Source organism: Manis javanica, chromosome 8, assembly GCF_040802235.1.
Source record: "Manis javanica isolate MJ-LG chromosome 8, MJ_LKY, whole genome shotgun sequence".
NCBI lineage: Eukaryota > Metazoa > Chordata > Mammalia > Pholidota > Manidae > Manis > Manis javanica.
In genome coordinates, this window is record NC_133163.1 from 500506 (window position 1) to 643523 (window position 143018).

Below are 143018 nucleotides of genomic sequence, written 5' to 3' on the forward strand. Positions count from 1 at the left end.
AAGTAACAAGCGGCAGCCAGAACTTCTGCAAACTCCACACTCCAGGACCCTCCAAACTCTGTGGAAGCTGCCCACGGAATCCTGCTGGGCGCCCTGCCCACCCTGCAGCCAGACCACCCTGCTTATAGAAATATCCTAAAGAACACTGGCATTTTAACTGGGAAACCCGCCTTTCCAGCAATTTCATTATTTTTTAAAGTTTGTGTTTCTCAGTTTGAAGGGCAGTTCATGTCACCATTTCCTGACAGGCTGGCCACCCATGGGCTCTGTGCACCGGAAGTAGAAAGGGAGGCCCAGTGCCAGCATGCAGATGCCCGATAGGCCTCCCTTGCTGGGAATGCCCCCTGTCCGCCTCCAGCAAGGCTTCTGGGCCCTGAGCCAAGAGCACGGTCATTCAGCCCTCTGCCTGGCTCTCTGCAGTGCCGCTGCCCTGCGCCTGGACACAGCTTTCTCCGGTTATGATCATGGCATGCCAGGATCCCACTAGCAGGCTGACTGACATGGAGGAGGTAACTTTCCAATATAAATGCTAGACCAGGGCTCCTGGCACCCACTTTTGTACGTGGAGACCGAGGTCACAATAATTATAACCATTTCCAGGAGCCCACATCTAATTAGAGGGGTAGCAGGACCCGAATCAGGCAGGCGGTTGAGGCTCTGGACTCTGGACCATCACCATGGCCCCAGCATCTGTGAAAGGTCCTCCTGGAGAATAAAACTACAGCCCGCAATTGCACAGCCTGAAAATGGAGTGTAGGAGACACTTCATAAAACCTCCAAAAGCACACCAACAGCGGCACCAACCCTCAGACACAGACAAGAACAGACACCGTGTCAGCCAGGCGTGGAGCCCAGGTCACGAGGACCAGGCTCAGCAGGTCTGCACACTGCCCAGCATGGGGACACGAGGACCTGCGGGCCCCTAGGCCCAGCCTTTTGTAACCACTCTTGGGGCCCCCCATGCAAATCACCCTACAGTGCTCCTAGGAGAAAACAGCATCGCCCGCAGAGGCCAGTGCGTAGGTCTCCATCCTGCAGACGGCCATGCAGGTGCTGCACTTCCTCCTCTGCCTGCTGGCAGCTCCTCTAGGTGAGGGTCTGGGGCCTCCAGGGTTGGCAGGGCCTTCTTTGTGGGATGGGACAGACTCACCATGCCTCTCCTTGTCTCCAGGTGTCCTGTCCGATGTGACCCTGAAGGAGTCGGGCCCAGGACTGGTGGCACCCTCGCAGACCCTCTCCCTCACCTGCACAGTCGCTGAGAGCCCTGTCACCAGCAGTAACTACTGGAATTGGATCCACCAGCGCCCTGGGAAAGGGTTGGAGTGGATGGGGTACTAGACAGGGAGCACAGGCTACAACCCAGCTTTCCAGGGCCGCCTCTCCATCACTGCTGACACATCCAAGAACCAGTTCTTCCTGCAGCTGACATCTGTGACCTCTGAGGATACAGCCATGTATTACTGTGCAAGACACAGTGAGGGGAAGTCGGTGTGAACCCAGACACGAACCTCCATGCAGGAGGCAGGAGGGGCTGGGCTGCGGGGGCTCAGGACACCAGGGGGTGCCTGCAACTCACCAGGGGCCTCGGCAGATCCCAGGACATGGAAACCGGCCCAGAAGCAGGCACAGAGCAGAGGCTACGGGCAAGGGCCTTCCTGCCAGGGCCTTTCTCCTGGGGACCCCCGTACTTCCCTGCCTGGTTGCCCTTCATTTCAGTCTCAGTGTGATGCCAGGACCAGATGCTGCCACTGTTCATGACAACGGGAGGCGAGGTCACTCGCCGAGGCTCCCCCTCTCCTGCTTTTCCCCATCCGACCTCCTCTAGGTGGCTGGAACCCCAAGCTCAGACAGAACCTGAATGCCACAGGCATAATGCACTTTAAAATGCTAGAAAATTGGTGTTGGAATCTGTCTGCTTCTCTAGAGCCACCTCCCCCTTATGGGTCCTCAGACTGCCCACAGCACCCTCTTTCTTGCTGTGCTGAGGGGCTCCAAAGCACAGGACTTCAGCACGAGAGCTGCCCGGACACACTGTGTGGAGGCGTCGGCTCCTTCCCAGGACCCACCTGCCTCTCGTGCCTTCCACGAGGGCCATTCCAGCTCGGTGCTGCTGTTCCGTGTGGCGACTCAACACTTGGACCACCTCGTGAACAGCAGGGCCCAGCGTCTGGCTTTCTGCGGAGTCCAGGGCTGCTCTTTGCAGTGAGCATCCCCCGGCTTCATGGCCACAGTGGATCAGAACCACCCAGCTGTGACAGGTCTTCAATTCTGTCCCCGCAAGCTGCGTGGCTGTTCTCATCCTGTGTGTGTCAGAGCCACGCCAGACTCACCAAATTCCAGTCTGTTTCTGGCCCCTGGCAAAAGCCGTCTCATCCTTCCTCACTTATCGTTTCAAAATTAGATGACTGTCTGCCAGCCAGCGCCGTCCGTGTGGTCCAGGAGGGACAGTCCTCTCTCAGCTCAGCTCAGCTCCCTGGGAAAGAGCCGAGGACTAAAAGCAAAGGTGGGACAGCAATGAGGACCATGCCACCTGCAGGAGATGCTCAGGGACAGAGCCAGGCTGCCTGCACTGCTGTAACCCGGATGTCAGCCTAAACGGCCAGGGAAGCAGACCTCTGCCGACTCCACAAGGCACTGCAGGCAGACCTCCTCTGACACGTCGCTTCCTCTCTGCGACATTTACAGTGACTCTGAGGAAATTTAACTCGAAGTGACTATGCGTTTCTCACCTTAGAATTCAGAGCGTCAGGGAGCAGATGGCGTGAAGTGTCATCACACCTGCAGGAAGAGGCCGGGTTCAGGTGGGCAACTGCAAGCCTAGCGACACTCCCGCTCAGGACAGCAGAGGCAGGCCCATGGATTCCCGCTCCCGTCACACAGTAATTCAGGACACCAAGGCCACCGAACCGCCCAGGAAACATTGTTATTGTGGGAAAGACCATTGGCAACAGTCTCACATTCTAAGGCAGCTGACCTGTACTGACCAGCGCTGCACCCACACATCAGCTCATGTTGTAATAAGGTGACAACCGCGTCCTAAAACAGATTGGTGAGCGGGTGGCGAGGAAGTTTCGGCGCAGCTGATGGAGCCTGAGAACATGCCTTAAAATGGAGAACTGATGATGAGAAATGCAGAGAAGGGGGAGGTGACAGAGACCGAGACAGGGAGAGGCAGATGGACAGACAGAGGGCTGAGACTGGGAGAGGAAACGCGTCAGAGGTCTGCCTGCAGCGCCGTGTGGGGTCAGCAGCGGTTTGCTTCCCTGGCAGTTTAGGCTGACATCGGGGCTACAGCAGTGCTGTTGGTGCGCTGAGAGCTGCCCCATCCACGTGGACCTGTTTTACACATGGGAACATGAGAAGTGCAGGCAGGAGGCTCGTGCCGCCTTGAGTCGTCTCACTTCAGGGAACAGAAGAGCTTTCCTCACCCAAAGGATCTCCTGCCAGTGACACACAGGGTGCATCTCCCTGACAGTCCTGTCTGCCACTGGCTCCTTGCTTCTCCTCCTGCAGGTCTCAGCTCATCCGAGGGGCCTGCACGCCCACCTGACACACAGAAGCTGCCTGGCTGTCCAGCACGACACCCTGTTTTCTCGTGTAGGAAATGTGACAACCATGTGCCTTGACCACCTGCCTTCTCCCCTCCTCTGTTAAAGTTGTGAGAAAAGAAGCCTGTTCATCTGTGACCTCTCTTCTGATCTCAACACAGACTTCACATGGCCACATGGTATGGATTCTTGAATGTTTACAATGCATGTGGGTGGATGAATCCATGGGTCAAAGGATAGATGGAAGAGTTGGTGGGAGGGTAGGTGGCTAGATAGATGGAGAATGGATGGGTGGATGGATAGACGAATGGACAGATGATGGTTAGATGGATAGACTGATGGATGGACAGATGTATGATGTATGGATGGTTGGATGGGTGATGGATGGATGGATAGACATGTATGATGTATGTATGTATGGATGGATGGGTGATGGATGGATGGATGGACAGATGTATGATGTATGAATGGATGGATGGATGGATTGATGGATGGATGGATGACGGATGGAGGGGAATCCCTTCGATTGACATCAGGGCTCAGGCATTTACATTCACATCTTGTGGTGTCATCACTGATGACCCCGAGTGGAGGGCCTGCCGTGGGAGCAGCAGCGATCCCTCATGGAATCTGTGTCCACCCCTCTGTAGTCTGTGGCTGGGCACCCTGGCTGGGGAAGGCTGTCCCACCACTCCCCTGAGTCACCTTAGCCAATGAGTACATTTGTGCTCATGTATCCCTTGCCTCTTGTGCCGGTGCTGAAGCTCCCCTCTGTTCCTGCTGGTGTGGAAGCCCACACACCCCTCTCAAGGAGGCAGGTGAGGCAGCGGCAGAGAGGAAATGCCACTGCGGGCTGTGCCCAGGGCCTCTGTGTGAGATGGCCCCTGGCTGCTGTGGAAAGCCCGGCCGTGGGCAGGCAGTGATGGCCCCAGCAGGAGCACGAGTCTGCTCAATGACATCAGGTCAAAGGGTAGCTTTTCATGAGACCCATTTTTAATAACATCATTAATTCTTTGAGGATTCTTTTCTTTAAAACTGTACAACTTGACTGTGGGTACCATTTTTTATGTTTCCAATTTACTTATAATTAAGCATGATTTCCATTTAAGAAATTGCTTAATGGACTTTTTTGAAGGTGAAATGTAGTCAGACAGTGTGTTTACCATAAGGTAACTATCTCTGTCTTGTCACAAAAACATATCTTGGCCTTTCTATCGCCAAGTCAGGATGTGCACTGAGAGGGCCTCCCTTTACTTCACGTGTTCAGGAAGCACGAGGAAGATGCTCCCCAGAGACCCTGGGGAGGACCCCTGCCACAGCTTCAGGCCTGTCCTGGGTAGGGCCTGGCCAGACAACGCCACCTCCTGGGCTAGTGAGATTATTTCTCTGTGTGTTGAATCAGGGTTGGGGTGTCTGTGGCTTTAAACTCCTTGCAAAGTGGAGAAAACAATTTCAGTGTTTCCTGAAGGCATCTCCTCCACTGGAGAACGCTGACTGTCCAGCGGGATCTGCTTCTCCGCCTTCAATAACCATCCTCACTTGCTCCCCCAAATGGTGCCCAGTTGGTTTTCATGGTGGCCAGGATGTGAGGGCAGGAAGATTGCATGCAAGCCACAGTATGGCTGCCCAGCAGACTCGTGGAGCCACAAGCATGGACCAAATGCATTTTCCCTCCAGTGACAGAGAGAAATGCAATGCCAGGCTGGAGAGAGTGCTTCATTCCCTCACTTTGGCCAGGGCAGGCCTCTGGTAAGGTCATGCCCATCACTGAGAAAACTGTGAGCTTGCTGGGTTTAGTCCTCATTGTGAGGCTTGCAAAGATTTCAGAAATAGGGAAATGGGTTCTAGCGCCTGGTTGCAACTCAGTTTGCCTCTGTGTTCCAGGTGTGCTGTCCCAGGTACAGCTGGAGGAGTCTGGCCAAGACAGGTGACCCTCACTCTCACCTGCAGTGTCTCCGATTACAATAACTGAAATGGAATGATATGCAATAAGGTGAACACTGCATTTAAAACAGGAGTAAACTTGAGGGAAAGTAACAGAAACTATTCAAATGGAGCACAAAAAAAAATTTTCCAACTAGAGGCAAATGACAGTAATGTAAGATTCAGTAAAAGCAGCCTAATAGATGTAGAGAACTGAGCTCCCAGAAAGAGCAGGGACAGACAACCAATAAATGTGTGAAGAAATCACAGGCAAATATATTCAGGATTTGGTGCAAGCTACCAGCACACCTGAGAGGACCAATGTGCCCCACGCTGAATAAAAATAAAGAACATTTGATCAAGACACATCAAAATCAAATTCCTGAAAACCATGAAAGTGAGAAAAATCCCAAGAGCATCAAGGGAAACAAAACACATTATGAAGAGAGGATCAAGGCTACTTACAGGATCAAAACATCACATGGAAAACCACCACAGCCTGAAGACAGCAGGCGACTTCAAAGTTCAGAAGGAAAACAGAAAAGCCATCCACTTAGAATTCTAAACTAAATGAAAACATATCTCAAAATTTAAGGAGAGGGGGGCGGAGCCAGGATGGCGGCGTGAGTAGAGCAGTGGAAATCTCCTCCCAAAAATACATAGAGCTATGAAAATATAACAAAGAAAACTCTTCCTAAAATAGAGACCAGAGGACACAGGACAACATCCAGACCACATCCACACCTGCAAGAACCCAGCTCCTTGCGAAAGGGGTAAGATACAAGCCCCGGCTGGGCAGGACCCGAGCGCCCTTTCCCCTGGCTCCCGGCGGGTGGAAAGAAACCGGAGCAGTTTTTTTTTTTGGCGAGTGCTTTTTGGAAGCCTTAAAGGGACAGGGACCCCGGTGCTAGGGAGGCAGGGCAGCAGGACCAGCGAGCGGGTGCCTGGGACTAGCGCCTGAGGAAAAAAAAAAAATCGCATGTTTTTTCCTTTTTTTTTTTTTTTTTTCTGTTCCCTCTCTCATTGTTGCTGTTGTTGTTTTGGTTTGGAGAGTGCTTTTTGGAAGTCTTAAAGGCGCAGGACAGGACACTTAGACCAGAGGCAGGGAATTTGGGGATCTCTGGGCACTCTAACCCCCTGGGCAACAGGGAGCACAGAGGCCCCTTACTGAGATAAAAAGCCTCCCAGCCACTCCCCCTCCAACAGGGCTCTACCACTTTAGAGGAGCAGCCCCAGCCAGGCCACGCCCATGACAACAGCAGAGATAAACTCCATAGCAACTGGGCAGGAAGCAGAAGCCCTGTCTGCGCACAGCTGCCCAGCACAAGCCACTAGAGGTCGCTATTCTCCCAGGAGAGGAAGGCCACAAACCAACAAGCAGGGAAGCGCTTCCAGCCATCACTCGTACCAGCTCTGCACACTATCTCTATCACCATGAAAAGGCAAAACTACAGGCAGACAAAGATCACAGAGACAACACCTGAGAAGGAGACAGACCTAACCAGTCCTCCTGAAAAAGAATTCAAAATAAAAATCATGAACATGCTGACAGAGATGCAGAGAAAAATGCAAGAGCAATGGGATGAGATGCAGAGAAAAATGCAAGAGCAACGGGATGAAGTCCGGAGGGAGATCACAGATGTCAGGAAGGAGATCACAGAAGTGAAACAATTCCTGGAAGGATTTATAAGCAGAATGGATAAGATGCAAGAGGCCATTGAAGGAATAGAAGCCAGAGAACAGGAACGTATAGAAGTTGACATAGAGAGAGATAAAAGGATCTCCAGGAATGAAACAACACTAAGAGAACTATGTGACCAAGCCAAAAGGAATAATATTCGTATTATAGTGGTACCAGAAGAAGAAGAAAGAGGAAAAGGGATAGAAAGTCTCTTTGAAGAAATAATTGCTGAAAACTTCCCCAAACTGGGGGAGGAAATAATCGAACATACCATGGAATTACACAGAACCCCCAACAGAAAGGATCCAAGGAGGACAACACCAAGACACATAGTAATTAAAATGGCAAGGAAATTAATTAAAAAGGACAAGGAAAGAGTTCTAAAGGCAGCTAGATAGAAAAAGGTCACCTATAAAGGAAAACCCATCAGGCTAACATCAGACTTCTCGACAGAAACCCTACAGGCCAGAAGAGAATGGCATGATATATTTAATGCAATGAAACAGAAGGGCCTTGAACCAAGGACACTGTATCCAGCACGACTATCATTTAAATATGATGGCGGGATTAAACAATTCCCAGACAAGCAGAAGCTGAGGGAATTTGCTTCCCACAAACCACCTCTACAGGGCATCCTACAGGGACTGCTCTAGATGGGAGCACCCCTAAAAAGAGCACAGAACAAAACACATAACATATGAAGAATGGAGGAGGAGGAATAAGAAGGGAGAGAAGAAAAGAATCTCCAGACAGTGTATAGAACAGCTCAATAAGTGAGCTAAGTTAGGCAGTAAGATACTAAAGAAGCTAACCTTGAACCTTTGGTAACCATGAATCTAAAGCCTGCAATGGCAATAAGTACATATCTCTCAATAGTCACCCTAAATGTAAATGTACTTAATGCACCAATCAAAAGACACAGAGTAATAGAATGGATAAAAAAGCAAGACCCATCTATATGCTGCTTACAAGAAACTCACCTTAAACCCAAAGACAAGCATAGACTAAAAATCAAGGGATGGAAAAACATTTCAGGCAAACAATAGTGAGAAGAAAGCAGGGGTTGCAGTACTAATATCAGACAAAATAGACTTCAAAACAAAGAAAGTAACAAGAGATAAAGAAGGACACTACATAATGATAAAGGACTCAGTCCAACAAGAGGATATAACCATTCTAAATATATATGCACCCAATACAGGAGCACCAGCATATGTGAATCAAATACTAACAGAACTAAAGAGGGAAATAGACTGCAATGCATTCATTGTAGGAGACTTCAACACACCACTCACCCCAAAGGATAGATCCACCAGGCAGAAAATAAGTATGGACACACAGGCACTGAACAACACACTAGAACAGATGGACCTAACAGACATCTATAGAACTCTACATCCAAAAGTAACAGGATACACATTCTTCTCAAGTGCACATGGAACATTCTCCAGAATAGACCACATACTAGCTCACAAAAAGAGCCTCAGTAACTTCCAAAATATTGAAATTCTACCAACCAATTTTTCAGACCACAAAGGTATAAAAGTAGAAATAAATTCTACAAAGAAAACAAAAAGGCTCACAAACACATGGAGGCTTAACAACATGCTACTAAATAATCAATGGATCAATGAACAAATCAAAATAGAGATCAAGGAATATATAGAAACAAATGACAACAACAACACTAAGCCCCAACTTTTGTGGGATGCAGTGAAAGCAGTCTTAAGAGGAAAGTATATAGCAATCCAGGCACACTTGAAGAAGGAAGAACAATCCCAAATGAATAGTCTAACATCACAATTATCGAAACTGGAAAAAGAAGAACAAATGAGGCCTAAAGTCAGCAGAAGGAGGGACATAATAAAGATCAGAGAAGAAATAAACAAAATTGAGAAGAATAAAACAATAGCAAAAATCAACGAAACCAAGAGCTGGTTCTTTGAGAAAATAAACAAAATAGATAAGCCTCTAGCCAAACTTATTAAGAGAAAAAGAGAATCAACACAAATCAACATAATCAGAAATGAGAATGGAAAAATCACGACAGACTCCACAGAAATACAAAGAATTATTAAAGACTACTATGAAAACCTGTATGTCAACAAGCTGGAAAACCTAGAAGAAATGGACAACTTCCTAGAAAAACACAACCTCCCAAGACTGACCAAGGAAGAAACACAAAAGTGAAACAAACCAACTACGAGCAAAGAAATTGAAACGGTAATCAAAAAACTACCCAAGAACAAAACCCCAGGGCCGGACGGATTTACCTCGGAATTTTATCAGACACACAGAGAAGACATAATACCCATTCTCCTTAAAGTGTTCCAAAAAATAGAAGAAGAGGGAATACTCCCAAACTCATTCTATGAAGCCAACATCACCCTAATACCAAAACCAGGCAAAGACCCCACCAAAAAAGAAAATTACAGACCAATATCCCTGATGAATGTAGATGCAAAAATACTCAATAAAATATTAGCAAACAGAATTCAACAGTATCTCAAAAGGATCATACACCATGACCAAGTGGGGTTCATCCCAGGGATGCAAGGATGGTACAACATTCGAAAATCCATCAACATCATCCACCACATCAACAAAAAGAAAGACAAAAACGACATGATCATCTCCATAGATGCAGAAAAAGCATTTGACAAAATTCAACATCCATTCATGATAAAAACTCTCAGCAAAATGGGTATAGAGGGCAAGTACCTCAACATAATAAAGGCCATATATGATGAACCCACAGCCAGCATTATACTGAACAGCGAGAAGCTGAAAGCATTTCCTCTGAGATCGGGAACAAGACAGGGATGCCCACTCTCCCCACTGTTATTTAACATAGTACTGGAGGTCCTAGCCATGGCAATCAGACAAAACAAAGAAATACAAGGAATCCAGATTGGTAAAGAAGAAGTTAAACTGTCACTATTTGCAGATGACATGATATTGTACATAAAAAACCCTAAAGACTCCACTCCAAAACTACTAGAACTGATATCAGAATATAGCAAAGTTGCAGGATACAAAATTAACACACAGAAATCTGTGGCTTTCCTATACACTAACAATGAACCAATAGAAAGAGAAATCAGGAAAACAATTCCATTCACCATTGCATCAAAAAGAATAAAATACCTAGGAATAAACCTAACCAAAGAAGTGAAAGACTTATACTCTGAAAACTACAGGTCACTCTTAAGAGAAATTAAAGGGGACACTAATAAATGGAAACTCATCCCATGCTCATGGCTAGGAAGAATTAATATCGTCAAAATGGCCATCCTGCCCAAAGCAATATACAGATTTGATGCAATCCCTATCAAATTACCAGCAACATTCTTCAATGAATTGGAACAAATAATTCAAAAATTCATATGGAAACACCAAAGACCCCGAATAGCCAAAGCAATCCTGAAGAAGAAGAATAAAGTAGGGGGATCTCACTCCCCAACTTCAAGCTCTACTACAAAACCATAGTAATCAAGACAATTTGGTACTGGCACAAGAACAGAGCCACAGACCAGTGGAACAGATTAGAATTAACCCAAACAAATATTGTCAATTAATATTTGATAAAGGAGCCATGGACATACAATGGGGAAATGACAGTCTCTTCAACAGATGGTGTTGGCAAAACTGGACAGCTACGTGTAGGAGAATGAAACTGGACCATTGTCTAACCCCATATACAAAGGTAAACTCAAAATGGATCAAAGACCTGAATGTAAGTCATGAAACCATTAAACTCTTGGAAAAAAACATAGGCAAAAACCTCTTAGACATAAACATGAGTGACCTCTTCTTGAACATATCTCCCTGGGCAAGGAAAACAACAGCAAAAATGAGCAAGTGGGACTACATTAAGCTGAAAAGCTTCTGTACAGCGAAAGACACCATCAATAGAACAAAAAGGAACCCTACAGTATGGGAGAATATATTTGAAAATGACAGATCCAATAAAGGCTTGACATCCAGAATATGTAAAGGGCTCACACGCCTCAACAAACAAAAAACAAATAACCCAATTAAAAAATGGGCAGAGGAACTGAACAGACAGTTCTCTAAAAAAGAAATACAGATGGCCAACAGACACATGAAAAGATGCTCCACATCGCTAATTATCAGAGAAATGCAAATTAAAACTACAATGTGGTATCACCTCACACCAGTAAGGATGGCTGCCATCCAAAAGACAAACAACAACAAATGTTGGCGAGGCTGTGGAGAAAGGGGAACCCTCCTACACTGCTGGTGGGAATGTAAATTAGTTCAAACATTGTGGAAAGCAGTTTGGAGGTTCATCAAAATGCTCAAAACAGACCTACCATTTGACCCAGGAATTCCACTCCTAGGAATTTACCCTAAGAACGCAGCAATCAAGTTTGAGAAAGACAGATGCACCCCTATGTTTATCGCAGCACTATTTACAATAGCCAAGAATTGGAAGCAGCCTAAATGTCCATCGGTAGATGAATGGATAAAGAAGATGTGGTACATATACACAATGGAATACTACTCAGCCATAAGAAGTGGAAAAATCCAACCATTTGCAGCAACATGGATGGAGCTGGAGAGTATTATGCTCAGTGAAATAAGCCAAGCGGAGAAAGAGAAATACCAAATGGTTTCACTCATCTGAGGAGTATAAGAACAAAGGAAAAACTGAAGGAACAAAACAGCAGCGGAATTACAGAACCCAAAAATGGACTAACAGGTACCAAAAGGAAAGGAACTGGGGAGGATGGGTGGGCAGGGAGGGATAAGGGGGGGAAGAAGAAGGGGGGTATTAAGATTAGCATGCATGGGGGGGAGGGAAAAAGGGGAGGGTGGGCTGCACAACACAGAGAGGACAAGTAGAGATTCTACAACGTTTTGCTAAGCTGATGGACAGTAACTGTAATGTGGTTGTTAGGGGGGACCTGATATAGGGGAGGGCATAGTAAACATAGTACTCTTCATGTAAGTGTAGATTAAAGATTAAAAAAAAGAAAGAAAGAAAGAAGAAAAAAAAGGGGAATTACTCCTTGATAGGATAAAACTATTGGTAAATCAAGGATCAACGCATGCTTTAAATATCCTTAATGCTGATCACTTAAAGGGTGTCAGATGATCGGCTATGGAGGTACTCTTTTCTGATAATATTCCTTTCTCTTAATAAAAAAAAAAAGGCAGTCCCTGCGTGCTGACCTCCAATGAGTTCTGCACACTGGTATAGAGGGCATGTCAAAGTGTGGGCAAAGGGTCTGTTTGTTTCTATGCAGAAGATCAAGGCCTAGCTTGGCTACCCAGAAAGTGAACTAAGATATGATATGAGGAGGAGCTTCCGGCATCAGCACTGTCTGGAGGACTCGTGCCAGGGGATGATCATCAAAAAGCCTCCACAGGGATCCGGGCGATGCTGCAGTTGTGGCTGCGTCCACCCCACCGTTTCCTGGACTTGCCATTGGAATGAGGAGGGAGATGTCTAGGCTGGCATGTGCATACAGTGAGACAACAAATTTGACCAGCTCTGTACTGTTGGAACTCAACCAGGAGTTGGGAGGGGTGCAAGTTGTAGCACTCCAAAATCTTATGACTATAGACTATCTACGGTTAAAAGAATATATGGGATGTGAACAGATCCCAGAAATGGGCTGCTTTAATTTGTCTGATTTCTCTCAGACTGTTCAAGTACAGTTGGACAATATCCATCATATCATAGACAAATTCTCACAAATGCCTAGGGTGCCTAAATGGTTTTCTTGGCTTCACTGGAGATGGATGGTAATTATAGATTTGCTTTGTTTATGTCACCGTATTCCTATTATGTTAATATGTGTGTGCAAATTAGTTAGTAGTTTAAAACCTATACATACTTAAGGTACTCTACGAGAAGATATGTCAAAGAAATAATCAATCCTCCCATGTTTTCTTCCATATGCTACCTCTATAGCTTTTCTTCTTCCTTCCTAATTACAACCCTTAAATAGAATTCGTGCCTCATATCGAATTTACCGAGTATCATAATTCCTCCAGGTGGTAAAGATACCTCGAGACAAGTGCTGGGCATAGAAGCCACAGGGCATAAATCTGCAAAGAAGTAAAAAACTAACCTTTTCAAACAATATGGCTTCTCTCTCACTTACCAACTTTTCATTTCCCTGTATGGCCCCAGAGATGACTGGTTAGCCAGAGACGGGTAAGATTCCTCAAGGGAGGAACAACCTAAGACAGGCACAGTCGCAGAGGGGCCATCAGGTGAGAAATTGGAGATCAACAGAGGTGAGACTCAGAACCTCATCCCCCCTGCTTTGAGAGAAATCTGCATCCGTGGATGTTTTGCTGCCCTTGTCTTGCTTGGATTAATACTTAGTCCGTAGGCACACACCTGATCATCTACATTTGCCCTCTTACAGCACTAAACTATATTTTCTACCTTTATCTTGCATCTACCTACCACTTCAGCATTTTATTAAAAATAAAAATAATAATAATAATAAAGGGAGAAATGTGGGATCCACATATAAATCAAGTATAAAAATCAAACGAATATTCATATTTGACCTGATTGTTTATAGTTCATAATGCGTGATCAAAACCGAAAGTTTCTGTGTTGACTGCCCTTGTACTGTTCACCATGTAAGAATTTATTCACTATGTAAGAATTCATTCACCATGTAAGAACTTGTTCGTTATGCTTCAGAAGATTGGAGACTGATGAGAATTAGGCTTGAGATGGATTAATGATTGTACATTGAGCATTGACCCCCCTATACTGAATTTTATTGTTGTTAACAACCATTTGATCAATACATATGAGAGATGCCCTCTCAAAAAAAAAAAAATTTAAGGAGAAATAGAGAGAAAATGAAACCAGAAAATCTCAAGCTATGTGGGATGCAGACAAAGCATTGCTCACAGGGAAATGCATAGTACTAAATGCTCATATTTAAAAAGGAAGATCATCTTAAAATCAATATCTGGCTTCCAATGTGAGAAGTTAGGAAGGAAGTGTAAGTAAACTGAAATTAAGCAGAAGAAAGGATAAATAAGGACATGCAGAGATCAGTGAAAGTGAAAACCTTAAAGTTTACAGAAAATGCATGATGCAAAAGCTAATTCTTTGCAAAGCTCAATACAGCTAACCAATACTAGCAAGACATAGAAAGAAAGAGACAGATTACCAATATTAACAATTATTGAAGAGACAAAAAGCCTCTCTCCAATTAATTTTGTGAGACCAGAACTTTTTGTGGAGTCAACAGAGAACTGTGCACCAATATCCTTTATAACACAGACACTGAAATCCTTAAAAATATTAGCAAACCCCATCAGAAATATATAAAAACTATAATACCACACCATGAAAAAGCTGGAATCATGTCAACAGTTCAAGGCTGGTTCAATATATTAAGATCAACTGATTCATCCCAACATACCAACTGTGTAAAGACAGCTCACATGATCATGTCCATTGATACAGGAAGGTATGTGAAAAAGTACTGCATCTACTCATTATAAAAATGGGCAATGAACTTGGGATAAAAGGGTACTCCCTACATTTTTCTGATAATATTCCTTTCTCTTATAAAAAAAAAAGCAGTTCCTGTGTGGTGATCTCCAATAAGTTCTTCACAACGGTGTAAAGGGCATATCAAAGTGTGGGCAAAGGGTTTGTTTGTGTTTATACAGAGGATCAAAGCCTAATTTGGCTACCCAGAAAACAAATTAAGATACAATATGAAGAAGAACTTCCAACATCAACATCCTCTGGAAGAGTCATTCCAGAAGATGATCATCAAAAAACCTCAACAAAGATCCAGGCGATGCTGCAGTAGTAGCTGCATCCATCCCACCGGTTCCTGGACTTGCCATTGGAATGAAGAAGGAGATATCTAAGCTGGCCTGTGCATACAGTAAAACAACAAATTTGACTGGATCTATACTGTCAGAACTCAACCAAGAATTAGGAGAAGTGCAAGTTGCAGCGCTCCAAAAGTTTGTGACTATAGACTATCTACTGTTAAAAGGACATATGGGATGTGAACAGTTCCCAGGAATGTGCTGTTTTAATTTGTCTGATTTTTCTCAAAATATTCAAATTCAGTTAGACAATATCCATCATATTATTGATAAGTTTTCACAAATACCTAGGGTGCCTAACTGGTTTTCTTGGTTTCACTGGATATGGCTGGTAATTGTAGGTCTGCTTTGGTTATGTAGCTGTATTCCTATTATGTTAATGTGTGCGCACTATTTAATTAGTAATTTAAAACCTATACATGCTTATGTTACTCTACAAGAAGATATGTCAAAGAAATAATCAATCTTCCCATGTTTTCTTCCGTCTGCTACTTCTATAGCTTCTCTTCTTCCTTTATAATTACAACCCCTAAGTAGAATTCGTGCCTCATATCGAAATTACCAAGTATCATAATTCTTCCAAGTGGTAAAGATACCTCAAGACAAATGCTGGGCATAGAAGCCACAGGGCATAAATCTGCAAAGAAGTAAAAAGCTAATCTTTTCAAACAATATGGCTTCTCTCTCACTTACCAACTTTACATCTCCCTGTATGGCCCCGGAAGATGACTGGTTAGCCAGAGACGGGTAAGATTCCTCAAGGGAGGAACAACCTAAGACAGGCACAGTCGCAGGGGGGCCATCAGGTGAGGCTCAGAACCTCACCCCCTCTGTTTTGAGAGAAATCTTCTGCATCTGTGGATGTTTTGCTGCCCTTGTCTAGCCTGGATTAATACTTAGTCTATAGGCACACACTTGATCATCTACATTTGCCCTCTTACAGCACTAAACTATGTTTCCTACCTTTATCTTGCATCTACCTACCACTTCACCATTTTATTTAAAATAATAATAATAATAATAATAATAAGGGAGAAATGTGGGATTCACATATAAATCAAGTATAAAAATCAAATGAATAATCATAATTGACCTGATTATTTATAGTTCATGATGCGTGATCAAAACCGAAAGTTTCTGTGATGACTGCCCTTGCACTGTTCATGTAAGAACTTACTCACTATGTAAGAAATTGTTCACCGTGTAAAAAAAAGGGTGCTCCCTCAGTCTGATAAAGGGAGACCTACAGCTGAACTATATGTGAGGGTGAAAAGTGAATTATTCCCTCTGAGATCTGGAGAGTGTCAAGGATGTAAACTCTCACCACTTGTATTCAACATTGTACCTGAAGTTTAAAGACAGCAAGAAGGGAAGAGAAATGCATCGACAAATACAAATGTGAAAGGAAGACGCAGGTGTCTCTATCTGCAGATGACGTATTCATCTGTAAACAAATACCAAGGGCTATAGCTCCAAATCTCCTACAATTAAAAATTACTTCAGAAGACCAAAAGTCAACACAGAAATGGATCTATTCCTATACACTAGCGACGTATGAGTGGAACCTGAAATTAAAGTGAAAACAAAAGGTTTCCAATAGCCTCCCAGAAAGATTAGATATATAGGTATAGATCTAACGAAGCCGGTGATGGACCTGTGTGCGATGAAATCTACAAAATGCTGACAACACAAACCAAAAAAGAGCAAAATCAATGGAAACATAGGCAGGAAGATACACAGCGGGATAAGTTGCCGTTCACAAGCCCATGTGCAGATTTAACAAATTGTGATCACAATGTTCACATGAGTTCCTGTAGCTATAGAAAAACTGACTTTAAAATGCATGTGGACAAAGGAACAGAAATATCCAAAACAATGTCAAAAAGGATAAAAAGTTGCAGGGGTTAGCTACCCAATTCCAGGACTCTGTTACAGTAACAGAGACAACAGTAGATAATGGAGCGGATTTGGGTCATGTGCAGAAAAGCATCAGAGAGGCCCACACAAATATGACCAAAGGGTTTTGGACGGGGCTGCACCGGGCCTCAAGTAAGAACGTGACAGCAGCCCTGGGCACCAGAATCCGTGCTGAATCCGCCTGGTAACTGCGGTGGCCGTCTGTGTTTGCTCACTGCCTTTAACCAAAGGAAAATTAAATTCCGCACATCTACGAGAGGAAGCAGATTCCCGCCCTGGAGCCAGGAGCCCTCTGGAGTCAGGCTCCGCCCGCCCACAGAAGCTGGAGTTGGGGCCCTGCCTTCCTGGAGGGTCCCATGTCGGGAAGGGCTCCCCAGGCCTTGAAACGTTCCTGGGCCATGACGCTGGCCAGGGGCTTGCTTCCCTTTCTGTCTTACATACATTTCAAAGAAATAAAGGAAGAACTTCCCATCCCACATTTCCTAGAGGAAACGCTCTAGGGAAGGGAAGGAGGGAGTCTTGTTCTCTCTCGCGCACTAGGGACATGGATTCTGCTTTCAGGTCTGGACTGGGATCTACACTCACTCCTCTCTGCTCCTGGCAGCCGGCTTCAGGGGGCTCGGCCCCAGCAAGGCAGAGGTCTGAGTGAGCCAGCCCCTCCCGCCTCTCCACTGAGTCCCTGCAGGTGGGTTCAAGTCCCTGCTCCCACGCACTCCAGCATGCACCCTTCCTCACCCGTGGGAGGTCGGTCTCCGGGGACCATCGGTTCACCTTCAAGACCCCAAATGCCCACGTGGTCTGGCTAGGACCTCCAAGCGAGGTTTAACAGTGATGCCACGAGGGAAATGGCTTGTCCCGTCATCAGACAAGCGGAGCTCTGTTCCTACCGCCTGGAGAATGACTTTGCTGTGCGGAAAACATGTCTTGGTTTAAAGACAAAGTCAGTCACTTCTCTGCACACATCCTTTCTCGCAGTAAAGGAAGCTAGCTTCTAGTCAGATTTCTGTGGATTTTAATCCTAAATGCATCTAGAATTTTATCACATAATTCTCCTGCACCCACTGAGACATTTTCTTCCTTATATGGGAATGTGGTGAATGACATTGATTTTTTTAAATTTTTTATTAAGGTATGATCGATATACACTCTTATGAAGGTTTCACAGGATAAAACAATGTGGTTACTACATTCACCCACATCATCAAGTCCCCACCCACACCCCAATGCTGTCACTGTCCATCAGTGTAGCAACTTGCCAGAGATCCACTATGTCCCCTCTCTGTGATGCACTGTTCTCCCCGTGACCCCCCACACCATGTGCACTATACAAAATAGCCCTCAATCCCCTTCTCCCTCCCCACCCACCCGCCCTCCCACACTGCTCCCCTTTGGTAACCACTAGTTCATTCTTGGAGTCTCTGGGTCGGCTGCCATTTTGTTCCTTCAGTTTTGCTCCATTGTTATACTCCACAAATGAGGGAAATCATTTGGCATTTGTCTTCCTCCACCTGGCTTATTTCACTGAGCATAATGTCCTCCAGCTCCATCCATGTTGTTGCAAATGGTAGGATTTGTTTCTTTCTTATGGCTGAATAATATCCCATTGTGTATATGTACCACATCTTCTTTATCCATTCATCTACAGATGGACACTTAGGTTGCTTCCATTTCTTGGTTATTGTAAAAAGAGATGCAATAAACATAGGGGTGCATATGTCTTTTTGAATCTGAGAAGTTGTATTCTTTGGGTATATTCCAAGGAGTGGGACTCCGGGGTCAAAGGGTATTTCTATTTTTAGTTTTTTGAGGAACCTGCATACTGCTTTACACAATGGTTGAACTAGCTTACATTCCCACCAGCAGTGTAGGAGGGTTCCCCTTTCTCTGCATCCTTGCCAACATTTGTTGTTCTTAGTCTTTTTTATTCTGGCCATCCTTACTGGTGTGAGGTGATATCTTATTGTGGTTTTAATTTGCATTTCCCTGATGATTAGTGATGTGGAGCATCTTTTCATGTGCCTGTTGGCCATCTGAATTTCTTCTTTGGAGAACTGTCTCTTCATATCCTCCGCCCATTTGTTAATTGGATTATTTGCTTTTTGGGTGTTGAGGCATGTGAGTTCTTTATGTATTTTGGATGTTAACCTCTTGTTGGTATGTCATTTACAAATATATTCTCCCATACTGTAGGATGCCTTTTTGTTCTGTTGATGGTGTCCTTTGCCGTACAAAAACTTTTTAGTTTGATATTGTCCCATGAGTTCATTTTTGCTTTTGTTTCCCTTTCTCGAGGAGATGGATTCAGGAGGAAGTTGCTCATGTTTATATTCAGGAGATGTTTGCCTATGTTGTCTTCTAAGAGTTTTATGGTTTCATGACTTACATTCAAGTCTTTAATCCATTTGGAGTTTACTTTTGTGTATGGGGTTAAACAATAATCCAGTTTCATTCTCTTGCATGTAGCTGTCCAGTTTTGCCAACACCAGCTTTTGAAGAGGCTGTCATTTCCCCATTGTATGTCCATGGCTCCTTTATCATATATTAATTGACCATATATGGTTGGGTTTATATCTGGGCTCTCTAGTCTGTTCCTTTGGTCTATGGCTCTGTTCTTGTGCCAGTACCAAATTGTCTTGATTACTGTGGCTTTGTAGTAGAGCTTGAAGTTGGAGAGTGTAATTCCCCCCTGCTTTATTCTTCCTTCTCATGATTTCTTTGGCTATTTGAGATCTTTTGTGGTTCCATATGAATTTTAGGATGATTTTTCTCTAGTTAGTTGGAGAATGCTGTTGGTATTTTGATAGGAATTGTTTTGAATCTACAGATTGCTTTAGGCAGGATGGCCATTTTGACAATATTAATTCTTCCTATCCATGAGCATGGGATGTGTTTCCATTTATTGGTATCTTCTTTAATTTCTCTCATGAGTGTCTTGTAGTTTTCAGAGTATAGGTCTTTCACTTTCTTGGTTAGGTTTATTCCTAGGTATTTTATTCTTTTTGATGCAATTGTGAATGGAATTGTTTTTCTGATTTCTCTCTCTGCTAGTTCATTGTTAGTGTATAGGAATGCGACAGATTTATGTGTATTAATTTTGTATCCTGCAACTTTGCTGAATTCAGATATTAGTTCTAGTAGTTTTGAAGTGGAGTCTTTAGGGTTTTTTATGTACAATATCATGTCATCGGGACATGTTTGAGTTCTTCCTTACCCATCTGGATGCCTTTTATTTCTTTGTGTTGCCTGATTGCCGTGGCTGGGACCTCCAGTACTATGTTGAATAACAGTGGGGAGAGTGGGCATCCTTGTCTTGTTCCTGATGTTACAGGAGAAGCTTCCATCCTTTCACCATTGAGTATGATGTTACCTGTGGGCTTGTCATATATGGCCTTTATTATGTTGGATATGTTCCCTCTATACCCACTTTGTTGAGAGTTTCTGCCATGAATGGATATTGCATTTTGTCAAATGCTTTTTCAGCATCTATTGAGATGATAATGCAGTTTTTATCCTTTTTTTTGTTAATGTGGTGTATCACATTGATTGATTTATGAGTATCGTACCATCCTTATATCCCTGAAATAAATTCCACTTGGTCACGATGCTGGATCTGAATTCAGTTTGCTAATATTTTGTTGAGTATTTCTGCATCTATGTTAATTAGGGATATTGGTCTGTAATTTTATTTTATTTTATTTTTGTAATGTCTCTGCTTTTGGTATTAGAGTGATGCTGGCCTTGAAGAATGGGTTTGGAAATATTCCCTCCTCTTCTATTTTTTTTTAATACTTTAAGAATGATGGGTATTAGCTGTTCTTTAAATGTTCAGTGGAACTCAGCTGTAAAGCCATCTGACCCTGGACTCTTGTTTGTTGGGAGTTTTTTTATTACTAATCCAATTTCATTGCTGGTAATTGGTCCGTTCATATTTTCTGTCTCTTCCTGGGTCAGTCTTGGAAGTTTGTATTTTTCTAAAAATTTGTCCATTTCTTCTAGGTTGTCAAATTTAGTGGCATATAATTTTTCATAGAATTCTCTAATAATTTTTTTGTATTTCTGTGGTATTTGTTGTGACTTTTCCTTATTTGTGTCTGATTTTATTCATGTCCTCTTTCTTTTTTCCTTGGTAAGTCTGGCTAGAAGTTTGTCTATTTCATTTATCTTCTCAAAGAACCCAGCTCTTGGTTTCACTGATTTTTCATATTGTTTTATTCTTCTCTATTTTATGTATTTATTTGGGCTGCTTATTCATTCCTGAGGTCGGGCTGTATGGCTATGTACTTTCCTGTTAGAATCATTTTTGTAGCATCCCACATATTTTGAAATGTTGCATTTTTGTTTTCATTTTTCCCCATGTATTGTTTGATTTCCTCCTTTATTTGCTCATTGATCCATTAATTATTAAGAAACATGGTGTTTAGCCTCCCTGTGTTTGTGGGGTTTTTTGTTTTCTTCATGTAATTGATCTTTAGTTTCATACCACTGTGATCTGAAAATATGCTTGCTAAAATTTCAATCTTTTTGAATTGATTGAATCTCCTTTGTGTCCTAATATTTGATCTATTCTGGAAAATGTTCCATGTGCACTTGAGAAAAATGTGTATGCTGCTGTTCTTGGGTGGAACATCTGTATGTATCTGTGAAGAACGTCTGGTCCAATGAGTTGTTCAGTACCTCTTGTTTCCTTATTTATTTTCTGTCCTCACAATCTGCCCATTGATGTAAGTGGGGTGTAAAAGTGCCCTAATATGATTGTGCTGTTATTTCCCCCTTCAGGTCTGTTAGTATTTGCTTTACATATTTGGGTGCCCCTGTGTTGGCTGCATAGGTATTTATAATGGCTGTGTCCTCATTTTGGACTGATCACTTTATCATTATGTAATGTCCTCCTTTCCTCTTGTTGCTTTCATCTTGAAGTCCATTCTGTCTACATACTGCATCTCCTGCTTTTTTCTCCCTATTATTTGCATGAAATATCTTTTTCCATCCCTTCACTTTAGTCTATGTATGTCTTTGGTCTGGAATGAGTCTCTCGTAGGCAGCATATAAATGGGTCTCGTTTCTTTATCCATTCTGCCACCCTACATCTTTTGATTGGTGCATTCAGTCCGTTAACATTTAAGGTGATTATTGATAGGTATGTACTTACTGCCATTTTATTAATTGTTTTCTGGTTGTTTTTGTAGTTCCTCCCTATTCCCTTATTCCTCTCTCCTGCTCCCCTCATGTTCTTTGATGCTTTTCCTTGGTGTTATGAGAGGGAGACCTGATTTGTAGAACTAAAGCACCTGCTATATGGTGGAGGACTGGATGGAGCCCTCTCTGGATGAGAGGTCTGATGGGTGCCGTTGTTCACGCTCCTTCCCCACACTGAGAGTGACATCTGGAGCAGGGTTGGGGACCTGCCAACTTCAGGTTTGGTCTAGGCGACTTCCCAGGCACTGCCCACACCCAGATGCATCCGCAGGAGAGACCATTTAGGCTGCAGCAGCCTTGAGGGCACAGAACCAGGTGCCGCTGTGCTCTGGAGAGTGGGCCTTGGCCACCACTGCACCCGCGGCACCCACCCAGTAGCAGCTGAGATAGGCTTCCCTGGAGCTGGTCATCACTGTAGGCCTGAGCCACTCCTGCACCAGGGACTCAGACTTGGACCTAGGGGCCAAGGGGGCAGGGCATTCCCCAGGACTGCACTTCAGGTGTGGAGCCAGCTACTCCCCAACCCTGGAGAATGTGCCTGGGCTTGCTCCCTCCATGCTAGTGTGGACCCCATCAGTATCCACTCAGGAACTCCTCCCATTAGGCCCCTCTAACTGCAACCCCCCCCCTCCAGCCACATCCTGAGAGCCCAGACAACAGGACACCCAGCTCACACTCACTAGGCCTCCAGACAGCTGGCCAACACCACCAGGCACCCACATTCTATGCAGGGCACCAGTAATTCTACTTCTAGGAATTTATCAGAAGAAAGTAAAATCTCTGATTTGAAAAGACATCTGCACCCCATGTTTATCGCAGCACTATTTACAACAGCCAAGATAGGGAAGCAGCCTAAGTGTCCATCGGTAGATGAACGGATAAAGAGGTGATACACAGACACAATGGAATATTACTCAGCTATAGAAAAGAAAAAACGCTTCCATTTGTGACAACATGGATGGACCTAGAGGGTATTATGTTCAGTGAAATAAGCCAGGAAGAGAAGGACAAATACCATATAATTTCACTTATTTGTGGAGTATAAAAAGAAAGCAAAACAAAATGAACAAAACAGCAGCAGACCCACAGACACTGAGGCGGGTCTGGTGGTTACGATGGGGGAGGGGTTGAGGTGGGTGGGTGTGGAGAGTGAGGGGGATAGAGAGGCACAAAAACCTCAATTATAGTATAAATTAGTTGCAGGGGTGAAAGTACAACATAGGGAATATAGTCAAATAATTCTGTAACATCTTTCTATGTTAACAGAGAATAATTACACTATCTAATAATGTAGATAACTGTCGAATCACTATGGTGTATACTTACAACCAATATAATGTTGTATATCAAGTATAGTTCAGTATAAATAAATAAAATCACACACACAAAAAGAGAAAAAAGTCACTAAGAGAAAAGAGAATACTATGGTTTCACATATATGGAATCTGAAAAACAAAACAAACAAAACAGAAATAGACTCAAACACAGAGAACAGACTGTCAGTCACCGCGGGAGCAGGCGGAGTGGGACAGGAGGTGCAGGGGGAAAGTACGGGCTTCGAATTATAAAATGACTTAGTCACAGGGATGGAAGAGCGACACGGAGAATGTAGCTCATAATATTGTGAGATCTTTGTGAGGAGACAGATGATAACTGCACTTATGGTGAGCATTTAATAATGTGTATAACTGATGAATCACTGAATTTTTCATCTGAGACCAATATGCCGATAAAAAAAATGATAAAAAGGGCTTCTGCTTGTCATGCAGTGTGGCAGCTCTGTTATTTTATTGTAATGAACTATTTCTTAATAAATTTGTAAAAAAGAGAAATCGAAAAATGTATATACGATGATATATAAAGTGACAATGAATATATGAAGTGGTATCTTAATCTAATAGGAAAAACAAAGTGCACATTTAAATGCACCTCTCGGAAAAGAAGGAATTTGCGTCTGGAGCCCCTTATCAGCGAGTGGAAATCAGGGGGCCTCGCTGTGTCAGTACGGCTCCAGTCCTCTAGCAAGGGGGTGATGTGTCGTTCCTACAGGTATAATCCATGCAGTGATGTTTCTGACTGCCAGGGCCACAGCAGAGGGTCATGGGACAGACAGGGTAGGTACTGGAGCCCCAGGAGAGCCGCTGTGCCCCATGAACATGACAGCTGCTTTCTCTGTGTCTGTTAACCCAGCCTGACCGAAGGCAGGTGGCCCTACTTTCTCCATCCCCGCTGATTTCTGCTTTCTCTGTGTACACACTGACTCCGAACACCCCGTTCCTGGGCATGGGTGTGCACCAAAGGCCATGTGCAGGAACATTCTTAGAAATATCATTCAGTGTCACCAAAAACTGCAAAACATCTACATGCCCCTCAACACTACAATGGATGCATCAGAAAACAGAATACAATACAAAAGTGCAAAAGTATCAAGCTACAGACGCGGATAATAACTTGGATTGATCTTCAAAACACAAAGTTAAACGAGGAAACCAGACTCAGTAGAATATGTATGGTATTATCCTATTTCTATTAAGTTCAAAACCAGCCAACATTGATATAAGAAGCTAGAAATAAGGAGAGCGGGTTCTTAGGGAAATGAGAAGCAGGTCAGGACTGGTGGACATGGAGGGCAGTCCAGGAGCACTGGGAAACAATGCTTCCCTGTCCTCATGTGGTGACACTGGGATGTCATTAGCACGTGTCACCAAGGTGTGCACATGGGGACATCTCATTGAAAGGCATGCTTGAGACTGTGTCTTTTTTCTGTACATAAAAAGTGTATTAAAACAAAAGACAGTTCATAGGCACTTCGAAGGTGCTGATTAGAGGATTACAGCATGAATGTCAGAATGAGATGACAGCTCTGCAGGCTGCCCATCCCTTGGGAGAGTGCCGACCACTGATGCAGCTCATTTAACCTGTGTGTGACATGGATGTGATGTGCATGTCATAGACATCTTGCATTCATACCTTTTCCCTCGGGAGCCGCCACTCATCACTGGGCTTGGATGGGCGGCTCACACGGACCAGGGCAGGCCAGCTGTGCGCTCTGGGCTGACTGAGCAGTAGAAGGGGAGGCTTTGTTAGTAAGTAAATCCAACTGGACAGGGGAGTCCTTTGTGCATTAAGTAGAAGGCAGAGTGACCGGGTGACCAGCAGAAGCATCCTGCTGGTGTAGGTGGCCCCTCAGCGGCCCCCTCAGGGAGGTGCCTGCCTGAGAGCAGGCCGACTCAGAGGAAGACATGGCACCAACATGGCAGAGGGTCCCAGTGGGCTGCACCTATCACAGCCTCAAATATGCGCCCTGGGATTTTGCTTTCAAAAGCCAGCACATGCCCTTTTTAAAACATGATGGAAATTCTCACAATTTGGTGGATTTAGGGAACAGAATGTTTGCACACTAACAATGGCAAAGCTACGTGAAATTTGTAGCTTTAGGAAGGTAGTGTGCGTGCTCGCAAGATGCTGCTCTAAGACAGGCTGCCACCCCATCTCCAGCCAAGATCATTCCTATACCACTGGGTGTTGTGTAATATCTGACTGGGAAAAATACCATTTGCATGCAGTTCTGACTCCCAAGCCCCAAAAAATCAATATGTCCCACCGAGGATGAAGGAAAGCCTGAGAAGTGGGCCCCAGAACAGCCCCATGGGTCCTCATCCCCCTTGTCAGGGCCCGTGGGTGGAGGCCCTGCCCTTCCTGAAGGCCACGTCAAAAAGGGTGGGGCCAGATTCTCTGGGTCTCAGGAAGGGAGAGGGGGAGGGGGTCAGGACCGGGCCCAGCTTACTGCCAGCTTTCTCAGGTCCTGTCCTCATCTGGGGTCATGTACAGGATGACAAGGTCATCCCTGCAGCCCAGGTGGCACCTGCAGCCCTGTATCCAGAGGACGTGCAGTCAAACTTCCTTTCTGCTCATGAAAAGAGGAGATTTGTCTGGCATGTTTAAGGAGAAGCCCAAACCCCACATGTCTGGGACACAAACCCAGCAGCTCCCCATGAATTCTGTGCCAAGTGGGGTCAGGAGTGGGGAACCCTGAGACATCTACACGCCCTTCGGTATGATACTTAGCAGACGTCGTGCCTCGGTTTGCAGATATGGCATGCAGTTCTGCTCAGCACTGGCGGAAGTTGCCAAACAAATTGTCCCAATGTTCACATCAGATTTACTCTCACATCAAAAGTATATGAGAGACGTAACGGTGCCGTGGGCTCCCCAGCCCCGGCTGTCGGTCTTTCCCTCTAGTCTGCGTCTCCATGGATCTGGCAGGTGTGCGGGTGTCATGTGACTGGCAAATACAGTGAGGTGCTTCTGCTGTCTCTCTGATTTCTTTCTCACAATGCTCTCATCTATGAATAGAAGTTTTTAGTTTTAAAATTCAATATTTGCAATGTGTTCTTTATTTTTACTGTGTTTTAGATCCTGTTTTTAAAAATCTTTACCTATTGCATGGAAATCAAATCTTTTTGGTAAAGCTCTAATTTTTCAGTGTTCACATATATATCTACAAACCACCTATAATTGAGTTTTTCTGTTTGTTTGTTTGTTTGTTTGTTTTTGCCTATGATCAGTAGGAAAGATCAGCTAATTTTTTCCCCACTCAGACATCCAACCGACCCAGAACTGGCCCCTGGAAAGGCCGGCTTTCCCGGCACAGCACCGGCCCGTCATCATGCTCCAGCCACCATGTCAGCCCCAGCCCGTCCCGGGCCTGTCCCCAGCCCGTCTGTCCTGGGCCTGTCCCCAGCCAGTCTGTCCTGGGCCACGGGCTCGCTCGACTGCCTGGATACCAGTTCCAAACTGCCGTAACTACTGCGAGTCCATACTATCTCCAGATAGTAAATAATCCAAGTCCTACAAATGTGTTTAACTTCTGCAGATTGCCTTGGCTATTTTTTGGCTGTTTTTACTTCACAAGCATCTGGTATCTGGTTATGGACATCAACAAGATCTCTGAAGCTTCGATGCGAATGCCCCGCAAGAAGAGGTTGATCTGTGGGAATCAATCTCCTCGCAACATTTAGTCTCAAAATCTATAAAGATTTCAGGAGAAAATACCACAGAATCTTTCAGAGAATAGAGAAATCAGAGATGCTTCCTAACTACTCATAGAGAGACCAGTATCACCCTAAAACAAAGACCACTAGTGATATTACAGGAAGTGAAATCACGGGCCAGCGTCTCTCATGAACCTGGCGTCGACTGAATGGCAGCTCAGCGATCTGATAGAGGACCGACCTCTGCTGGGGGGAAAGGAAGTGGTGAGTTCCTGCCCTCTGGCGCATATGCCACGAACGAAAGAGGGGGAGTTCGCACACTGAATGCACTAAATACTGCTGAATGCTTTGCTTTAAAAAGTCTAATTCGGTCATACCAGCAACATGGCAATGTAAAATGCTGCTCTTTCAATACCCCTTTTTAAGCAATATCTTAGACATGCATGTGTGAAGAAAGCACCTTTGTGGATATTTGGGGACCTAGCCCTTGACTCCGAGGGACCTGGCAGGAGACTCACCCACCAGCACAGCCAGTTGGGCAGACAGACAGCCTCTGTATGGGCTGTGGGACCGGCGGGGAGCCCACAACACCACCTGGACCTCCCTGGCCACTCCTGGGCAAAAATCAGGGCAGACTCATGCAGGTCTGAGAATGTGCAGAAGGTCCGCCTGCCCGCACAGTGGCTCCGGCCACCAGTGGGGACTCGAAGTCAAGACAAGTACAAGTTTGGTGGCAGCAGAGGCGGCATGAAATCTCCTCAGCACCACCTGTCCCAAGAACACACAGAACGGGGTGATTGACACTCAGGAGGCAACCTCTGCTGGGGGGAAAGGAAGTGGTGAGTTCCTGCCCCTGCCTCCTCGCCGGGCAGGATGCAGTTGCCGTCTCTTTGCAGCATCCTCATTGCCCCAGTGCCTGAGCTCAGCCCCTGAGCTCTGTACCCCTGAGTTCTGATGGGCCGGGCCCAGGGGCTGCCCTCCGGGTACTGCTCAGCAGGGGACTGAGTTCCAGGAACTGAGCTCCAGAGGCTGAGGTCCCAAGACTGACCTCTGGGGGCCTGAGTTCCAGGGGGATGAACTCCAGGGGCTGACCTCTAGGGGACTGAGCTCCAGGGGTCAGAGCTCCAGGGGCCAAGCTCAGAGCACTTCTCTCATGTGGCTCAGGAGAGACCCAGTCAGTACACCCAGGGCAAGCCACCTTCTGAGAAACAAAAGACGTTTCCAATGAGCAGCCTGCTGAAACGTAAGGACCATTGAAATGCAGATAGCTTGACCATCACCCAAGGAGGGACAGAGATGCTGAAGATGTCCACTCTACTGGGGTGGCAACCTGCTGAATGCTGGAGCCCCCAGCAAGGGTACCTCCAGCACAGGGGGTGGGCAGAAGCGGACCACAAAGCTGGCAGCATCCGGGCCAGTGGGGACCATGCCCCTGGCCAGTGAGATCTGACACCCATGCTAGCGCACACCCGGGCACCCTCTTCCACACTGGTGTGCACACACAAACACCATCGCTCACACTCACACCGCACACACGTGCACACGCAGGGTGTCATGGGCTCTGAGGAGGCAGCGGGGGCCTTTTCTGGAGGGAGGAGAGAGCTGACATCACTGACGCTCCACGTACCCCACCGCAGAGGCCTCAGGAAGACCCAGGCGGATGCACAGGCACAGGCTGCGGGGTCTCTGGTAGAAGAATCCGACTCTGAGCCAAGTGCCTGGCCAGCCTCACCAGAGGAAGGGGCTCACGAATCACAGGACAGAGGCCTCAGGGGTCCCAGGCAGCCCTGGCCCTGCAGGGGTGGGGAGAGAGCCGGTCTTGCTGGGGAAGTGAGGAGGCCTGGGTCTGGCCAGCAGGCTGGAACTCACTGGGTCGGATCTCCCTGAAAAAAGCACCTTCCCAATACCTGGGACACTCGGCCCCAGGCAGAGCCACCCCAGACCATGCAGGAGGCCCGCCTTAGGCCCAGTACCTCAAGGTCTTGTCCATCCCCCTAAAAAGCCCCTGGGGCCTCCCCCAACACCCTCTGAGACAGACCTGGAGAAGGGCCTCCTGCAGGCCCCAGAGGAGGACTTGGGGCTGCCTGGTCAGTGAACTCCCAGCCCTGGGTTCCCGGGGGCTGCATGGGCCTGGCCCCCCTTCCCCTCCCACCACCTGGAGTTTCGGGAGGGAGTGCAGGTGCACAGCAGCAGACCCACGGAGCACCTGCTCCCGGGCCTCCCGCCTGCCCCTCAGCCCTGCCTGTGCCTCATGGGTCCCCGGGCCCCGAACAGGGTGGTTTTCCAAGCAGGCCTGGGCACGGGGGCTTTGCACCACTGCCTGGGGAGGATGTGTGTCTGACTCAAGGGGACCGGGTGAAGACACCTGCGTCCCAGGTGCGTGGCAGCTGGTGGCCTATGTGCTGTGGGCCCATGTCCCCCCCAGGTGTGACACGCAGGACGCAGGCCTGCACAAAGCCCGAGGACATCCTGTGCACCCAGGTGACCGGCTGGGTTGGGACCAGGATGAGGGTCTGGAAGAGGCAGTCAGCTGGCAGGGCCCTGAGATGGAGGGACCCGGGACAAGTTGTCTGCTGAGTGGAGGGCGGAGAGGCCCTCAGACCCACCAGGGCACAGATGCTGGGTGCGGGGGCGATGTCGGCCTGCTTCTGCCAGCTGGCCATTCAAAGCAGGGTGCCCTGGGCCCTGATGCCCCAGCCAAGGAAACCCGAGCAGGACAGAGGCCCCCATCTCCCTGTCCCCCACCGAGGCACACCAGGTGGCCCCTGGGGTTGGACACCCCCTCTCAGGGTCACAAGTGCCCATCAGGGCTGGGCACCTCCTCTAGTGCTCAGAGAGCCCCTCTTGGGGCCGGACACTCCCTTTCAATGTCAGGATGCTCTGATCAGGGCCAGACACCCTGTCTTGGTGTCAGAACTGTCCTCTCAAGGTCAGAAGCCCACTGGGGCGGGACACCCCCTCCTGGGGCCCGATAGCCCCCCTTGGGTTCTGACGTCTGTCCACAGTTCCCTTGGGGCTGGAGAGCCCTCAGAAGCTGAGTCAGGGTCTTTGATGTCACTGGGCAGTAACCAAGCCCCTGAGAAATCTCTGAGTCCGGCCCACCCACGGTACCACCAGAGTCCCCTGCAGGGCTGGGCCACTTGTCCTGCCGCAGCTGCTGTAGGGGGCCGGGGTCAGAGCTGGGCTCCAGGAGGCAGCACATCCCAGGGCTGACGGGCACTCGGTCCTCAGACTGTGGGGTCAGGAGCCAGCTGCAGGGGAGTGAGAGGAAGCCGCCCCACCTGCAGCTCTGGAGGAGGCTGGATTGTCAGGCGTGTGGCTGTGGGGAGCGGCACCCATGCTGAACACCTCCTGGGACACGGGCCTGTGCCTAGGCAGGGAGGGTCAAGAGCTCTGGGCCTGAGCTGCTGGCACACGCGAGGCTGGTGCAGAGGGGCATACAGGGACCCGCAGGCCTCAAGGGTTTAGAGAGAAGTGTTCCATCCGCCCTGGTGGAGACACAGCATGAACAGTCACAGACCAGGGCCGCGGGACCCTCATACTGCCCTTGGGCCGTGCTCACAGCAGCTATGATGCCGGCTTGACTGGAGCTAGGGGGCCCCCTGCCACAGACAAAGGGCTCCCAGTGAGGTCTGAGTGGTCCTCGGGTGGCTGGGGTTGGGAAAAGGCAGCTCAGTGTGGGCACAGGAGTCCTTTAGGAAATGACTGAAGACAGGTGGGCAGCAAGGATGCCAGGCCAAATTGCCCAGAACCCCAACAGAAACCCAAGAGGCCAGGACAGAGGACTGAACACCAGGGACCTGGACCTCTCACCCCAGGGGACCCCAAAGGAGCAGGGTAGGACCTCTGAGAATGGGCTGGAGCCGCAGACCCCACTCAGGACAGGCTGACTCTCTTGATGTTGAGGCCCAGGGCCCAGGGCAGGTGGCGCCACTGGTAAAGAATCAGACTTGCTATGGTGTCTGCCAAGGGGCCCCTATGGGCAGAGGTGACAGCAGGCCTCACCTTTGCCCCTTGTCAGTCCAGGTCAGCCCCTGGCCTCCGCTGGCTGTGTGGGAGAGCCCACTACAGAAGGCCATTGGAGCCTCAGCCCCAGCTCCTGGATGCAGCGGGAGACCCACTGGGGGGCACAGCGGGGGTGCCCTGGACCCCCCAGTGCTCAGGTGCAGGGGTTCAGCCTGAAGCCCGACATCACACACCCTCACGGAGAGGTGCCCTGGGTATCACCCTGGGAGCCCAGGGCTGCAGAGGGATGGCCGGCCGACAGCCACAGCCACGCCATCCACACGGCCGGAGCAGGTGGTTCCTCCTAGGCCCAGGGTAGGTGGGCTTCCCGTGAGTGAGCCATGGAGCAGGCCTGTCCTCATTCTCGGTGGCCTCTGGGGTTGGGTGAGGTGAGCACCATGCCCACAGGTCCGGTCTGTGCACTGGGTGTCTAAGACACCCCCAGAAAAGGCCCTGGCTGTTCTTGTTTTCTGAGCCCCTTGCCGACAGGAAAGGCCCGCCCATGCCTGCACACAGCACAGGCCCCCCCACACGCCCTCTCCAGCTCCCTCCTCAGTCTGCACGATTCCTGGAGGTCAGAGCCCCTAAAACCACAAAGGGCTTATAAAGCTCAGAGATGGGATGTTCTAGACACACCCGACTCCACCTTGGCTCCAGAAGGTGAGGACCCGAGGGCCAGTGAGAGCGGCTGGGGAGGTGGACCTTGGTCCCAGGCCCGGGTCCCCATGTGCGTGCGGAGGAGGGAGATTCCAGGGGGCTCCCTGACTCGGTCCTCCTGTCATGCCTGAAAAACCCTCCTCAGAATGGTGGGGGGGATGCTGCAAGCCAGGCCATGGCCTCAGCACCTCTGGGGCTCGGCTGCCCTTCGCCATCTTGGATGCCAGCCCCGTCACCACCATGGGGCCACACTGTCTGGGCCCAGCTCTGTGGTTGCAGGCTGGGGGCTGCCAGGGCCTTTGGAGAGGCGTGCACAGCCCCAGAAGGAAAGCCCACCCTACACTGGGCAGTGGGAAGTGTTGTGGGTGCTGCCAGAATGGCTGGGGCCCTCTCCCACAAGGCGGGGTGTGGGCCAGTGGTCCTCAGTCAGGTGCTGTGGGTCCAGGCTTCAGAGGGAGAGATGAAGGACATCAGCAATCAGAGGGGTCTCAGGGGTCCCAGCAGGGAGCCTGATGGGCAGCTGGCCACCAGCCCCAGGCCAGGAGGGCGGGACATAGGTCCTGTCTCCATGGTCACATGGCTGGTCACAGACCTCAGGACGTCAGGTACCCTCTCTCCTGCCCAGACCCAGGACTCATGGGCCGGGCAGACCCGAAGCTCCACATCCACACTGAGCCCAAACACACAGTGTATTCCATGAGCCTCTGCACACTGCACCATGCATGGTCGGCCAGACAGGCCTGCTCCACCACAGCCCGGAGGCCGACATGCCTTCCCTCCCAGAACCAGCTCTCACCACCCATGCACCTTGTCCTCTGTGCTGTCTACCTTCTTCCTGGAGACCTGGCCCTGCCACCAGCTGGCAGGGGACCTTGCACAGCTTTCCTCGCTGCCATGCCTCAGCCCCCCCCCACCTGCACACTGGACTGATTGGCTACCCACGCCCCATGGACAAGTGGTGAGGGCAGAGGAGATGACCCACATCAGGGTGTGGTGTCCTGCCACATGGAGTGCCCAGTCTGAGCAAGCTGTTCTTGTTAAGTGATCGCCACCGCCTAACGGCCTTCACCTGCTGTACCTGAAGGACTGGCCCTGCCACGGCTCCAGAAGCTGTGCACCCCAGAAAGGTGCCGTGCCTTGTGGGGCCAAAGCCCAGCCAGGAATCCACACCAGCACACGGCCCATTGTCAGACTGGGGCAGCACATTCGGGCAAAGGCTCCACGCGGCCCGCTGCCCACCGCCCACATGCCCGTGGTGACCTGGCCTTCCGGCAGCAGCTCTTCGTCCCTGCCAACACTGAACCCTGGGGAGAGCTGAGCAGGTACCAGCTGCAGCTGTTAGCACAGAGGAGTGACTACATCGATGACAGCAGTGGGGGTTTCCCTTTTCTGGCAATAAAACTACCAAACCTGCCCAAGAAGTAGAAATTGTTGTGGGCATAATCATCTGTGTACGCAGAGGCCCCTATGGTGAGCTCTGACTTTCACAAAGCTGGTCATGGCCTCAGCAGCTGCTCCAGGGCTCAGAGGAATGTGGAAAAGCTCAATAAATGAGTGGTGCCCCAAAGCCCCCCAAAAGAGAAATGTGGCTAATGTACACATCAATCAATAGCCAGAAGTCGTAAATGCATCCCCAGGGAGTCGTTCTTCCAGCTCGTTGAACAAAGACTTAAACCAGGAATCGGGAACGATTCATCAGAGCACAGGTGAACCTGACTTCGCTGGAGGGGGATCTCCATCTGCAGAGCCCCAGCCAGACGGAGCCTCTGATCTGCCAGACGCCCTGGGTGTCACAGCCTCTTCTCTCCACACTTGAGTACCTGCAGTGCAGACAGCCTGTCTGAAGCCCCCGGTGCGAGGTGGAAAGGCTGGGACAGAGCTCCAGATGGGCCACCTGCTGTGGACACTGCCTGCTCCGCCAGAGCTCCGGACACCACCCTAGACGGAGACAGGCACAGCATGACCCCAGGGTCACAATATCACCTCCATGCCCCAGAAGAATGCTGACAAATTGAACCCAGAGGGAGGTCGCTTCAGAAGGACGAGCCTGCTGGCCAGACTACTGGTCAGTTCTCTGTCCCACAGCCCCCAAGATGCAGGAGATCTCACTCACCTTCCTGGCAGCCGACCCAGTAGCCACATGCATGCAGGTGGACAGAGAGGGGGCTGGCTTCCCAGCCTGGGGTGTGAGGACTCTGCTCCCAGGCCTTGTCCAGCACCTTGAACACACACATGGCTCCACACTCCGGCTTTAACACTGGTGAGGAGACCCGTAGCTCGTGGTCTGGAGGGCCACACAGGTGGGGTGCTGCAGGGGCGACCTCGAGAACAGCCCGGAGAAAGCCATGCAAACCAGACTCTGTAGAAGCCATGCAGACACCAGGCCCCTGCTCCCAGAAGCCAAACCCCCTCCCACACTGAGGCTGTGGCCCTGGCACAGCCCTCCCTGGTGAAGGCAGGAGGCACAGAGCAGAACCATATCTGGCCCAGGAGGTTTGGGTGAGGGTGCCCCCACCTCAGCCTGAGTCTCAGGGCCCAGACCCACCGGACACGCAGGGTCTCTGCCAAAGTGCCAGCCCTGGGCCAGCCAGGGTGGGCGGCACCCCTCCAGGGTTGGGAGGATTTTGTGGGGGGGGTGTCACCATGACATACTGCAGTGGTGGTTACTGTTACAGCACAGTGATACAGTCCCTGTCCAAAAGCCCACCTGACACAAGCTCATGGCACCCACGTGGAGCCGGTGTGGGGCCACAGCACCTGGGAAGTGGGTCCTGGTGACGTGTTGCGGCCGACTGCTGACCACGTGGTCAGAGGGCCATTCTTGGCCACAACAGGAAAGGGGACCTCCACTGACTCCATCACCCAGAGGGCAGGAGGGCGGGATTGGCCAAGCACCTGGCTGCCAATGCCAGCTCTCCCCAGAGGTTCTGAGGCAGGAGCGTGCCACTGAGCAGCTGCAGCATTTAGGCCTGAGGAATGATCAGCCTCCCACTATCACCACCGCATCCAGCCCAGAGGTCCCTGGGTCCTACAGGTCAGACACAGCCCCACTCGGACGCCTGGACTCCATTAGATAGGAAGCCAGCCCAAACCTCAGCCAGGCCTTTCTGAGAACCCACGTCTACGCAAGACCAGCACAGAGGCGGGGCCGGCCTGGTGAGCGAGCCCTGCCCCACCCTGCAGCCACAGGGCTAGCTGACTATGGCAGTATGTACCCACAGCAGCCCAGAGCCCACCCCACCCCACCCCAATCCCGTTCCCCACACGCAGCCCCACATGTGTACCAGGGGGTGGGTGCTCTCCCCTTCAGGGGCAGCTGACTGAATCTGCTTTTGAAAGACTTCTTCCCTGCAACGGTCTATCTGGACCACCCACCCCAGGGCCCCACAGTCCTCGCAGGCTGGTCTCCACATGGTGGGGGCCCGGCCTACGGCCGAGGCTGAGCCCCACTCTAGCTGGACAATGCCCTAAAGATGGCGCCTGCTTCCTGGACACCACCCTTCCTGGCCCTACAGCTCAGCGCATAAGGAAGTCTCCATGACTGGCTTGTCCCCATTTCCGTGCTCGTGCTCATAGCATGCTTTTCACATGCTTCCAATAAGACTGAACCTGGCGCGTGACCAGTCAGCTGATTGGCTGGGATATGCTATATAAGCTGCTGCCCTGGAGGAAGTGGTTGTTGCTGTTTTTTGCTTTTTCCTTTCGCTAGATGGATGCTCGGACGCCCATAATAAAGATTCCTAACGAACCAGGCCTTCGGTGATTGTTCTCCTGCCGTCGCCCTAGGTGGCAGGACGGGATACACATGACCTCATAGGAGGCCCACCCAAGACCCTCACTGCACATGGCAACACAGGGTTGCCTTCCAGAAGTGGACCCCCCAGTCCAGTCCTCCACAAACCTGGCATGTACCCCAAGTCTGTAAGACTACCCACAGGGACCAGGGTCGGTGCCTGGGCACCCCCACAGTCCAGCCCCATGCATACCCCTTAAAGGGCTCGGGTAGCCCCATGCTGGGTGCCCCATCACACAGTCCCTCCTTGGGAGACGGGTGGGGGAGCAGCCAAAATCCCACCTGCCCACCATGGCAGCTGTGCCCTGGACACCTGTGGACACCGGGGCTGGGGTCTCATGCAGGGAGGGACCTCCACCATACACAGGGGCTTTTTGCAAAGGAACCAGCCACCGTGTTAACAGCTACTACCACAGAGACAAGTGCAGCCCCAAAAACCCAGCCAGAACCCAAGGGCCTCCAGGCCAGGAGGGGCCGTTCCTGCAGGTGAAGCCTGGACCCCGGCCTCTGGGGCACTTTAGCCAGCTCAGCCCGTGGGCTGGTGCCCAAGGCCAGGTCATCCCAGAGCCAGGGCCTTCTGAGGGCTCTGAGGGCACCGCCCTGACCCCACAGTCACTTACCCAGAGCCTGGCCAGATGACAGACAGGACCCTGGCTCTCAGCACCACCCACCAGAGGAGTCAGAAAGGACCGAGCTGCACCAGGCAGACCCCAGGCCCTTAGGGGCGCTGACAGGAGCAGACACCGGGGCTGGGCCTGGCCCGGCTGCAGAGGAGCTCGCCGATGAGCCGGGCTCACGCGGTGGGAGCAGGTCTGCCTGCTGCCCCCCAGGGGCGTCCCTCCCGGAGCAGAGCGTGCAGGCTCCAGGCACCATGTGCCACTTAGGTCTCTGCCATGGGGCACATGCCTGCCCAGGGTGAGCGGCCTCCAGAAAGCCCCTGGGAGGGGGAGCCCACCAACTTCCTCACCCCAGTGGCCCGGGCATGTCCATACAGTCCAGGCCCTGTCAGCATGCCTGGAGCTGAGCCGACCTCCATACCTGCCAGGCTCCTGGAGGAGGACGCTGCCCAGGCTTCCACCCTGCTCTCAGCCACACAGCCTGGCTGCTCTGCTGCACAGCTGGGGTCCCCTGCCCACATCCAGGCTGCCATCCTCTGGGGCCGTGTTTCCAGCTTGGGGCTTTGGGTGGGTCCTGCTGGGCAGACCTTCCGGAGAAGCAGCTGCTGGACAGCAAGGACTTGGGCTGGGGGCGCGTCACCATATCCACCTCACGACTTACAGACATGGCGGCAAAACCCCAGCGCTGGCCATCCGGAAGGGCAGCCTGGGTCAGGCTACAGCACTGGCACTGGAAGGCCCAGCGGGCTGCCCTCAGGTGTTAGCTGCACAGGGCAATGTGCTGGGAACTGACCCTCCATCGCCCACAGCACAGCCCCAAGGCCTCCATTAGCCCAGGCTGGGTCACCTCCTGCCAGACCTCCTGCCCACCCCACTCCTCTGATCCGCTGCCCAGCATAGCATCATTCTCCAGGTATCCTGATCCCAGCAGGCATGTCCCACACAAGCAGCTGAGGGCAGCCCAGCCCCAGTGAAGCAGGCAGAGGGTCCTTCACAGGCGGCCCACCCCATGCACGCCCCTCAGACACGAGCCATGAGGCCCAGCCAGCCTGCCCCCTGGCTCTCATGGGCAGATGGTTCCCAGCAGCCAGCCAGGGTCCCCGACCACTGTCCCTGCTCTGGGGCAGGGGCCTGAGCTCTACGAGAGCAGCAGATGGCACACCTCTATGTCCACCTCCCCAGCCCCTCCCAGCATCCTCGGGAGAGGAGTGCACAGACTTGGTGCCCACCTTGCGCCCACACGCCCAGCCCACCCACCCACCTGAGCCACAGGGCAAGCATCGGAGTCCCAGGGCAGCTCCCAGCCTGTTCTGCGGCCCTGAGGGCTCAGGCCCTCCCTGCCCCCAGGAGGCCCCTCCCACTGGCCCCACCTCCTGGCGCCAGGCCTGGTTATTGTCACGGGGTGTCAGACGGTGTGTAGATGACTACAGTGACTATGACCACAGTGAGACCGCCCATAGCAGTAACAGGGCCAACTCCGCAGAGCTCTTGCACTACCTGCATGCCCGGGGCCCGCCTCTGAACCCAGGGTTGCACCCACCCCTGGAGTCTGTAGCCAGTGAAGCTGGACGCAGCCCCCCAAGCTGAAGGTCTCCTGGACGGGGACCCAGAGCTGACTCATTCCAAAGTACAAGGCTGACATCACAGGCTGCTGGGGACTGGCCATGTCCAGTGTGGCCAGGGAGGAATGTAGGAACGGGAGTGGTGCAGAGGGGCAGTGGTGGGGGGAGCGCAGGGGGGCAGTGGGAGGCAGTGGTGGGAGTCATTGCTGGAGTCAGTGCAGGGGTCAGTGTCGGGGAACAGTGCACCAAGGGAGTAGTGCTGGTGGGTTGGTGGAGGAACCACAGGCCCAAAGCCAGAGAGCCAGGATTCGGTGTCCAGGGACCACGCTCAGGGTGTGGCTCAGCCCCGACAGGCCATGGTGCTGCACCATGTCCCCAGAGACTGTGAGGACAGAAGACCTCGTCTGGGCTCCGCAGGCCTCAGGAAAGTGAAGCCCTCAGCCTTCTGTCAGTTCCCCACCCAGGGACTCTGTCAGCACCCCCTCCACTGAGAAGAAATGGATGCACGGAGCAGGCCCACCCAGCCAGGCAGAGAGGGGGCTGGGCACCCAGTTGGCAGCCCCGAGCCCTGCGTTTCCCAGGGAAGCATCTGTCTCAGCCTCTCCTTCCAAGGCCCCAACTGGGACAGGGTGCCAGCTGTGGGGCGTGTCCTCACTCTTGGGGACAGGCCATATTGTCCAGGCCTCTGTCACTGTGGGTACGGGTACAGCTGGACCACAGTGACACTGCTAATGCTCAAAACCAGCCGCCCACCAGGGCTGGGCCCGTCCCCACACACCACCCTCCCAGACATCCCGGGGACCTCAGGGTGTCTCTGCCCAGAGAGCCAGGCCGGGCCCCTGCAGGCTGAGAGCTCCCCCTACCAGGGCCCCCATGCTCTCCCGGGACCCTGAGACAAGCCAGAGCCCCTCGGGTGGGGAGGGCAGGAGGCTCCATCACAGGGAACCTGCTGCAGCGTTTCCGGTGGCGACCGCACAGGAGGCTGGCAGCTCCCCACAGATCAGGGCCTCGGCCGCCCGCCCGGCCCACCCTCCCCCGGGCCCCGAGGTGTGTCCCATCTCCCAGCTCCACAGGGTGTGTGTGTCCATGGGGTCCTAGGGTGTGCCCCATACCCACCCCTCCCCTCGGAGAGGACATTCTGCACAGGAGCCCCTCACAGCAGAACAACCCACACGGTGGCTCAGAAGGACCCCAAAGCCCCTCTGTGAACCCTCTTCCCCTGCCCTGGGGGATCCCCTCCTGCGGCCTCTGTAGCAGCCCCTGCAGACAGGAATGGACCCAACACATCACGGACACTGGCCAGGCTGGGCAGCAGGGAGCAGGCTGCATCTCAGATCCAGGACAGCCATGTTCTGCACCTGGGAGGAGGGACCCGCTCTGCCCACAGGGAGAGCTGGGGGCAGCTGGCCTCTGCCTCAGAGCGCACCCACCAGGGGGCCCATCCAGACACCAGTCCAGCTCCCAGCACCCTCAGAACCCACAGGCACTGGGTGCTCAGGAGAGGCGACCAGTACAGGGGACCCCCACCCTTCAATTGGACAGGGGTGCTGAGCCCTCAGCAGGCCAGGAGGTTTCTGGTCCTGCCTGAACCACGGTGGCATATGGTAGCTGGTCCCATGAAGACACTCTTCAGGCGAGAAAGACCCACCCCCAAGTGGGCCCCCTAGAGGGGACCCTAGACCTGAGTCACCACGCAACCTGCCCAACCAGCACACACCCCCATGCCCCCACCTGCATCCTCGGGGCGACAGTGATGCCTGACGAGGGGCTCTGAGCCAGGAGATGGCCTTCCGGAAACACAGCCAGGCAGGATGTAAAGCAGCCTCCCTGCCCGGGGACCTTGACGGAATTCGTATCAGCCTGAGGCACCGTGGGTATAACTACTGGGATCACAGTGACTCAGGCTCGGTGTAAAACCTGCCCAGGGCCATCCAGGCGCAGGCAGGCTGAGACACAGAAGCCCACAGCTTCTGGTCCAGCCCCACCCAGCAGGACCCTGGCCCGGAAGCCCACCCCCGGAGGCCTCCAGGTCACGGATGCAGCTGGTGGATGCTGAGCCAGCCTGCGTCACTGTGGGTGTGCTGGGAGCTACCACAGCAGGAAAGGTTGTGGCTAAAACCATCCCTGCGGGCTCTGGGGGCCCAGCCCCAGCCCGAGGTCAGAGAGGGGAGCCCAGCTCCCAGCCAGGCACTGTTCACTGACTCCCCGGGGACGCCAGCAGCCCAGCTGCTTCCCAGAGCCCATTCAGTGATGAGGACAGATGGCTGGGCTGTCAGTGGTCCAGGCCCTGACCTCGCCCTCCTGCTCAGCTCCAGGGTCCTTGGCTAGAGCTGACCTGGAGGCCAGGGCCCCTCAGGGAGACAGGAGCACCCCATGCCCGCCACTCCTGCACTGGGGCCAGGGCCGCAAGCATGACCTCCGTACCTGATCCAGAGCCAATGCCAGGGGCACAGACACCCGCCCCATGGCCCCGGGCCCAGAGGCTGGCACCCAAAGGCCCCCGAGCACTGCTGGCCCCGCACGTCCACCAGGACCACAGGCCCCCTGTCCTCTGCCCCTAGCCCAGGGCCAGCCGGGGTGCGAGCTCGCAGGGGGCAGGCTTGGAGAGCACCACATGGGCCAGAGCTCAGCCAGGCCTCAGGCCCCTTTCAGAAAGCCTGGGTGGGCAGCCAGCACACAAGGGGTCAGGCAGGGACGGGCCACCCGGGGCAGAGCCCTGGCTGTGAGCGAGTGGTGCCCCTGCCCTCACCTGCAGCTGCACCCACTGCCCGCCCCGTAGACATAGCCACCCAAGCAGCCTCCTCCCTGGAGCCCCCATCACACATCCCTTCCCAGGCCCCCAAGGCCCCCTGTCCCAGCACTGGGGGTTCGGCCACACCAGGCAGCCCAGCCCACCAGGGAGCTTTACACGATGAGCACCTGCCAACCGGCACCCACCCACCCATCAGCCCAGGCTTGTCTCCAGAGGGCCTGGTGCTCCACATGGAGGGAGGGCTCAAGGTGGCACTCATGGAGCTCCTCTCCTGGGCAGAGGTGTCGCCAGCCTGGGTCCCAGAGGGCCAGTGCTGGTAACAGGGGGAGCAGTGGGCCTGAAGGACAGCCGAAACCACCGTGCACCCTCCTCTCCCGTGGTGTGCTTGGCGCTGTGTGGAGACTCCCCCACACCACTGCCCACACGCAGGAAGCAGAGAAGCTCCGGGCCAGTTCAGGGTCTCTGAGCCCCTCCTGCCTCCCCTCCTGCACGGCCCCACCCCTCTGGTCCAGCACCAGGCTTAACACACGTGACTCAGAACAACACTGCAGACATTTCCCAACGTTCCGAGGCAGTAGAACGCCCAGGAGCAGTCAGGCCCTTATGGTCGAGTTACTGGACCGCAGAACACTGGGTGACTGAGGAGAGCAGGTCATTTACAAGAGGGGGACCATCTGCCCAGACTTCTCAAAAAAAACTTATCAATGCCAATAAAACACACTGGAGAGAAAATACGATCCAAAAATTTTATGCTCACTAAATATATCTTCCACATGCGTGACCTTGGGGGACGGCCCCTTGAGTCCATCCTCATTGAGGAAACGTATACAGAGAGGAAACATACCAGTGTTTAGCTGTCGGAAAATATACTTTCATTTTCAATATTCTATATTACACACATTAAATGTATGTAGATATGAATGTGTACATATATACACACATTTGTCCAATACATATAATACAGACTATTGACGATACAACTATTTGTCTGAATGAGGATGAACTTTATACAACCAACGTAAAATTGGAAAAATGCATAACCATTTAAAGTAAGCCTCAGAGCCTGCACCGTGGGGCGCATGTGGCGTGTGGACCAGCACGGGTTCCCTGGTGCGCACGAGGCGCATGCCCTCACCCGTGTGGGCTGCCCTGGGGTGAGGAGGCATCTCGTAGTGTCCAGAGCAAACATGGGCAGCAGTGTGAGCGCAGCAGAGCTGCAATGCCAAAGAGGAGCAAGGGCGACACACCAGAAAAGTGTTCATTAACCCCAAAGCTGCAGGAAAAGATGTGCATGTGAATGAATGTTGGGCAGGAATATGGACAGTGGAACACACAGAGAGCTCTGGGGACCCGCAAAGGCTGCTGCTGTCCCCAGGGCCATTCCATCTGAGCCCATCTGGGCTGCGTTCCTTGGAAACCAAGAGGAAGACTTGTGGCGGAGGTTCAGGGCCCCGGACTCTCAGCAGTAGCAGCTGCCAGGGCGTGGGGGCTGGCCACACCGGGGTGCTCACCCTTGCAGACCCTGGATGCAAAGCACCCCAGTGATGAGCAGCTGCACAGGCCACCCCAGGGTGCAGAGCAGGGCCCAGGAAGGAGAGAGCACCGGCGGGGTCCCGGGGACAGTGGGTTGCAGTGCACACGTCCAGCTCCTGCCCGCATCTCAGGCTCTGCCTTCCAGACACACCTCCACACAGCACTGCCCTTACCTTCCAGGATCTGTGCAAAATCAAAACAGAATTTTTTTGTGACTTGGGTCTTCCTCTTTCAGCAAGCCCAGGGAAACTGGTATCACCCACAGAATCCAGTATATACATAAAGGACGACCTGACATCTGGCAGACACCACCCGGGAGGAAGTACAGCCACAGTGACAGAAGGACTTTTTATTAAAACCTTCACAAAGACAAATTGAAAGACCCCACAGACAACAGATGGGGACATGGGGACAGAGTCAGATGAATGTGGAGCAGAGTAAAACTGTACGGAGTTAAGGAGCAGAGATAGACAAAGGAGACAGGCAAAGGAGAGGGAACACACAGCCGTGGCATCCGTGGAAGAGGGGGGAGTCCGGCCCGCTTACGGCACGTGTCCAGGAGTCCCCACAGCAGGTGGACTTTCTCAGGCTCGCAGTGTCCCTATCACGGTGTGTCTAGCATATCTTATTTCAGGATGCAGTGTTTTGATTCCACTTCAAAATATTTTTGCTATGCTCTTACTTCTGGTAGACCCTTCTGGAAAGAATTGATTTGAGCAGCATTCAAAATGCCAAGTCATGGATAAGGGGGACAACAGGTGGTCTTAGATCTCTAACCGGCCACATTCAGCACCAGTGGATAAGGGACAGCACCTCGACTCAGGCTGGGAGCAGATGGGGGCACCTGGCAGTCTTTTCCCCACCAGCCTGTCCTTCACTAAAAGCTGCTGAAACCTGGAGGCAGCCGTGTGCCGTCTCGCATAAATAAAGAACTAGGGTGGGTGTGAGAGAGAGAGAGTGTGTGTGTGTGTGTGTGTGTGCAGTGGGATAGATTGGCCATGAGGGACAAGGGCTTAGTGCCATTGGAGAGAATGCAGATGAACGTAGAGGGCGTGAGGCTAAGCAAGACAAGTTAGAGAAGACAAACCCCATACGGCCTCCCTTATGTGAGGGATCTGCAGAAGCCAAACTTGTTAAAAATAGAATGCTCATTTCCAGGTAGAATTAGGGAGATGTCCTTTTAAGGTATAACCTTGAACCAGTGGGTAATATACACCCGGGAGGTGTACCCGCCTGAGGAGCAATCAGCGAGCAGCGCTGGTTCATGAACTTCCGACGAGCTGACACCAGATCTTAACTATTCCCAGAACAAAAAAGAAAAAGTGACTGTGAGACAGGATAGAGGTGCCAGCAAATGCTGTGACGGCAATCTTATCATAACAGATAGATGCAGCACACCCATGACCCTACACCTTAAACGTACACTGTTACATGCCAATTATATCTCAATTTCAAATAGAGTGTTTTGTTTTTAAAATAAGTACATAAATGACGGTGACTGGAGAACACTTTGAACAGTCAAGAACCCAAGAACAGGTTTCCATGACCCCCACATGGTGAAAAGATGTCAGCCACCAAATGACACCACAGAAGCGGGCACCCAAGGACAGGGGCACACATCCCACGTAATTCCCTGCATGGCTGGGGCCAGACCACCATGGAGACGGAGCAGAGGGAGTGGGCGTCTGCCCTGACTCACCCTCAGGCCCTGGCAGGGCCCGGAGAAGCCGGGAGGCTGCCGCACTCCTGACCGCTGGCATCAGTGGCCAAGCCCAGCAACAGAGGCCCAAGCAGAGCAGACGGCTCGGGCGGCAGTGCAGGATGGGAGGCCTGGGTGGAAGCGGAGGCAGGGAGACCGCGAGCTTCCCATGCACACACACGGCGAGAACGGACGTAGTTGTGAGGAACACAGTTAGCCCAACACCCACAAAACAGCCAAGAGAGGCGACCTGTGGAAAGCTTCCTTCAGACGCCCTTACACGAGACGGTGAGACAGGACTGAGACCAAGCGTGTCTGTCCTCAAAGTACTGCGTGGGCTTAGCGTGCCCGTTAGAGGGACAGACTTCCCACGCAGACCCCAGAACGATGCCCGCTGTGCAGCACAGGAGCTTCACGGTAAAATGCGGGAAGTTGGACAGCTTGAGCAAATCCATTACTCCGGGATGAAATGCCAGCTCTGTGTCACCAGGAGATGGCTCTGCCTGGGTCCTTCTCCCCGGGGTCTGTCACCTTGGGAGGGAGTGGGGCAGATGGCAGCAGCTGCCAGCATTTGCTGAGTGCCTTCTGCACCACGCTCTTCACCTCACTCTCTCTTTTATTCAGCGAGACTCGAGAAAGCAAGGTGCCACTATCCCTATTACTACAGAGGAGGGTTCTGAGGCTCAGAGCAATCAAGTGGCACGGCCAAGCCAGACCCGTGCGGTGGCCCCTGCTCCTCCCTGCTGCAGGGGCTGCGAGGGCAGGGGCCACGGGGAGTAGCATGGCTCGAAGCCCATGCAGCACCACCGGTGGGAGAGCCCTCACCATGCATTGGCAAGCGGAGGCAGGCACCTCACATCTGCAGGGCCAATTTCCTCCCGTCTAGATGCAGAGAGAGTCACGTTCCCACAGTTTTGTGCATCCTGGGACTACATCGAAGGGACACCCACTTTCTATCGCACAGCTTGGGCGCCCAGCCCTGACCGTGGTCACATCCACTGCCAGCAATCGTAAAGCAATCACAAAACTCAGCCTGTGCCCCTGCACGTTCCCCCTGGCCGGTGGGCTATTGTCCCTGGGCTGGGAAACAGAAGAAGGTTCAGGAGACATCAGGGCACAGCTCCCTGGCCAGCCTGGCCCAGCGTGGCCCCTGAGGAGGCCCAAGAGGTGCCCACCATGGGTGTGCGTCAGGAGAGCAGGTGGCAGAGTCTTGGTGGAGCTCCCTTAGGACCATTACTGCAGAGGTCACGGGAAGCACTGTCACCGTCCGCAGAGTGAGCGCTGCCCCTTCCACTGGGAGTGGATTCAGGGGGCTGTGGAGACAACACGCCCCACAGTGAGCTGGAGGGGGAGTCCAGGCCAGCGAGTTCTGAGACCCATTCAGAAAACAGTGTGGCCCTTGGAGAAATTTAACCTGAGATTAGAATCCAAAGGCATGAGAGCCACAGAAAAATCTTGAAGAAGAAAACATGACGACCTTCCCTGATTGGAAGAGCAGGGGGACAATCCGAGGAGCAGATTATGCCATAAGCCCCCGAGTGACACATGCCTGATGACGGTGCTGTGACTATGTCATGTGACCAGTCTCCCATGTCCCCCCTGGAGGCCCTGTCAGTGAACAGGCTCAGCCTCTGCCAGTGTCTGTGCCCTCACTCCCTCAGCCAGTCACCGATGCTGTCCCTCCTTCAGGGACTCCTGGACCCGCTGGGGCTGGACTCCCGCACCCCCACCACCAGTGAGGACAACGGCCACCCCAGCACTGACCCCGACTAGTGATTGGGCATCGAGCTTGGCCCATTTCCTCTGACCCTGGGGAGACCTGAGCAGGAAGGCCGCAGTCGCCCCTCACCTCTGCTTCCTCCTGGATCCCCCGCTTGGGATTCCCTTTCACAGTACCGCCCTTTCACTTTCCAGACAGCTTGTCAGCATAAAGGGGTGATGGGGCAGCATGTCCTCTGAGACTCGGCTGAGTGTCCGTGTCCCTGCAGTGAGTACACAGATGGCCTGCCCTTGTGAGGACACTGCCCTCAGGGTGCAAACCCAGGAGACCCTGCTTCCATCACTGAGTCCCCCCTCCCGCTGGTGGTACCAGGAGCAGCCAGTCTGTGCCAGGCAGAGAGGACAGGTTCCAAGCAAAAGGAGGTGCCCCGGGTCCCGGGGGAGGCCTTGCTCTGGATACGGAGATGTGCAGGAGGGTGCAGTCCCCGCTGCCCTTCCTTCCTGCTTCAGCCTTTGGTGCGCAGACCATGGCAGCCACGGCCCCGTCACGGAGGAACGGCGGAGATGCGCACGGGGTCGGCAGCACAGCACCTCATGCTCCGCGGCTGAGCAGGCTCCCTTCCAGGCTCCGGGTTCCGGGAGAAGGCAGACATCAGCCCGGCTGCCCGCTGTTGGCAGGCCTCTGTGGCCTGGGTGACTGTCCTCATAGTCAATCCCTTCCCTCGGGAACGTGGGGGACTCAGGGGGTTTCTCAGGATGTGGTTGCCTCCCCAACCTCTTCCTGCCACGGGGAGTGGGGCAGACATGGCAGGAGGCACTGGAGCCCCGCGTTTTCTTTGACCATCATGCCCCCACCCACCACCCATGATTCTCTTCTCTGCCTCACCTTTTTCTCTGGTGTTTCCTCAGTTTGCGTGTGTCCCCAGATGCTAGCAGAGGGAAGTCCTGTTTCTGTCCATGGCCTCTCTGTCTCCTCGGGTGACGGCTCATGACGGCAGCCACATTTGCTCTCGTGTTGCTTGTGGCCTATGAAATAAAACCACAAGACTTTCCCCTGGTTTTCGTGCCCGTAAGGACCTTCCTTCTGGAGTGAAGCAGCCAGGAGCCTGGTCCCCGATGGAAGAGGCCAGCAGGAGTGCAAAGACACTCCCCCCAGAACGTGAGGAATACACTGAGTACCTGCTAAGGACACTGTTCTGCACCAAGGTGCCAGGTCCTAGGGAAGCAGCCCAGGTGGGATCAGCTCACTGGGGCCGGAGCACCAGGGCCTGGAGGCCGTGGAGACCACTGAGCCCTCCAGCAGCCCCCTGCACCCCAGCAAGTCCTGCCCATCACTGAGTCAGCCACCCAAGCAGAGGTCAGGCGTCATCTCTGAATTCTCCAGTGGCTCAGTGAGCAGACCACATGTCATTCCCTCCTACCTTCCATCATTGCTGACCCAATGGCCTTTCCCTTTGGACATCAGTGCCCCTGTGCCAGCTAGAGAGCCACGTCTAGCTCACAGGCTATTTTCAGAAGTAACCAACCACAACTGTGCCCTCATTAACAAAGGACCAGGGAACTCTCTCCACCTGCCTTCAGTGGTTCAGCCCTCCGCTCAACTCCAAGTGCTGCTCAGGGCAGCCAGGCCAGGAGAAGCCTTCCCAGGTGCCTGTCCTGGAGTGGGTGGGGCCCGACCACAAGACTGCGGCTGTGGGCTAAACACGGCCAGCAGGCTCAGCTCTGGCCAGCCCATCTCACCAATCCAGATGCCATGCCTGGCGCTTGCCGGGACTCATTCCTGGGATGCCCCAATCTTTACCCAGCAGTGGCAGGAGCTGTCTGCCTTGGGGCACCTCGGGGGGGACACCACATTGACCCCACCACCGAGGCAAGCCTCTCCCAAATGGCACATCCCTGACCCTGCCCTTATTTGTAAAAGGAGAAGGAAACCACAAGGGCACCCTTAAAACAGAAGACCTGGCAACACAAACTTGGCCCAGACCCAGAAATGGCTACAGGACGGGGTCTCCTGGGCTCCGTGGCAGCCCCGCTACCTGCCGGCCTCAGGGTTTTGGCTGAGCCGGGAACCACAGTGCTACCTGGGAGCACAGTGATTGACAGCTGTACAAAAACCCCGCAGCACTCCATGGGCAGCTGGGCTCCTGCCCCACTCCCCATGCAGACCAGGGGAAGGGGTGATGCTGGAAGGGGGGCGTCCAGGCGCACCGAGGAGGGGCAGCACACAGTCGGAGGCCCATCGCAGAGGCCCTGGGCTGGGGTGGTGTGCACAGGCCCCTGGGGTGCTGGGGGCAGCCTGTTGGGGGGCGGGGAGTGATGCTGAGCCATGGAGTAGCTAGGTATCAGAAGGTGACCTTGTGGTTCCCAGACCCAGAGCTGACAGCAAGAGGGAGCAGACAGCTGACTTTCTGGCCTCGGGGCTCCCTGGGGGCCCTGGCTGCGGGGTTTCTGTGGCTGCAGCAGGTGGCAGCTCAGCATGCCCATGCTTTCTTCAAGCACTAGGGCCAGGGCACCCTGGTTGCTGTCTCCTCAGAAGCCTGTGGCCCCGCCTGTCCTCAGTACACAGGGGTCTGTGTGGCCATGGGCAGGGTCCCCAGCTGTATCTGCTGCACCCTGTGGGATCAGGGGGCAGCTGTATCTGCTGCACACTGTGGTGTGGGGAGCCCGGCTGTGTCTGCTGCACGCTTGGGCACTGAGTATTTGCATGGTGGGGAGAACAGACTGTGTCCCTGTGCGATGCTGTTTATTTCTGGGGACAGGGAATCCGGGTCCCCAGAGAAAGCCAAGGTAAGAGGCTTTCTCTCTGCCCCTCTGTCCCAGGGCTGGGAAGCAAATGCCCAGAGGTTGCTGGGTCTGTATGGGGTGGGGCTCCTGCTGAGGCCGTTCGGCCTGCGTTCTGCTGATGGCCTTTCTGGGGAGAGGGCTCGTGCCTGTGGATAGCAGGCTGGGCAGAGCGGGTTCTGAGTCGGGGGCACGGGGGCCTGAGTGTTCGGGTCTGTGTGCCATGCCGGGCGGATTTCTGGGTTTTTGTACACACCCTAAGTGAGCCCGTGGCAATGTGATTGCTTTGATATCTGGGGCCGGGGAACTGAGGTCATCGTCTCCTCAGGGGAGTCCTCCCAGCCCTCCTCTCCGCTCTCTCCCTGAGGCTTTTTGGTGCATTTTAGTGAAAAGCAGGGTGTCTAGGTCTCAGGTGTGGAAGGACCGGGGACAGCCTGAGGGGCCCAGAAAGGGGCCTAGAGAGGACCATGGCTCACACAGATGAGAAATGGAGGTCTCAGACTCCTGGGCTGGGCACCCAGGGGGCCCTCTGTGGCCTCAGCCTCCCTGGGGCCTCCGGGGACCCTCAACCCCCACCAGGCACCACTTCTTGCCAATAGCCCTGGCACATTTCTCAACGATGGGCTCCATATTTGGGGCCAGGGAGTCCAGGTCACCATCACCTCAAGTGGGTGCTAGCCTCCCGGACACCCCAGCTGCACTAGGGGAGGTCTGGAGTGACAGGGCCTCCCTGTCAAGTCACTATGGCATTTTGAAGGTTGGGAATCTGAGCCACAGAGATAGTCCCCATGAATGTGGCTGAGAAGGACATGCCCCGTCCCAGGGGCGGCTGCAGGGTGGGGACCAGGCGGCCCCTTTGGCAGCTGGCCGTCCCCTCCAGCCTCGTCAGGACCTCCCCTGGCTGCTGCTCTGTGGGCTTCGCCGCCTCTGAATCTCTGGGGCAGTGGTCGTCAGGGCAGATGGGACTTCTGAGTCCCAGTTAGGGGCGGTCAGTTTGCTGCCTGGTTTCTGAGGGCGGCTCCATGGGGCTCCTGGGGACAGTGTGGGTCCCCGTGGCCTCAGCGCAGTGCCGGGCTAGGCCCCTGGTTTTGGAGGGATGAGGAAGGAGATTGTGCCACTGTGATTACGATGCTATGGACGTGTGGGGACGTGGTACGCGGGTCAGCATCACCTCAGGTAAGAACAGCCCTTCCAGGGCTTGTATCTTCTCTCCTGTCCATAGTACTTTCTCAGCTGGTCCTGGGGACGTGTCCCTCAGGGTCCTGCACAGGCTGGTCAGGAGGGGATGCGAATGGGTGCTTAGGGACTCCAGGGCCTCTTAACTTTATGGCGCTTTTTGACAATTGGAACAATGCCAGCAGGCCGCACAGAGTCACCCATCCCCTGAAAGGACAGGAGGCAGGAAGGGCCGTGGGGGGACGAGGGGCCACAGCACGTTAGGGCTATGGGGAGACACTTGATGTCAGAGTCACAGCGCTGGCCTGTGGGGTGTGCTGGGTGGCTGTCCCACCCAGGAGCTCAGAGAGAAGGGTTTTCTTCAGGGTTTTGAGTCATGTTCTGTCAGGTTGTATTTAAAATTCCTTACTGGCCAGGAAGATAACTGTCTGGGGACAGAGGGACAAGCAGTTCTCCCCCAGGCCTGGTGAGAGTGGGGTGCTCCGGCCCCGGGGAGGGCGCACCCGGGCAGTCTGTGGGAGCTCGGCTTCCCGGGACAGGGTGGCCCCCCGAGAGGATGACTCGCTCCTCCTGAGAGACATGCTCCCTGAGCGTTAAAAGACAGGATCCCTTTGGAGCGGCTCCTGAGGAAAATGGTCAAGAAAACTGTAACTTCAAAGGTTATGTATTTCAGTATATTTTCAAGTGTATCATATATTTTAATCATATCATTCAATGAACAACCACGAATCCTGCCTTCCTGGAGTTGGTATTGCACCATTTCAGCCAGGAAACGGTGCCATGGTGCCGCCGTCCCCCTCTCAGGGCTCAGGTGTGACAAGGGTGAATCAGGCTTGTTTTCTGATGCGCTGAGATGTTCCGTGGATGCTGTGAGCAAGGCAAGGTGGTGGAGGGCAGGGCAGACACCTGCAGCGGGTGGCAGGCGCAGGCCACCGCGAGCGACTATTTTAGGGAGCAGGAAACGCGACTGACAAACATAGCTTATGGTTATGAAGAGGGGTTTTCAGGCGGTTTTGCCCAGGGACATGTCTGAAAGCTTCCACTGAGCAAAACAACACCTGGGTAATTTGCATTTCTAAAGAAGCCCAAAGTGCTGCCTGAAACGGAAAGCTTCCTTTTTTAAACACTGGAATTTAATTTTTTCAGTGTTAGCTTATCAACTTCCCCTTTATATTCATTTTCAATATAAGATGTTTAAGAAATTAAAGTTTATTGATGTCTTCACATAACTTTTGTTAATTAGTTATTCCTTCAAATGGTAATTAATCTCAAATCATTTTCCCTGGCCCTGAAGCCTTGTTTTTATAGTGACCTTGTTCCCAATTTTTAAACTAGCCGATCTTCCCTTCGCTACTAAGAAACATGTTGATATTGTAATAAAGGACCTCCGTTTCAGCATTTTTTGAGACCGCTTTTCAAGTATTCATCTCAGGACAATTTTTAGGTGAAATGTGTGTGATTTTCCTGAATTACTTCAGTTAAACACATTAGTTGGTGGATTGAGGGGAAACCCAGTCAGAAGTCAAATCAGAGAGGGACTCGGAGCACCTGGGAGGGTGGTTTCTGCTGCGAACCATGAATCTGGCTTCTTCAGAGGAGGGCCTGGGAGCCGGTCCCACCAGGCCCGCCGTGCCCGGGGGCCTCCTGGTCCTCCCTCCAGCTGGGCATGTGTAGCCGTGGCCTCTGCCACCAGGCCAGCCAGCTGTGCTTCAATCTGCCATTTTTCATGGATTTGGAGGAATTCTTCCACGCCAAAACCCCACGGGACTTTCCAGTGACCGGGCACCCCAAATGGTAAGAGAGAAACGGCCGAATTCGCTGCTCTGGAAAGGTCGATGGGATGCTTTGTTTCTGCTTGAAGGGGAGTCGGTCTCTGAGGCCCGCTCAGTGGAGGCTGGGACTCACTTGTGCGAAGCCCTTGAGCAGCTTTGGTCTGGGTCCCTCGCGTGTGACTTCCCCTGAAGGTCATTCCAAGGAAGGTGGCGGTGCTGCTCTCTGGTTCTTTAGCTAGTGGTTGCTCCTGACGCTTTAGAGCAAAGCGCCCTTGTCTTCACGTGGGCGCTAAACACAGCTTCCGATCTTAGATAATTGTTGCTCACCTCCAAGTAGGCTCCCCTTGCAAAGAGATTTGCGACACCAGGACTGCATGGCAAATTCAGATGAAACCCATTTCCTGGTCATTTTAATGATGACTTTTATCTAGAGGGAATTCGGTTAAAGTCAGGGGCTTACGTTGGGCTCAGAAGGGACAGTTGTGGCTGAGGGTATATGCCAGGAAAGTGAGGGCTCTGTGGAGAGAGCTGCCAGTTGTAAAGCAGAGACAGGCTTTTTGCTCTGATGGTAGCAAACCCCCACACAGTCCTTGCAGATGTCTTAAGGAATTTAAGTTGCCAGGAAGTATTTTACCAAGAAGCTGAAGGATGTCTGTGATCGATACTTCCTGGGAGCCAGAGGCCAGTGGGACTGGTCAGGGACTGGGGATCCGAGCTTCCACTGGAGAAAGTCCAAGGGGCGCAGGAGGGTGAAGACGGCAGGGATCCCCCAGCCTGAGCCCAGCCCTGCTTTAAGGATCCCTGGGTGAGAGGACTAATGAGGCAGGTGGGTCTGGTGCTCTGGCACCTTTCTGGCCAGTACCACTGGGCCTTCAGGATAGTACAGAGCTGCACTGCGCTGGACTAAATCACATGAGACTGAGTTTTCTGAGCTGAGCCAGGCTGAGCCGGGCCTGGCAGAACTGAGCTGAGCTACACTGGGCTGCTCTGGGTTGCGCTGAGCTGGCCAGTGCTGGGCTGAGCTGCGCTGAGCTGGGCAGAGCAGGGCTGGGCTGGGCTGGGCTGAGACGGGCTGGGTGAGATGGGCTGAATTGAACTGGACAGAGCTGGGCTCTGCTGGGCTGAGTTGAGCTGGGCATGGTGAGCCATGCTGAGCAGGGCTAAGCTGATCTGGGCTGAGCTGGGCTGATCTGAGCTGGGCAGAACTGGGCTGAGTTGGGCTGAGCTAACCTGGGCTGAGCTGGGCTTGAACTTGCCTAGGCTGAGCTGAGAATGGCAGAGCTTAGCTGGGCTGCACTGGGCTGAGCTGGGCAGACCTGGATGAACTGGGTTGGGTGAGCTGGTCTAAGCTGAGCCAGGCTGAGGAGGCTGAATTGGGCTAAGGTGAGCTGGACTGAGCTGAGCTGCGCTGGGCTGGGCTTCGCTGAGCTAGGCTGGGTGAGCTGAGCTGGGCTGGGCTGGGCAGACCTGGATGAACTGGGTTGGGTGAGCTGAGCAGGGCTTAGCCAGGCAGAGCTGGGTGGGATGAGCAGGGCTGGGCTGGGTGAGCTGGGCTGGAAGAGCTGGGCTAAACTGGGCTGACCAAGGCTGAGCTGAGCTCGGTGAGCTTGCGTACAGTGGGCTGACCTGCCCTGACCCAGGCAGAGCAAGGCTGAGCTACTGAAATGGGCTGGACTGGGTGGGCTAAGTAGGCCTAACCTGGGTGGGCTCGGGACAGGCCAAGCCGAGTGTGCACCGGCTCACTTATCACATATACACCCTCCCCAGACCCCAGACATGCAGGCTGAGCGCCAGTGTGGCCAGCTGGCAGGGCTCCCTGCATGGCCACCTGCCTCTCAAGGGGCTCGCTGTGCTCGGGGCTGCGTGTCAGGGTGACTCCAGGGCGTCCGCGGGAAGGCAGAGCGGGCCTGGGCTGGGCCGTCCTGAACGGCCTCTGTGCGCAGGGACAGTGCCAGGGTGAGAGGCCAGCTCTACCCTCCTAACAAGAAGCAAAAACCCCTTGTCTTCCCATGCAGCAGAGCTGGGCCCCCACATACCCCCAGCACCCCTGTACCAGGACCCCGGGCCTCACTGCACCACCCTCCGTGCTGTCAGTCACGTCCAGGCAGCCGGTGGTGGGCTCAGCCCCAAGGGGCAGCCACAGAGCACCAGGGGCAGATAGTGGGGACTGTCCCCAGCTGGGGCGCTCCTCCTCACCACCCCCCGTTCTGTCTGTCCCCTCTTGTGTCCTCAGAGAGCTCGTCCCCTCCAAATCTCTACCCCCTGGTGTCCTGTGAGAGCCCCCTGTCCGATGAGAGCCTGGTGGCCATGGGCTGCCTGGCCCAGGACTTCCTGCCCGGCTCCATCACCTTCTCCTGGAACTACAAGAACAGCAGTGACGTGAGCACCAGGGACATCAAGACCTTCCCCTCGGTCCTGTGGGGGGGCAAGTACGTGGCCACCTCCCAGGTGCTCCTGGCCTCCGTGGACGTGCTCCAGGGCTCCGATGACTTCCTCACGTGCCGAGTCCAGCACGCCAACGGCAACAAGGTCGTGAAAGTGCCCCTGTCAGGTGAGCGCTGCCCCACTGTGGGCTGGGTAAGGGTGGGCTGGGCCCGGCTGACCCCCTGTGCCCTCGCTGCAGCGCCCGCAGAGCTGCCCCCCAGTGTGGACGTCTTCATCCCGCCCCGGGACGCCTTCTCCAGCAACAGCCAGCGCACGTCCAGGCTCATCTGCCAGGCCACAGGCTTCAGCCCCAGGCACATCTCCGTGTCCTGGCTGCAAGACGGGAAGCGGCTGGAGTCTGGGGCCACCACGGACAACGTGGAAGCCGAGACTAAGGGGTCGGGGCCCGTGACCTTCAAGGTCACCAGCACGCTGACCATCACCGAGACTGCCTGGCTCAGTCAGAGCACATTCACCTGCCGCGTGGAGCACAGTGGGCTCACTTTCCAGAAGAACGTGTCCTCCTTGTGCGGCAGCGGTGAGTGGCCCCTGGTATGGCCCCACACGCAGGGCGCCTCACACACCTGGGGTCCACTCGGGTTTGCGGGCACTGCCCAGACATGGCCCGCTGTGCCCCATTCTTGCCTTTGCACAGCGGGAAAGGGCGGGACAGGGCAGCTTGGGGCCACCTGTCAGCTGAGGAGCCAGCATCCCCCCCGGGGGGACCGTGGGGCAGGGATGGCTCAGCGAAGGGGGGCCTCCCTGTCTGGGGAAACCCCCACCTTCGCCTCATTTCCCAACCAGCCCTCAAACCTGCTCTGCCCCGACTCCAGGTCCAAACACTGGCATCCAGGTCTTCGCCATTCCCCCTTCCTTCGCCAGCATCTTCCTCACCAAGTCTGCCAAGCTGTCCTGCCTGGTCACAAACCTGGCCACCTATGACAGTCTGGCCATCTCCTGGACCGGCCAGGACGGCAAGCCCCTGAAAACCCACACCAACATTTCCGAGAGCCACCCCAACACCACCTTCAGCGCCACGGGCGAGGCCACCATCTGCGTGGAGGATTGGGAGTCGGGCGACGAATTCACGTGCACAGTGACGCACACGGACCTGCCCTCGCCGCGGAAGCAGACCGTCTCCAGGCCCAAGGGTAGGCCCTGCCTGCCCCTTCCCTCTGCCCCAGACTCCCCCGCGGCCTCCGGGCTCCTGGCCGCGGGCCAGGGGGCAGCCTGAGCTCACGGCCCTCTGTGCCCCGCAGAGGTCGCCAAGCACACGCCCTCGGTCTACGTGCTCCCGCCCACCCAGGAGCAGCTGAAACTGCGGGAGTCAGCCTCCGTCACCTGCCTGGTGACGGGCTTCTCCCCACCGGACGTGTTTGTGCAGTGGCTGCAGAAAGGGCAGCCCGTCCCCTCCCACAAGTATGTGACCAGCGCCCCGACCCCCGAGCCCCAGGCCCCGGGCCTCTACTTCGCGCACAGCATCCTGACAGTGAGTGAGGAGGACTGGAGCGCCGGGGAGACCTACACCTGCGTCGTGGGCCACGAGGCGCTGCCCCACACGGTGACCGAGAGGACCGTGGACAAGACCACCGGTAAACCCACCCTGTACAACGTCTCCCTGGTCCTGTCTGACACGGCCAGCACATGCTACTGACCCCTGGGCTGCCCCGACGGGCTGGCACTGGGGCCTGTGGGTGACCCGGCGCTGCGTGCGTGCCTGTGTGCGAACTGAGCATGTCATAGGGTGTCACGCTGCATGCTCTCAAAACAGAAATAAAAAGATGCATTCACAGACGCTGGTCCTGAGTGAGCGATGCTCTCGCCCACCGGGGCAGTGGCCGTGCTGCCCCCACACCACCCTGCACCCCCTGCCGCCCACCCCCACCTCCGCACACCCGGTGCCCCTACCTGATGCTCACAGCACACCCAGCTCCAGCTCACTGCTCCCCCAGATGCCCCCATGGCCAAATAGGTGTGTGACACATGCACACACACACATGCACACACACCACATGCACAGGCATCTGCCCATGGAGATGCGGACATGTGTGCACACACACAGATGTGGGCACAGAGATCCACATACACACAGATACACACATGGGCACACACAGACACACATGCACACAGACAGGCACACAGACGTACACATGCATGTGCACAGGTCCACGTGAACACAAATGCTCATGCACACAAACATATACGCACAGGCACACGTGGATATACACATGATGCACGTGGTCACAGACACATGCAATGGGCATGGGTAGAGACATACATGCACACGTGTGCAAAGGCATGGATACATATGTTTACATGGACACATACACGCACACACTCATACTCATGCACACACATGGACAAGACACTGACCCGTGAATATACAGGCACATGTGTAGATGGGCACATGCACACGTGGATGCCAGCCCTGGGCACCCAAAGCCATGCAGTGCCCCGAGGTTGGTACTTCCACCCTCATAGCTACACACCAAGCTCAGCCCTGCCTCTCCCTGCACTGCTCTCTCCACAGGGCTCCGTGCCTCAGCTCTGCTTGTCCTTCCACCTTGGCTTGAAGGGGTATCCATGGGATGGCCCTGTGCACTCTGACCACGGGCAACCTCCCCAGGCCTGGGCACAGGGTTCAGAGGCCACACGAAGCCCAGCCCGCTGCATCACCTCAGAGAGGCCCAGGCCTACATGCAGGCCCCTGAGACTGGCAGGGCCCCCAGCACCCACCTGCAGTCAGGCAGAGTGAGGGCCTGTCCTGCCTGCGCATCAGTCCAGGAGGCCCTGCTGTGCAGGGGGAGCTGCAGGCAGCCTAACCTGAGCAGGGTCTGCCCCAGAACCCCAGCACTGGAGGTGTGGGACAGGAGACACCCCCGCAGGGAGAGAGTGGCCCAGAGCCCAGTGGGCAGGGAGGGGGACAAGAGGGGCCTCCAGTCCCAACAGGCCACCTCCTGCCCTTCTCTTGCCCCCAAGGGCCCTTCTCTGCAGGGCATGCTGGCCCCACTAAATGTCCTTGATGTCACCCTCCCTAGGGCCTTAGGGGGCTATCAGACCCCTCAGTCCCAGAGCCATGAGCCTGATGGGCACTGAAGCCAGCCAGGACTCCACCCAGTCCCTCACATGTGCTGCCCACTCTGAGGAGAGAGACTGAGAGTGAGGCCAGGTGACATGCGGAGAGGGGAGACCACGGGCCTAGACATACGCCTGCACCCCCTGTCCACCCTCACTGGCCACATTGGCAGGGGGCCTGCCCACCCCAAAGCCCAGGTGACAGAAGATCCCCTGCCTCTCAGTCTCCAACGGTGCCTCCTACAGAACCCCAGGAGGCCCTCACAGGGGACCTCCAAGCCCCTTGGCTGTGCTGCTCTGTCACCCTTTCTGCCACAGCAGGACTCCGAGGACAAGGTGCTCAGCCTTGGCCATGACCTGCCGTTGCCCAGCCCCCACTCATGCCTGGCCTGAGACGCTTCCTGGCTGAGCCTGGGAGCCCCTGGCCCCACAGGGCTGGGGAAGGGGCCGGGGGAGGCACGCACCACGTTTACGCCTTCCTGACCTCCTGCCCCTCTGTCCCCACCCCACCCAACCCCCCTGGGGGGCAGCACAGCCACGGAGCCAGGCAGGCCAGAGGCCGGGGGTCCTGAGGAGGGGTCCCTGTGGTGCTGAGCGGAGCCTGAGCCCCGTGCCGTGTCCCTGCAGAGGGCGAGGTGAGCGCCGAGGAGGAGGGCTTCGAGAACCTGAGCACCATGGCGTCCACCTTCATCGTCCTGTTCCTCCTCAGCCTGTTCTACAGCACCACCGTCACCCTGTTCAAGGTGGGGCCGCCGGGCAGAGGCTGAGGCGCCCAGGCCCGGGCACAGACCTCTGGAATGCAAAGGGGCAGCGGGGAGGGGCCAGCCCCACCCAGGCTTCATTCCCAGGGGCAGGAAAAGCAGCTCACACTGTCTGTTGCCCGCAGGTGAAATGACCCACCATGGAAGACTCCCGGAGGCCACAGAGGCGGAACCACGCAGGGCACCTGTGGGCCCGGGGTCCCCTGCCCGTGTGGCCGGTCGGCTTGTACGTAAACTTTCCCCATGTCACCCTGCATGGGACGCTCTAAGAAACAGCTTCTTTCCATGGCCCGATGCTGTGGGTGGTGGGGACCCTGCAGCCCCGGGCTCTGCCCCCGCAGATGCACACACTTTGCATCGTACGCACGTTCCCCCTTGAAATAAATGTGTACAATTTATCTTGCGAAGCTGCTCCCTCATGAAGGTATCTTTCCCAAAGAACAGGCCCTGTGTGTTTTGAGTCTCAGGGGTGTACCTATTTCAGGGGGCCTGTGGGAAAGGGTGATCTGGGTCCACGCAGGCCCAGGCCCCACCTGCTGACCAGGGTCTCAGGGCCGGTCCCCCTGATGAGGGAAGAGGGCCAAGCCGAGAGGGTTCCAGGCCGAGCGTTGCAAACACAGCCTGGGCAGGGAAGCAGGCTTGTCCTCGGGTGTGATCAGCGGGGTCTCAGCCCACAAGTGTCACTCTGCCTCTATTCCTAGTGAGCCCCGTCACCTGAGGGCTTGGCCCAGTCCTGTGCTGTGTGTGCCATGGGACTCCGGGGGAGCACAGGGTGGCACATACCCGCCCCGAGGGCACTCTGTTGGCACTGGGGAGCTGCAGCCCAGCCAGGCGGGGAGTGGAGTGTGGCCGTGGGGACAGAAGTTTATGAGCCAGTCAGGAGGACACACGATGCGGAGAGGCAGACGTACAGGGAGGGTTCGTGCTGCCGCGTCACATGGAAGGAGTGTCCATGGCCAGGCCCAGGGCGATGGCAGTGAGGCAGACCTGAGAGGGGAAGGTGGGGCCATGCTGAGGGGCACCGCGGTGCAGCCAGGAGCAGCCCCCCGGCAGCAGAGCGGTCCGGACAGCAGTGGCAGCGGGCATCTGGACGGAGAGGTGGCGGAGAGAGAGCAGGAGAGGGCCGGCACTGTGAGCCAGGCCCCGGGATGAAGCACCTTCAGGGAGGGCACAGGACGGGCAGCAATGGGGGCGCCCAGGACACTAGCTCAGTTTGCTGCTGCCAAATCCGACTTCGCACAAAACGGTGGGACGTGATCCAGCTGAGCCCACGGCCTCCTTACAACAGGGACCACTGCTGTTTGGTCTCTGCCTCCGCAGCCTTCCTGGGGCCCCAAACAGACCCGCCAGAGTCATCCGCATCTACCGTGCCGGCACCCCAACACCCTGCCAACCCCTGCCCCTCACCAGCTCTAAGGCCGCTGGGGCTCGCTGCAGGGCACCCACCCAGTACTGGAATCTGTGTCTGTTTCCATGGTGACCATAACCGCCCCGCAAGCCTTGCCTGGTCTCAGGCCTGGAGGCTAGGGCTCCAATGTCAGGGTGAGGCAGGGTTAAGCGGGCCCCACCATAGCACCCACTGCTGCCCAGGCCCAAGGTAAAGAGCCCCCACGTCAGCACCCGCCACCCCGCCCCCCTGCCCCTGAGACTTCCTCCTTCAAGCTGCTCTGTGACACATCCTGGGCGTGCACAGCACACCTGGGTCAGGAGCGGGCCCTGGACTGGCATCGCTGAGCACGTGTTATGACGTGCCGGATTCTGCAAGCAGGGAACCCCAGGCACCCACAGAGGAACACAGCAGACAAGGGGGCCCATGGCCAACACTGGGGCTCGGCTGACCCCGTGGAGGGCTGAGACACGAGCTTGGCACGGAGCCCCACGTGGGGACCCTCACAGAACCACAGGATGCCCTGGAGATGTGGCAGGGAGCCAAGGCACGTTCTGCTCTGGGGACCCTGCGAGAGCCAGGGTGCCAGGGCATCACTCACCATCCGTGGGACCCCCACCTCCAGCCCACCCTTGGGCCAGGATGGTCTGCACACCCCGCTAACTGCTGGCTCTCCTCTGGCAGTGTCGGAACCACACACACCCTCCTGGCATCTACTTGCTGCCCCCTCTCCTGCAGGGCCTGTGGCTCCAGACTGAGGCCACCGTCACCGGCCTGGTGCTGGGGGACGAGCTGCAAGAGGCCTGCATGTCCTGGCTGGTGGCCGGGGCAGTGCCCCACAGGGCTGTGGTGGAAGGACAGCTGCGGCCATTCCACAATGGCTCCCAGAGACTGAGCAGCCAGCTGGCCCTGCCCCGGGCCTTGTGGGCCACAGGAGCCCCCTCACCTGCACGCTGAGCCACCCTGACCTGCCGTCCCATGTGGAGGCAGTGGCGCTGAGAGAGCTCGGAGAGGCCGGCTCCAGGGCCCAGGGATGGGTGGCCCGGGCCCTGCACACCCAACGCCCAGCCCGGCAGCTCTTCTGGCCACCGCTCTCCCAGGGCCCAGAGGCCCCCAGTGTCTAGGGCCACCTGGCTTCTCCCGATGCCCCTGATAGCCCACGCACAACCGGCTTCTCCCTGCAGCTGCCACGGCACCCAGCAGCCTCACTGTCCGCATCCTGACCACACGAGGGGCAGCCTCTGGGCTCCTGTGCGAGGTGTCCGCCTTCTCACCCCCGGACATTGTCATCGCCTGGCTGGAGGGTCAGCACGGAGTGGACCATCCTTGGTTTCCACTGCGCACCCCACGGCCCAGCCTGGGCGCACCACGTTCCACACCTGGAGAGTCCTGCACATCCTGGCTGCACAGGCCCACAGCCAGCCACCTACACGGGTGTGGTTGGGCACGAGGCACCCCGGAATGTGCTCAGCACCAGCTGGAGCCTGGAGGCTGGCGGTGAGGCACACACAGGCACAGGTCGGGGGACGAGGGCCTGAGCCACCTGGCCTGACAGCCCTGAGCCTGCGCAGGGTGTGGGGCGAGCATGTGCTTTCCACGTGTTCTGAGCTGCACACGGGCTCGGGAGGTGAGTCCCGTCCCGCGCGTAGATTCTAGGCCTCCAGGGTCTGCCATGCCTCCCTGCGTGGGCCATAAAGTCTGGGGACAGAGGCTGCCGGACACTTGGCCTAGCCACCCAGAGGAAGTGGGGAGAACGTCCCCTTCTGGGAGGCTGTGGCCCACACTGCCTACCCCAGGGCTGAGCCTCAGGGCAGCCCTGACCCATCACATGGGCTCCCCTCTAGCCACATGCAGGGCAGCCGGGGCCGCTCCTTTCCCCTGGCATGTGCCTGGCCCCAAGAGGCTCTCCCCACCAGGTGTGCTGCCCCTGCGGCCCTGGCTCTGATTCCTGTGGGAAACCTGGCTGCTCTCCTCCAGGGACCCCCAGGTTGTCCCGTCCTGTGTCTGCTGGCTTTCCCCTCCCTGTCCGTTCTAGAGTCAGCCCACCACGACGCCCTTCCGTGTGGCCTGGTACTGCCCCTGGGCCCCAGCTCCACCCTCCCCTCTGTCTCTCACCCCGTGCTCCCCTTCTCGTGGGAGGGCCACACCTGTTAGGGCCCACAGACGAACCCAAGGGACGCTGCCCTTTCTGGACACCATCACAGACAGGTGACTCTCACCCCTCAGCATCCCAGACCTTCTTGCCCCACCCCAGTGCCTCCCTGGATGACCAGAGTGGCCTCCCCACTGTCCCTCACTGCCAGCTCTGTCCCCTGCACCCCATCCTTCCTCAGCAGCCAAGGTGAGGAAACACTCATCAGGCCCAACTTCCTGGCAGGATGTAGAAGGCAGTGAAAGACAGCCACGCACCCTGAGACCAAGGTACAGCGCTAGACGAACTCTACAAAGCTTGTGTATTAGATTCCACTGAGGACTCGACAGGCCCAAATACCTAAGTTCGTGGGATAGAAGAGATCGCTGGCCACTTGAGCCCCCATCCCAGGCACAGGGGCACAAAGGCCTGGGCATCTATGTGAAATGGAGGGCACATTGGATAAGCCCAGATGCTGCCTGCACAAGCTGGCATGAGGGGCAGGAACCCAGGTGAGCCCCAAACAAACCCTCTCTACACACTGACCCTTCTGCACAGGAGCTGGGCTGGGTGAGCAGTACCTGGGGGCACTGCAAGGAAGCCTTGAGAGGCCCCCAGCCCCACACGAGGCCTAGACCTCAAAGCCCCTGGAGGGAGGGGCCTGAGCCCACCCCAAACGTCCGTCCATCCATAGTTGAGGCCGACTCTCCTCCCCCAGCCCTGCTCAGTCCTGAACAGACAAGCTCGGCCCCTCGCTGTCCCTGCCCGGCAGGGGAGAGGGCGTGCCCACCCCGAGGAAAGGCCCTGGCACTGTCTACTTCAGGCTCCGCTGTCTGTGCACAGTGCCCAGCATGCAGTCAAAGCTTACAAGGCATTAAGAAGCAGAGAACCTTCTTCCATGATCAAGATAAAAGCAGCGAATAGAGTGGGACCTGCAAGTGACCCGGACGCTGGAGCTGAAAGCGACTCCGAGCGTGCCTCCCCCCCTTAAATTCTCTTCTTGGCTTCCGTTTGCCCTAAGGAAAAAGCCCAGGCCCTGCCCCAGGGTTTCCAGGCTGTGTGCAGCACCCTGTCTGCCCCTTGCGTGACATGCACAGAGAGGTGTTGTTTCTCTTACCTGCCCGGTGGGCTCTACCCCCCCTCCCCAGGGAGCTCCCCACCTCCTCATCCAGCTTCTCGGATCACTCACATCCCCACACTCTCCTGCTGTCTGAGAAGACTTCCCTGAGCCCAGGCCTGGGCCAGACGCCCTCTGGGGCTCACCTGGTTGGAGCCCTGTCCATGTGCAGCCACCATCCTGTTTCTGGCCCTGGGCTGCCCCCAGACCACTTACCACCGCCTTCAGTGTGTTGGCAACAGGCTTTCTCAAGTTATCTGTGGCAAAGGACCATCACCCTTTTAAATACTTCCAATTCGTCATAGACCAATGCCTTTGCAGAATGCATTAGGAATTATGGTGGAAAAATGAAATGAATGAAACCAAAAACGTGCCAGCTTTTCATTATTACATTCATCAGACAGCTATAAAGAGCTTCCAGTGCCCGTGGCTCCAACCCTGGCCTCCTGTGCCCACGGCCCACGGTCCCCGTGCCAGCACCCCCCCACACACAGGGTGGCCGCACTGAGTGTTGGCTGGGTGGGCTGCTCAGGAGCCCTGTCCCATGATGGTCCCCACTGGTACTTCCCACCCACCTGAGGGCCTTCCCACTGTGGATCACTGCGTGCTTTCCACAGAATCGTGTTCACCATGGGCTGGACGTGCAGACCCCCTCCCTGGTTGGCCCCCACTCCAGTCTCCAGCAGGAGTTACGCTGCCCTCACCTTCCATGGCCTTGCAGCTGTGCCCACTCAGGCCAGCCCTCCAGCCAGTCCCATGCCAGTCAGCATGCCCAGGGCACCATGCCCCTGCATGAGGTCAGAGATGAGGCCTCAGCTCCCCCCACAGTCCCAAAGGGCCCCACGTACCGTGGGCTGCACACACACAGGCCCTCATGGAGTATGGCCAGGACCTGGCCTCCTTCCCTCCACCCCCAGGCCCCCTCTGGAGGCTGCCTCCCTCGCCCCACCCTGCCCCGCGTGAGGCCGACCCCAGCTGTCCCCAGCACCCTGGCCCTCTGTCCCACCCCAGCCTCCTCTGCAACTTCCAGCACATTCTATGGATCCCTTACTCGGGGAGGGTGCTTTCTTCCCCCTCCATGACAAAGCTGCCCCCAGGAGAACAGGGTTTGCTATTGCCCCCACAGACCCCCACACAGAGAAGAGCCCTGCACACAGTAGGTGCTCGAGAACCATTCCCCGTGAACGGGAGCCCAGTGCCTCCAGATGCGATTCCGGGTCCCAGATGTGCCCCCCCTCAGGTTCCCAAAGCCACGCCCCTTCCAAATGTACCCCCCACACTGCACCTCAGTGAACAACCACCTGGCACGCACCCCAGAAGACACCTCGACATCATGAGGGGCCAGTGTGTCCTCCCCATGTGCTGCCCCTGCCTCCCCACCAGCCTCCAGCTATGGCCTTCGAAACCCTGATGGTGTCCCTGCAGACCCGGCTCAGACCCCCTGAGCGGTTCCCATCACACCAAGGATGAGGCCAAAACTCTCACACATGACCAGCGGGCATGGGCCGGGGGCCCAGACAGGGCCCACACCACCCTCCTCAAGGCTGCCCACCCCTGCTGCTCTCCCTTGTCACCACGACAAACTGTCCCTGCCTGTCCTTTGGCATCTGCCTGCCTCCCAGTCTGGACTCTGGGTGTCTGGCACCCACCACAGCTAAAGGGATGGAGGGAGGGCTTGGCTGGTGCAACCAGGTTGCAGAGCCTTGAAGGACACTCCAGCCTTGACCTACGCCACAGCCCCCAGCCCGGCCTCGCCCAGAAGAGCCCCCTGGGATCGCGGCTGCTCCCAGCTTCCCAGGGAAGTGGCTCCCGGCTTTTCCCTGTGCCCTGGGATTTGGGCTGTGAAGCCCATCCGTGGGCCCCAGGCAGGGTGGGTGGGGCTGCTGCACCACAGCCCATGGCCCGAGGTTCCCCGAAGCATGGTGGCTGCCTGGGTGAGTCCAGGGGTCTGCGTTGAGCTTCTTTCTGGAAGCAGATTTATAAAAGGGCCTAAAATGCGTGCCATGAGGCACATTCACGGCCACCCTCCTAGGGCCCAAGCTGCTGCACCAGGGCAGGAGGGCCACTGCAACGCCTGCACCAGCCCTCCTCGGTGTCCTGCCTCCTCAACGGAGCCTCCGTGGGCCGCCTTCTCACACGGCTCCCCTGCTGCCTTAAGGAAACATCGGCTGACCTCTGCCTGCGTACAGAACTCCCTGCTGGAGGCACTGACAGCCCCGGTGGGCCTCTGACAGGCACCACGTCCCTCCGTGAGTTTTGTGTGTCTTGCCCACACGGCATCCCCAGGCCTCAGCTCAGTCCTTTGCCATGTGGGCTGGGTGCCGTTTCCCCTGCCCGCTTGGCAGCTCACCCTGCGGCAGCAGCCTCACCCACTGTGATGCCCCCTCTCAGGGCAGGAGCATCTGTTTCCCCTATGGTGATAAACAGGACACACATGCCCTCCCACACTTAAATCAAGGCTGACAGGCCTGATCCCACAGGGTGGGATTCACTGCCCAGCCACCTGCATGGGGCCCAACTGATGCCCTGTCTTGGTTTTTTGGGGGGGCAAAAGTTCTGAGCCAGTCCTGTCCCCAAAGGCTTGGGACTGAGGCCTCCCAGGACCTGGGCAGAACCAGGCTGTGTTCTCCAGTCGGGGCCCCGATGTCCATTCATGCCGAGTTTGTTCTAGAAGGACGCATGGCTGGGACAAGACCTCAAAGAGCTCTGGGCACAGAAAGAGGAAGGCGGCATCGGCCCTCAGTGCCGTACAGGGGCAGGCGGGCGACACCGCGGGTGACCCACACCAGTGACCGTCTTCATGGGAAAACAGTCACGGTCTGCTTCTCAAAACCACACCAGGCTGGGAACTTTTAAAAATGAGATTGACAGGTTTGCCTACAGAAAAAAAATGAGACATTTGTGAGAATAAAGTCTCAAAGTACAAAGCCAGGAGAGAGTGGCTAAAGCATCTAACATCAGCGAGGGTCTGTGTTAGTCAGGGTTCTTCAGAGAATGGAGGATGCATGGATGACAGAGAGACTGATATGATAGACATATGACAGGTGATGATAGATGGCAGATTGATAGACAGAGAGAGAGAGAGAGAGATAAGATGATAGATAGATAGATAGATAGATAGATAGATAGATAGATAGATGATAGATAGATAGATAGATGATAGAGATAGATAGATAGATAGATAGATAGATAGATAGATAGATAGATAGATAGATATAGATAGATAGATAGATAGATGGATAGATGGATAGATAGATAGATAAGATAGATAAATAGAAGATAGATAGATATAGATAAGATAGACAGATTAGATAGATAGATAGATAGATAGATAGATAGATAGATAGATAGATAGGAAGATGAGAGATAGATGATTAGATAGATAGATGATAGATAGATAGATAATAGATGATGAATACATAGATAGACAGATATACATAAGATAGATAGATAGATGATAGATGATAGATAGATAGAAAGATAGAAAGATGATAGATATAGATAGATAGATGATAGATAGATATAGATAGATAGATAGATAGATAGATAGATAGATAGATAGATAGATAGATAATAGAGTTAAAAGATGTGTGCTTCAGTTAAGGGCGTACAAGTAATTTGGACCAACCCTCCTACTGAGAAATACTAGAAAATATGGAAGAAATATTTCTAAAATCTTCTCAAATGCAGCACAGAGTTAACAAACCAGTAAGTAATTACAGGGCTGAGAGCCAAAAGGAGACAAATTCAGATTTAAACCTGGCATTTGCAGCCACTTCCCCCCGCCCCCCAAAGGCTTTTCCTGACTCTGGAGTAATCAGCTGAGAAACTGAGCATCAACGCTGACAACAGTACGGGGCTGGGGGGGGATGTGGAGGCCAGGACCCACCAAAAGGAAGGCCCTGGAAAAGCGCCTGCACGTTGGGCCAGAAGCCCAGACTCCACTGCAGGAATAACGATGGAGCGAACCACCCTCCCCAAGCACCTGTGCCCAGAGGAGCAGCCTGGCCCCTGAAGAGGGCAGCCCCTGCCCCGGGGTCAGGCTGGCCCCACTTCGTGAGGGCCACCAGGAACCTGCCACAGGCAGGGGGAAGTCATCCCATCCCCTTAGGCTCAAGTGCTCAACTGCGCACTTTTGAATACAATTATGGGACACAAAATCACACAGAACAAGACATGGAAGGAGACAGAACCGCACGAGGAAGAACCAGGAGACACAGAAGAGCGAGGGTGGCCCTGGGCCCCAGCTGTGGGGTCACCAGGTGCAGACGTCACGAATAACGGTGCTGCCGGGAGGCCGGACCTAACAGACAGTCTGAAAATGTCATCAGAAGTTCAAAAACATGAAGTGCAACATACTAGACATTTGATTAGGAAATCCAGGCCTGAAGTGTGCGACTACAGACATTAGGACCTCAGTAGACAGGGTTGGAGCAGAATTACACAGCCAGTGGGTAGGTGAACCAGGGCGGGACCAGAGGAACATATCCTGAGTGAAGAAGAGGGAAACAGCAGCATGCGGCCCTACTGAGTGGGGGACCCACTCACGGAGTCCGACTTGTAGGCACCTGCAGTCCCAGAAGCCCAGGTGAGAGTGAAGAGATTTTCAAAGAGGTCATTCTAGAAATCTTTCAAAAGTAAGGACAGATGCCACCCAGTGATTCAGGCAGAAAAACCACAAGGAGAGTCAGATCTATCCATGCATGATAGAACTACTGGATACTAAGGGAAAAGGAAATATCTTAAAAGGAGCTGAAGGAAGGAGGAACGTCCCATTATCCTCAAAGGAGCAAAACAGTAACACGCACAGCAGACGTCACAGCAGAAACAGCAGCAGCGAGAACAGATTGCCAGCTCTCAGCTCTCTCCGAGGTGCTGCAGCATGATTGACAGGCCAGAGAAACTCCCCTTCAAACCTGAAGTTGGCCCTTCTCTCCATCCTCCCCCGAGTTGTAGTTTCCTAGGACTATCATAACCAAGTGCCATAAACTGGATGGCTTAAAACTATTCTCTCACCTTTCTGGAAGCCAGAATCCTGAAATTAAGGTGTCCCCAGGGCCGGGCTCCCACCACAGCTTCCAGAGGAGGATCCTCCTGCCCCTTCAGCACACGGCGTTGCTGGCGATCCTTGGCTTTCCTCGGCCTGTAGATGCATCGCTCCGACCCTGCCGCTGTCCTCTCGTGCTGTCTGCCCTGTGTCTCTCTCTGTGCCTGAATTTCCCTGTTCTTATAGGGACAGTGGTCACACTGGATTTAGGGCCCACACACTCAAGTATGGCCTCACTGTAACTCAATTACATCTGCAAAAACCCTATTTGCAAGTACACTCACATTCATAGGTTCTGAGTGGACATGAATTTTGGCCTGATGCTACCAACCCAGAATATACTTTCCTTCCTGAGCACCTTGGACCTGAAGCTGTTAGGTGGGCAGATCAAGGTGGACACGCACGTGGTGGAGGCTGGGCAGATGCACAGGCCCAGAGCCGGATCAGAGCTCAGAGCACCCACAGGGCAGGGTGGCCGATGTAGGAAGCAGGTCAGGAGGCTTCCACATGATCAAGGGTGCAGGCTAGAATCTCAGAACCTGGGGTCAGAGAGAAAAGCATCCATTGGGTGGGAAGTAGTGGCAGAAAAGGGAGGTTGGTTGCACACAAGGGAACTGATCAACCAAGTAAGTACACGGAGAGCAGTAGAGCAGACAGGATGGAGTTACAAATCCCCGAAGGGAGAAAACTGGGAGGGCGCCTATGGGCTGGGATTGGATGGAATGCATCATTAGAACTCATGTTTTCCAACATACAGAGGCACATATACAAATAGATAATAGATTATGTAATTGACAGAAACTCCCCAAATTTGATGAAATACATGAATCTGCACACCCAAGAAGCTCAGTGACTCCAACAGGATAACCTCAAATATAAATGGCCTAAATGCTTTAGTTTATATATATACGATATGTTTTACAGTTTATCTTTAATATTAAATATTAAGCTGACTAAGATAACTCAGTGATGTTTACAAAAGAGAAATATAAAACGGGCTTCAGAAAGGTTGGAAGTAAAGGATGGTAAAAGCCATGCTGTGCATTTAACTGAAGGAAAGCTACCATGGTAACATTAATCTCAGAAGAATACACTTTAAGGAAAAAAGCATTAACAGAGATAGAGAAGGATGGTGCCATTCTAAACATGTATACAACTAAAATATAGTTTTAAAAATAAAAAACAAAAAAAAAGACAGAACAGGAAGAATTATATAAATTCAAAAATTACAGTTGAAGACATGAACACTTACCTCTCAGTAAGAGAACAAGCAAACATTAGCAAGGATGCACTTAATTAGGACAATGTGCTCAATAAACCTGAACCCCTGGGTATACACGGACCTTGGAAAGAGCAGCAACAGACGGCTAACTCATCCGTGGCCTTGTGAAACAGACACACGTTATTCCACATTATGTGCATTAAGAAATGCTTTGCACATTTGCAAAGACTAGAACAACCTAGTAACACTGTGATGATGGTGCCATTAGTTTTGTTGATTCCCGTTACCCCCTTTCTGTGTGTCCCTCCACCTCAGCCAGCATTCTGCTGGTCAGTGGTCTCCCCATGAGGGGCCCAAACTTCCGTTTCCTGCATGATCCCAGACCTCAGCCACCCAAAGGACTTCATCCCAGGCCGTGGGGTCCTACACCTTCACTCTTAGGCCCTTCCCTGAGTGGAGGAGACCCTGGGCTTCTGAGTTACCTTCTCTGTAATCCTACTCCTCCTAGAGTCAGGGTCCCTCTGTGAGTCCTGTTTGCCCTCTGGCCACAGGAGGTGGCGGCCTCTCTAAATGCCATCTAGAGGCTTATGATATTCACTACTTTCCTTAAGTTAACAGGAGGGGGGTGCTGACCTGAGTTTTCTTTCTTCAGTGCCTCAATTCCGCTCGCCAGCAGCCAAGCTGCTCCCCTGTTTCTATGCTTCCCGCAGTGGGCGCTGCTCTTCTAATTACCACTGCGCTCGTGTCTCTCACAGACAGAGATACTGCAAAGCGTGCACCCCTTTCCACCCACGTCTCACGATCATTCAAGAAGGGCTCGTTTACAAAAGGGCTGGTTGTAAGAGAGGCACAGGGGGCAGTGCAGAAGGCCAGGGTAGGTAGGAGTAGAGCTGTGCCTGCACCTGAGCCAAATCTCAACATGACTCAGGCCAAACATAAACTGTAAAAGAAATTATTGATAAATTTGGGTATTTTAAAATTAAAAGGTGATGACCATCAATAGATACCTGAAAGAAAACAGAAGACAAGTTACAACTTGGGAAAACGTATTTGCAACATCTACAGCTGACCAAAGAATGTTACCAATAATGACCACAACACATGAGGAGGAAAAGGACAAACAACCAAATAGAAAAAAATGGCCAAAACACATAAATACACATTTCAGAGAAGTACAGAAAGCCAAAAGCCATATAAGAAGATGTCAATTTCATGAACAGTCAATAAAAATTCAGAATGAGAAAATATTTGGCAAAATGATATTGGCAACATTAAGCAGTATGACCCAAGTTTCCGTCTGTGGTTCCACAGAATCATTCGTGCATTGCTGCTGGAAAATCAAATTGAAAAACTCACTTTGGGGAACAGTTTAGCATTGCTTTCACATGAATTCATTATCTATCACCAAGTAATTTCACCCCCAGATGGATCTTTTTTATGTATACACCAGAAAAAACATATATCATTATCAGTTGGACGACTAGGGGTTCTACCAGGAGTGCAGGACCACTATGAATGAAAGGAAATAAAGGGTATTAGGGATTAGACTTTGTACAATGGAGGGAGATGCTGGGAAAGTAAAGCTCTGAAGGGGTCTGCTGACTGTCAGACAGAGAAAAGCCACTGACCAGAGGCTCTGAAGGGGCATCAGTGACGAGGACCTGGAAGGCTCTTCCTCTACGCCTGCTGGAGGCCCAAAAGTGCGGTGGCTCATCAGGAAGGTGGGACGAAAAGCCGGATAAAATCAGGGAAGACAAGCAGACTCTAGGAAAATGGCAGAGTAGGAAGCAACTGGAATCTGCCTCCCCACCGAGACAACAATTGCACTGCAGAATCTGTCTGATGTAGTCATTTGAAACTCTGGAGTCTAGTGAAGACTTGCAACTTCCAAAGAAAGTCTGGATGGTAAATTGTGATTAATTTGGGTCCGTTTCAGCTCTTATCACAGTAGCAGCTATGCAGGCCACCATGCCAGTGCCATGGCAGGCGACTGTGCACACATTCCCAGGGCAATTTGCACACAGCATGTGGGAGCAAGACTGGGAAAAAAGGACATTTTCTTTGAAATAGGAATCTGTGCTCTGACCACTGATTGCTGCTTCTGATCATGGAGGTAGGTACATAAGCAGGGGGAGGTGGTCCCTTTGTAGCACCTCCCCCACTGTTGTAAGCCCCTCCCCCTTCATTGAAGGGATTTCCAAGGGAACTTAAAAGATCAATACCATTCCCCCTTCATTTGCCTCTGTTTCCTCTTTTAGGAACCAGATATCAAAGACTAGCACATTCAAAAGCAGATGCATATATAGGGAAAACTAGAAAGGCTCAGAAAACTCAGAGAAAACTTTAATGTTACTCTTGGCACAGAGACAGCTTCTAAAATCAAGAAAAAAAACAATAGAAACAATGACAAAAAATATGATGGGAAAGAATCCAGTTTCCAGAGTTACCACATTCTTAGATTCAAGTGTCCAGTTTTCAACAAGAAAAATCACAAGGCATACAAAAACACAGGAAAGTATGGCCCATTCAATAGATAAGTGAATAAAAAGTGTCCCTGAGAAAGTCCTAATGGCAAATCTTCTAAATGAAGACTTAGAAATAACTGTCTTAAAGATGCTCAGAGAACTAAAGAAAGTCAATAAAATTATGTATGAAAAAAGTGGTAATACCAAAAAGAGATAGAAAACTTAAAAAGAAACTAAAAAGAAAATTTGGAGCTAAAAAGTACAATGACTGCAATGAAAAATTCACCAGAAATGTTCAAAGCAGATTTGAGTGATGATTCTTTGAGAAGAATCAGTGAAACAGAGGATAGTGGAATTTCTCAGCTCTAAGAAACAGAAAGAAAAAAGACTGAAGAAAAGTGAATAGAGCCTGAGTGATCTGTGGGACATCATCAAACAGATCAATATATGCATTGTGGGAGTCCCAGAAGAAGAAAGAGAGGGGCAGGAAGAATATTTGAAGCAATAAGGGCTGAAAACTTCTGAAATTTAATGAAAGATATGAATATAAACATCCAAGAAGCTAAGTGAACTCTGGGCAAGAGGAACTCAAACAGACTGAAACACATTATAGTCAAATTTCAAAAGCCAAATATAAGCAGAGACAACTGAGAGAAGAAGAGACAAAGAACTCATCACATACAAGGGTTTATCATAAGATCATAAGAATATTTCTCATCAGAAACTTTGGAAAGCAGTCAGCCAATACATTCAAAGTGCTCAAAGAACAAATGGTCAATCAAGAATTCGATATCTTACAAAACTGCCCTTCAAGACTGAGGGGAAAATTAAGGCATTGTTAGATAAACAAAAAAAGGGAGTTCATTGCCACTAGACTTGCCCTGCAAGAAATATGCTCAAAGGACATCTGCAAGGTGACAGGATAGGGCACCAAGAGTAACTCAAAGCAGTATGAAGAACAAAAACCGTAACAAAGGTAAATACATGGGTAATATTAAAGTTAGGATTACCATAACAATGGTTTGTAACTTCACATGCTTTTTACATAATTGAAATGACTAGTGGCACCTAAACTAATACAATATTGTTTGTCAACTATATCTCAATAAAACTGGAGAAGAGAAACCAACATATGTAAGGGAATCATTAGATCATGTATTGGGGCACACAATGTATAAAGGTGTAACTTTGTGACATTAACAACTGTTAGGGGTGGGGTAGGCATTTTTGCCTGCTGTTGAACATAGGCTGGTATAAATCCAGATTCATGAATATAACTTTAGGATATAAAATGTAATTCCCCTGGTAACCACAGAAAACAAAGCTATAGAACATGTACAAAAGTAAATTAGAACTAACACATTTTGTTACTGTGGGATTCACATATAAATCAGGTATAAAAATCAAATTAATAATCATACCTGACTTGATTGTTTGCAGGTCATGATGTGTGATCAAAATCGAAAGTTCCTGTGATATAACTGCCCTTGCATTGGTCAACATGTAAGAACTTGTTCACCATGTAAGAACTTGTTTGTTATGTTTCAGAAGATTGGAGACTGTTGTGAGTTAGGCTTTAGATTGATTAATGATTTGTGTATTGAGTCCCCTATACAGAATTCTATTGTTGTTAACAACTATTTGATCAATAAATATGAGAGGTGCCCTCTCAGCACCACTGTTGTGCAGTTAAGCCTAGAGTCCCCTGGCAGGTCCTTTCAGATCTTTGATATCGCATCATGTCTCCTCCCTTATCTGTGTGACAGAGGCATGTAGGGGACCAACAGTTACAGAAAATAAACTAAACACAAAATACATCAGGAATGCAGGAAATGAGGGGCAATGAAAGCAAAAACAAGCATATATAACAATTTAAACATTTACATACCTAACGCAGACCATCTCAATATATGATGAAAAACTAACAGAATTGAAGAGAGAAATAGACAGTTCTACAATAATAGTTCAAGTTTTAAATACCCCACTCACAATAATGGATAGAGTAATCAGAGAGGAGATAAATAAGGATACAGAGGACTTCAACAATAAACCCACCAGATCTGACAGAAATATACAGAACACTCTACCCAACAGTAACAGAATATGCATCCTTAAGTGCATGTGGGATATGCTGGGCAACAAATTAAGTCCCAGATTTTAAAAGATATACTTCAAATGAAGTATCTTCTCTCATCAAAAAAGAAAGAAGTTAGTAATCAATAACAAGAATGAAACTGAAAAATATACAAATTTTCTGTGGAACTTAAACAGCATACTCTTAAATAATAAAGAGATCAAAGAAGAAATCACAAAGGAAATTAGAAAATACTTAGAGATGAATGAAAATAAAAGCACAACATACCAATTATTATGGTATGCAGCAAAAGCAGCATTAAGGGGGAAATTTATATTCATGAATGCTTATATTAAAATATAAAATCTCAGATCAACAACCTAAAACAGTACTTAAGGAGCTAGAAAAGGACAAACTAATACCAAAGCTAAAAAACGAAGGACATAGTGAAGATTAAAGCAGAGATAAGTGAAAAAAATAGAAAAACAATAGAGAAAATCCAAGAAAAAAATGAAACCAAAACTTGGTTCTTCAAAAAATCAACAAATGTAACAAGCCTTTTGCCACATGGACTATGAAAAAAAGAAGACTCAATTTTCTAAAGTCAGTAATGAAAGTGGGGACATTACTACTAATGCTACAGAAATTGGAGGGATCAGGAGAGACTACCCTGAGCAACTGCGCACAAACAAACTGGGTGATCTACATGGAGGGGACACACTCCTGGGAACACAGAAACTAACAAGACTAAATCATGAACAAAAAGAAAATATGAATATACCTACAACTAGTAAGGAAACTGACACAGGATTCAAATTCTTCTGAAAATCAAAAGCCCTGAAACTAATGGTTTCACTGGTGAATTCTACCAAACTTAAAGACTAATACCAATCCTAGACTTTTATAAATATTGAAGAGGCGGGAACACTTGTTAACTTATTCTACAAGGCCAGCAAAACCCTGGTACCAAAGCAAAAGACACTGCAAGAAAATAAAACTACAGCCCAATAGCCCTTATGAACACTGATGCAGAAGTCTTCAACATAATACTAGCAAAACAAATTCAGCAAGATATTAAAGGGATTATACATCATGAGCAAATGGTATTTGTTTCTGAAATGCAAGGATGTTTCAACATATAAAATCTGATCAATGTAATATACCACACCAACACAAGGAAAGGGAAAATCACATGATCAACTCAACTGAAGCAGAAAAAAAATATTTGACAAAATCCAAAATACTTACATGATTTAACAAAAAAACACTCAACAAACCAGGAAAAGGAGCCTATCTCAACATAACAGAAGTCATGCATGACAAAACCACAGGGAGCACCACAGCCGAGGGTGAGAGCCTGGAAGCGTTTCCTCTGAGATGGGGAACAAAGCAAGCATGTTCGTCTTCACCACTTCCATTCAACTCAGTCCTGGAAGTTGTAGCCAGAGAAATTGGGCTAGAAAGATAAATAAGAGGCAACCAAATTTGAAAGGAAGAAGTAAAATTATCTGTTTTCAGGTGATACAATCTTATATGTAGAAAACCCTAAGGTGAATGGATAAAGAAGAGGTGGTACATATACACTGTGGAATATTATTCAGCCATAAGAAGAAAACAAACCCTACCATTTGCAACAACATGGATGGAGCTGGAGGACATTATGCTCAGTGAAGTAAGCCAGGCGGAGAAAGGCAAGGACCAAATGATTCCCTCATTTGTGGAGTATAACAACGAAGCAAAACTGAAGGAACAAAACAGCAGCAGAAGCACAGGCAGGGTCCCACCCCCGGCCCTCCCCTTGCCAGACCCAAGTGGACCGCAGGCTGTGCCCAACTACACAGATCTCAAAGGCAGCACCGCGGTTCCAGCCTGGGAGCCCCTCCCTTCTTCCTGGAGCTCTTCCCTGTCCTCACTCCTTTTCCTTTGGACAACAAACCCTTCAAAAAGCCATGACTGGCTGGGGTGTTTGGTTTTGCTGGAGATTGGTCAAGGGTGCTTTGCACCCTTGGACTCCAGCCCTCACAGCCGCACCTCCCCAGCCAAGGGCACAGCCCCTCAGTCCCTGTGGATCCCCCTAGGTGAGGAGGGCAGCCAGACATGGTGCAGAGGAAGGTGACGCACAAGCTGGCATGGGGAGCAGGGCCTAGCCTGGGCGCTGGGTGGGGAGGCTTCCATACGGGCCACACCTCGAAGCCACTCGCTGTTCTGTGTGTACTAGTCCACGCAGGCCACCTGGACAGCTCACCGGGGTGCCCTCCCACCTGATGTCTGACTTGAGGTCCAGGCTGGGCAGGCCTGGGTCCCGGGGCCTCTCTCCTCTGTGCACAGCTGTCGGCCCCGTGGGCTCACTCAGCCATCCCCCGTGCCTGTCTGCATCCCCATCTCCTCTTCTTATGGGGACTCCAGCCACCCTGGACCTCGCTGTAATTTGATCACCTCTTTGAAGACCCGTCTCAAGTGCTGTCACATTCTGAGCTCCTGTGGGTGAGGGTATCAGGAATTGGATTTGGGGGCACAATTTAGTACAAAGAGGCAAGTCAGGTTCTAGAACATGGCTCAGGTTGGGGTGCCATCAAAGGCCAGACCAGGAGGGGCCCAGAGGAGAGATTGTTACAGAAAATATTGTTACAGAAAATACTGGAAAACCTGAACTGGATCACTGACAGAAGAACCATGTGGCACTCGGAGGTCTTGGGGTGCTGAGGTTTATTTCACACCTGCGGCTCAGAGGGGAGTCATCTCCCGAGGTCTGAGCCCTGCACACAAGCAAGCGGAGGAATTTATGTTATTTTGATACGTGGCATGTCAGCATGTGAAGGACAGAGGAGGGGCCTGGAGGAGGGGAGGGGGGAGCTGGGGGGCTTTGCCAACGGAGGAAAAAAGCAGTCTGCTGACCTTGATGGGTGTGTCACATATTTTCCTTATCACCCCCCCCTCCTGATGCCCTTTTAAAGACTTCATTTTAGGGGCATCATAATTTTGGTTTATGATAGGGTTAGAATGGCTTGTATTTATACTTTCAATTGCTTTGAGCTAGGACTTTTTTCCTTATGACTCTTTCATTAACGACCTGAGTACTTTGTGAAAAACACAAATGATTATGTTTTTATGCATTTGTCTGTATGGGCCTTGTGTGTACAGGTTGAAATGAGCCCTTCAGACTCTTGATAAGCCTGTGCTTACCAAAAAACACCCAGTATTTTTCAGTCCTAATTTATTCTTATGCAGCTGAGCATTACACTCAGGCTGGCTTATCTGAGTGTGAGAGGACAGGTGCTGAAGGTGTAGGGCCACTGAGGGCAGCTCCCTTGGGTGGTGACCATGCACTTTATAACTTCTGTGCAGTTAAACATTCTAGAGAGGTACTTTGGAAATGCAGGCTGAGACTTGAGTTCAACTAGTAGAGACAGGTAAGCACAGCAAAACAACTTAACAATTACCCAAAAAACAATAGAAAGGGCAACTTTTTGAGGAATAGTTTAGTCAGAGGGGGCAGCAGCAGCAGAGAGTTTAATGCCCAGGAAGAGAGATTCCATTCTGGCTAGGGCCAGGATCCATGGAGCACAGGTTGTCATTAGTCAGAGGGTGATCGTCAGATGCGGAGGTGGAGAGGATCTGGAGGTCTGGCTGGGCTTTCTACTGATGTGTCTTTGTCCCCTTAAGAGTATGGGCTCTTCTCACCCTGAAATGATGGACCCATGGAGTGATGCCTGTAATTTTGAGGGCAGTAGGAGTGGTTACAACAACAATGCGGGGCCCAGTCCACTGAGGTTTGAGGGGGTCCCTTTTTCAATCTCTGACTCAGACTGAGTCCCCAGCCTGGAAGGAATGTACTGGGGTCAATAAGGAGATCAGAGCTCTTTCTATGGTATATTGCTGCAGCTGATTTAGGGTGGCTCTTAAGGGTTGGAGCTGGTCTCTTACTCTCTTATATCCTATCTGCTGTAGGTTCCCTGGGAGGCTTCCTAGACACAGAGGAGGGCGTCTGTACACTAATTCAAAAGGGGGAAGGCCTTGAGTCCCAGGTGTGCAATGAGCATGCAGGAGAGCCGGGGGCAGTAGGTCCAGACATGGGAGGCCAGTTTCTTGGCAAAACTTAGGGTTCCTTTGAGGGTGTGGTTTATTCACTCCACTTTCCCTGAACTTTGTGGCCAGTATGCAGTGTGGAGTTTCCAGCTAATGTTGAGAGATTTAGTTCAAATCTGTACTGCATCTGCTACAAAGGCAGGTTAGTACTGCTCTTTGAGGAGGGCTTCTAGTGAGTTTCCCTTAGGTGGGTGAGCTGATGGTGTTCGCTGACTAGATGCCTTCTAGTTGCAGTTGGGACAAAGATGTGTCTGTCAGGCAGCATCCAACATTTTTTTTAATTTAGGCAGGCTCCTTCAGTCGTGGCCCAGTCCTTCTCTTTTTCAGTGTACCCGGGTGGAGGGGCCTCCATGGGGGTGCTGGGCCATGGTGAGGGAAGGAGCTTTTTCTGTTTTTATTGGCCACTGTTTTAGCTGCCTTATCTGCCTGCTGGTTCCCTGTGTTATAGGGTTGTTTCCTTTTTGGTGTTCTTTGCAATGCAGACTTGCAAGACAGGAGGTACAGGAGGGCTTTTGTGACATTTGCACAGTTTTCCTGGGTGTCACTGGCAGGGAGGAGGTCATGTACAAACTGCAGGAGGGCACAGCATGTAGCTTCCCTCAGAAAGCTGGCAAGGTCTGCTGCCAATGCCTCTCCATAGAGGCTGGGTGAGTTCTTGAACTCTTGTGTAAGCCGCATCCATGTTAACTGCACCTGCCACACCATATCTGGTTCAGTCCATTTGAAGGCAAACAAGAGCTGGCTTTGGGGTACCAGCCAGAGATGGAAAAAAGAGTCTTTAAGTCCAGGCAAGTGAACCATTTGGCAGATCCTGGGATCTGGCTGAGGAGTCTGTACAGATTTGGGACCACCATGTGTAAAGAACAGTCACTCTGTTGATGGCTCCCAGGTCTTGAATAGGCCGGTGCCCTCCTCCTGGCCTCCTGACTGGCAGATGTGGGGTGTTCCGGGGCGATGAACTCGGTTAGAATGCCTGCCTCTCTGAGTCTGGTCAGGAGCTCCTGGATGCCTGCCCTCACCTCTTGTGATGGGGGCACTGCCGCTGTCTTTGTGGTGGGGCCCCTGGGGTTAATTCTTCAGTGACAGCGGGTCAGTTATGAGCAAGTCCAGGTGGGCTGTCTTCAGTCCATACAGAGGGAAGCAGCTCTGCATTCAGGTGGGCTACTTGAGGGGCCTGGGCACAGAACAGCCTCCTCTCCTCTTCCCTGGGTGTGGTTATTGCCAGGACGAGGGACCCTGGCTCCTCTTGGCCTGGGTTTGGTTTGAGGCTGGTGCGTCCAGTCGGTTCAGAAGTTGTTTGGGCTCCGAGCTTTGAGAGTATGTCTCGGCTGAGGAGGAGAATGGGGTACTCGGGCAGGTAGGGAAACATGTCGGTCTTTGTGGCCTCCAACCTCACATTGGTGGGCCTGGCAGAAGTGCTGCTGGACGGCCTGTGTCCCAGAGGCTCCGAGGATAGTTGCAGTCCTTCCGCTGAAGGAGCTACAGGGAGGGTGACCGTAGAGTGTTCTGCCGCTGGGTCAGCCATAAAAGGCGTGTGTTGCCCCCCACTTTCATCCTGACTGTGGGCTCCTGGGCAGAGCATGAGAGAGCCCGTCCCTGTCACTCTGAGTCTGTCCCTGCCGGGCCCCTGAGCCTTTGCCCGGGGGGCTCCTCCGGACAGCAACCGGGCTCCAGGGCTTTGCCTCACCGGGGCCTTCGTTCTCCCAGTGCCCCTTCCCTTCCCAGTAAGTGCCCTGGCCCCTGGCTGGGGGGTCCTAGGCCTCCCCCCTCCTGGCGGCTGGCTTTTCTCTGCTTTTTGCTCATCTCTCTTTCTTTAAGGGAAGCTGCCGGGAAATTTGCCTTTTTCTTCATTTTTCCCCTCAGCCTCTCTGTCAGCCTGAACTTCTCTGTTTAAATATACTTTGCTGGCAGTTTTAATGAGCTGAGTAATATTCATCCCAGCGAAGCCCTCAAGTTTTTGGAGTTTTCCTCTCATGTCTGGGGTGGCTTGAGCTATGTGTGAGGTGCTGACCATTTGTGGGCTCCCTGGTGACTCAGGACTGAAGGGGGTGTCAATGCGATGAGTGTCACACAGTCTCGACTCATAAAAGTGCCCAGGAGACTCACCTGGTTGTTGAATGACTGAAGATCCTTTGGTCATGTTCATATGCTTGTTGGACTGGCTTTGATCCCCTGGAGGAGGGCGTCCTGAAATCGGCGGATCTGGTGCTGGTCCCTTGGAGGTGGGGAAGTCCCACTCGGGGCGCGCCTCAGGGACAGTGATTTCAGCCCATGCACCCCAATCAAGGATCCCGGCTGCATCCTCTCTTCCATTGTGAACAGGGTGCAGAGAAGCTGTTGGCATCCTTTCCAGGTCTGTGCCGTGACAACAGACAAGGGAGCGGTGCCTCGTCTACAGAGGAGACCAGTCAGATTCCCGACCATTCACGCTCCTCTGAGACTTTGTTTGGTCAGCCTTGACTAAGGCACACCCGTAGAAGTCCCGGGCCAGGTCAGCTGAATCTAAATCACTGATATGCCGTGACGGCAAATGTGAATGCGGATTGGGGCCCATGCAGATTCCGTAGCACAGGCCTTGGAATCATAGACTCCATGCGGACTGAATGACTTCAGCTGCCCTGCACACGCACTCACACACACACACACACACACACACACATACACACACAGAGACCAGGTTTTAAACATTCTCCCCCTGGGAATGTCTACTTGTGAGACTTCTGAGAAGTCTCCAGGAGGTGATCAGGCTCCCCTTCCACTCCAACGGGTGGGACTGACTGGGTCAGGGGCCCGGGGGCCTTATCAGATTCGACATCAGAACCAGGTCCTCACCTGCCAATCCTCCTTGAGTCCTACGGGAATAGCAAAGCGGGGCCAGCCCAGGGCGAATGGGCGGGAGCCTGCCGAGGGGTCAGGTGGGGTGTGCCTTCTCCCTTGCGATCTCCTGTTCCATCACCACCCCACCATTGTCCCAAACTGGTGGCAACAAAGGACCAGGGCAGTTGGATTTCCCACTCAGGGAACCAAATGTTACAGAAAATACTGGAAAACCTGGACTGGATCACTGATGGAAGAACCAAGCGGCACTCGGAGGTCCTGGAGTGCTGAGGTTTATTTCACACTGACGGGCCCAGAGGGGAGTCATCCCCGAGGTCTGAGCCCTGGGCACAAGCAAGCACAGGGCAAAAGAGGAGAGGAGGAGGGAGCTGGGGGGGCTTTGCCAACTGGAGGAAAAAAGCGATTTACTGACCTTGACGGCTGGGTTGAATATATCCCTTATCACTACCACGTGCAGGAAACTCAAACCAGCATAAAGGTAACAGGAGCCACATCTGACCTGCCTGCAACGCTTGACTCTCCAGTTTTTGGTCAGGGTTCTCCAGAGTAACAGAACGAACAGGAGATAGAGAGATGGACAGATGGACAGACAGATAGAAAGGAAAGACTTGTATATATGGAGGGATAAATAAATAGATGGGTGGATATCTAGACAGACAGATGTTTGATAGATACATAGAGAAAGAGATAGGTGGATAGATAGGTAGGTAGGTAGATTGATACATAAATGATAGATAGATAGATAGATAGATAGATAGATAGATAGATAGATAGATAACCAGAAAGGTGGCTGGATAGATGAATAGATAGAGAGATAGGTAGATGGATGGATGGATGGATGGATGGATAGGTGGGTGGGTGAATGGATGGATGAATAGATAAAGAAAGACATGGATGGATGGACAGAATGACAGATAGATAGATGAAGTGATAGATATCAAGGCTAATAGATCCATCTATAGACAGCTGAGTGAGGCAGACGTGGCCTGGCCACAGGAAGTGTAGATCCGGGGCAAAGGCAGACACAGAGTAAATCATTCCATAAACATGAAGGGCCGTGTGATCACCTTCTGCGTGGAAAGCGTCAGGGGCTGAGAGGCCGGGTGCCAGGAGAGCCCCACCTTGGGGCCAGGGAAATCTCCCTGCGGAGTCACCCTGAAGCCAAGCCCTGGCAGGGACGGCCTGTCCCACCATCACGTACACAGGCAGGCAGGCATTCCCAGGACATATACAGAACTGTGGATCACTTGGAAAATCCAAACAGCTCAGTAGAGAAACAGGCAACGGAAGTGAACAGATGACTCACAAAAGATGTCCGAACACCTGCAAAACATGCGAAAATACACTGAGACACAGTCGTTACAAGAAAATGGAAACAAGAGCACATGGGAGAAAGCAGCTCTGGTTCCAGTGGCAGAGTCTAGCATGTGTGACAGCACCGAGCTCTGGGTGAGCTGGTGCCCACGGCGATGTGGAGGCACCGGAGACCAACCACAAGCAGCGGGCGTGGAGCCGAGTCCCTGGGAAGTCGGTCCGATGCAGCCTGGGCATCGGGTGCAACAGGAGCGCAGGCAGACTGCAGCCATCCTGGCCCAAGGGCTCAGACGGAGGGGTACAGGGCTGCGTTCCAAGGGCAGATTTCAGAAGGGGGAGCCACAGAGAGGGAACCCCAGAATTGCATGCAGATGTTACTCCAATCCTCTGATGATCCCCTGATTGTTTTTGTGTAAGGGAAACCCCAAAGGGCCAGGCAAAAAGAACCAGCTTACAGGTTGAAAGAACTGAGGGCACGTCAGCTACTGCCGCCCACAGGCACACAGGTTGTGCAGCATGAGTCCTGTCAGGCAAACTGCCTCCTGACATATGAACCGACACCTTTGTGAGGGGGGTTCAGAACCAATACTTCCATCCACAACACCAGGTAGATGTTTAAAAGTTACTAAATGTGAAAAGAAAAAAGAAAAGGAGACCCATAGTCTCTCAATACAAAGCAGTCAGTGGAGATCAGCTGAGACAAGGCCCCAATTCTCAAAGATACTGAAGCAGCTGCTTTAAGTTTGTTCAGAGACTTAGAGTAAAACATGTTTATGATGAGCGACTAGACTGGAGAGAATCTCTACGGAAATATCTCAGCGATTCACAAGAACCACACGGAAATTCCGGAACCAGGAAGTACAATTCTGAAATTGTTCTAAGGCACTTGAAGAACTTAACAGTAGATTTGAGAAATCGTAAGTGAGGTCAGAAAACTTAGATGTAACAACATATAGATGCTCTGTTTATATTCATACAGATACATAATAGATGTGATACATAGCTTTACATAACACATATGTTTTATATGTGATATATATTCTGCACATCATAATGATTCTTTTGATTCCTAAACAAAGAAGACATTCAATGTCCCACAGGACACTATGAAACATTAGAAAGTATGTCAAATCGGAGTCCCAGGAGACAAGGGCCAGGGTTGGGGCAGAAAAACTCTCTGAAAAATAAAAACTGAAAGATCCCAATGTTGTGAAAATCTCAGTTTACAGATTCAAGGAGCTCAGTTTGTAACAATAAATGTGATGTGCGACGCCGATAAAAAGCAGAGATGAAGAGGACACCTCGAACGCAGGCAGAGATGTGACACACACAGGGAACAAATCACCTCCGGCTTCTCACTGAAAGAAGAGTGGTCAGAAAACAGTAGAATGGCATCTTTCAAGTGTTGAAGATGGGTTCAACCAAGAACTCTATGTCCTGGGAAATATCTTTCAAAAATGAACATTTAATAGACATTTTTAGATACACAAAAGCCAAGGGAGTGTGGTGCCAGGACACCTGCCATAATGGAAAGGCAGTAGGAAATTAGACTGGAACATTAAAAATACATTACTAACACAAAAGAGTGTTGTAAGAGGGAATAAGGCTGCAGAAAGCACAGTTGGTGGATAACGTGAGAGGCACTCCCCCAAGATCTGGTCTGAGGGAAGAGGCCACCGTGGCTGTGCGGCCGGGCTTCGTGGCGGGTGTGGCATCAGATCAGAGCCACAGCCAGCCTGTTGTTCACGAACAAAGAAAACCAGAAAAATGAATACGCATGGTACATAACAAGAGTAAATATTTTCACAAAAATCGTGTTTCGGGTAGAGATATATGTGCATACATATATACAAAGAATATATGTGTATTGGACTACAACATAAAAAGTTTTTAGAAGGGTTGGGGTCAAAACAGTTTGAGAAACACTCATTTAACATCAGCGGAGGTACTAGTTCTATGCGACAAGGGAAAAATAGCTGTTGAGATTGAAAGGGAAGATCCAAAAATGTCATTATTTGCAAATGATATGACCGCTTACAAGCAAGGCCCGCCAGAACCTGCGGACAAGCTGTTAGAACTAACGGGAAAATCAGCAGGACGTCCAGATGCAAGACCGACTGACCGCAGCGGTCCCGCTCCTGCGGGCCGGCCAAAGCCTGGTTGGAAAATGCAAGACAAACAAGGCCCACCTCACAACGACGTAAGGGACCTTGTGGGAAAGGTCAAACCCACTGAAGGACGTCAGACAATCTGAACACACGGAGAGGGGCCCGAGTCAAGGGCGGGGGCGCCGGGGTCTGTCCCCTGGACCGAGGAGGACGACGGGAACTCCCAACCACAGCGCCAGCTGGGTTCGCGCGGCTGTTAGAGTCTGAGATCCACCTACAGCTCGGACAGCGTTGAAACATAAGCACGAAGGATGAGGATTTTAGGGAGGCAGGTCCCCCGGGTGTGGGCGTCCACCCGGAACTGCCAGGAAGAGGACGGCACTCGTGCACACGTGGACACAGCCCAGCCCCAGGAGAGGGCCCAGCACAGAGCAAGTGTGGGAGCCCCCAGGCGGCGGGAAAGTGGGGGCCTGGGCGGAAAGCAGGTCTCCGATGAAGAACCGCTCGTGGGTCTCTCCGTGGCACCATGTGCAAGGGGAGTGGTGGTCGTGGAGGGATCAGACACTGCGACAGGAGCCAGCTCAGGGGCAAAGCGGACAGGCCACCTTGTGCCCATCTGCCCAGCCCACCCTGTAATCACCCACCTGAGCAACGGGGCACACATCCGAGCCCAGGGCAGCTCCCAGCCTGCTCCATGGCCCTGTTGGTCCAGGCCCTCCCTGCCCCCAGGAGGCCCCTCTGCCGGCCCCACCTCCTGGCGCCAGGCCTAGTTACTGTCACGGGGAGTCAGACGGTGTGTAGATGACTACAGTGACTATGACCACAGTGAGACCACCCATCGCAGTAAAAGGGCCGATTTCTCAGAGCCCTCGCACCACCTGCACGCCCGGGGCCGCCTCTGAATCCTCGGCAGCACCCACTCCTGTAGTATGTTGCAGCAACGCTGGAGGCAGGCCGCCAAGCTGGAGGTCTCCTGGACAGGGACCCAGAGCTGACTCTTTCCAAAGTACAAGGCAGAAATCACAGGCTGCTGGGGACTGGCCATGTCCAGTGTGGCCAGGGAGGAGTGTAGGGACAGGAACAGAGCTTGGGTGCAGTTCAAGGGGGCAGTGCTGGGGACAGTGCTGGGAGGGTAATGCTGAGGGGGCAGTATTGAGAGAGCAGTGCAGGGGGCAGTGCTGAGGGGCAGTACAGGGGTCAGTGGCGGGTAACAGTGTACCAAGGGAGTAGCACTGAGGGTTTGGTGGAGGAACCACAGGCCCGAAGCCACAGAGCCAGGATTCGGCGTCCAGGGACCATACTCTGGGTGTGGCTCAGCCCCGACAGGCCATGGGGCTGCACCACGTCCGCAGAGACCATGAGCACAAAAGCCCTGTCTGGTCTCCGCAGGCCTCAGGAAAGTGAAGCCCTCAGCCTTCTGTCAGTCCCCCACCCAGGGGCTCTGTCAGCACCCCCTCCACCATGGAGAAACGGAGGCAAGGAGCAGGCCCCTCAGCCAAGCAGAGAGGGGGCTGGGCACCCAGTTGGCAGCCCTGAGCCCTGCGATTCCCAGGGAAGCACCTGCCTCAGCCTCTCCTTCCAAGGCCCCAACTGAGACAGGGCACCAGCTGTGGGGCGTGTCCTCCCTCTTGGGGACTGGCCATATTGCCCAGGCCTCTGTCACTGTGGGTACGGGTACAGCTGGACCACAGTGACACTGCTGATGCTCAAAACCAGCCGGCCCACCAGGGCTGGGCGCCTTCCCCACATGCCACCCTCCCAGACATCCTGGGGAACTCAGCGTAGCTCTGCCCAGAGAGCCAGGCGGGGCCCCTGCAGGCTGAGAGCTCCCCCCCAGGGCCCCCATGCTCTCCAGGGAACCTGAGACAAGCCAGAGGCCCTCAGGTGGGGAGGGCAGGAGGCTCCATCACGGGGAACCTGCTGCAGCGTTTCCGGTGGCGACCGCACAGGAGGCTGGCAGCTCCCCACAGATCAGGGCCTCGGCCGCCCACCCGGCCCACCCTCCCCCGGGCCCCGGGGTGTGTCTCATCTCCCACCTCCACAGCGGGGTGTGTGTCCATGGGGTCCTAGGGTGTGCCCATTCCCCACCCCTCCCCTCAGAGAGGACATTCTGCACAGGAGCCCCTCACAGCAGAACAACCCACACGGTGGCTCAGAAGGACCCCAAAGCCCCTCTGTGAACCCTCTGCCCCCCTGCCATGGGGGATCCCCTCCTTCAGCCTCTGCAGCAGCCCCTGCAGACAGGATGGACCCAACACATCACGGACACTGGCCAGGCTGGGCAGCAGGGCGCAGGCTGCATCTCAGATCCAGGACAGACATGCTCTGCACCTGGGAGGAGGGAGCCACTCTGCCCACAGGGAGGGCTGGGGGCAGCTGGCCTCTGCCTCAGAGCCCACCCACCCAGGGGGCCCATCCTGACACCAGACCAGCTCCCAGCACCCTCAGAACCCACAGGCACTGGGTGCTCAGAAGAGACATCTAGTACAGGGGAACCCAACCTTTCCATCGGACAGGGTTGCTGAGCCCTCAGCAGGCCAGGAGTTTTCTGGTCCTGCCTGAACCACGGTGGCATATGGTAGCTGGTCCCATGAAGACACTCTTCAGGCGAGAAAGACCCACCCCCAAGTGGGCCCTCTAGAGGGGACCCTGGACCTGAGTCACCACGCAACCTGTCCAACCAGAACACGCCCCCTTGCCCCCACCTGCATCCTCAGGGAGACAGTGATGCCTGTCGAGGGGCTCTGAGCCAGGAGATGGCCTTCCGGAAACACAGCCAGGGAGGACGCCCAGCAGCCTCCCTGCCCGGGGCCCTTGACGGAATTCGTACCAGCCTGAGGCACCGTGGGTATAACTACGGGTGGGGATCACAGTGACTCAGGCTCGGTGTAAAACCTGCCCAGGGCCATCCAGGCGCAGGCAGGCTGAGACACAGAAGCCCACAGCTTCTGGTCCAGCCCCACCCAGCAGGACCCTGGCCCGGCAGCCCACCCCCGGAGGCCTCCAGGTCACGGATGCAGCTGGTGGATGCTGAGCCACCCTGCGTCACTGTGGGTGTGCTGGGAGCTACCACAGCAGGAAAGGTCGTGGCTAAAACCATCCCTCCGGCTCTGGGGGCCCAGCCCCAGCCCGAGGTCAGAGAGGGGAGCCCAGGTCCCAGCCAGGCACTGTTCACTGACTCCCCGGGGACGCCAGCAGCCCAGCTGCTTCCCAGAGCCCATTCAGTGATGAGGACAGATGGCTGGGCCGTCAGTGGTCCAGGCCCTGACCTCGCCCTCCTGCTCAGCTCCAGGGTCCTTGGCTAGAGCTGACCTGGAGGCCAGGGCCCCTCAGGGGGACAGGAGCACCCCATGCCCGCCACTCCTGCACTGGGGCCAGGGCCGCAAGCATGACCTCCGTACATGATGCAGAGCCAATGCCAGGGGCACAGACGCCCGCCCCATGGACCCGGGCCCAGAGGCTGGCACCCAAAGGCCCCCGAGCACTGCTGGCCCCGCACGTCCACCAGGACCACAGGCCCCCTGTCCTCTGCCCCTAGCCCAGGGCCAGCCGGGGTGCGAGCTCACAGGGGGCAGGCTTGGAGAGCACCACATGGGCCAGAGCTCAGCCAGGCCTCAGGCCCCTTTCAGAAAGCCTGGGTGGGCAGCCAGCACACAAGGGGTCAGGCAGGGACAGGCCACCCGGGGCAGAGCCCTGGCTGTGAGCGAGTGGTGCCCCTGCCCTCACCTGCAGCTGCACCCACTGCCCGCCCCACAGACATAGCCACCCAAGCAGCCTCCTCCCTGGAGCCCCCATCACACAGCCCTTCCCAGGCCCTCAAGGCTCCCTGTCCCAGCTCTGGGGGTTCGGCCACACCAGGCAGCCACATCCACACCCCAGAATGCCCAGCCCACCAGGGAGCTCTACATGACAGGCACATACCAACTGGCTCCCACCCACCCACCCACCCATAAGCCCGGGCCTATCTCCAGAGGGCCTGGTGCCCCACATGGACGGAGGGCTCAAGGTGGCACTCACGGGGCTCCTCTCCTGGGCAGAGGTGCCTCCAACCTGGGTCCCAGAGAGACAGTGCTGGTAACAGGGGGAGCAGTGGGCCTGAAGGACAGCCGAAACCCCCGGGCACCCTGCTCTCCCGTGGTGTGCCTGGCGCTGTGTGGAGACTCCCCCACACCACTGCCCACACGCAGGAAGCAGAGAAGCTCCAGGCCAGTTCAGGGTCTCTGAGCCCCTCTTGCCTCCCCTCCTGCATGGCCCCAACCCTCTGGTCCAGCACCAGGCTTAACACATGTGACTCAAAACACAATTGCAGACATTTCCCAACGTTCCGAGGCAGTAGAACGCCCGGGAGCAGTCAGGCCCTTATGGTCGCAGTTACTGGACCGCAGAACACTCTGGGTGACCAAGGAGAGCAGGTCATTTAGAAGACGGGGTCCATCTGCCCAGATTTCTCAAAAAAAGCTTATCAATGCCTATAAAACGCACAGGAGAGAAAATATGATCCAAAAATATTATGCTCACTAAATATATCTTCCACATGCGTGACCTTGGGGGACGGCCCCTTGAGTCCGTCCTCATTGAGGAAACGTATAGAGAGAGGAAACATCCTAGTGTTTAGCTGTCGGAAAATATACTTTCATTTTCAATATTCTATATTACACATATTAAATGTATATAGATATGAATATATACATACATACACACATTTGTCCAATACATATACTACACACTATTGAATATAAAATCATTTGTCTGAATGAGGATGAATTTTATACAACCAACGCAAAATTGGAAAAATACATAACCATTTAAAGTAAGCCTTAGAGCCTGCACCGCAGGGCACATACGGTGTGTGGATCAGCACGGGTTCCCTGGTGCGCACGAGGCGCATGTCCTTCGCCCTCGTTGGCTGCGTTGGGGTGAGGAGGCATCTCATAGGGTCCAGAGCAAACATGGGCAGCAGTGTGAGTGCAGCAGAGCTGCGATGCCAAAGAGGAGCGCGGATGACACACCAAAAATGTGCTTAGTTTACCCCAAAGCTCCAGGAAAAGATGCAGACGGGAGAGAATGTTGGGCAGGACTATGGACAGTGGCACTGTGGTACACAGAGAGCTCAGGGGACCCACAGAGGACACTGCTGTCCCCAGGGCCATTGCATCTGAGCCCATCTGTGCTGCATTCCTTGGAAACCAAGAGGAAGATGTGCAGAGGAGGCTCAGGGCCCAGGACTCTCTGTGGCAGCAGCTGCCAGGGCGTAGGGGCTGACCCAGATGGGGTGCTCATGCTCGCCGCCCCGGGATGCAAACTGCCCCAGTGATGAGCAGCTGCACAGGCCACCCCCGGGTGCAGAGCAGGGCCCAGGATGGAGAGAGCACGGGCGGGGTCCCGGGGACAGCGGGGTGTGGTGCAGACATCCACCTCTCACCCGCAACTCAGGCTCTGCCTTCCAGACACACCTCCACACAGTACTGCCCTCACCTTCCAGGATCTGTGTAAAGCAAAACATAGAATATTTTTTGTAACTCGGGACTTCCTCTTTCAGCAAGCCCAGGGAAACTGGTATCACCCACAGAATCCAGTATGTACATAAAGGACGACCTGACATCTGCCAGACACCACCCGGGAGGAAGGGTCAGATTGCATAGGAATAGTGGGGACAAGCCCTTCGGCAGGGGTGCCGGCACAGATCAACTTTCTGAGAGTGACAACCTCTCCGTAGACTCCTACAGCTTCACCCCTGGTTTACACCAACCAGCATGGGGGCTGGGACGCAGATGCCGCCCAGGGAATCCACCTGTGGTCAGTGTGGTTCGCAGAGGATGCACAGGGCCTGAAGTTCCACCGCTGGCACGCACAGTCTCTGCCAGTGAGCCGGAGACCACGAGGCTTCTGAGCCCATCCCAAGGAAATGCCTACAGATGGCTGGTCCAGAGTTTAATTCATGAAACCACGAGTGACAGCTCTGAACTGGGGCAGTACTGATGATTTTAAACAGCAGCCACACAATGTACCAATAGGTGAAGAAAGCTCAACAGAAAAATATTGCCAAAGATGAAAATCTCAGCCATAAACATTCTTCACAAATAAGAAAAGACGCAATTGGGTTTATGAATGAAAATCATAACACCAAACACAACTGCTCACAGAGATCGAAAGTCAGCCAGAGGAGACCAAGTACAGCCACAGTGACAGAAGGACTTTTATTAAAACCTGCACGAGACAAGTTGAAAGACCCCACAGACAACAGATGGGGACATGGGGACAGAGTGAGATGAATGTGGAGCAGAGTAAAACTGTACGGAGTTAAGGAGCAGAGATAGACAAAGGAGACAGGCAGAGGAGAGGGAACACACAGCCGTGGCATCCGTGGAAGAGGGGGGAGTCCGGCCCGCTTACGGCACGTGTCCAGGAGTCCCCACAGCAGGTGGACTTTCTCAGGCTCGCAGTGTCCCTATCACGGTGTGTCTAGCATATCTTATTTCAGGATGGAGTGTTTCGATTCCACTTCAAAATGTTTTTGCTATGCTCTTACTTCTGGTAGACCCTTCTGGAAAGAATTGATTTGAGCAGCATTCAAAATGCCAAGTCATGGATAAGGTGGACAACAGGTGCTCTTAGATCTCTAACCGGCCACATTCAGCACCAGTGGATAAGGGACAGCACCTCGACTCAGGCTGGGAGCAGATGGGGGCACCAGGCAGTCTTTGCCCCACCAGCCTGTCCTTCACTAAAAGCTGCTGAAACCTGGAGGCAGCCTGTGTGCCATGTCACATGAATAAAGAAGCAGTGTGTGTGTGTGTGTGTGTGTGTGTGTGTGTGTGTGTGTGTGTCTGTGCAGTGGGTAGACTCGGCCATGAGGGAGAGGGGCTTTGTGCGATTGGAGAGAATACAGATGAACGTAGAGGGCGTGAGGCTAAGCAAGACAAGTTAGAGAAGACAAACCCCATACGGCCTCCCTTATGTGAGGGATCTGCAGAAGCCAAACTTGTTAAAAATAAAATGGTCATTTCAAGGTAGAATTAGGGAGATGTCCTTTTAAGGTATAACCTTGAACCAGTGGGTAATATACACCCGGGAGGTGTGACCGCCTGAGGAGCAATCAGCGAGCAGCGCTGGTTCATGAACTTCCGACGAGCTGACACCAGATCTTAACTATTCCCAGAACAAAAAAGAAACAGAAACTACGAGACTGGGCAGAGGTGCTGGCGAACGCGATGACGACAATGTTATCGCACAGGACAGATGCAGCACACCCATGACCGTACACATTAAACGTACACGGTTACATGCCATTTATATCTCAATTTTAGAAACACACTACTTTCTTTTAAAATAAGTACATAAATGACGGTGACTGGAGAACACTTTGAACAGTCAAGAATCCAAGAACAGGTTTCCATGACCCCCACATGGTGAAAAGATGTCAGCCACCAAATGACACCACAGAAGCGGGCACCCAAGGACAGGGGCACACATCCCACGTAGTTCCCGGTACGGCTGGGGCCAGACCACCATGGAGACAGAGCAGAGGGAGTGGGCGTCTGCCCTGACTCACCCTCAGGCCCTGGCTGGGCCCGGAGAAGCCGGGAGGCTGCCGCACTCCTGACCGCTGGCATCAGTGGCCAAGCCCAGCAACAGAGGCCCAAGCAGAGCAGACGGCTCGGGCGGCAGTGCAGGATGGGAGGCCTGGGTGGAAGCGGAGGCAGGGAGACCACGAGCTTCCCATGCACACACGGCAAGAACGGACTTAGTTGTGAGGAACACAGTTAGCCCAACACCCACAAAACAGCCAAGAGAGGCGACCTGTGGAAAGCTTCCTTCAGACACCCTTACACGAGACAGTGAGACAGGACTGAGACCAAGCGTGTCTGTCCTCAAAGTACTGCGTGGGCTTAGCGTGCCCCTTAGAGGGACAGACTTCCCACGCAGACCCCAGAACGATGCCCGCTGTGCAGCACAGGAGCCTCACGGTAAAATGCGGGAAGTTGGACAGCTTGAGCAAATCCATTACTCTGGGATGAAATGCCAGCTCTGTGTCACCAGGAGATGGCTCTGCCTGGGTCCTTCTCCCCGGGCTCTGTCACCTTGGGAGGGAGTAGGGCAGATGGCAGCAGCTGCCAGCATTTGCTGAGTGCCTTCTGCACCAGGCTCTTCACCTCACTCTCTCTTTTATTCAGCGAGACTCGAGAAAGCAAGGTGCCACTATCCCTATTACTACAGAGGAGGGTTCTGAGGCTCAGAGCAATCAAGTGGCACGGCCAAGCCAGACCCGTGCGGTGGCCCCTGCTCCTCCCTGTTGCAGGGGCTGCGAGGGCAGGGGCCACGGGGAGTAGCATGGCTCAAAGCCCACGCAGCACCACTGGTGGGAGAGCCCTCACCATGCATTGGCAAGCGGAGGCCGGCACCTCACATCTGAAGCGCCGAGTTCCTCCCATCCAGATGCAGAGGGAGTCACGTTCCCACAGTTTTGTGCATCTTGGGACTACATCGAAGGGACACCCACTTTCTATCGCACAGCTTGGGCGCCCAGCCCTGACCGCGGTCACCTCCACAAGCTCCGGGCTCACCCTCCCTGCTGCCCTCCCCTTCACCTGTGCTGGGAACCTGCGGCGCAGGAGCCGCTGGGAGGATGAGGAGGAAGTGAGGGCCGAGAACTCTGGGCAAGAAGGCCCTGGGGAGCAGAGCCGGGAAACTGCCTCAAAGTGCATGAAGCTGGCAGTGCAAGTAAATGCACACAAGTGCATGCAGACAGTGAGGAAGGGCCGTTTGTCTGGCCGCTCTTCCTGCCCTGACATGGTGAGGGCGACTGTCCCACTCCCTCCCTGCCGGGAGCCGACCTACTCTGCCTGCCTGACGGCACAGCCCAGGAGGCCGTGGATGGATGGGTGCCGCACACGGGCCTCCAACGGGAGGGCTACTGACATCTGTTCTGTTGCTCAATCTGACTATTCCCCTAGACTCACACAGCCCCCATGAATCAGAGAAATCCCCAGAGAAAAGACTGTCCGCAGTCGTAGAGCAATCACAAAACTCAGCCTGTGCCCCTGCACGTTCCCCCAGGCCGGTGGGCTATTGTCCCTGGGCTGGGAAACAGAAGAAGGTTCAGGAGACATCAGGGCACAGCTCCCTGGCCAGCCGGGCCCAGCGTGGCCCCCAGGAGGACCAAGAGGTGCCCACCATGGGTGTGCGTCAGGAGAGCAGGTGGCAGAGTCTTGGTGGAGCTCCCTTAGGACCATGACTGCAGAGGGCACGGGAAGCACTGTCACCGTCCGCAGAGTGAGCGCTGCCCCTTCCACTGGGAGTGGATTCAGGGGGCTGTGGAGACAACACGCCCCGCAGCGAGCTGGAGGTGGAGTCCAGGCCAGCGAGTTCTGAGACCCATTCAGAAAACAGTGTGGCCCTTGGAGAAATTTAACCTGAGATTAGAATCCAAAGGCATGAGAGCCACAGAAAAATCTTGAAGAAGAAAACATGACGACCTTCCCTGATTGGAAGAGCAGGGGGACAATCCGAGGAGCAGGTTATGCCATAAGCCCCCGAGTGACACATGCCTGATGACGGTGCTGTGACTATGTCATGTGACCGGTCTCCCCTGCCAGGCCTGGGGGCTCTGCCCGTGAACAGGCTCAGCCTCTGCCAGTGTCTGTGCCCTCACTCCCTCAGCCAGTCGCCGACGCCGTCCCTCCTTCAGGGACTCCTGGACCCGCTGGGGCTGGACTCCCGCACCCCCACCGCCAGTGAGGACAACGGCCGCCCCAGCACTGACCCCGACTACAGGCTGGGCATAGAGCGTGGCCAGTTTCCTCTGATGCTGGGGAGACCGGAGCAGGAAGGCCGCAGTCGCCCCTCACCTCTGCTTCCTCCCGGATCCCCCGCGTGGGATTCCCTTTCAGAGTACCGCCCTTTCACTTTCCAGACAGCTTGTCAGCGTAAAGGGGTGATGGGGCAGCATGTCCTCTGAGACTCGGCTGAGTGTCCGTGTCCCTGCAGTGAGGACGCGGATGGCCTGCCCTTGTGGCGCACTGCCCTCAGGGTGCAAACCCAGGAGCCTGTGCTTCCATCACTGAGTCCCCCCTCCCGCTGGTGGTACCAGGAGCAGCCAGTCTGTGCCAGGCACAGAGGACAGGTTCCAAGCAAAAGGAGATGCCCCGGACCCGGGGGAGGCCTTGCTCTGGATACGGAGATGTGCAGGAGGGTGCAGTCCCCGCTGCCCTTCCTTCCTGCTTCAGCCTTTGGTGCGCAGACCATGGCAGCCACGGCCCCGTCACGGAGGAACGGCGGAGATGCGCACGGGGTCGGCAGCACAGCACCTCATGCTCCGCGGCTGAGCAGGCTCCCTTCCAGGCTCCGGGTTCTGGGAGAAGGCAGACATCAGCCCGGCTGCCCGCTGTTGGCAGGCCTCTGTGGCCTGGGTGACTGTCCCCCTAGTCAGTCCCTTCCCTCGGGAACGTGGGGGACTCAGGAGGTTTCTCAGGACTTGCTTGCCTCCCCACCACTCTTCTGGCCATAGGGTGGGGTGGGGACATGGCAGGAGGAACTGGAGCCCCGTGTTTTCTTTGAACATTGTGCTCCCCACCCACCACCCATGTTTCTCTTCTTTGCCTCCCCTTTTTCTCTGTTGTTTCCTCAGTTTGCGTGTGTCCCCAGATGCTAGCGGAGGGAAGTCCTGTTTCTGTCTGTGGCCTCTCTGTCTCCTCGGGTGACGGCTCATGACGGCAGCCACATTTGCTCTCGTGTTGCTTCTGTCCTGACAAATAAAACCACAAGACTTTCCAATGCAATTCATGCCAGTAAGGACCTTCCTTCTGGAGTGGAATAGCCAAGGGTCAGGAACCCAATGGAAGAGGCCAGCAGGAGTGCAAAGACACACTCCCCCCACAATGTGAGGAATACACCCGGTATCTCCTAAGGACACTGTTCTGGACCAAGGTGCCAGGTCCTAGGGAAGCAGCCCAGGTGGGATCAGCTCACTGAGGCCAGAGCACCAGGGCCTGGAGGCCGTGGAGACCACTGAGTCCTCCAGCAGCCCCCTGCACCCCAGCAAGTCCTGCCCATCACTGCGTCAGCCACCCAAGCAGAGGTCAGGTGTCATCTCTGACTTCTCCAGCTGCTCAGTGAGCAGAACACATGTCGTTCCCTCCTACCTTCCATCATCACTGACCCGACGGCCTTTCCCTTTGGACATCAGTGCCCCTGTGCCAGCTAGAGAGCCACGTCTAGCTCACGGGCTATTGTCAGAAGTAACCAACCACAAGTGTGCCCTTATTAACAAGGGACCAGGGGACTCTCTCCACCTGCCTTCAGAGGTTCAGCCCTACGCTCAACTCCAAGTGCCGCTCAGGGCAGCCAGGCCAGAAGAAGCCTTCCCAGGTGCCTGTCCTGGAGTGGGTGGGGCCCCACCACAAGACTGCGGCTGTGGGCTAAACACGGGCAGTGGGCCCAGCTCTGGCCAGTCCATCCCACCAATCCAGATGCCATGCCTGGCGTTTGCCGGGACTCATTCTTGGGATGCCCCCATCTTTCTCCAGCACTGGCAGGAGCTGTCTGCCTTGGGGCACCTCGGGGGGACACCACATTGACCCCACCACTGAGGCAGGCCTCTCCCAAACAGCACATCCCTGACCCTGCTCTTATTTGTAAAGGAAAAGGAAACCACAGGGGCATCCTTAAAACAGAAGACCCGGCAACACAAACTTGGCCCAGACCCAGAAATGGCCACAGGACTGGGTCTCCTGGGCTCTGTGGGTGCCCCACCACCTGCCAGCCTCAGGGTTTTGGCTGAGCGGGGAACCACAGTGCTACCTGGGAGCACAGTGATTGACAGCTCTACAAAAACCCTGCAGCACTCCCTGGGATGCTGGGCACCTGCCCTACTCCCCATGCAGACCAGGGGGAGGGGGTGATGCTGAAAGGGGGACATCCAGGTGCGCCAAGGAGGGGCAGCCCTCCGGTGGAGGCCATCACCAGGGCCCTGTGCCATGGTGGTGTGCACAGGGCCCTGGGGTGCTGGGGACAATGCAGGGACTGACACTGAGCCACGGAGTAGCCAGGGCATTGGAAGGTGACCTTGTGGAACCAGGGAGGACTCAGGTTCCCAGACCCAGAGCTGACAGCAGGAGGGAGCAGACAGCTGACTTCCTGGCCTCGGGGCTCCCTGGGGGCCCTGGCTGAGGGGTTTCTGTGGCCGCAGCAGGGGCCAGCTCAGCATGCCCATGCTTTCTTCAAGCACTAGGGCCAAGGTGCCCTGGTTGCTGCCTCCTCAGAAGCCTGTGGCCCCACCTACCCCTGGTACACAGGGGTCTGTGTGCCCATGGGCAGAGATATCAGCTGTATCTACTCCACCCTGTGGGGTGGGTAGCCCGGCTGTGTCTGCTGCACCCTGTGGGGTTGGGGGGCAGCTGTGTCTGCTGCACGCTGTGGGGTGTGGAGCCTGGCTGTGTCTGCTGTACCCTGTGGGGTCAGGGAGCAGCTGTATCTGCTGCACCCTGTCGGGTCGGGGGGCAGCTGTGTCTGCTGCACACTGTGGTGGGAGCGCAGGTGTGTCTGCTGCACCCTTTGGGGTGCGAAGCCCGGCTGTGTCTGCTGTGCTCAGGCACTGAGTATTTGCATGGTGGGGAGCAGAGACTGTGTCCCTGTGTAATGCTCTTGATTTATGGGGACAGGGAGTCCAGGTCATCGTCACCCAAGGTAAGAGGCTTTCTCTCTGCCCCTCTGTCCCAGGGCTGGGAAGCAAATGCCCAGAGGTTGCTGGGTCTGTATGGGGTGGGGCTCCTGCTGAGGCCGTTCGGCCTGCGTACTGCTGAAGGCCTTTCTGGGGAGAGGGCTCGTGCCTGTGGATAGCAGGCTGGGTAGAGCTGGTTCTGAGTTGGGGGCTCGGGGGCTTGAGGATTCGGGGCTGTGTGCCATGCCAGGCGGGGTTCTGGGTTTTTGTACACCCCCTAACTGGGCCCATGGCAATGTGACTCCTTGGACCACTGGGGCCAGGGAATCCTGGTCTCCGTCACCTCCGGTGGGTGCTGGCATTCCCCTCACCCCAACTGCACTTGGGGAGGTCTGGGGAGTCAGGGCCTCCCTGTTGAGACACTAAGACATTCTGGAGGTTGGGAAACTGAGCCACGGAGAGGGTCCCCCTGAATGCGGCTGAGATAGACGTGCCCCGTCCCAGGGGCGGCTGCAGGGTGGGGACCAGGTGGCCCCTTTGGCAGCTGGCCATCCCCTCCACCCTCGTCTGGACCTCCCCTGGCTGCTGCTTGCGGGCTTCGCCGCCCCTGAATCTCTGGGGCAGTGGTCGTCAGGGCAGACAGGACTTCTGAGTCCCAGTTAGGGCAGTCAGTTTGGTGCCTGGTTTCTGAGGGCAGCTCCATGGGGCTCCTGGGGACAGTGTGGGTCCCCATGGCCTCAGCACAGTGTCCGGTTAGGCCCTTGGTTATGGAGGGATGAGGAAGGAGATTGTGCCACTGTGATTACGATGCTATGGACGTGTGGGGACGTGGTACCCGGGTCAGCATCAGCTCAGGAAAGAACAGCCCTTCCAGGGCTTGTATCTTCTCTCCTGTCCATAGTACTTTCTCAGCTGGTCCTGGGGACGTGTCCCTCAGAGTCCTGCACAAGCTGGTCAGGCGGGGATGCGAATGGGTGCTTAGGGACTCCAGGGCCTCTTGACTTTATGGGGCTTTTTGAGAATTGGAACAATGCCAGCAGGCCGCACGGAGTCACCCATCCCCTGAAAGGACGGGAGGCAGGAAGGGCCGTGGGGGGACGAGGGGCCACAGCACATTAGGGCTGTGGGGAGACACTTGATGTTAGAGTCACAGCGCTGGCCTGTGGGGTGTGCTGGGTGGCTGTCCCACCCAGGAGCTCACAGACAAGGGTTTTCTTCAGGGTTTTGAGTCATGTTCTGTCAGGTTGTATTTAAAATTCCTTACTGGCCAGGAAGGTAACTGTCTGGGAGCAGAGGGACAAGCAGTTCTCCCCCAGGCCTGGTGAGAGCGGGGTGCTCCGGCCCCCGGGAGGGCGCACCCGGGCAGTCTGTGGGAGCTCGGCTCCCGGGGCAGGGTGGCCCCCCGAGAGGATGACTCGCTCCTCCTGAGAGACATGCTCCCTGAGCGTTAAAAGACAGGATGCCTTTGGAGCGGCTCCTGAGGAAAATGGTCAAGAAAACTGTAACTTCAAAGGTTATGTATTTCAGTATATTTTCAAGTGTATCATATATTTTAATCTTATCATTCAATGAACAACCACGAATCCTGCCTTCCTGGAGTTGGTATTGCACCATTTCAGCCAAGAAATGATGCCATGGTGCCGCCGTCGCCCTCTGGGGTCTCAGGTGTGACAAGGGTGAATCAGGCTTGTTTTCTGAGGAGCTGAGAAGTTCCGTGGATGCTGTGAGCCAGGCAAGGTGGCGGAGGGCAGGGCAGACACCTGCAGCGGGTGGCAGGCGCAGGCCACCGCGAGCGACTATTTTAGGGAGCAGGAAACGCGACTGACAAACATAGCTTATGGTTATGAAGAGGGGTTTTCAGGCGGTTTTGCCCAGGGACATGTCTGAAAGCTTCCACTGAGCAAAACAACACCTGGGTAATTTGCATTTCTAAAGAAGCCCAAAGTGCTGCCGGAAACGGAAAGCTTCCTTTTTTAAACACTGGAATTTAATTTTTTCAGTGTTAGCTTATCAACTTCCCCTTTATATTCATTTTCAATATAAGATGTTTAAGAAATTAAAGTTTATCGATGTCTTCACATAACTCTTGTTAATTAGTTGTTCCTTCAAATGGTAATTAATCTCAAATCATTTTCCCTGGCCCTGAAGCCTTGTTTTTATAGTGACCATGTTGCCAATTTTTAAGCTAGCCGATCTTCCCTTCGCTACTAAGAAACATGTTGATATTGCAATAAAGGGCCTCCGTGTCAGCATTTTTTGAGACCACTTTTCAAGTATTCATCTCAGGACAATTTTTAGGTGAAATGTGTGTAATTTTCCTGAATTACTTCAGTTAAACACGTTAGTTGGTGGATTGAGGGGAAACCCAGTCAGAAGTCAAATCAGGGAGGGACTCGGAGCACCTGGGAGGGTGGTTTCTGCTGCGAACCCTGAATCCGGCTTCTTCAGAGGACAGCCTGGGAGCCGGTCCCACCAGGCCCGCTGTGCCCAAGGGCCTCCTGGTCCTCCCTCCAGCTGGGCATGTGTAGCCGTGGCCTCTGCCACCAGGCCTGCCAGCTGTGCTTCAATATGCCATTTTTCATGGATTTGGAGGAATTCTTCCACGCCAAAACCCCACGGGACTGTCCAGTGACCAGGCACCCCAAATGGTAAGAGAGAAACGGCCGAATTCGCTGCTCCGGAAAGGTCGATCGGATGCTTTGTTTCTGCTTGAAGGGGAGTCGGACTCTGAGGCCCGCTCAGTGGAGGCTGGGACTCACTTGTGCGAAGCCCTTGAGCAGCTTTGGTCTGGGTCCCTCGCGTGTGACTTCCCCTGAAGGTCATTCCGAGGAAGGTAGCGGTGCCGCGCTCTGGTTCTTTAGCTAGTGGTTGCTCCTGACGCTTAAGAGCAGCCCTAGAGCAAAGCGCCCTTGTCTTCACATGGGCGCTAAACACAGCTTCTGATTTTAGATCAGTTACGCACCTCCAAGTAGGCTCCCCTTGCAAAGGATTTGCGACACCAGGACTGTGCAATGCAAATTCAGATGAAACCTATTTCCTGGTCATTTTTATGATGACTTTTATCTAGAGGGAATTCGGTTAAAGTCAGGGGCTTACGTTGGGCTCAGAAGGGACAGTTGTGGCTGAGGGTATATGCCAGGAAAGTGAGGGCTCTGTGGAGAGAGCTGCCAGTTGTAAAGCAGAGACAGGTTTTTTGCTCTGATGGTAGCAAACCCCCACACAGTCCTTGCAGATGTCTTAAGGAATTTAAGTTGCCAGAAAGTATTTTACCCAAGAAGCTGAAGGATGTCTGTGATCGATACTTCCTGGGAGCCAGAGGCCAGTGGGACTGGTCAGGGACTGGGGATCCGAGCTTCCACTGGAGAAAGTTCAAGGGGTGTGGGAGGGTGGAGACCGCAGGGATCCCCCAGCCTGAGCCCAGCCCTGCTTTAAGGATCCCTGGGTGAGAGGACTAATGAGGCAGGTGGGTCTGGTGCTCTGGCACCTTTCTGGCCAGTACCACTGGGCCTTCAGGACAGTACAGAGCTGCACTGCACTGGACTAAATCACATGAGACTGAGTTTTCTGAGCTGAGCCAGGCTGAGCCGGCACATTCAGAACTGAGCTGAGCTGCACTGAGCTGAGCTGAGCTGGGCTGGGCTAAGCTGGGCTGAGGTGGACTGGGTGAGCTGGGCTAAGCTTGGCTAAGCTGGGACGGGCTGGGCTGGGCTGAACTGAGCAGGATGGAGCTGAGCAGGGCTTACCCAGGCTGAGCTGGGTGGGATGAGCTGGGCTGAGCTGAGCTGGGTTGAGCTGGGGAGGGTGAGCCGGGCGGACCTGGGCATGGCTGAGTTGAACTGAACTGAGCTGAGCTGAGCAGGACAGAGCTGAGCAGAGCTTAGCTGGGCTGCACTGGGCAGACCTGGATGAACTGGGTGGGGTGAGCTGAGCAGGGCTTAGCCAGGCTGAGCTGGGCGGGATGAGCGGGGCTGGGCTGGGTGAGCTGGGCTGGGTGAGCTGGGCTAAACTGGGCTGACCAAGGCTGAGCTGAGCTCGGTGAGCTTGCGTACAGTGCACTGACCTGCGCTGACCCAGGCAGAGCAAGGCTGAGCTACTGAAATGGGCTGGACTGGGTGGGCTAAGTAGGCCTAACCTGGGTGGGCTCGGGACAGGCCAAGCCGAGTGTGCGCCGGCTCACTTATCACATATACACCCTCCCCAGATCCCAGACATGCAGGCTGAGCGCCAGTGTGGCCAGCTGGCAAGGCTCCCTGCATGGCCACCTGCCTCTCAAGGGGCTCGCTGTGCTCGGGGCTGCATGTCAGGGTGACTCCAGGGCGTCCGTGGGAAGGCACAGCGGGCCTGGGCTGGGCCGTCCTGAAAGGCCTCTGTGTGCAGGGACAGTGCCAGGGTGAGAGGCCAGCTCTACCCTCCTAACAGGAAGCAAGAACCCCTTGTCTTCCCATGCAACAGAGCTGGGCCCCCACACACCCCCAGCACTGCTGTACCAGGACCCCGAGCCTTACTGCACCACCCTCCGTGCTGTCAGTCACGTCCAGGCAGCCAGTGGTAGGCTCAGCACCAAGTGGCAGCCACAGAGCACCAGGGGTGGACAGCGGGGCCCATCCCCAGCTAGGGCGCTCCTCCTCACCACCCCCGTACTGTCTGTCCCCTCTTGTGTCCTCAGAGAGCTCGTCCCCTCCAAATCTCTTCCCCCTGGTGTCCTGTGAGAGCCCCCTGTCCGAAGAGAGCCTGGTGGCCATGGGCTGCCTGGCCCAGGACTTCCTGCCCGGCTCCATCACCTTCTCCTGGAACTACAAGAACAGCAGTGACGTGAGCACCAGGGACATCAAGACCTTCCCCTCGGTCCTGCGGGGGGGCAAGTACGTGGCCACCTCCCAGGTGCTCCTGGCCTCCGTGGACGTGCTCCAGGGCTCCGATGACTTCCTCACGTGCCAAGTTCAGCACGCCAACGGCAACAAGGTCGTGAAAGTGCCCCTGTCAGGTGAGCGCTGCCCCACTGTGGGCTGGGTAAGGGTGGGCTGAGCCGGGCTGACCCCCTGTGCCCTCGCTGCAGCGCCCGCAGAGCTGCCCCCCAGTGTGGACGTCTTCATCCCGCCCCGGGACGCCTTCTCCAGCAACAGCCAGCGCACGTCCAGGCTCATCTGCCAGGCCACAGGCTTCAGCCCCAGGCACATCTCCGTGTCCTGGCTGCAAGACGGGAAGCGGCTGGAGTCTGGGGCCACCACGGACAACGTGGAAGCCGAGACTAAGGGGTCAGGGCCCGTGACCTTCAAGGTCACCAGCACGCTGACCATCACCGAGACTGCCTGGCTCAGTCAGAGCACATTCACCTGCCGCGTGGAGCACAGTGGGCTCACCTTCCAGAAGAACGTGTCCTCCTTGTGCGGCAGCGGTGAGTGGCCCCTGGTATGGCCCCCCACGCAGGGCCCCTCACACACCTGGGGTCCACTCGGGTTTGGGGGCACTGCCCAGACATGGCCAGCTGTGCCCCATCTCTGGCTTCACAGAGCAGCCAAAGGCGGGACAGGGTGGCCTGGGACCACGTGTCAGATGAGGAGCCAGCATCCCCCCCGGAGGGACCGTGGGACCCGGACGGCTCAGCGAAGGGGGGCCTCCCTGTCTGGGGAAACCCCCACCTTCACCTCATTTCCCAACCAGCCCTCAAACCTGCTCTGCCCCGACTCCAGGTCCAAACACTGGCATCCAGGTCTTCGCCATTCCCCCTTCCTTCGCCAGCATCTTCCTCACCAAGTCGGCCAAGCTGTCCTGCCTGGTCACAAACCTGGCCACCTATGACAGTCTGGCCATCTCCTGGACCGGCCGGGACGGCAAGCCCCTGAAAACCCACACCAACATTTCCGAGAGCCACCCCAACACCACCTTCAGCGCCACGGGCGAGGCCACCATCTGCGTGGAGGATTGGGAGTCGGGCGACGAATTCACGTGCACAGTGACGCACACGGACCTGCCCTCGCCGCGGAAGCAGACCGTCTCCAGGCCCAAGGGTAGGCCCTGCCTGCCCCTTCCCTCTGCCCCAGACTCCCCCGCGGCCTCCGGGCTCCTGGCCGCGGGCCGGGGGGGCAGCCTGAGCTCACGGCCCTCTGTGCCCCGCAGAGGTCGCCAAGCACACGCCCTCGGTCTACGTGCTCCCGCCCACCCAGGAGCAGCTGAAACTGCGGGAGTCGGCCTCCGTCACCTGCCTGGTGACGGGCTTCTCCCCACCGGACGTGTTTGTGCAGTGGCTGCAGAAAGGGCAGCCCGTCCCCTCCCACAACTATGTGACCAGCGCCCCGACCCCCGAGCCCCAGGCCCCGGGCCTCTACTTCGCGCACAGCATCCTGACAGTGAGTGAGGAGGACTGGAGCGCCGGGGAGACCTACACCTGCGTCGTGGGCCACGAGGCGCTGCCCCACACGGTGACCGAGAGGACCGTGGACAAGACCACCGGTAAACCCACCCTGTACAACGTCTCCCTGGTCCTGTCTGACACGGCCAGCACGTGCTACTGACCCCTGGGCTGCCCCGACGGGCTGGCACTGGGGCCTGTGGGTGACCCGGCGCTGCGTGCGTGCCTGTGTGCGAACTGAGCATGTCATAGGGTGCCACGCTGCATGCTCTCAAAACAGAAATAAAAAGATGCATTCACAGACGCTGGTCCTGAGTGAGCGATGCTCTCGCCCGCCGGGGCCGTGGCCGTGCTGCCTCCACACCACCCTGCACCCCTTGCCGCCCACCCCCACCTCCGCATGCCTGGTGCCCCTACAGAATGCTCACAGCTCATGCTCACTGCTCCCCCAGATGCCCCCATGGCCAAATAGGTGTGTGACACATGCACACACACACACATGCACACACACCACATGCACAGGCATCTGCCCATGGAGATGTGGACATGTGTGCACACACACAGATGTGGGCACAGAGATCCGCATACACACAGATACGCACATGGGCATACAGAGACATATGTGCACACACACAGGCACACAGACGTACACATGCATGTGCACAGGTCCACGTGAACACAAATGCTCATGCACACAAACACATATGTGCACAGGCACACGTGGATATAGACATGATGCACGTGGTCACAGACACATGCAATGGGCATGGGTACAGACATACATGCACACGTGTGCAAAGGCATGGATACATATGCTTACATGGACAAATACACACACACTCATACACATGCACACACATGGAAAGAAACTGACCCATGAATATACAGGCATATATGTACACATGTTCAGATGCACAAGTGGATGCCAGCCCTGGGCACCCAAAGCCACACAGTACCCTGTGGTTCGTACTTCTGCCCTCATGGCTCCGCACCCAGCTCAGCCCTGCCACTCCCTGCACTGCTCTCTCCACAGGGCTCCGTGCCTCAGCACTGCTTGTCCTTCTCCCTCGGCTTGGAGGGGTGTCCATGGGCTGGCCCTGCTCAGACTCTGACCACGGGCAACCTCCCCAGGCCTGGGCACAGGGTTCAGAGGCCACACCAAGCCCGGCCGGCTGCAGCACCCCAGAGTGGCCCACGCCTACATGCAGGCCCCTGAGACTGGCAGGGCCCCCAGCACCCGCCTGCAGTCACGCAGAGTGAGGGCCTGTCCTGCCTGCGCATCAGTCCAGGAGGCCCTGCTGTGTAGTGGGAGCTGCAGGCAGTCTAACCTGAGCAGGGTCTGCCCCAGAACCCCAGCACTGGAGGTGTGGGACAGGAGACACCCCACAGAGAGAGAGGGCCCCCAGAGCCCAGTGGGCAGACAGCTGAATAGGAGGGGCCTCCAGTCCCAACAGGCCACCTCCTGCCCTTCCCGTGCCCCCAAAGGCACTTCTCTGCAGGGCCTGCAGACCCCTCTAAGTGTCCTCGATGTCACACTCCCTCACATGTACCGCCCACTCTGAGGAGAGAGACTGAGAATGAGGCCAGGTGACATGTGGAGAGGGGAGCCCCCGGGCCTAGACATCCTCCTGCACCCCCTGTCCACCCTCACTGGCCACATTGGCAGGGGGCGTGCCCACCCCAAAGCCCAGGTGACAGGAGATCCCCTGCCTGTCAATCTCCAACGGTGCCTCCTACAGAACCCCAGGAGGACCTCACAGGGGACCCCCCTGCCCCTTGGCTGTGCTGCTCTGTCACCCTCTCTGCCACAGCAGGACTCCGAGGACAAGGTGCTCAGCCTTGGCCACGATCTGCCCCTGCCCAGCCCCCACTCATGCCTGGCCTGAGACCCTTCCTGGCTGAGCCTGGAAACCCCCGTCCCCGCAGGGCAGGGAAGGGGCCGGGGGAGGAACGCACCACGTTTACGCCTTCCTGAACTCCTGCCCCTCTGTCCCCACCCCACCCAACCCCCCTGGGGGGCAGCACAGCCACGGAGCCAGGCAGGCCGGAGGCCGGGGGTCCTGAGGGTGGGGTCCCCATGGTGCTGAGCGGAGCCTGAGCCCCGTGCCGTGTCCCTGCAGAGGGCGAGGTGAGCGCCGAGGAGGAGGGCTTCGAGAACCTGAGCACCATGGCGTCCACCTTCATCGTCCTGTTCCTCCTCAGCCTGTTCTACAGCACCACCGTCACCCTGTTCAAGGTGGGGCCGCCGGGCAGAGGCTGAGGCGCCCAGGCCCGGGCACAGACCTCTGGACTGCCAAGGGGCAGCGGGGAGGGGCCAGCCCCACCCAGGCTTCATTCCCAGGGGCAGGAAAAGCAGCTCACACTGTCTGCTGCCCGCAGGTGAAATGACCCACCATGGAAGACTCCCGGAGGCCACAGAGGCGGAACCACGCAGGGCACCTGTGGGCCCGGGGTCCCCTGCCCGTGTGGCCGGTCGGCTTGTACGTAAACTTTCCCCATGTCACCCTGCATGGGACGCTCTAAGAAACAGCTTCTTTCCATGGCCCGATGCTGTGGGTGGTGGGGACCCTGCAGCCCCGGGCTCTGCCCCCGCAGATGCACACACTTTGCATCGTACGCACGTTCCCCCTTGAAATAAATGTGTACATTTTATCTTGCGAAGCTGTTTCCTCACGAAGGTTTCTTTCCCAAAGAACAGGCCCTGTGTGTTTTGAGTCTCAGGGGTGTACCTATTTCAGGGGGCCCGTGGGAAAGGGCGATCTGGGTCCACGCAGGCCCAGGCCCCACCTGCTGACCAGGGTCTCAGGGCCGGTCCCCCTGATGAGGGAAGAGGGCCGAGCCGAGAGGGTTCCAGGCCTGGCGTTGGAAACACAGCCTGGGCTGGGAAGCAGGCTTGTCCTCGGGTGTGATCAGCGGGGTCTCAGCCCACAAGTGTCACTCCGCCTCTATTCTTAGTGAGCCCCGTCACCTGAGGGCTTGGCCCAGTCCTGTGCTATGTGTGCCATGGGACTCCGGGGGAGCACAGGGTGGCACATACCTGCCCCAAGGGCGCTCTGTTGGCACTGGGGAGCTGCAGCCCAGCCAGGCGGGGAGTGGAGTGTGGCAGTGGGGACAGAAGTTTGTTATTAGCCAGTTAGGAGGACACACGATGCGGAGAGACAAACATACCAAGAGGGTTCATGCAGCCACGTCACATGGAAGGAGTGGCCATGGCCGGGCCCAGGGCCATGGCCGTGAGGCAGACCTGAGAGGGGAAGGTGGGGCCATGCTGAGGGGCACCGCGGTGCAGCCAGGAGCAGCCCGCGGGCAGCAGAGTGGTCCGGACAGCAGTGGCAGCGGGCATCTGTACGGAGAGGTGGCGGACAGAGAGCAGGAGAGGGCTGGCCCTGTGAGCCAGGCCCCAGGAGGAAGTGCCTTCAGGGAGGGCACAGGACGGGCAGCAATGGGGGCGCCCAGGACACTAGCTCAGTTTGCTGCTGCCAAATCCGACTTCGCACAAAACGGTGGGACGTGATCCAGCTGAACCCACGGCCTCCTTACAACAGGGACCACTGCTGTTTGGTCTCTGCCTCCGCAGCCCTCCTGGAGCCCCCAACAGACCCACCAGAGTCATCCGCATCTACCGTGCCGGCACCCCGACGCCCTGCCAACCCCTGCCCCTCACCAGCTCTAAGGCCGCTGGGGCTCGCTGCGGGGCACCCACCCAGTACTGGAATCTGTGTCTGTTTCCATGGTGACCATAACTGCCCCGCAAGCCTTGCCTGGTCTCAGGCCTGGAGGCTAGGGCTCCAAGGTCAGGGTGAGGCAGGGTTAGGCGGGCCCCACCATAGCACCCACTGCTGCCCAGGCCCAAGGTAAAGAGCCCCCACGCTAGCACCCCCACCCCGCCCTCCTGCCCCTGAGGCTTCCTCCTTCAAGCCGCTCTGTGGCACATCCTGGGCATGCACAGCACACCTGGGTCAGGAGCAGGCCCTGGACGGGCATCACTGAGCACCTGTTATGACGTGCCTGGTCCTGGGAGCAGGGAACCCCAGGCACCCACAGAGGAGCACAGGGGACAAGGGCGAAAACTGGGCTCGGCTGACCCCGTGGAGGGCTGAGACACGAGCTTGGCATGGAGCCCCACGTGGGGACCCTCACAGAACCACCGATACCCTGGAGCTGTGGCAGGGAGCTAAGGCATGGTCTGATCTAGGGATCCTGCGGGAGCCAGGGTGCCAGGGCATCGCTCACCAGCCCCGGGACCCCCACCTCCAGCCCACCCTTGGCCCGGGATGGTCTGCATACCCCGCTAACTGCTGGCTCTCCTCTGACTGAGTGTCTGAACCACACCCATCCTCCTGGCATCTACTTGCTGTCCCCTCTCCTGCAGGGCCTGTGGCTCCAGACTGAGGCCACCGTCACTGGCCTGGTGCTGGGGGACGAGCTGCAAGAGGCCCGCTTGTCCTGGCTGGTGGCCGGGGCAGCGCCCCGCAGGGCTGTGGTGGAAGGGCAGCTGTGGCCACTCCACAATGGCTCCCAGAGCCTGAGCAGCCAGCTGGCCCTGCCTTGGGCCTCGTGGTCCTCAGGAGCCCCTGTCACCTGCATGCTGAGCCACCCTGACCTGCCGTCCCATGTGGAGGCAGTGGCGCTGAGAGAGCTCGGAGAGGCCGGCTCCAGGGCCCAGGGATGGGTGGCCCGGACCCTGCACACCCAACGCCTGGCCCGGCAGCTCTTCTGGCCACCACTCTCCCAGGGCCCAGAGGCCCCCAGTGCCTAGGGCCACCTGGCTTCTCCTGATGCCCCTGATAGCCCACGCACGACCTGCTTCTCCCTGCAGCTGCCACGGCACCCAGCAGCCTCACTGTCCACATCCTGACCACACGAGGGGCAGCCTCTGGGCTCCTGTGCGAGGCGCCCGCCTTCTCACCCCCGGACATTGTCATCGCCTGGCTGGAGGGTCAGCACGGAGTGGACCATCCTTGGTTTGCCACTGCGCACCCCACGGCCCAGCCTGGGAGCACCACGTTCCACACCTGGAGAGTCCTGCACATCCTGGCTGCCCAGGCCCACAGCCAGCCACCTACACGGGTGTGGTTGGGCACGATGCACCCCGGAATGTGCTCAACACCAGCTGGAGCCTGGAGGCTGGCGGTGAGTCACACACAGGCACAGGTCGGGGGATGAGGGGCTGAGCCACCTGGCCCGACAGCCCCGAGCCTGCGCAGGGTGTGGGGCGAGCATGTGCTTTCCACGGGTTGTGCGCTGGCCCAGGGTGGGTGGGCGGTGGTGTCACTGCTGCCTGGCACCGAGGGGCAGGAGAGCCTTGTTGTGCCAAGATATGCCCTGCTGCTAAACACAGAGCCTCCTGTGGGACATGAGGAAGGCATCCAGAGCTGCCCTCCCAAGGGTATACAAGGCCCCCAGTCCCCAAGACCTCCGGAAGTCCCTGAGCACAGCCAGCACCTCAGGAGCCAGCTTCACACGACATGAGGCGGGGCTTGGGTGCCCAGAGAAGTCAGAGCAGCACATGTCTGTAGTGGCCGAGCCGCACCCTGCCTAGCGGGCAGAGGGGGCAGACATCTGCCACGGGTCAGGTTCATGGTCAGGGACGGGCTCTTCCACCCCCTGAGGCCTCATGCCAGTCCCTGTGGCTGCCCCGTAGCACCCAGACCAGTGCCCCCACCTTGCTGGTGGGACAGCAGTGGGCACACCAGGCCAGGGGATCAGCAGGGCACCGTCTTCCACTTCTTGCTGTGGGGAGGCAGCAGGGATGCAGCCCAGAGGGAGCTGTCCCCCGTGGTCCAAGTGTCCTGGCACCCTGCATGATCCAGGCAGAGGAAAGTGCCCCGTGGAGGCCCAGGTCAGCAAGACGGGGCCTGAGGCTGCTGGCTCATAGACCCACTCCCAGGCGTGTCCCCCCTGGTCTTGCAGGGGCCTCCTCACCCTGTCCTGGGCAAGGGGAGTGGGACCCCCCACCCCTGGTGCTCCTGGAGTGCAGGTCCACGCTGCTCTTTCTCCAGGGGTCCCGTTCCCCACACTCTGGCACAGACCAGACCCCGTGTTGGGCTGACCACAGCTGACGCTGGATGCTGGTCTGCCGTCAGGCACGGAGCTCCTGGGTCCGGGCTGCAGGTGTGTGTGCACACGCACACCTGGAATGCCCACGTGCCGTGTGCACCCATGTGTAGCGAGGCCAGGAGAGCCCAGCTGGCGGGGCTTGTGCTCAGCCAGGCTCTGCGGGTGATCATGCGCATGGTGCACATGGTGGGGTGGGTACACCCCAGCACCCAGTGCCCCTCTCACCCTCTATCTGCTGCTGTGCGCTGCCTACGGGCTCGGGAGGTGAGTCCCATCCTGCGCATAGATTCTAGGCCTCCAGGGTCTTGCCCCAACCTGCCATACCTCCCTGCGTGGGCCATACAGTCTGGGGACAGAGGCTGCTGGACGCCTGGCCTGGCCACCCAGAGGCAGTGGGGTGAATGTCCCCTTCTGGGAGGCTGTGACCCCCACTGCCCACCCCAGGGCTGAGCCTCAGGGCAGCCTGACCATGTCACATGGGCCCCCCTCCAGCCACGTGCAGGGCAGCCGGAGCCGCTCCCTCCCTCTGGGATGTGACGGCCCCCAGAGGCTCTCCCCACCAGGCGTGCTGCCCCTGCGGCCCCAGCTCTGCTTCCTGTGGGACCCTGGCTGCTCTCCTCCAGGGACCCCCAAGTTGTCCTGTCCTGTGTCTGCTGGCCTATACCTCCATGTCCGTTCTAGAGTCAGCCAAACACGATGCCCTTCCCTCTGGCCTGGTCCTGCCCCTTGGCCCCAGCTCCACCCTCCCCTCTGTCCCTCACCCTGTGCTCCCCTTCTTATGGGAGGGCCACACCTGTCAGGGCCCACAGGCAAACCCACGGGATGCTGCCCTTTCTGGACACCATCACAGACAGGTGACCCTCACCCCCTGAGCATCCCTTCTTGCCCCAACCCAGTGCCTCCCTGGATGACCTGGAGTGGGGGCCACCCCGGGAGGGGGTCTGCACGTCCAGGCCATGGTGAACATGCTTCTGTGGAAAGCACGCAGTGATCCTCGGTGGGAAGGCCCTCGGGAGGGTGGGATGTACCAGTGGGGACCACAGTGGCCTCCCCACTGTCCCTCACTGCCAGCTCTGTCCCCTGCACCCCATCCTTCCTCAGCAGCCAAGGTGAGGAAACACTCATCAGGCCCAACTTCCTGGCAGGATGTAGAAGGCAGTGAAAGACAGCCACGCACCCTGAGACCAAGGTACAGCGCTAGATGAACTCTACAAAGCTTGTGTATTAGATTCTGCTGAGGACTCGGACAGGCCCACCTACCTAAGTTCGTGGGAGAGAAGAGATCGTTGGTAACTTGAATAGACAAGCTTGGCCCCTCGCTGTCTCTGCCCGGCAGGGGAGAGGGCGTGCCCACCCCAGGAAAGGCCCTGGCACTGTCTACTTCAGCCTCCGCTGTCTGTGCACAGTGCCCAGCATGCAGTCAAAGCTTACAAGGCATTAAGAAGCAGAGAACCTTCTTCCATGATCAAGATAAAAGCAGCGAATAGAGTGGGACCCGCAGGTGACCCGGACGCTGGAGCTGAAAGCGACTCCGAGCGTGCCTCCCCCCCTTAAATTCTCTTCTTGGCTTCCGTTTGCCCTAAGGAAAAAGCCCAGGTCCTGCCCCAGGGTTTCCAGGCTGTGTGCAGCACCCTGTCTGCCCCCTTGCGTGACGAGCACAGACAGGTGTTGTTTCTCTTACCTGCCAGGTGGGCGCTGCCCCCCCTCCCCAGGGCCCAGGGAGCTCCCCACCTCCTCATCCAGCTTCTCGGATCACTCACATCCCCACACTCTCCTGCTGTCTGAGAAGACTTCCCTGAGCCCAGGCCTGGGCCAGACGCCCTCCAGGGAGGGTCAGGCCACCTGAGGCTCACCTGGTTGGAGCCCTGTCCATGTGCAGCCACCATCCTGTTTCTGGCCCCGGGCTGCCCCCAGACCACTTACCACCGCATCCAGTGTGTTGGCAACAGGCTTTCTCAAGTTATCTGCAGCAAAGGACTGTTGCCTTTTTAAATGTTTCCAATTCATCATAGACCAATACCTTGTAGAATGCAATAGGAATCATGGTGGAAAAATGAAATGAATGATACCAAAATGTGCTTGTTTTTTATTATTAGATTCAGCAGACAGCTGTAAAGAGCTTCCAGTGCCCGTGGCTCCCACACTGGCCTCCTGTGCCCACAGCCCACGGTCCGCACGCCAGCTCCCCCCACACACAGGGTGGCTGCACTGAGTGTTGGCTGGGTGGGCTGCTCAGGAGCCCTGTCCCATGATGGTCCCCACTGGTACATCCCACCCGCCTGAGGGCCTTCCCACCGTGGATCACTGCGTGCTTTCCACAGAAGCATGTTCACCATGGCCTGGACGCGCAGACCCCCTCCCGGGGTGGCCCCCACTCCAGCTTCCAGCAGTAGTCACACGGCCCTCTCCTTCCACGGCCTTGCAGCTGTGCCCACTCAGGCCAGCCCTCCAGTCAGCCCCGTGCCACTCAGCATGCCCAGGGCACCATGCCCTTGCCCCTGGCAGCCTCAGCTGGTGGCCGCGTTCCTGCTGTGAGGTCAGAGATGAGGCCTCAGCTCCCCCCACAGTCCCAAAGGGCCCCACGTGCCATGGGCTGCACACACGCAGGCCCTCATGGAGTGTGGCCATGCCCTGGCCTCCTTCCCTCCACCCCCAGGCCCCCTCTGGAGGTTGCCTCCCTCGCCCCACCCTGCCCCGCGTGAGGCCGACCCCAGCTGTCCCCAGCACCCTGGCCCTCTGCCCCACCCCAGCCTCCTCTGCAACTTCCAGCACATTCTATGGATCCCTTACTTGGGGAGGGTGCATTCTTCCCCCTCCCTGACAAAGCTGCCCCAGGAGAACAGGGTTTGCTATTGCCCCCACAGACCCCCACACAGGGCAGAGCCCTGCACACAGTAGGTGCTCGGATACCATTCCCCATGAACGGGAGCCCAGGGCCTCCACATGGGACTCTGGGTCCCAGATGTGACCCCTCGGTTTCCCAAAGCCGCGCCCCTTCCAAATGCACCCCGCCCTACTCTGCACCTCAGGAAACAGCCACCTGCCACACACCCCAGGAGACACCTTGACGTCATGAAGGGCCAGTGTGTCCTCCTCATATGCTGCCCCTGCCTCCTTGCCAGCCTCCAGCCACGGCCTTCGAAACCCTGATGGTGTCCCTGCAGCCCTAGCTCAGACCCCTGACTGGTTCCCATCACACCAAGGATGAGGCCAAAACTCTCACACGTGACCAGCGTGTGTGGGCCGGGGGCCCAGACGGGGCCCACATCACCTTCCTTGAGGCTGCCCACCCCTGCTCCTCTCACTTGTCACCACGACAAACTGTCCCTGCTGTCCCCTGGCATCTGCCTGCCTCCCAGTCTGGACTCTGGGTGTCCAGCACCCACCACAGCTAAAGGGATGGAGGGAGGGCCTGGCTGGTGCCACCAGGTTGCAGAGCCTTGAAGGACGCTCCAGCCTTGACCTACGCCACAGCCCCCAGCCCGGCCTCGCCCAGAAGAGCCCCCTGGGATCGCGGCTGCTCCCAGCTTCCCAGGGAAGTGGCTCCCGGCTTTTCCCTGTGCCCTGGGATTTGGGCTGTGAAGCCCATCCGTGGGCCCCAGGCAGGGTGGGTGGGGCTGCTGCACCACAGCCCATGGCCTGAGGTTCCCCCAAGCATGGTGGCTGCCTGGGTGAGTCCAGGGGTCTGCGTTGAGCTTCTTTCTGGAAGCAGATTTATAAAAGGACCTAAAATGCGTGCCATTAGGCACATTCACGGCCACCCTCCTAGGGCCCAAGCTGCTTCACCAGGGCAGGAGGGCCCCTGCCACACCTGCACCAGCCCTCCTTGGTGTCCTGCCTCCTCAACGGAGCCTCCGTGGGCCGCCTTCTCACACGGCTCCCCTGCTGCCTTAAGGAAACATCGGCTGACGTCTGCCTGCATACAGAACTCCCTGCTGGAGGCACTGACAGCCCGGTGGGCCCCTTACAGGCCCCACATCCCTCTGTGAGCTGTGTGTGACTTGCCCACATGGCACCCCAGGCTTTAGCTCAGCCCTCTGACATGCGGGCTGGGGACCGTTTCCCCTGCTGCAGGAGCCCCGCCTGCCAGGATGCCCCCCTCTCAGGGCAGGAGCATCTGTTTCCCCCTGTGGTGATAAACAGGACACACATGCCCTCCCACACTTAAATCAAGGCTGACAGGCCTGGTTCCACAGGGTGGGATTCACTGCCCAGCCACCTGCATGGGGCCCAACTGATGCCCCGTCTTGGTTTTTTTGGGGGGCAAAGGGTCTGAGCCAGTCCTGTCCCCGAAGGCTTGGGACTGAGGCCTCCCAGGACCTGGGCAGAACCAGGCTGTGTTCTCCAGTCGGGGCCCCGAGGTCCATTCATGCCGGGTTTGTTCTAGAAGGACGCATGGCTGGGACAAGACCTCAAAGAGCTCTGGGCACAGAAAGAGGAAGGCGGCATCGGCCCTCAGTGCCCTACAGGGTCAGGCGGGCAACACCGCGGGTGACCCACACCAGTGACCGTCTTCATGGGAAAACAGTCACGGTCTGCTTCTCAAAACCACACCAGGCTGGGAACTTTTAAAAATGAGATTGACAGGTTTGTCTACAGAAAAAAAATGAGACATTTGTGAGAATAAAGTCTCAAAGTAAAAAGCCAGGAGAGAGTGGCTAAAGCATCTAACATCAGCGAGGGTCTGTGTTAGTCAGGGTTCTTCAGAGAATGGAGGATGCATGGATGACAGAGAGACTGATATGATAGACATATGACAGGTGATGATAGATGGCAGATTGATAGACAGAGAGAGAGAGAGAGAGATAAGATGATAGATAAATAGATAAATAGATAGATAGATAGATAGATAGATAGATAGATAGATAGATAGAAAGAAATATAGGTAGATGTAGATAGAAAGATAGATGGATAGATAATAGAGGATAGATAGATAGATGATAGATACATAGATACATAGATAGACAGATAGATAGATAGGTAGATTGATTGATTGATTGATTGATAGATAAGATAGATAAGAAAAACAGATAGAGATAGATAGATATACCTGGGTAGATACAGAGATAATAGATAGATAGATAGATAGATAGATAGATAGATAGATAGATAGATAGATAGATAGATGATAGACAGATAGATAGATAGATGATAGATAGATAGATAGATAGATAGATAATAGGTCAATAGCTAGATAGATATACATTGATAGATATAGATATGGATAGACAGATGGATAGATTGATAGATAAGAAAGATAGAGTAAGATAGATGGATGGATAAGATATAGATAGATGATCGATAGATAGATAGATAATAGATAAGATAGATAAGATAGAGATAGATGTAGATAGGTAGATAGGTAGATGATAGATAGATAGATAGATAGATAGATAGATAGATAGATAGATAGATAAGTAGATAGCTAGATAAATACAGATTGATAGATATAGATATAGATAGATAGATGGATAGATTGATAGATAAGAAAGATAGACAGAGTAAGATAGATGGATGAATAAGATATAGATAGATAGATAGATAGATAGATAATAGACAGATAGATAGATAAGATAGATAAGATAGAGATAGATGTAGATAGGTAGATAGGTAGATGATAGATAGATAGATAGATAGATAGATAGATAGATAGATAGATAGATAGATGTAGATGGGTAGAAAGATAGATAGATACACAGGTAGATAGCTAGATAGATATAGATTGATAGATAGATATAGATATAGATAGACACATAGATAAATAGGTTGATAGATAAGAAAGATATAGATAGATAGATAGATAGATAGATAGATAGATAGATAGATAGATGATAGATAAGGTAGACAATTAGAGATAGATAGATGTAGATAGGTAGATAGGTAGATGATAGATAGATAGATAGATAGATGATAGATAGATGATAGGTAGATAGATAGATAGATGATAGATAGATACAGATAGAAAGATATAGATAGACAGGTAGATGGACAGATAGATAAGATAGATGATAGATAGATAGATAGATAGATAGATAGATAGATAGATAGATAGATAGATAGATAGATAGAGATAGGTAGGTGGATAAATAGATAGATAAATAGATAAGATAGATGATCGATAGATGATAGATAGATAGAAAGTAGAAAGATAGAGAGATAGCTGTAAAAGCACCCACACTACTTTGGGCCAGAAGCCCAGACTCCACTGCAGGAATAACGATGGAGCGAACCACCCTCCCCAAGCACCTGTGCCCAGAGGAGCTGCCTGGCCCCTGAAGAGGGCAGCCCCTGCCCCGGGGTCAGGCCGGCCCCACGTCGTGAGGGCCACCAGGAACCTGCCACAGGCAGGGGGAAGACATCCCATCCCCTTAGGCTCAAGTGCTCAACTGCACACTTTTGAATACAATTATCAGACACAAAATCACAAACAAGACATGGAAGGAGACAGAACCGCACGAGGAAGGACCAGGAGACACAGAAGAGCGAGGGCGGCCCTGGGCCCCAGCTGTGGGGTCACCAGGTGCAGACGTGACAAATAACAGTGCTGCCGGGAGGCCGGACCTAACGGACAGTCTGAAAATGTCATCAGAAGTTCAGAAACATGAAGTGCAACATACCAGACATTTGATTAGGAAATCCAGGCCTGAAGTGTGCGACTACAGACATTAGGACCTCAGTAGACAGGGTTGGAGCAGAATTACACAGCCAGTGGGTAGGTGAACCAGGGCAGGACCAGAGGAACATATCCTGAGTGAAGAACAGGAAAACAGCAGCATGAGGCCCTACTGAGTGGGGGACCCACTCACGGAGTCCGACTTGTAGGCACCTGCAGTCCCAGAAGCCCAGGTGAGAGTGAAGAGATTTTCCAAGGGGCAATTCTAGAAAGCTTTTCAATAGTAAGGACAGATGCCACCAATGATTCAGGCAGAAAAACCACAAGGAGAGTCAGATCTATCCATGCATGATAGAACTACTGGATACTAAGGGAAAAGGAAATATCTTAAAAGGAGCTGAAGGAAGGAGGAACGTCCCATTATCCTCAATGGAGCAAAACAGTAACACGCACAGCAGACGTCACAGCAGAAACAGCAGCAGCGAGAACAGATTGCCAGCTCTCAGCTCTCTCCGAGGTGCTGCAGCATGATTGACAGGCCAGAGAAACTCCCCTTCAAACCTGAAGTTGGCCCTTCTCTCCATCCTCCCCCGAGTTGTAGTTTCCTAGGACTATCATAACCAAGTGCCATAAACTGGATGGCTTAAAACTATTCTCTCACCTTTCTGGAAGCCAGAATCCTGAAATTAAGGTGTCCCCAGGGCCGGGCTCCCACCACAGCTTCCAGAGGAGGATCCTCCTGCCCCTTCAGCACACGGCGTTGCTGGCGATCCTTGGCTTTCCTCGGCGTGTAGATGTATCGCTCCGACCCTGCCGCTGTCCTCTCGTACTGTCTGCCCTGTGTCTCCCTGTGTGTCTGAATTTCCCTGTCTTTATAGGGACAGTGGTCACACTGGATTTAGGGCCCACACACTCAAGTATGGCCTCACTGTAACTCAATTACATCCGCAAAAAGCCTATTTGCAAATACGGTCACATTCATAGGTTCTGAGTGGACATGAATTTTGGCCTGATGCTACCAACCCAGAATATACTTTCCTTCCTGAGCACCTTGGACCTGAAGCTGTTAGGTGGGCAGATCAAGGTGGACACCCACGTGGTGGAGGCTGGGCAGATGCACAGGCCCAGAGCCGGATCAGAGCTCAGAGCACCCACAGGGCAGGGTGGCCGATGTAGGAAGCAGGTCAGGAGGCTTCCACATAATCAAGGGTGCAGGCTAGAATCTCAGAACCTGGGGTCAGAGAGAAAAGCATCCATTGGGTGGGAAGTAGTGGCAGAAAAGGGAGGTTGGTTGCACACAAGGGAACTGATCAACCAAGTAAGTACACGGAGAGCAGCAGAGCAGACAGGATGGAGTTACAAATCCCCGAAGGGAGAAAACTGGGAGGACGCCTATGGGCTGGGATTGGATGGAATGCATCATTAGAACTCATGTTTTCCGACATACAGAGGCACATATACAAATAGATAATAGATTATGTAATTGCCAGAAACTCCCCAAATTTGATGAAATACATGAATCTGCACACCCAAGATGCTCAGTGACTCCAACAGGATAACCTCAAATATAAAAGAGCTCAGTGCTTCAGTTGAAATATATATGATGTGTTTTACATTTTGTCTTTCATGTAACACATTAAGCTAAGATAACTCAGTGATGTTTACAAAAGAGAAATATAAAACGGGCTTCAGAAAGGTTGGAAGTAAAGGATGGTAAAAGCCATGCTGTGTAATTAACTGAAGGAAAGCTATCCTGGCTACATTAATCTCAGAAGAATAGACTTTAAGGAAAAAAGCATTAACAGAGATAGAGAAGGATGGTGCCATTCTAAACATGCATACATCTAAAATATAACTTTAAAAATAAAAAACAAAAAAAATGACAGAACAGGAAGAATTGTATAAATTCAAAAATTACAGCTGAAGACGTGAACTCTTACCTCTCAGTAACAGAACAAGCAAACATTAGCAAGGATGCACTTAATTAGGACAATGTGCTCAATAAACCTGAACCCCTGGGTATACACGGACCTTGGAAAGAGCAGCAACAGTCAGCTAACTCATCCGTGGCCTTGTGAAACAGACACACGTTATTCCACATTATGTGCATAAAGCAATATTTTGCACATTTGCAAAGACTAGAACAGCCTAGTAACACTGTGATGATGGTGCCATTAGTTTTGTTGATTCCCGTTACCCCCTTTCTGTGTGTCCCTCCACCTCAGCCAGCATTCTGCTGGTCAGTGGTCTCCCCATGAGGGGCCCAAACTTCCGTCTCCTGCATGATCCCAGACCTCAGCCACCCAAAGGACTTCATCCCAGGCCGTGGGGTCCTACACCTTCACTCTTAGGCCCTTCCCTGAGTGGAGGAGACCCTGGGCTTCTGAGTTACCTTCTCTGTAATCCTACTCCTCCTAGAGTCAGGGTCCCTCTGTGAGTCCTGTTTGCCCTCTGGCCACAGGAGGTGGGGGCCTCTCTAAATGCCATCTAGAGGCTTATGATATTCACTACTTTCCTTAAGTTAACAGGAGGGGGGTGCTGACCTGAGTTTTCTTTCTTCAGTGCCTCAATTCCACTCGCCAGCAGCCAAGCTGCCCCCCTGTTTCTATGCTTCCCGCAGTGGGCGCTGCTCTTCTAATTACCACTGCGCTCGTGTCTCTCACAGACAGAGATACTGCAAAGCGTGCACCCCTTTCCACCCACGTCTCACGATCATTCAAGAAGGGCTCGTTTACAAAGGGGCTGGTTGTAAGAGAGGCACAGGGGGCAGTGCAGAAGGCCAGGGTAGGTAGGAGTAGAGCTGTGCCTGCACCTGAGCCAAATCTCAACATGACTGAGGCCAAACATAACCTGTAAAAGAAATTATTGATAAATTTGGGTATTTTAAAATTAAAAGGCGATGACCATCAATAGATACCTGAAAGAAAACAGAAGACAAGTTACAACTTGGGAAAACGTATTTGCAACATCTACAGCTGACCAAAGAATGTTACCAATAATGACCACAACACATGAGGAGGAAAAGGACAAACAACCCAATAGAAAACAATGGCCAAAACACATAAATACACATTTCAGAGAAGTACAGAAAGCCAAAAGCCTTCTATGAAGATGTCAACTACATGAACAGTCAATAAAAATTCAGAATGAGATACCATCTTGGCAAAATAATATTGGCAACATTAAGCAGTATGACCCAACAAGTTTCCGGCTGTGGGTCCACAGAATCATTCGTGCATTGCTGCTGGAAAATCAAATTGGAAAACTCACTTTGGGAAACAGTTTAGCATTGCTTTCACATGAATTCATTATCTATCACCAAGTAATTTCACCCCCAGATGGATCTTTTTTATGTATACACCAGAAAAAACATATATCATTATCAGTTGGACGACTAGGGGTTCTACCAGGAGTGCAGGACCACTATGAATGAAAGGAAATAAAGGGTATCAGGGATTAGACTTTGTACAATGGAGGGAGATGCTGGGGAAGTAAAGCTCTGAAGGGGTCTGCTGTCTGTCAGACAGAGAAAAGCCACTGACCAGAGGCTCTGAAGGGGCATCAGTGACGAGGACCTGGAAGGCTCTTCTTCTACGCCTGCTGGAGGCCCAAAAGTGCGGTGGCTCATCAGGAAGGTGGGATGAAAAGCCGGATAAAATCAGGGAAGACAAGCAGACTCTAGGAAAATGGCAGAGTAGGAAGCAACTGGAATCTGCCTCCCCACCGAGACAACAATCGCACTGCAGAATCTGTCTGATGTAATCATTTGAAACTCTGGAGTCTACTGTAGACTTGCAACTTCCAAAGAAAGTATGGATGGTAAACTGTGATTAATTTGGGTCCGTTTCAGCTCTTATCACAGTAGCAGCTACGCAGGCCACCATGCCAGTGCCATGGCAGGTGACTGTGCACACTTTCCCAGGGTGATTTACACACAGCATGTGGGAGCTAGATTGGGAAAAAAGGACATTGTCCTCAAAATATATACAAATTTGTGCTCTGACCACTGATTGCTGCTTCTGATCATGGAGGTAGGTACATACATAGAGGAAGGTGGTCCCTTTGTAGCACCTCCCCCACTGTTGTAAGCCCCTCCCCCTTCATTGAAGGGATTTCCAAGGGAACATAAAAGATCAATACCATTCTCCCTTGATTTGTCTCTGTTTCCTCTTTTAGGAACCAGATATCAAAGACTAGCACATTCAAAAGCAGATGCATATATAGGGAAAACTAGAAAGGTTCAGAAAACTCAGAAAAGACCTTAACATTGCTCTTGGCACAGAGACAGCTTGTAACAATCAAAAAGCATAAAAAATAAAAACAATGACAAAAAATATCAAACTCAGGGGAAGGGAAAGAATCCAATTTCCAGAGTTACCACATTCTTAGATTCAAGTGTCCAGTTTTCAAAAAGAAAAATCACAAGGCAAACAAAAACACAGGAAAGTATGGCCCATTCAATAGATAAGTGAATAAAAAGTGTCCCTGAGAAAGACCTAATGGCAAATCTTCTAGATGAAGACTTAGAAATAACTGTCTTAAAGATGCTCAGAGAACTAAAGAAAGTCAATAAAATTATGTATGAAAAAAGTGGTAATACCAAAAAGAGATAGAAAACTTAAAAAGAAACTAAAAAGAAAATTTGGAGCTAAAAAGTACAATGACTGCAATGAAAAATTCACCAGAAATGTTCAAAGCAGATTTGAGTGATGATTCTTTGAGAAGAATCAGTGAAACAGAGGATAGTGGAATTTGTCAGCTCTAAGAAACAGAAAGAAAAAAGACTGAAGAAAAGTGAATAGAGCCTGAGTGATCTGTGGGACACCATCAAACCAATCAATATATGCATTGTGGGAGTCCCAGAAGAAGAAAGAGAGGGGCAGGAAGAATATTTGAAGCAATAAGGGCTGAAAACTTCTGAAATTTAATGAAAGATATGAATATAAACATCCAAGAAGCTAAGTGAACTCTGGGTAAGAGGAACTCAAACAGACTGAAACACATTATAGTCAAATTTCAAAAGCCAAATATAAGCAGAGACAACTGAGAGAAGAAGAGACAAAGAACTCATCACATACAAGGGTTTATCATAAGATCATAAGAATATTTCTGATCAAAAACTTTGAAAGCAGTCAGCCAATACATTCAAAGTGCTCAAAGAACAAATGGTCAATCAAGAATTCGATATCTTACAAAACTGCCCTTCAAGACTGAGGGGAAAATTAAGGCATTGTTAGATAAACAAAAAAAGGGAGTTCATTGCCAGTAGACTTGCCCTGCAAGAAATATGCTCAAAGGACATCTGCAAGGTGACAGGATAGGGCACCAAGAGTAACTCAAAGCAGTATGAAGAAACAAAAACCGTAACAAAGGTAAATACATGGGTAATAATAAAGTTAAGATTACCACAACAATAGTTTGTAACTTCACATGCTTTTTACATAATTGAAATGACTAGTGGCACCTAAACTAATACAATATTGTTTGTCAACTATATCTCAATAAAACTGGAGAAGAGAAACCAACATATGTAAGGGAATCATTAGATCATGTATTGGGGCACACAATGTATAAAGGTGTAACTTTGTGACATTAACAACTGTTAGGGGTGGGGTAGGCATTTTTGCCTGCTGTTGAACATAGGCTGGTATAAATCCAGATTCATGAATATAACTTTAGGATATAAAATGTAATTCCCCTGGTAACCACAGAAAGCAAAGCTATAGAACATGTACAAAAGTAAATTAGAACTAACACATTTTGTTACTGTGGGATTCACATATAAATCAGGTATAAAAATCAAATTAATAATCATATCTGACTTGATTGTTTGCAGGTCATGATGTGTGATCAAAATCGAAAGTTCCTGTGATATGACTGCCCTTGCATTGGTCAACATGTAAGAATTTGTTCACCATGTAAGAACTTGTTTGTTATGTTTCAGAAGATTGGAGACTGTTGTGAGTTAGGCTTTAGATTGATTAATGATTTGTGTATTGAGTCCCCTATACAGAATTCTATTGTTGTTAACAACTATTTGATCAATAAATATGAGAGGTGCCTCTCAGCACCACTGTTGTGCAGTTAAGTCCCCTGGCGGGTCCTTTCAGATCTTTGATATCTCATCATGTCTCCTCCCTTATCTGTGTGACAGAGGCATGTAGGGGACCAACAGTTACAGAAAATAAACTAAACACAAAATACGTCAGGAATGCAGGAAATGAGGGGCAATGAAAGCAAAAACAAGCATATATAACAATTTAAACATTTACATACCTAACGCAGACCATCTCAATATATGATGAAAAACTAACAGAATTGAAGAGAGAAATAGACAGTTCTACAATAATAGTTCAAGTTTTAAATACCCCACTCACAATAATGGATAGAGTAATGAGAGAGGAGATAAATAAGGATACAGAGGACTTCTACAATAAACCCACCAGATCTGACAGAAATATACAGAACACTCTACCCAACAGTAACAGATTATGCATTCTTAAGTGCATGTGGGATATTCTGGGCAACAAATTAAGTCCCAGATTTTAAAAGATATACTTCAAATGAAGTATCTTCTCTCATCAAAAGAGAAAGAAGTTAGTAATCAATAACAAGAATGAAACTGAAAAATATACAAATTTTCTGTGGAACTTAAACAGCATACTCTTAAATAATAAAGAGATCAAAGAAGAAATCACAAAGGAAATTAGAAAATACTTAGAGATGAATGAAAATAAAAGCAATTATTATGGTATGCAGCAAAAGCAGCATTAAGGGGTAAATTTATAACCATAAATGCTTATATTAAAAAATGAGATCTCTGATCAACATCCTAAATCAGCACTTAAGGAACTAGAAGAGGACAAACTAATACCAAAGCTAAAAAAGGAAAGACATAGTGAAGATTAAAGCAGAGATAAATGAAAAAAATAGAAAAACAATTGAGAAAATCCAAGAAAAAAATGAAACCAAAACTTGGTTCTTCAAAAAATCAACAAATGTAACAAGCCTTTTGCCACATGGACTATGAAAAAAAGAAGACTCAATTTTCTAAAGTCAGTAATGAAAGTGGGGACATTACTACTAATGCTACAGAAATTGGAGGGATCAGGAGAGACTACCCTGAGCAACTGCGCACAAACAAACTGGGTGATCTACATGGAGGGGACACACTCCTGGGAACACAGAAACCACCAAGACTAAATCATGAACAAATAGAAAATATGAATATACCTACAACGAGTAAGGAAACTGACACAGGATTCAAATTCTTCTGAAAAACAAAAGCCCTGAAACTAATGGTTTCACTGGTGAATTCTACCAAACTTAAAGACTAATACCAATCCTAGACTTTTATAAATATTGAAGAGGCGGGAACACTTGTTAACTTATTCTACAAGGCCAGCAAAACCCTGGTACCAAAGCCAAAGACACTGCAAGAAAATAAAACTACAGCCCAATAGCCCTTATGAACACTGATGCAGAAGTCTTCAACATAATACTAGCAAAACAAATTCAGCAAGATATTAAAGGGATTATACATCATGAGCAAATGGGATTTGTTTCTGGAATGCAAGGATGTTTCAACATATAAAAACTGATCAATGTAATACACCACACCACCATAAAGAAGGGGGAAAACACATGACCATCTCCACTGATACAGAAAAAAAATATTTGACAAAATCCAAAACACTTACATGATTTAACAAAAAAACACTCAACAAACCAGGAAAAGGAGCCTATCTCAACATAACAGAAGTCATGCATGACAAAACCACAGGGAGCACCACAGCCGAGGGTGAGAGCCTGGAAGCGTTTCCTCTGAGATGGGGAACAAAGCAAGCATGTTCGTCTTCACCACTTCCATTCAACTCAGTCCTGGAAGTTGTAGCCAGAGAAATTGGGCTAGAAAGATAAATAAGAGGCAACCAAATTTGAAAGGAAGAAGTAAAATTATCTGTTTTCAGGTGATACAATCTTATATGTAGAAAACCCTAAGGTGAATGGATAAAGAAGAGGTGGTACATATACACTGTGGAATATTATTCAGCCATAAGAAGAAAACAAACCCTACCATTTGCAACAACATGGATGGAGCTGGAGGACATTATGCTCAGTGAAGTAAGCCAGGCGGAGAAAGGCAAGGACCAAATGATTCCCTCATTTGTGGAGTATAACAACGAAGCAAAACTGAAGGAACAAAACAGCAGCAGAAGCACAGGCAGGGTCCCACCCCCGGCCCTCCCCTTGCCAGACCCAAGTGGACCGCAGGCTGTGCCCAACTACACAGATCTCAAAGGCAGCACCGCGGTTCCAGCCTGGGAGCCCCTCCCTTCTTCCTGGAGCTCTTCCCTGTCCTCACTCCTTTTCCTTTGGACAACAAACCCTTCAAAAAGCCATGACTGGCTGGGGTGTTTGGTTTTGCTGGAGATTGGTCAAGGGTGCTTTGCACCCTTGGACTCCAGCCCTCACAGCCGCACCTCCCCAGCCAAGGGCACAGCCCCTCAGTCCCTGTGGATCCCCCTAGGTGAGGAGGGCAGCCAGACATGGTGCAGAGGAAGGTGACGCACAAGCTGGCATGGGGAGCAGGGCCTAGCCTGGGCGCTGGGTGGGGAGGCTTCCATACGGGCCACACCTCGAAGCCACTCGCTGTTCTGTGTGTACTAGTCCACGCAGGCCACCTGGACAGCTCACCGGGGTGCCCTCCCACCTGATGTCTGACCTGAGGTCCAGGCTGGGCAGGCCTGGGTCCCGGGGCCTCTCTCCTCTGTGCACAGCTGTCGGCCCCGTGGGCTCACTCAGCCATCCCCCGTGCCTGTCTGCATCCCCATCTCCTCTTCTTATGGGGACTCCAGCCACCCTGGACCTCGCTGTAATTTGATCACCTCTTTGAAGACCCGTCTCAAGTGCTGTCACATTCTGAGCTCCTGTGGGTGAGGGTATCAGGAATTGGATTTGGGGGCACAATTTAGTACAAAGAGGCAAGTCAGGTTCTAGAACATGGCTCAGGTTGGGGTGCCATCAAAGGCCAGACCAGGAGGGGCCCAGAGGAGAGATTGTTACAGAAAATATTGTTACAGAAAATACTGGAAAACCTGAACTGGATCACTGACAGAAGAACCATGTGGCACTCGGAGGTCTTGGGGTGCTGAGGTTTATTTCACACCTGCGGCTCAGAGGGGAGTCATCTCCCGAGGTCTGAGCCCTGCACACAAGCAAGCGGAGGAATTTATGTTATTTTGATACGTGGCATGTCAGCATGTGAAGGACAGAGGAGGGGCCTGGAGGAGGGGAGGGGGGAGCTGGGGGGCTTTGCCAACGGAGGAAAAAAGCAGTCTGCTGACCTTGATGGGTGTGTCACATATTTTCCTTATCACCCCCCCCTCCTGATGCCCTTTTAAAGACTTCATTTTAGGGGCATCATAATTTTGGTTTATGATAGGGTTAGAATGGCTTGTATTTATACTTTCAATTGCTTTGAGCTAGGACTTTTTTCCTTATGACTCTTTCATTAACGACCTGAGTACTTTGTGAAAAACACAAATGATTATGTTTTTATGCATTTGTCTGTATGGGCCTTGTGTGTACAGGTTGAAATGAGCCCTTCAGACTCTTGATAAGCCTGTGCTTACCAAAAAACACCCAGTATTTTTCAGTCCTAATTTATTCTTATGCAGCTGAGCATTACACTCAGGCTGGCTTATCTGAGTGTGAGAGTACAGGTGCTGAAGGTGTAAGGCCACTGAGGGCAGCTCCCTTGGGTGGTGACCATGCACTTTATAACTTCTGTGCAGTTAAACATTCTAGAGAGGTACTTTGGAAATGCAGGCTGAGACTTGAGTTCAACTAGTAGAGACAGGTAAGCACAGCAAAACAACTTAACAATTACCCAAAAAACAATAGAAAGGGCAACTTTTTGAGGAATAGTTTAGTCAGAGGGGGCAGCAGCAGCAGAGAGTTTAATGCCCAGGAAGAGAGATTCCATTCTGGCTAGGGCCAGGATCCATGGAGCACAGGTTGTCATTAGTCAGAGGGTGATCGTCAGATGCGGAGGTGGAGAGGATCTGGAGGTCTGGCTGGGCTTTCTACTGATGTGTCTTTGTCCCCTTAAGAGTATGGGCTCTTCTCACCCTGAAATGATGGACCCATGGAGTGATGCCTGTAATTTTGAGGGCAGTAGGAGTGGTTACAACAACAATGCGGGGCCCAGTCCACTGAGGTTTGAGGGGGTCCCTTTTTCAATCTCTGACTCAGACTGAGTCCCCAGCCTGGAAGGAATGTACTGGGGTCAATAAGGAGATCAGAGCTCTTTCTATGGTATATTGCTGCAGCTGATTTAGGGTGGCTCTTAAGGGTTGGAGCTGGTCTCTTACTCTCTTATATCCTATCTGCTGTAGGTTCCCTGGGAGGCTTCCTAGACACAGAGGAGGGCGTCTGTACACTAATTCAAAAGGGGGAAGGCCTTGAGTCCCAGGTGTGCAATGAGCATGCAGGAGAGCCGGGGGCAGTAGGTCCAGACATGGGAGGCCAGTTTCTTGGCAAAACTTAGGGTTCCTTTGAGGGTGTGGTTTATTCACTCCACTTTCCCTGAACTTTGTGGCCAGTATGCAGTGTGGAGTTTCCAGCTAATGTTGAGAGATTTAGTTCAAATCTGTACTGCATCTGCTACAAAGGCAGGTTAGTACTGCTCTTTGAGGAGGGCTTCTAGTGAGTTTCCCTTAGGTGGGTGAGCTGATGGTGTTCGCTGACTAGATGCCTTCTAGTTGCAGTTGGGACAAAGATGTGTCTGTCAGGCAGCATCCAACATTTTTTTTAATTTAGGCAGGCTCCTTCAGTCGTGGCCCAGTCCTTCTCTTTTTCAGTGTACCCGGGTGGAGGGGCCTCCATGGGGGTGCTGGGCCATGGTGAGGGAAGGAGCTTTTTCTGTTTTTATTGGCCACTGTTTTAGCTGCCTTATCTGCCTGCTGGTTCCCTGTGTTATAGGGTTGTTTCCTTTTTGGTGTTCTTTGCAATGCAGACTTGCAAGACAGGAGGTACAGGAGGGCTTTTGTGACATTTGCACAGTTTTCCTGGGTGTCACTGGCAGGGAGGAGGTCATGTACAAACTGCAGGAGGGCACAGCATGTAGCTTCCCTCAGAAAGCTGGCAAGGTCTGCTGCCAATGCCTCTCCATAGAGGCTGGGTGAGTTCTTGAACTCTTGTGTAAGCCGCATCCATGTTAACTGCACCTGCCACACCATATCTGGTTCAGTCCATTTGAAGGCAAACAAGAGCTGGCTTTGGGGTACCAGCCAGAGATGGAAAAAAGAGTCTTTAAGTCCAGGCAAGTGAACCATTTGGCAGATCCTGGGATCTGGCTGAGGAGTCTGTACAGATTTGGGACCACCATGTGTAAAGAACAGTCACTCTGTTGATGGCTCCCAGGTCTTGAATAGGCCGGTGCCCTCCTCCTGGCCTCCTGACTGGCAGATGTGGGGTGTTCCGGGGCGATGAACTCGGTTAGAATGCCTGCCTCTCTGAGTCTGGTCAGGAGCTCCTGGATGCCTGCCCTCACCTCTTGTGATGGGGGCACTGCCGCTGTCTTTGTGGTGGGGCCCCTGGGGTTAATTCTTCAGTGACAGCGGGTCAGTTATGAGCAAGTCCAGGTGGGCTGTCTTCAGTCCATACAGAGGGAAGCAGCTCTGCATTCAGGTGGGCTACTTGAGGGGCCTGGGCACAGAACAGCCTCCTCTCCTCTTCCCTGGGTGTGGTTATTGCCAGGACGAGGGACCCTGGCTCCTCTTGGCCTGGGTTTGGTTTGAGGCTGGTGCGTCCAGTCGGTTCAGAAGTTGTTTGGGCTCCGAGCTTTGAGAGTATGTCTCGGCTGAGGAGGAGAATGGGGTACTCGGGCAGGTAGGGAAACATGTCGGTCTTTGTGGCCTCCAACCTCACATTGGTGGGCCTGGCAGAAGTGCTGCTGGACGGCCTGTGTCCCAGAGGCTCCGAGGATAGTTGCAGTCCTTCCGCTGAAGGAGCTACAGGGAGGGTGACCGTAGAGTGTTCTGCCGCTGGGTCAGCCATAAAAGGCGTGTGTTGCCCCCCACTTTCATCCTGACTGTGGGCTCCTGGGCAGAGCATGAGAGAGCCCGTCCCTGTCACTCTGAGTCTGTCCCTGCCGGGCCCCTGAGCCTTTGCCCGGGGGGCTCCTCCGGACAGCAACCGGGCTCCAGGGCTTTGCCTCACCGGGGCCTTCGTTCTCCCAGTGCCCCTTCCCTTCCCAGTAAGTGCCCTGGCCCCTGGCTGGGGGGTCCTAGGCCTCCCCCCTCCTGGCGGCTGGCTTTTCTCTGCTTTTTGCTCATCTCTCTTTCTTTAAGGGAAGCTGCCGGGAAATTTGCCTTTTTCTTCATTTTTCCCCTCAGCCTCTCTGTCAGCCTGAACTTCTCTGTTTAAATATACTTTGCTGGCAGTTTTAATGAGCTGAGTAATATTCATCCCAGCGAAGCCCTCAAGTTTTTGGAGTTTTCCTCTCATGTCTGGGGTGGCTTGAGCTATGTGTGAGGTGCTGACCATTTGTGGGCTCCCTGGTGACTCAGGACTGAAGGGGGTGTCGATGCGATGAGTGTCACACAGTCTCGACTCATAAAAGTGCCCAGGAGACTCACCTGGTTGTTGAATGACTGAAGATCCTTTGGTCATGTTCATATGCTTGTTGGACTGGCTTTGATCCCCTGGAGGAGGGCGTCCTGAAATCGGCGGATCTGGTGCTGGTCCCTTGGAGGTGGGGAAGTCCCACTCGGGGCGCGCCTCAGGGACAGTGATTTCAGCCCATGCACCCCAATCAAGGATCCCGGCTGCATCCTCTCTTCCATTGTGAACAGGGTGCAGAGAAGCTGTTGGCATCCTTTCCAGGTCTGTGCCGTGACAACAGACAAGGGAGCGGTGCCTCGTCTACAGAGGAGACCAGTCAGATTCCCGACCATTCACGCTCCTCTGAGACTTTGTTTGGTCAGCCTTGACTAAGGCACACCCGTAGAAGTCCCGGGCCAGGTCAGCTGAATCTAAATCACTGATATGCCGTGACGGCAAATGTGAATGCGGATTGGGGCCCATGCAGATTCCGTAGCACAGGCCTTGGAATCATAGACTCCATGCGGACTGAATGACTTCAGCTGCCCTGCACACGCACTCACACACACACACACACACACACACACATACACACACAGAGACCAGGTTTTAAACATTCTCCCCCTGGGAATGTCTACTTGTGAGACTTCTGAGAAGTCTCCAGGAGGTGATCAGGCTCCCCTTCCACTCCAACGGGTGGGACTGACTGGGTCAGGGGCCCGGGGGCCTTATCAGATTCGACATCAGAACCAGGTCCTCACCTGCCAATCCTCCTTGAGTCCTACGGGAATAGCAAAGCGGGGCCAGCCCAGGGCGAATGGGCGGGAGCCTGCCGAGGGGTCAGGTGGGGTGTGCCTTCTCCCTTGCGATCTCCTGTTCCATCACCACCCCACCATTGTCCCAAACTGGTGGCAACAAAGGACCAGGGCAGTTGGATTTCCCACTCAGGGAACCAAATGTTACAGAAAATACTGGAAAACCTGGACTGGATCACTGATGGAAGAACCAAGCGGCACTCGGAGGTCCTGGAGTGCTGAGGTTTATTTCACACTGACGGGCCCAGAGGGGAGTCATCCCCGAGGTCTGAGCCCTGGGCACAAGCAAGCACAGGGCAAAAGAGGAGAGGAGGAGGGAGCTGGGGGGGCTTTGCCAACTGGAGGAAAAAAGCGATTTACTGACCTTGACGGCTGGGTTGAATATATCCCTTATCACTACCACGTGCAGGAAACTCAAACCAGCATAAAGGTAACAGGAGCCACATCTGACCTGCCTGCAACGCTTGACTCTCCAGTTTTTGGTCAGGGTTCTCCAGAGTAACAGAACGAACAGGAGATAGAGAGATGGACAGATGGACAGACAGATAGAAAGGAAAGACTTGTATATATGGAGGGATAAATAAATAGATGGGTGGATATCTAGACAGACAGATGTTTGATAGATACATAGAGAAAGAGATAGGTGGATAGATAGGTAGGTAGGTAGATTGATACATAAATGATAGATAGATAGATAGATAGATAGATAGATAGATAGATAGATAGATAGATAACCAGAAAGGTGGCTGGATAGATGAATAGATAGAGAGATAGGTAGATGGATGGATGGATGGATGGATGGATAGGTGGGTGGGTGAATGGATGGATGAATAGATAAAGAAAGACATGGATGGATGGACAGAATGACAGATAGATAGATGAAGTGATAGATATCAAGGCTAATAGATCCATCTATAGACAGCTGAGTGAGGCAGACGTGGCCTGGCCACAGGAAGTGTAGATCCGGGGCAAAGGCAGACACAGAGTAAATCATTCCATAAACATGAAGGGCCGTGTGATCACCTTCTGCGTGGAAAGCGTCAGGGGCTGAGAGGCCGGGTGCCAGGAGAGCCCCACCTTGGGGCCAGGGAAATCTCCCTGCGGAGTCACCCTGAAGCCAAGCCCTGGCAGGGACGGCCTGTCCCACCATCACGTACACAGGCAGGCAGGCATTCCCAGGACATATACAGAACTGTGGATCACTTGGAAAATCCAAACAGCTCAGTAGAGAAACAGGCAACGGAAGTGAACAGATGACTCACAAAAGATGTCCGAACACCTGCAAAACATGCGAAAATACAGTGAGACACAGTCGTTACAAGAAAATGGAAACAAGAGCACATGGGAGAAAGCAGCTCTGGTTCCAGTGGCAGAGTCTAGCATGTGTGACAGCACCGAGCTCTGGGTGAGCTGGTGCCCACGGCGATGTGGAGGCACCGGAGACCAACCACAAGCAGCGGGCGTGGAGCCGAGTCCCTGGGAAGTCGGTCCGATGCAGCCTGGGCATCGGGTGCAACAGGAGCGCAGGCAGACTGCAGCCATCCTGGCCCAAGGGCTCAGACGGAGGGGTACAGGGCTGCGTTCCAAGGGCAGATTTCAGAAGGGGGAGCCACAGAGAGGGAACCCCAGAATTGCATGCAGATGTTACTCCAATCCTCTGATGATCCCCTGATTGTTTTTGTGTAAGGGAAACCCCAAAGGGCCAGGCAAAAAGAACCAGCTTACAGGTTGAAAGAACTGAGGGCACGTCAGCTACTGCCGCCCACAGGCACACAGGTTGTGCAGCATGAGTCCTGTCAGGCAAACTGCCTCCTGACATATGAACCGACACCTTTGTGAGGGGGGTTCAGAACCAATACTTCCATCCACAACACCAGGTAGATGTTTAAAAGTTACTAAATGTGAAAAGAAAAAAGAAAAGGAGACCCATAGTCTCTCAATACAAAGCAGTCAGTGGAGATCAGCTGAGACAAGGCCCCAATTCTCAAAGATACTGAAGCAGCTGCTTTAAGTTTGTTCAGAGACTTAGAGTAAAACATGTTTATGATGAGCGACTAGACTGGAGAGAATCTCTACGGAAATATCTCAGCGATTCACAAGAACCACACGGAAATTCCGGAACCAGGAAGTACAATTCTGAAATTGTTCTAAGGCACTTGAAGAACTTAACAGTAGATTTGAGAAATCGTAAGTGAGGTCAGAAAACTTAGATGTAACAACATATAGATGCTCTGTTTATATTCATACAGATACATAATAGATGTGATACATAGCTTTACATAACACATATGTTTTATATGTGATATATATTCTGCACATCATAATGATTCTTTTGATTCCTAAACAAAGAAGACATTCAATGTCCCACAGGACACTATGAAACATTAGAAAGTATGTCAAATCGGAGTCCCAGGAGACAAGGGCCAGGGTTGGGGCAGAAAAACTCTCTGAAAAATAAAAACTGAAAGATCCCAATGTTGTGAAAATCTCAGTTTACAGATTCAAGGAGCTCAGTTTGTAACAATAAATGTGATGTGCGACGCCGATAAAAAGCAGAGATGAAGAGGACACCTCGAACGCAGGCAGAGATGTGACACACACAGGGAACAAATCACCTCCGGCTTCTCACTGAAAGAAGAGTGGTCAGAAAACAGTAGAATGGCATCTTTCAAGTGTTGAAGATGGGTTCAACCAAGAACTCTATGTCCTGGGAAATATCTTTCAAAAATGAACATTTAATAGACATTTTTAGATACACAAAAGCCAAGGGAGTGTGGTGCCAGGACACCTGCCATAATGGAAAGGCAGTAGGAAATTAGACTGGAACATTAAAAATACATTACTAACACAAAAGAGTGTTGTAAGAGGGAATAAGGCTGCAGAAAGCACAGTTGGTGGATAACGTGAGAGGCACTCCCCCAAGATCTGGTCTGAGGGAAGAGGCCACCGTGGCTGTGCGGCCGGGCTTCGTGGCGGGTGTGGCATCAGATCAGAGCCACAGCCAGCCTGTTGTTCACGAACAAAGAAAACCAGAAAAATGAATACGCATGGTACATAACAAGAGTAAATATTTTCACAAAAATCGTGTTTCGGGTAGAGATATATGTGCATACATATATACAAAGAATATATGTGTATTGGACTACAACATAAAAAGTTTTTAGAAGGGTTGGGGTCAAAACAGTTTGAGAAACACTCATTTAACATCAGCGGAGGTACTAGTTCTATGCGACAAGGGAAAAATAGCTGTTGAGATTGAAAGGGAAGATCCAAAAATGTCATTATTTGCAAATGATATGACCGCTTACAAGCAAGGCCCGCCAGAACCTGCGGACAAGCTGTTAGAACTAACGGGAAAATCAGCAGGACGTCCAGATGCAAGACCGACTGACCGCAGCGGTCCCGCTCCTGCGGGCCGGCCAAAGCCTGGTTGGAAAATGCAAGACAAACAAGGCCCACCTCACAACGACGTAAGGGACCTTGTGGGAAAGGTCAAACCCACTGAAGGACGTCAGACAATCTGAACACACGGAGAGGGGCCCGAGTCAAGGGCGGGGGCGCCGGGGTCTGTCCCCTGGACCGAGGAGGACGACGGGAACTCCCAACCACAGCGCCAGCTGGGTTCGCGCGGCTGTTAGAGTCTGAGATCCACCTACAGCTCGGACAGCGTTGAAACATAAGCACGAAGGATGAGGATTTTAGGGAGGCAGGTCCCCCGGGTGTGGGCGTCCACCCGGAACTGCCAGGAAGAGGACGGCACTCGTGCACACGTGGACACAGCCCAGCCCCAGGAGAGGGCCCAGCACAGAGCAAGTGTGGGAGCCCCCAGGCGGCGGGAAAGTGGGGGCCTGGGCGGAAAGCAGGTCTCCGATGAAGAACCGCTCGTGGGTCTCTCCGTGGCACCATGTGCAAGGGGAGTGGTGGTCGTGGAGGGATCAGACACTGCGACAGGAGCCAGCTCAGGGGCAAAGCGGACAGGCCACCTTGTGCCCATCTGCCCAGCCCACCCTGTAATCACCCACCTGAGCAACGGGGCACACATCCGAGCCCAGGGCAGCTCCCAGCCTGCTCCATGGCCCTGTTGGTCCAGGCCCTCCCTGCCCCCAGGAGGCCCCTCTGCCGGCCCCACCTCCTGGCGCCAGGCCTAGTTACTGTCACGGGGAGTCAGACGGTGTGTAGATGACTACAGTGACTATGACCACAGTGAGACCACCCATCGCAGTAAAAGGGCCGATTTCTCAGAGCCCTCGCACCACCTGCACGCCCGGGGCCGCCTCTGAATCCTCGGCAGCACCCACTCCTGTAGTATGTTGCAGCAACGCTGGAGGCAGGCCGCCAAGCTGGAGGTCTCCTGGACAGGGACCCAGAGCTGACTCTTTCCAAAGTACAAGGCAGAAATCACAGGCTGCTGGGGACTGGCCATGTCCAGTGTGGCCAGGGAGGAGTGTAGGGACAGGAACAGAGCTTGGGTGCAGTTCAAGGGGGCAGTGCTGGGGACAGTGCTGGGAGGGTAATGCTGAGGGGGCAGTATTGAGAGAGCAGTGCAGGGGGCAGTGCTGAGGGGCAGTACAGGGGTCAGTGGCGGGTAACAGTGTACCAAGGGAGTAGCACTGAGGGTTTGGTGGAGGAACCACAGGCCCGAAGCCACAGAGCCAGGATTCGGCGTCCAGGGACCATACTCTGGGTGTGGCTCAGCCCCGACAGGCCATGGGGCTGCACCACGTCCGCAGAGACCATGAGCACAAAAGCCCTGTCTGGTCTCCGCAGGCCTCAGGAAAGTGAAGCCCTCAGCCTTCTGTCAGTCCCCCACCCAGGGGCTCTGTCAGCACCCCCTCCACCATGGAGAAACGGAGGCAAGGAGCAGGCCCCTCAGCCAAGCAGAGAGGGGGCTGGGCACCCAGTTGGCAGCCCTGAGCCCTGCGATTCCCAGGGAAGCACCTGCCTCAGCCTCTCCTTCCAAGGCCCCAACTGAGACAGGGCACCAGCTGTGGGGCGTGTCCTCCCTCTTGGGGACTGGCCATATTGCCCAGGCCTCTGTCACTGTGGGTACGGGTACAGCTGGACCACAGTGACACTGCTGATGCTCAAAACCAGCCGGCCCACCAGGGCTGGGCGCCTTCCCCACATGCCACCCTCCCAGACATCCTGGGGAACTCAGCGTAGCTCTGCCCAGAGAGCCAGGCGGGGCCCCTGCAGGCTGAGAGCTCCCCCCCAGGGCCCCCATGCTCTCCAGGGAACCTGAGACAAGCCAGAGGCCCTCAGGTGGGGAGGGCAGGAGGCTCCATCACGGGGAACCTGCTGCAGCGTTTCCGGTGGCGACCGCACAGGAGGCTGGCAGCTCCCCACAGATCAGGGCCTCGGCCGCCCACCCGGCCCACCCTCCCCCGGGCCCCGGGGTGTGTCTCATCTCCCACCTCCACAGCGGGGTGTGTGTCCATGGGGTCCTAGGGTGTGCCCATTCCCCACCCCTCCCCTCAGAGAGGACATTCTGCACAGGAGCCCCTCACAGCAGAACAACCCACACGGTGGCTCAGAAGGACCCCAAAGCCCCTCTGTGAACCCTCTGCCCCCCTGCCATGGGGGATCCCCTCCTTCAGCCTCTGCAGCAGCCCCTGCAGACAGGATGGACCCAACACATCACGGACACTGGCCAGGCTGGGCAGCAGGGCGCAGGCTGCATCTCAGATCCAGGACAGACATGCTCTGCACCTGGGAGGAGGGAGCCACTCTGCCCACAGGGAGGGCTGGGGGCAGCTGGCCTCTGCCTCAGAGCCCACCCACCCAGGGGGCCCATCCTGACACCAGACCAGCTCCCAGCACCCTCAGAACCCACAGGCACTGGGTGCTCAGAAGAGACATCTAGTACAGGGGAACCCAACCTTTCCATCGGACAGGGTTGCTGAGCCCTCAGCAGGCCAGGAGTTTTCTGGTCCTGCCTGAACCACGGTGGCATATGGTAGCTGGTCCCATGAAGACACTCTTCAGGCGAGAAAGACCCACCCCCAAGTGGGCCCTCTAGAGGGGACCCTGGACCTGAGTCACCACGCAACCTGTCCAACCAGAACACGCCCCCTTGCCCCCACCTGCATCCTCAGGGAGACAGTGATGCCTGTCGAGGGGCTCTGAGCCAGGAGATGGCCTTCCGGAAACACAGCCAGGGAGGACGCCCAGCAGCCTCCCTGCCCAGGGCCCTTGACGGAATTCGTACCAGCCTGAGGCACCGTGGGTATAACTACGGGTGGGGATCACAGTGACTCAGGCTCGGTGTAAAACCTGCCCAGGGCCATCCAGGCGCAGGCAGGCTGAGACACAGAAGCCCACAGCTTCTGGTCCAGCCCCACCCAGCAGGACCCTGGCCCGGCAGCCCACCCCCGGAGGCCTCCAGGTCACGGATGCAGCTGGTGGATGCTGAGCCACCCTGCGTCACTGTGGGTGTGCTGGGAGCTACCACAGCAGGAAAGGTCGTGGCTAAAACCATCCCTCCGGCTCTGGGGGCCCAGCCCCAGCCCGAGGTCAGAGAGGGGAGCCCAGGTCCCAGCCAGGCACTGTTCACTGACTCCCCGGGGACGCCAGCAGCCCAGCTGCTTCCCAGAGCCCATTCAGTGATGAGGACAGATGGCTGGGCCGTCAGTGGTCCAGGCCCTGACCTCGCCCTCCTGCTCAGCTCCAGGGTCCTTGGCTAGAGCTGACCTGGAGGCCAGGGCCCCTCAGGGGGACAGGAGCACCCCATGCCCGCCACTCCTGCACTGGGGCCAGGGCCGCAAGCATGACCTCCGTACATGATGCAGAGCCAATGCCAGGGGCACAGACGCCCGCCCCATGGACCCGGGCCCAGAGGCTGGCACCCAAAGGCCCCCGAGCACTGCTGGCCCCGCACGTCCACCAGGACCACAGGCCCCCTGTCCTCTGCCCCTAGCCCAGGGCCAGCCGGGGTGCGAGCTCACAGGGGGCAGGCTTGGAGAGCACCACATGGGCCAGAGCTCAGCCAGGCCTCAGGCCCCTTTCAGAAAGCCTGGGTGGGCAGCCAGCACACAAGGGGTCAGGCAGGGACAGGCCACCCGGGGCAGAGCCCTGGCTGTGAGCGAGTGGTGCCCCTGCCCTCACCTGCAGCTGCACCCACTGCCCGCCCCACAGACATAGCCACCCAAGCAGCCTCCTCCCTGGAGCCCCCATCACACAGCCCTTCCCAGGCCCTCAAGGCTCCCTGTCCCAGCTCTGGGGGTTCGGCCACACCAGGCAGCCACATCCACACCCCAGAATGCCCAGCCCACCAGGGAGCTCTACATGACAGGCACATACCAACTGGCTCCCACCCACCCACCCACCCATAAGCCCGGGCCTATCTCCAGAGGGCCTGGTGCCCCACATGGACGGAGGGCTCAAGGTGGCACTCACGGGGCTCCTCTCCTGGGCAGAGGTGCCTCCAACCTGGGTCCCAGAGAGACAGTGCTGGTAACAGGGGGAGCAGTGGGCCTGAAGGACAGCCGAAACCCCCGGGCACCCTGCTCTCCCGTGGTGTGCCTGGCGCTGTGTGGAGACTCCCCCACACCACTGCCCACACGCAGGAAGCAGAGAAGCTCCAGGCCAGTTCAGGGTCTCTGAGCCCCTCTTGCCTCCCCTCCTGCATGGCCCCAACCCTCTGGTCCAGCACCAGGCTTAACACATGTGACTCAAAACACAATTGCAGACATTTCCCAACGTTCCGAGGCAGTAGAACGCCCGGGAGCAGTCAGGCCCTTATGGTCGCAGTTACTGGACCGCAGAACACTCTGGGTGACCAAGGAGAGCAGGTCATTTAGAAGACGGGGTCCATCTGCCCAGATTTCTCAAAAAAAGCTTATCAATGCCTATAAAACGCACAGGAGAGAAAATATGATCCAAAAATATTATGCTCACTAAATATATCTTCCACATGCGTGACCTTGGGGGACGGCCCCTTGAGTCCGTCCTCATTGAGGAAACGTATAGAGAGAGGAAACATCCTAGTGTTTAGCTGTCGGAAAATATACTTTCATTTTCAATATTCTATATTACACATATTAAATGTATATAGATATGAATATATACATACATACACACATTTGTCCAATACATATACTACACACTATTGAATATAAAATCATTTGTCTGAATGAGGATGAATTTTATACAACCAACGCAAAATTGGAAAAATACATAACCATTTAAAGTAAGCCTTAGAGCCTGCACCGCAGGGCACATACGGTGTGTGGATCAGCACGGGTTCCCTGGTGCGCACGAGGCGCATGTCCTTCGCCCTCGTTGGCTGCGTTGGGGTGAGGAGGCATCTCATAGGGTCCAGAGCAAACATGGGCAGCAGTGTGAGTGCAGCAGAGCTGCGATGCCAAAGAGGAGCGCGGATGACACACCAAAAATGTGCTTAGTTTACCCCAAAGCTCCAGGAAAAGATGCAGACGGGAGAGAATGTTGGGCAGGACTATGGACAGTGGCACTGTGGTACACAGAGAGCTCAGGGGACCCACAGAGGACACTGCTGTCCCCAGGGCCATTGCATCTGAGCCCATCTGTGCTGCATTCCTTGGAAACCAAGAGGAAGATGTGCAGAGGAGGCTCAGGGCCCAGGACTCTCTGTGGCAGCAGCTGCCAGGGCGTAGGGGCTGACCCAGATGGGGTGCTCATGCTCGCCGCCCCGGGATGCAAACTGCCCCAGTGATGAGCAGCTGCACAGGCCACCCCCGGGTGCAGAGCAGGGCCCAGGATGGAGAGAGCACGGGCGGGGTCCCGGGGACAGCGGGGTGTGGTGCAGACATCCACCTCTCACCCGCAACTCAGGCTCTGCCTTCCAGACACACCTCCACACAGTACTGCCCTCACCTTCCAGGATCTGTGTAAAGCAAAACATAGAATATTTTTTGTAACTCGGGACTTCCTCTTTCAGCAAGCCCAGGGAAACTGGTATCACCCACAGAATCCAGTATGTACATAAAGGACGACCTGACATCTGCCAGACACCACCCGGGAGGAAGGGTCAGATTGCATAGGAATAGTGGGGACAAGCCCTTCGGCAGGGGTGCCGGCACAGATCAACTTTCTGAGAGTGACAACCTCTCCGTAGACTCCTACAGCTTCACCCCTGGTTTACACCAACCAGCATGGGGGCTGGGACGCAGATGCCGCCCAGGGAATCCACCTGTGGTCAGTGTGGTTCGCAGAGGATGCACAGGGCCTGAAGTTCCACCGCTGGCACGCACAGTCTCTGCCAGTGAGCCGGAGACCACGAGGCTTCTGAGCCCATCCCAAGGAAATGCCTACAGATGGCTGGTCCAGAGTTTAATTCATGAAACCACGAGTGACAGCTCTGAACTGGGGCAGTACTGATGATTTTAAACAGCAGCCACACAATGTACCAATAGGTGAAGAAAGCTCAACAGAAAAATATTGCCAAAGATGAAAATCTCAGCCATAAACATTCTTCACAAATAAGAAAAGACGCAATTGGGTTTATGAATGAAAATCATAACACCAAACACAACTGCTCACAGAGATCGAAAGTCAGCCAGAGGAGACCAAGTACAGCCACAGTGACAGAAGGACTTTTATTAAAACCTGCACGAGACAAGTTGAAAGACCCCACAGACAACAGATGGGGACATGGGGACAGAGTGAGATGAATGTGGAGCAGAGTAAAACTGTACGGAGTTAAGGAGCAGAGATAGACAAAGGAGACAGGCAGAGGAGAGGGAACACACAGCCGTGGCATCCGTGGAAGAGGGGGGAGTCCGGCCCGCTTACGGCACGTGTCCAGGAGTCCCCACAGCAGGTGGACTTTCTCAGGCTCGCAGTGTCCCTATCACGGTGTGTCTAGCATATCTTATTTCAGGATGGAGTGTTTCGATTCCACTTCAAAATGTTTTTGCTATGCTCTTACTTCTGGTAGACCCTTCTGGAAAGAATTGATTTGAGCAGCATTCAAAATGCCAAGTCATGGATAAGGTGGACAACAGGTGCTCTTAGATCTCTAACCGGCCACATTCAGCACCAGTGGATAAGGGACAGCACCTCGACTCAGGCTGGGAGCAGATGGGGGCACCAGGCAGTCTTTGCCCCACCAGCCTGTCCTTCACTAAAAGCTGCTGAAACCTGGAGGCAGCCTGTGTGCCATGTCACATGAATAAAGAAGCAGTGTGTGTGTGTGTGTGTGTGTGTGTGTGTGTGTGTGTGTGTGTCTGTGCAGTGGGTAGACTCGGCCATGAGGGAGAGGGGCTTTGTGCGATTGGAGAGAATACAGATGAACGTAGAGGGCGTGAGGCTAAGCAAGACAAGTTAGAGAAGACAAACCCCATACGGCCTCCCTTATGTGAGGGATCTGCAGAAGCCAAACTTGTTAAAAATAAAATGGTCATTTCAAGGTAGAATTAGGGAGATGTCCTTTTAAGGTATAACCTTGAACCAGTGGGTAATATACACCCGGGAGGTGTGACCGCCTGAGGAGCAATCAGCGAGCAGCGCTGGTTCATGAACTTCCGACGAGCTGACACCAGATCTTAACTATTCCCAGAACAAAAAAGAAACAGAAACTACGAGACTGGGCAGAGGTGCTGGCGAACGCGATGACGACAATGTTATCGCACAGGACAGATGCAGCACACCCATGACCGTACACATTAAACGTACACGGTTACATGCCATTTATATCTCAATTTTAGAAACACACTACTTTCTTTTAAAATAAGTACATAAATGACGGTGACTGGAGAACACTTTGAACAGTCAAGAATCCAAGAACAGGTTTCCATGACCCCCACATGGTGAAAAGATGTCAGCCACCAAATGACACCACAGAAGCGGGCACCCAAGGACAGGGGCACACATCCCACGTAGTTCCCGGTACGGCTGGGGCCAGACCACCATGGAGACAGAGCAGAGGGAGTGGGCGTCTGCCCTGACTCACCCTCAGGCCCTGGCTGGGCCCGGAGAAGCCGGGAGGCTGCCGCACTCCTGACCGCTGGCATCAGTGGCCAAGCCCAGCAACAGAGGCCCAAGCAGAGCAGACGGCTCGGGCGGCAGTGCAGGATGGGAGGCCTGGGTGGAAGCGGAGGCAGGGAGACCACGAGCTTCCCATGCACACACGGCAAGAACGGACTTAGTTGTGAGGAACACAGTTAGCCCAACACCCACAAAACAGCCAAGAGAGGCGACCTGTGGAAAGCTTCCTTCAGACACCCTTACACGAGACAGTGAGACAGGACTGAGACCAAGCGTGTCTGTCCTCAAAGTACTGCGTGGGCTTAGCGTGCCCCTTAGAGGGACAGACTTCCCACGCAGACCCCAGAACGATGCCCGCTGTGCAGCACAGGAGCCTCACGGTAAAATGCGGGAAGTTGGACAGCTTGAGCAAATCCATTACTCTGGGATGAAATGCCAGCTCTGTGTCACCAGGAGATGGCTCTGCCTGGGTCCTTCTCCCCGGGCTCTGTCACCTTGGGAGGGAGTAGGGCAGATGGCAGCAGCTGCCAGCATTTGCTGAGTGCCTTCTGCACCAGGCTCTTCACCTCACTCTCTCTTTTATTCAGCGAGACTCGAGAAAGCAAGGTGCCACTATCCCTATTACTACAGAGGAGGGTTCTGAGGCTCAGAGCAATCAAGTGGCACGGCCAAGCCAGACCCGTGCGGTGGCCCCTGCTCCTCCCTGTTGCAGGGGCTGCGAGGGCAGGGGCCACGGGGAGTAGCATGGCTCAAAGCCCACGCAGCACCACTGGTGGGAGAGCCCTCACCATGCATTGGCAAGCGGAGGCCGGCACCTCACATCTGAAGCGCCGAGTTCCTCCCATCCAGATGCAGAGGGAGTCACGTTCCCACAGTTTTGTGCATCTTGGGACTACATCGAAGGGACACCCACTTTCTATCGCACAGCTTGGGCGCCCAGCCCTGACCGCGGTCACCTCCACAAGCTCCGGGCTCACCCTCCCTGCTGCCCTCCCCTTCACCTGTGCTGGGAACCTGCGGCGCAGGAGCCGCTGGGAGGATGAGGAGGAAGTGAGGGCCGAGAACTCTGGGCAAGAAGGCCCTGGGGAGCAGAGCCGGGAAACTGCCTCAAAGTGCATGAAGCTGGCAGTGCAAGTAAATGCACACAAGTGCATGCAGACAGTGAGGAAGGGCCGTTTGTCTGGCCGCTCTTCCTGCCCTGACATGGTGAGGGCGACTGTCCCACTCCCTCCCTGCCGGGAGCCGACCTACTCTGCCTGCCTGACGGCACAGCCCAGGAGGCCGTGGATGGATGGGTGCCGCACACGGGCCTCCAACGGGAGGGCTACTGACATCTGTTCTGTTGCTCAATCTGACTATTCCCCTAGACTCACACAGCCCCCATGAATCAGAGAAATCCCCAGAGAAAAGACTGTCCGCAGTCGTAGAGCAATCACAAAACTCAGCCTGTGCCCCTGCACGTTCCCCCAGGCCGGTGGGCTATTGTCCCTGGGCTGGGAAACAGAAGAAGGTTCAGGAGACATCAGGGCACAGCTCCCTGGCCAGCCGGGCCCAGCGTGGCCCCCAGGAGGACCAAGAGGTGCCCACCATGGGTGTGCGTCAGGAGAGCAGGTGGCAGAGTCTTGGTGGAGCTCCCTTAGGACCATGACTGCAGAGGGCACGGGAAGCACTGTCACCGTCCGCAGAGTGAGCGCTGCCCCTTCCACTGGGAGTGGATTCAGGGGGCTGTGGAGACAACACGCCCCGCAGCGAGCTGGAGGTGGAGTCCAGGCCAGCGAGTTCTGAGACCCATTCAGAAAACAGTGTGGCCCTTGGAGAAATTTAACCTGAGATTAGAATCCAAAGGCATGAGAGCCACAGAAAAATCTTGAAGAAGAAAACATGACGACCTTCCCTGATTGGAAGAGCAGGGGGACAATCCGAGGAGCAGGTTATGCCATAAGCCCCCGAGTGACACATGCCTGATGACGGTGCTGTGACTATGTCATGTGACCGGTCTCCCCTGCCAGGCCTGGGGGCTCTGCCCGTGAACAGGCTCAGCCTCTGCCAGTGTCTGTGCCCTCACTCCCTCAGCCAGTCGCCGACGCCGTCCCTCCTTCAGGGACTCCTGGACCCGCTGGGGCTGGACTCCCGCACCCCCACCGCCAGTGAGGACAACGGCCGCCCCAGCACTGACCCCGACTACAGGCTGGGCATAGAGCGTGGCCAGTTTCCTCTGATGCTGGGGAGACCGGAGCAGGAAGGCCGCAGTCGCCCCTCACCTCTGCTTCCTCCCGGATCCCCCGCGTGGGATTCCCTTTCAGAGTACCGCCCTTTCACTTTCCAGACAGCTTGTCAGCGTAAAGGGGTGATGGGGCAGCATGTCCTCTGAGACTCGGCTGAGTGTCCGTGTCCCTGCAGTGAGGACGCGGATGGCCTGCCCTTGTGGCGCACTGCCCTCAGGGTGCAAACCCAGGAGCCTGTGCTTCCATCACTGAGTCCCCCCTCCCGCTGGTGGTACCAGGAGCAGCCAGTCTGTGCCAGGCACAGAGGACAGGTTCCAAGCAAAAGGAGATGCCCCGGACCCGGGGGAGGCCTTGCTCTGGATACGGAGATGTGCAGGAGGGTGCAGTCCCCGCTGCCCTTCCTTCCTGCTTCAGCCTTTGGTGCGCAGACCATGGCAGCCACGGCCCCGTCACGGAGGAACGGCGGAGATGCGCACGGGGTCGGCAGCACAGCACCTCATGCTCCGCGGCTGAGCAGGCTCCCTTCCAGGCTCCGGGTTCTGGGAGAAGGCAGACATCAGCCCGGCTGCCCGCTGTTGGCAGGCCTCTGTGGCCTGGGTGACTGTCCCCCTAGTCAGTCCCTTCCCTCGGGAACGTGGGGGACTCAGGAGGTTTCTCAGGACTTGCTTGCCTCCCCACCACTCTTCTGGCCATAGGGTGGGGTGGGGACATGGCAGGAGGAACTGGAGCCCCGTGTTTTCTTTGAACATTGTGCTCCCCACCCACCACCCATGTTTCTCTTCTTTGCCTCCCCTTTTTCTCTGTTGTTTCCTCAGTTTGCGTGTGTCCCCAGATGCTAGCGGAGGGAAGTCCTGTTTCTGTCTGTGGCCTCTCTGTCTCCTCGGGTGACGGCTCATGACGGCAGCCACATTTGCTCTCGTGTTGCTTCTGTCCTGACAAATAAAACCACAAGACTTTCCAATGCAATTCATGCCAGTAAGGACCTTCCTTCTGGAGTGGAATAGCCAAGGGTCAGGAACCCAATGGAAGAGGCCAGCAGGAGTGCAAAGACACACTCCCCCCACAATGTGAGGAATACACCCGGTATCTCCTAAGGACACTGTTCTGGACCAAGGTGCCAGGTCCTAGGGAAGCAGCCCAGGTGGGATCAGCTCACTGAGGCCAGAGCACCAGGGCCTGGAGGCCGTGGAGACCACTGAGTCCTCCAGCAGCCCCCTGCACCCCAGCAAGTCCTGCCCATCACTGCGTCAGCCACCCAAGCAGAGGTCAGGTGTCATCTCTGACTTCTCCAGCTGCTCAGTGAGCAGAACACATGTCGTTCCCTCCTACCTTCCATCATCACTGACCCGACGGCCTTTCCCTTTGGACATCAGTGCCCCTGTGCCAGCTAGAGAGCCACGTCTAGCTCACGGGCTATTGTCAGAAGTAACCAACCACAAGTGTGCCCTTATTAACAAGGGACCAGGGGACTCTCTCCACCTGCCTTCAGAGGTTCA

General features: G+C 53.6%; 1 long non-coding RNA gene, 1 pseudogene and 1 gene segment (V, D, J or C); 2 read left to right on the plus strand and 1 right to left on the minus strand.

Annotated features, from left to right (window-relative positions):
• The first annotated feature begins 1044 nt into the window (after positions 1–1044).
• Positions 1045–104896, plus strand: LOC118967143 (immunoglobulin heavy constant mu-like; annotated as a pseudogene).
• On the minus strand, positions 42447–47533 carry LOC118967123 (uncharacterized). The gene is made up of 3 exons (XR_005053971.2): positions 46337–47533; positions 45581–45713; positions 42447–45044 (listed from the first exon to the last, which is right to left on the minus strand). It is a non-coding gene; the product is annotated as an uncharacterized lncRNA (long non-coding RNA).
• LOC108387877 (immunoglobulin heavy constant mu-like) lies at positions 50996–57837 on the plus strand. The segment is given in 7 exon segments: positions 50996–51201; positions 53413–53730; positions 53803–54141; positions 54437–54754; positions 54863–55195; positions 57306–57421; positions 57565–57837. Coding segments are annotated over 6 exon segments (1359 nt in total).
• Positions 104897–143018: the final 38122 nt, after the last annotated feature.